Raw genomic sequence first — 144179 nt, forward strand, 5'->3', positions numbered from 1 at the left:
TGGAGGGAGGGGAAACTGCAGTTGGGCTGTAATATATGAGAAAAGAATAATATTTTTAATATATATACATATGCATATATACTGTTGCAGCTGCAGGGGAGTGAGTGGAGGGGGAATCACGGACCTGTCAAGTTATGTTTGTTTTGTAAATAATGGAATTTGCATTAGTTAGACTGGGAAGCACACACACATGTTTGCATGTAAAGAAAATGTACATAAAAGGCTTCTAAAATCAGGCTCTTGCTTTAGGTTTTTAATTTTTTTTTTTTAAGATTTATTTATTTATTATGTATACAGCATGTATGACTGCAGGTCAGAAGAGGGCACCAGATCTCATTACAGATGGTTGTGAGCCACCATGTGGTTGCTGGGAATTGAACTCATGACCTCTGGAAGAACAACCAGTGCTCTTAACCTCTGAGCCATCTCTCCAGCCCGGTTTTTAATTTTTATTTTTTCATTTTTTGAGACAGGGTTTCTCTGTTAGAGCCTTTCCTAGAACTCACTCTGTAGCCCAGCCTAGCCTCGAACTTACAGAGATCCGCCTACCTCTACTTCCAGAGTGCTGGGATCAAAGCCCACCACAGCCGGGCTTGCCTTATGTTTCTAAAAGGTCAGGGAATAGGTTGTTGAGGCATTGATACAGATTTTCCTGTCATGAAAGATCCAGGTTCCTTCACTGCCCTTTCACCCCTAGGGTGTGGCCTTTCTCCAGCCATTGCGTCCCCTATCCAAATGGACAGCTACACAGCTTCAGCTTAATTCTTCATGAAGATAAAGGAACCCACTTCAGAGCTGTCTTCCTCGTTGGTCTCTGAGACCTCCACTTCATTTGAGGAGAGCAATGCCATGAGCCCTGGGTGGAGGTGCAGGAGGCCAGGACCTGGGGAGCGTACTTCAGAGAGCAACAGAGGAAAGTGTGTGTGTGTGTGTGTGTGTGTGTGTGTGTGTGTGTGTGTGTGTGTGTGTGTGTGTGATCCCTGGAATAAAACCAGCATGATTCAAAGAGCAAAAGAACATTCTGTAACATTTACTAATCCCTGAGCTCCTTTATTTATGTATTAAAAAGGATTACTGCCTAACATAATTGCTTCTTTAAAAATGACTGTCAGTCCTGCTAAATGACTTAGATTGCCTCATTAAGAAATCACAACTGAACTCACAAAGATCTCCTTCAAGTGGGTGTGGCGGCGGCGGCACGCTTGTAATTCCAACATTTGGGAAGCTAAGACAGGAGAATTGCCACAAGTTCTGACCGGCTTGGGCTACAGGGCAAGGCCGGGCCTCAGAAAATAAAAACCAAACAAAGCCTTCATCCAGCAGACCAGATCAAAAAGGGCAAGCATGTGATAGCACACACTTGGAAGCTGCCACACCATTAGAAAACATAAAATCTAACAGTTTTTAACACATCTTCATCTGTGTAGATTTGACCCTTCAGCCAGGCTGTGAGAACATCTGTTCCCAGAAGGGATGAGGAGTACAGACCATGCCCCTGGGCATGGTGATACATAAGGTACAAGGGGAGTTATTGGGGAAACCCAGCCTCTCGCATCTGTAGAAAAGTGACCATATGTACCAACCTCACCGGGCTACAGGGTGACATTTGCCAATTGGCTGTGTCTTGCACCAGGAAGGGACTCAATCCAGGCATGAGTTTCATAGGTGAGGGCTCTGTAGTAAGGAGGCTCATATAAGCTCCATCCAGAAGTTGTGGTGCCCTTACCACTCACCAATACCTTCCCTTTGATCTTGGGACCTTAAGATTTTTTTTTTTTTTTTTTTTTTTTTTTTTTTTTTTTTTTTTTTTTTTTTGGTTTTTTTTCGAGACAGGGTTTCTCTGTGTAGCTTTGCGCCTTTCCTGGAACTCACTTGGTAGCCCAGGCTGGCCTCGAACTCACAGAGATCCGCCTGGCTCTGCCTCCCGAGTGCTGGGATTAAAGGCGTGCGCCACCACCGCCCGGCGGGACCTTAAGATTTTTAATTTCCAGTATCCCAGGGCACCTTTTGTAACAGATTCAAACGGGAAGTAAGTGTAAATACCTACAAAGCAGTAAAACACAACCAGCACTTTATTTAAAAATTGTGCGTGGGCTCGGTGGTCCAATCTGTAGTCCCAGCACTCAGGAGGCTGAGACAGAATAGTGAGTTCAAGGCCGGCTTAAGCAGCACAGCGAGACTCTGGTTCAAAAACTCAGGGGCTATTGATGCAGCTTTGGGGCAGAGCCTGGGACTAGCATGTGCAATGACTTGGGTTTGCTCTCCAGCACTGAAACTAAAACTGTGAGATTAGCTCAATTAATGCAGGTTTTCATTTGTTTGCTTGTTTTTTGTTTGTTTGGTTTTGTCTCAAAAGACTATTAATGAAGGCAAATTAATCTAGGCTTCCCCCGCGAGGCTCTACATGGTTTCTTTCAGTTTGGCGCCATCTAGTGAAGTTTTTTAAAATTACTACCTTTTATTTTGGGGATTACTGTGCAAATTATCTACTTGCTGAGGCAGGGTGGACCTAGACCAGGCTGGCCTCAGACTTTAAAGCAACCTCCTCCATCTGTTTCTGGAGTGCCAGGGTTACAGGCGTGCTCAACCATGCCTGCCTTTGGATAGGTTTGGCTCAAGTGAAGAGCTCATCTGCAGTCAGCCCAGCTCCTGTAGCAGAATTTCTAAAACCTGTTTGTGAAATTGCTTGAGTGGGAGTCTCGGCAGGGAGGGCAGAAGTGGGGCAAGTATATCTGCTTCCTGACAGCTACCTGGGCGCCAATAAGCACATGCAGATGGCGCACTCAGAACAAACAGCTGAAAACAGAGCTGAGTGGTGGGGGCGGCTGCAGAGGAGTGAGTGGAGGGGGAAATCGCGGACCTGTCAAGTTATGTTTATTTTACAAATAATGGAATTTGCATTAGTTAGACTGGGAAGCACACAGACATGTGTGCATGTAAAGAAGATGTACATAAAAGGCTTCTAAAATCAGACACTTGCTTTATGTCTTTAAAAGGTCAGGGAATAGGTTGTGGAGGAATTGATAGATTTTTCCTGTCATGAAAGATCCAGGTTCCTTCACTGCCCTTTCATCCCTAGGGTGTGGCCTTTCTCCAGCCATTGCGTCCCCTATCCAAATGGACAGCTACACAGCTTCAGCTTAATTCTTCATGAAAATAGAGGAACCCACTTCAGAGCTGTCTTCCTCGTTGGTCTCTGAGACCTCCACTTCATTTGAGGAGAGCAATGCCATGAGCGTACTTCAGAGAGCAACAGAGGAAAGTGTTAGGGGTCACAGAGGTCAAGTCACAGACTTGTGACTTGGGGACACTGAAGAAGGTGCATCTTCAGTTTTGTAGAGCAGACCCCTGATAATGTAGAATTCTTCTTTCCTCTCATGACAGGATCATGGCGGGGTAGACCGGGCAGAAATTAGCTGGCACTGAACGGATGGGATGTGGAGAGAGAGAGAGCTTTCCAGAAACTTGAAGAGAGCAGTGTCTTGTGCTTGTTCCTATCATGTCCTTGACCCAAATACATAACTCAAGGTCAGCATCCAGGATGACAGCTGTGGACAGCATCTCGGTGGTCCTGGAAAATGTTCCAGATGTGTACCCATTTGCACCTCAGATCTTGTCCGTTAGCTCTGCTTTTGTTTGCTGGGGTCCTAATTGCCTGGGGCCCAGGGTCCTCTGCTTGCTTCTTGGTCCTAACCACAGGCTTCACTTCTCAGTGTTCTCTTTAGAACCTTGGCTTGTGTTCTCTCGTCTGGATTGAACCCCTTTCACTTGCCTAGTTTAAGAGCCCTGGCCAAGCCTCTCCCACATGCACCCAAACCTCTAGACCTGGGTACCCCTCCCTGAGGAAAGCCTGGTCATAAGGTGATAAAGTAAGACACAGCTGGAGCAGCTGGAAAGCCTCTTAGATTTTTCAGATGAGAAAGATGTCAGAGATGGAGGAAAGATGGGGAGAACTGATGTGGGAGGTCCCTGGGGAGGTGGAGAAGACACGGTACAGGTGCAGGGCAGCCCTAAGTAGCAGGGTACCTGTTGCTCTGAGGGGAGAACCGGATAAGGACTTAAATGAAGACTGCTTTGCCGCTGGGATAGGAAGCTAAGGAAAACACATTAGTAGAGTTGTCTTGGTTTCTGGAGATGTGAGTGGTGGATTCAGTTGTCGTAGATACGGTTCTGAGTGCTCCATGCAATGTGTTAGAGTGTAGGTACATCACCCACTCTCATATATTCTGATTGAATTCTCAGGAGTATCTGAGAATTAACTGCATACAACCAAAACATGTCACTACTCGTGTTTATATTCATGAAAGCGTCATATTTAAAAAAATATTTCATGCATGTTTTGTAATTTGATTTTTTTCTAGCAATAATTGACTTCCACTGATGTATTAGCTACAAATTTGAGATATGATGATGCATACCTAGAAGGCCAGAACTCAAGAGGCTGAGGCAGAAGTATGAGTTCAAAGGACTGTCATATCTATTATTTCATACATCTACTATTTGAGATACACACATATATCCATATATATAAAGACTACGAACATAGAAAGGATTGGCTTTCTCTGTGCCACTGCTGCCTGAAGGTGCCTGCTGCCTACTGTTTGCACACCAGCCCACGTAGATCTTAGACACTGACAGTTGACAGCAACTCTTGAGCCGTGTGCTGACAAAGGACCAAAAATAACAGATACTCCCCTGATGAGAGTTGATGAGAAAGAACTAGATTATAAATATTCCATTTTCACAGGATCATTCCAGGCTTTATGTGCGAGGGTGGGGGCTCTGTGAGCCGCAGTAGCTCTGCATCCACAGAGAGAGATCCCGGAGCAGACGGATCCTTGCATCTTGTCCAGCACAAATGCTAAACCGAACATGCTCAGTTCCCAGCTTTTGGATGGCAAGCATGCATGTGGTCAAGCGGAAGGGGGAAACGGCGAGAACGTGTGGCCATGTGGCAATTTAGGGCCGAGAGGAAGACCACCGCTGGCAGTGGTGGACAGCTCTAACACACCTACTTTGTGTTCTCCTCGGCTACCAGACCATTCCTTGTAGAAGCACCTCAGGGCAACACCCTCAGCACCTGCTCACCGTACCCTAAGCTTTGCGCTCTTCCTGCGGCCCTTGGGGCTCCCTATTTTCCTTGTTCCCCTCCCAGTCTAGCTGGACTTCTGAATTATGAAATAAGCACTGAGCGGCAACCGAGGCAGCAGCTGGTGCCGCCCCTGCCACCACCAAGGTTTCAAGAAGCGAAATAATGACGCGGGCCATCGCTCTTCTGTCCCTAACCTCCCAAAGCTGAATGAGTCCAACTTGAAAACATAGAGCTGTGTAAACAGCCGCCCTGCTGGTAACAACAAAGTCTTCGCTCTAACCTGCCAGGGGCTTTCAAATGTTGGAGAAGGCGCCATATCCCCAAGCAGGAGGAGGCTGACCACTGCTCCGAGAACTGAGGCTTGAAACGAGTTGGGCGGTTTCAACTGGTTTACCCTCCTTCTTGTCCCTCTTCAAAGAAAAGTGCACACGGCCTGCGCTTCTTAACAATTTAATTACATATGAGCAAAATAGAGTGCCCGGTCCCAACAGTATTTTCTTGTTCTCTTTTAACAGACTACAATGAGTCCATTATAAAAGCACTGACATTTTCTCATTGTTTATTTCTAAGGCTTAACTATCATAATCCTCATCTTCCATTAAATGTGTCATTATTGTTAGGAAGCCCCAAAATGCACCACTGGCCTTGAATGTGGCTGTTCAGCACTTTAGAGAGTTACTTTAAGGCCACAGAGTTTAAGAGCTGACACTGGGTGAGCATTAATCCTGCACCGGGCTCTGTGCTAAGCAGACATTAACTTAATCCTCATTCTGACTCTTCAGGGTGGGTAGCTTTCTCATCTGCAATTTTCAGATGAAGAGCCTGAGTCACTCAGAGGCTGAGTGGTTTCCTCGGCTAGTCCGCTTTGGACAGGATTTGCACCGAAAAGTGCTGTCTCTGTGAAATGACCGAGAGATCCGAATCTGTCCTGTATGAGCTAGAGGCGACACCAATTGGCCCTAGATTCTGTGGGATACCGTCCCGTGGAATTAAATCATGAATTTCGAAAAGAAAGAGTACAGTGGAAGTGTGACTAGTGTTCTGTGACAGCCTTTCCCCCCCACCTTTGGTTTTTCAAGACAGGGTTTCTCTGTGTAGTTTTGGAGCCTGTCCTGGATCTCGCTCTGTAGACCAGGCTGGCCTCGAACTCACAGAGATCTGCCTGGCTCTGCCTCCGGAGTGCTGGGATTAAAGGTGTGCGCCACCACCGCCGCCGCCCAGCGCTGTGACAGCCACAAGGCCCTTCTTCAAGCTTGCAGTCTGGCTGCACACACATTATGGCTTGGTCTAATTATTGCCCTCCCCTATTTAATTTTTAATTACTGTGTACCTTTTTAGTGTTTTTTTTTTTCTTTTTTGAGACAATGTCTTATTCTAGCCCAGAGGACCCTGAAATTCGCTATGTAGCCCTTGCTAGCCTCAAAATTTCACCTGCCTCAGTCTCCCAGATCCTGGGATTATAGGTGGGGGCCACCACACCCAGCTCAGTTACTAACTGGTATCTTAAATGGACACAATAACTATAATTCAGTTTATTATTTTTTCCCTCAATTTTCAAGTGTTCGAAGTGTTCTACTGTGATTGGGCATTTAGACTTGCTCAAGTTAGGACCTAATAAAAATAGGAAATATTCTTGTGAACTTTTGTTCAGAATAAATTTCTTTCATACCATTACTAGGTCTGGATGTGTGGATATCTTTGCTGTTTTTATAGGTTTAGAAGCATTTGCTATTTGACAAATATGTACTGAGCACTTATGATATATCAGGCCCCGGAGAAACACTGAATAGACGTGGCCTATGACCTCAAGAAACACGCCAATGTATATGACTAGAAATTTAGACTTTGAATTTTTGTGCAAAGTTACAAGCCCCAAAATTTAAGAAGAGTTTATATATATATATATATATATATATATATATATATATATATATATATATATTAATGTCTGGAATGCTTGCATTTTGTTTGTATATGAATTATTTTTGTATATATGTGAATTCTTTTTTGAATGAAGCATCTTTACCCAGGTTATAGTCTATTATAAAGTTATTATCATCATAAGTTGAAAGAGATTTTTACTTATCTGTCATCTTTCCCTAGTTATCTTTCAGTCACTTTTATGTTTTGAGTTACACTTGATTATTAAATTCTTGCGTATTGACTTTATTAGTCTTCTCCCTTGTCACATCCTCTTGCTACTAGTTAAATGAACATTTTCTCAATAGATCTGATAAACACTCTACTTTGTTTGGCAAGTTTCCCGATAAGTAGATTTTAAGATTTTTAGGAATTTAAGGATGAGGGCTGGAGAGATGACTCGGCGGTGAAGAGCTCTTGTTACTCGTTCTTCTAAAGGACTTGGGTTGATTCCCAGCACCCACGTGGCAGCTCCCAACCATCTGTAACTCCAGTTCCAGGGGATCCAAAGCCCTCTTCTGGTTTCTGTGGGCACCAGTAACACATAAGGTGCACAGTCGTACATACAGGTAGAACAACTATATACTTAAATCAGAAAGAAATTGTCAAGGAACAGATAAAAAAAATAGAAAAAAAATGATTACTTTATAGTGTAACTTCTCATACAGTTGAAGCTACTTCTGGCTTCCTTTTCTGTCTTATAAATAAACACATTTCCATTATCTCCATGCTGCTAATTTGAAATACATATTTAGCTAGAATCATTCTATTGAGCTGGTTATTTTAGGAATTACCTTTTTTTCAGGTTTAAAAATGTTACCTTTACTGTCTGTAACAGCTTTGGACTTTCAGCCACACCACTAGCTAGTGGTCAGATCATTCACAAGTTTATAAACACCAAACCTCGTTTCTGTGTCTACAGATGAGGATAACTTTAATACTGCATGATTTTAGGATTTTCAGGATTCAATATTTTTAACTCATCTAAGACACTTAGTCCATGTCATCGCACAACGACTTGCGTATGAAATACCAGAAGTGTTATTATAATTAACGTGGGGGCACATGGTTCATTCATGGTAAGTCTTTGAGGTAGAACTGTGGCTTCTTTAAACCCTACAGGTGAGTGCCCGTCCCTCCGGGTGGTACCTCCCTGCTCCAAGCTCCAAGCTCCACTGTCCGGTTGAGCCTAGAGGAGGCGGGGGTCCGTCGCCTAGGAGACGAGGGCGGGGCGAGTCGTCCGGTGGAAGCTGAGCTTCCGGGCGGGAGGAGGAGGAGCGAAGGCGCGGCACTTGACGCGCGTCCAGCAACCAATCAGGAGGCGAGGCGCGCATTCAAATTGCTGCAGCCGCGGGAGCCTGCTGCGGGAATTGTGAGTGCGGAGGGTCTGGGGAGAGGAAGGAGGCTCCGGGCTGGGCTGAGAGCGCTGCGGTTGCTTGCCTAGCAGGCGAGGGGTACGCGGGTGGGCGCGGCTCGGTCCCCTTCTGTCCGAGGGTCCCTGGCGAGGGGCGCGGGGCACTCCTCTGTCCATCCGGAAGCCGAGGGCAGCGCCGCGGAACGTGCAGCGGCGGGCTCGGTGGGGTCCAGGTACACTGTCACAGCCCGGCGTGACTGCCACAGTCGCCGGCAGCCTCGGCCCGGGTCGTGATTGACTTTCCTTGTCTTCCTTCCAATCCTCTTGGAAATCTGATGGCGAAACTCTGCAAACAAAAACCGTGTTGATTTGTGCAAGGAGCAAATGGCTTTTACTTGGAATGGGATTTTTTTAAGACCCGGGGATCTATTGTCCTTAATTTCTCCTCTTAATGGGCGGGTTCTCTATTTTCCGTTGAATGTTTAGCAGTAGATGCTTATAACTGGACGCTTTCTTTTTTTTGTTGTTGTTGTTGTAATGATGCCTCTTACATTATGTCAAACCTTAAAAGGCTCTTTTAAAATGAGCTTCTGGTAGTTTGTTCCTTGACTTGTAATAATGCCTGAAATAGTTTGAAACAAAGTCATTTTATAAACTAGACTCAGGAATTCAATTTTAAAGACTTGCTTACATCCATTTAAGGAGAAGGATGAAGAGCCAGCTACCGGCCAGGAATGTGCTTTCCCACTGTTCTCTTTTAAATAATGCCTGATAGATATTGTTGGCCTATACTTATTATATTTACCAACATGCCTGTCTAGTTGGTTGTATAATGAAAGACAGTAATTTGAGGGGGGAGTGGGCATCTATAACAGAGTCTTGCTTGCATACACATGGTCAGGCTGGCCTTGAAAGTTCTGTTCTCTCAACTCAGCCTCCCTGATGTTGGAATTACAGGCCCAGACCATCACACCTGGCTACACACGCAATTTATAGTGTGTAATGTCTGTGGTACTTATTTAAGAAGCCTGCCTTGTGACGTCGTGTGATTCTCCTTTGTGGGCATTCCTGTATTTAACATACATTAACACGTATCCAGAAACTTTTTTGCTGCAGACTCTGATGAGATGCTATGAGTCCAAGCTGGGGATACTTAAAGCTTGTTGACATACACATCCGATGTTTCTTAAATCACTTGGCTCGTTTGTCTTGAGATAAGTCACCTGTGAGCTCCTTCTAGCTGTTGGAAATATGGATGGAAGGTCTTGTCTTTGAAGTCTGCAGCGTCTGTGGATGCCTGGCACATAATGGAACCGTCAGTAAATATTTGTTGAGTGATGAGTGACGGTCCTGTGAGGGCAGAGATAGTCCGAAGCTGTGTGGAGGTGAAATGGGAGCTAGAGGTTGTAATTTAGCCTAATGCATGCCTCTGAGGATTTACTTCTATTGTGGGAGAACCTATTTGTAAAGTTTGTAGTAACCGTTTTTCTTTTTTTTGTAGTTGATCAGATATCTTTGGAAACTGAAAAGTACAAAATGCCCAGCCATCAAACAAGCCTCTAAAGTGCTTAGACTCTTCACATCCTTTTTGAAATAACTTGCTGCCAAGATATCAGTACCCACTCCGAACAATAGACACAGCAGTGACAGCCTGGAAGTTTCTTCCTCCCCGACGACCTCATCATCAAGTGGCCTCACCCACAGCAGCCAACTTCAGCCACACTTGAAGTCAAATATGTCAGCGTGTGAAAATCATGATCCATTAGTGAGTGCTGGAAGTAAAACCAGAGACATAAATAGCACTTACGTTATCTCTGCCTGTAAAAAAACAAGGGAGACTCCTGTTACCCCCGACCCCAGTAGACTGACCCTTCAGAGAAGGGCTACTTGGAACAAAGAGTCATCTTTACTTGGTAGTGAACTGGGAGACACGACTAGAAAAACAGCAGATACTAGTCTTAGGTTACAACGTCGTCATGCCAAAACAGATTCTGTGGGGAAGTTGGAAACAACATACACTGTGGGAGGGAACACAGAAAATGAGTGTGCTTCACAGGACGCGAGGACAAAAGCAAAGCTTGTAAAGAATGACCCTTGTGTCGGGTCGCCTGTCGTTTCCAAGGAGGACTCAAATGACGTTGGAGTGATGGTTGGTGAGAAACACAGAGAGGCATTTCCTGCCCCCTGTATAGCAGATGAAAGGGGGACTGTTAAGAACTCATACCGTAGAGCGCCCATCGGTTCCCAGTGTCAAACTGGCATCGTGAGATCCGGTCACCTCGCAGTGAAAACGACTGAGAGCAAGCAGGATACCCCAGTGTCAGGAGCAGGAAACCCACACCATGGAAACACCGGGAAGGACATTACAAAAAATGTCAGTAAATCTGGAAGCTTAGAAATGAGGACCCCTGTGCAGGGTGTTCCAGAACACAGATTGGCACCGAGGCGCGACCTGCCTCCACCTAAGAGCCCGGCAGTAACAACCCTGAAGAACAGGATGATGAGCCCTCAAGTGAAACACAGGCCGAAAAGTTCTCTGCTTGCAAATAAAAGGGAACGATCACAAGAAAGGACACTCCCTCCAGAAGAGAGAACTGCAGTTCAGAACACCTTTACAGAAGCAGACTCTTTAAAAGTAGAAAATAGTCAGGTGACGGTGGCTGTGCGCGTAAGACCTTTCAGCAAACGGTATGTATGTATGTATGTATGTATGTATGTATGTATGTATGTATGTATGTTATGTATGTATGTATGTATGGTCCGTGTCTGGCTCTCAGGCCAAGTCGGTTCCGTGTCATGACGTGGCTTTAATTCCTCTCCGCTTTTAGAAAGCCAGTGTTGTAGTCCTGTGTCTTTAAAGTGGTTGGCATTTTCCCATGGTGCTGGGAGGTGAGCCCAAGGCCTCGTGCACACGAGGTAGGTACTCTACCATTGAATCACATCTCCAGCCCGCCAGTGTTTAGCCTTAATTGTAGTATATTGATTGTGTTTGTGACAGACTACAAAAATTAAAATCTCTATTTGGTATCTGTGCTCCTAGATATATTGGTTTTAGAAACTGAGCCGGGCATAATTGTACACACCTTAAATCCCAGCATTTGGAAGGTGGAGGCAGGTGGATCTCTGAGTTCAAAGCCAGCCTGGTTTACGTGGCAAGCTCCAGGCTAGCCAAGGCTACAGAGTGAGACCTGGTCCTAAGGGTTGTTGCTAAGTGAGTCATTGAATTCTCTAATGCAATCTCCTTTCAAATTCATGACTTGTGGTGGTTGGGAATGCCTACCTTTCCTTTAAAAAGGGCCACAGCAGCTCATAGCTTCCCAAAGAAGGTTCCAGAATGGTGACTGTCAACAGCCTCACCTGCCTTTGATACGTAGCGATGATAAACGCAGAGGCTTTTCGCACTTGGGTTTGATGGCATGGCATATATCTCTAAAGGTGACTGTGGTGGGAACAGTCACAGGTTAACAAGATTTTAAAAAAGTCAGCTAGGTCTGGTGGCCATGCCTTTAATCCCAGCACTCAGAGGTGGATCCCTAGATTCATGACCAGCCTGGAGAGAGAGAGAGAGAGAGAGAGAGAGAGAGAGAGAGAGAGAGAGAGAGAGAGAGAGAAGAGAAAGAGAGAGAAAGTAGATCTGAAATGAGACTGTGGAATAGAATTCCTTTTGAATATTTTAAGGGAAGACAATAAACTTGTCACTGGATCAGTAGTCAGTGTGACATGTATCTAAGTGACTTAGAAGTAGACATGGTGACCGCTGTTTGGACTCAGCAGTTATAGGTAAGGTGATCTGTTCTATAGAGGTCTTTTTAGCAAAAATGGGGTGACGATAAGGGGAGAGGAATGCTGGTGAGCTGGTCTGAGAAAGGCAAGAGGCCAACAAGATCATCAAAGCCATGAAAGGAAGGGAGAGCGAGAGCGCGCGCGAGAGCGCGAGCTGGGGTGGGGGCAGGGGACGAACCCACCACGGATGACTACAGCCGAAAGAGTCTGGGAAGTCTTGGGCCAAGAGCTCCTCAGAGAAGCTCTGAGAACTGGGGGTGGGGCCGGGCGGGGCTCGTCAGATTGATGGGACAGATGGTTTGGGGGAGAAGTCCGATTTGAAAGCAGATTCTTGGGGAAAGGAGTGGGAAGGGAGACGAGGCTGACATTTGGGCCAGCGATAGTGTTTTCCTACTGAGTAAGTGAAGATTTTGTGAGTCTGGGAGAGGAGGGTAGACATGAAGACTGGAGATTTTAGTGACGGGATCTCATGCAGGAGGGACCGTTGTATCAACAGTGACACGTAGGAGCCAGAAGACACTCCAGAGTTAAAATTTCTGTTACTCCGGGTTCATTAAAATGGTATTCATGTTTTATGCCAGCTCTAGATAGCTTTCTATCCCCATCCTTTGTTGTAATATAAAAAGACATTTCATGATTTGAATTGAAACATATATATGGAATGGGGACTTTTTAAAATGTTCCATTCAAAACTTTAAAACTTGGTTTTCTGAACAAGGCGTTTGAAATTCCATTTCCCCTTAGTAGCTGTACTGAAGATAAAGGGCAGACATTTTGGAGACCCACCGACCTCGAATTCCTAATTTTCTGCATCAAGCTAAACCCGAAGGGATGATGACCTTAAGCTTCGAGGGGCCTTTCTTGTGTTCTGCGGAGATGGTATTCACAATCATGAGAGGTGTGCTCTGTGTGCTTCTTTTCAAAGAGAGAAGATGGAGAAGGCATCCCAGGTTGTCTTCAGGAGCGGGGAAGAAATAACGGTGGAGCATCCCGAGATGAAACAAACTTACACTTTTGTCTACGACGTCTCGTTTTGGTCCTTCGATGATTCTCACCCTGGCTATGCCAGCCAGACAACCGTGTACGAGACGCTGGCAGCGCCACTCCTGCAGAGAGCCTTCGAGGGCTACAACACCTGTCTCTTCGCTTGCGGCCAGACCGGCTCTGGAAAGTCCTACACGTAAGTCACAGCCACCATGCAACCATCCAGAAAGGTTCACAGTTCCTTTTGTCGGAAGCATCGTGGTTGTAGAAAGAATAGTTTTTTTTAATTAATTTTTTTAATTTATTCTGTGTGTGGATATCATGTTTGTACATGGGTGCATGTGTCCCGGCATGATCTGTGGAGGTCGGAGGAAGCTTTGTGCGGTTGACTCTTTCCTTCTGCCTTTACATGGATTCTGGGAATTGGCCTCAGGTCCCCCGGCTTGGCCGCCAAGTGCCTTTTTACCTGCTGAGCCACGTTGCCTGCCGAAGATTATAGTTTTGAAATCATATGGATTTGGGCTCAGGTCTCATCCGTTATTGTAGACAAGATCTGTATACTTAGGCAGACAAGATCTGTATACTTAGGCAGACGCTTGAATCTCTAGGCTTTACTTTATATATGAGGTAATTTACTTTATAAATATAGTTGTCTCTGTTTTACTATAACTTATATAATCTATTTTATTTTTTTATGTGTATGGGTATTTTGCCCGCATGGATGTCTGTATACCACATGACTCTGGGTGCCTGAGGAGGCCAGAAGAGGGTGTTGGATCCCCAGGAACTGGAGTTACAGATGGTTGTGAGCCACCATATGAGTCCTGGGAATTGGACTCAGGTCCTCTGGAAGAGCAGCCAGTGCTCTTAACCACCGGGCCGTCTCTCCAGCCCTAACTTATATTTCTCTTATAAACGGAAGTTCAAAGAGGATAGAGTGAGAGTGTGTGTGTGTGTGTTTACTATGAGAACTGGTAGTAAGGCACCTTAGTCTCTCGTGTTTGGTAGATCAAAAAACTTTAATCTTTCTTGTATTAACTTGTATGAGCAACTGTGAAGTTACTAGATTAAAGCCTGACTAGCGGGCTGGAGAGATGGCTCAGCGGTTAAGAGCACTGGCTGTTCTTCCAGAGGTTCTGAGTTCAATTCCCAGCAACCACATGGTGGCTCACAACCATCCGTAATGAGATCTGGTGCCCTCTTCTGGCCTGCAGGCATGCATGTAGGCAGAACACTGTAGACATAATAAGTAAATCTTTAAAAAAAAAAAAACCTGACTAGCAATTTTGGCCATACACAAGTACCTGGTTTTATTAAAGATATTTTAATATCGACTTTAAGTGGGAGGCTTACAGGAAAGACGCTCAGAAGACACCCCAGGTACATAGGTATGGACATAAGACATAATGCAGTAGGGTAACTATGGTAATTGTGGTTGATGACAATAAATGGTATATTTCAAAATAGCTCAGAATTTTGAATATTTTCAGTATAATAAAATGATAAGTACTGAAGTTGTATGTATGTCTACCAACTACTCTGCCCTGCCATTCTACATTGTATTTAGGTATTGAAACATACCACTGTGTCCCATTAATGTGTACAATTACTCTGTGAACTCCAAATCTTAAGACAGTATTAAAAGTGGAGCATCCTGTGAATGGTAGCTATCGGAGTATTTCCTGTCCCGAAGGGGCAGTCAGGATCGACGTCAATGGCAGTCTTTGCTTGTACTTTCTCACAGTAACCCTTTCCACTCTGACATTCCCATTTTAAAGACTGAATTGAGGTTTGATGGGGTTAAGTATCTTAGGTGAGGTCACAGGGCTAACTCAGCGGGCTATAACCTGGTGGCTCACACATGTGACCTCAGAACATGGGGGGCGGAGGCAGGACAGTCAGAAGTTCAAGACCTGCCTGGAGCTGGAGCTCAGGTGGAGCTTTTGCCTGGAATATGTGAGAGTCTAGGTTCAATTCCAGGTCTGCCCCCACCCCCAACAAAAGAAATTCAAGGTTACATACAGTGAGTTTGAGGCCAGTTGGGGTACACGAGACCCTGACTTGAGAAGAATAAGATTTAGATGGGGCACATTTAGCTCCAGAGCCTAGGTTCTTAGGTATTAGCATGTTCTCTGTTCCCTTCTCAGACCATTTCTTCTAAAAGAATTTAAGATTTCCAAAACTAATCAATGTCGCTTCCTTCTTGTTCATTATATATTTCTAGGATGATGGGACTTAATGAAGAACCAGGAATAATTCCGAGATTTTGTGAAGATCTTTTTGCTCAAGTCGCCAAAAGACAAACCTCAGAGGTATGTTTAAATTCAAATCACGATCGTGCCCGCCCACCGAGACCTGTCACCAGGTCTGAAAGATGGCGTTCTCGTCTCCAGATCATTCTCCTTCGGTGTAGTATGGGGGGGAGGGGGAGGAGGTTCCAAATGCAGAAGCAGCTCTTGCCGGTGGGCGTGGTGGAGGTGTGACCTCTGACCCCTCTCCTCTCCGCCTTTTGGTGTTGTGCTCTGTACTGTAGCTCATGCTGCCCTTGAACTCTGAGTTCTTCTGCCCCCCACCCCCCCACCCCCGCCTCCTGAGTGCCGGGACTCCAGGTGTGCGCCCCATGCCTGGCTCCTTTCCTTGCGTCTCTCCTACAGGGTGACGGTCACGTGCCCATCTGTGTATCTCTGTGGTCAGGTAAGGTGCACAGACTTTAGCTGAACACAGCAGGCAACTCTTGGAACAGAAAGCGTAGTGAAGCCAGAGTAGGAACCCAGACTCAGCTTTGAAAGACAGGCCTTTCTAGCCACACAACAGCTGAACGGGTGGGTCCGCTGGCTTCCTGTCTCCACGGCCATTGCTTGCCAATCTAGCGGACTGGCTTTTTGTCAAAGTCAATTGACTGTGAGCGTCATCAGGGATCTGATGGGTGCAGGCCTATGTGCCTTACTAAACCTCTCCTGGAGATCTCATGTCAGTTGCTCTGGAGTTTCTAGTTTCTATACTTGCACAAGGGAAACTGTTATGCTAGATTCAGGGGCGAGAGAGAGAAACAGAAGAGATGGACCAGTGAACAGCCAAGTATAATCAATTACATGCTAAATATAGTCAAGCAAATACTGTGTTGTTTGTTACATTGTATTAGTCCTTTTTCTGTTGTAACACCATAGCAAAGGTAAATTTGTAAAAATAAAGTTTCTCCCAGTACTGGAATCTGGAGCCCAGTATCAAGACGCTGTCATGGTGTAGACCTTCCTACATCATAACATGACAGAGGGTGGCTCAAAGCCATCAATCCTGTCCTAGGGTCTTACCCTGAGGAACTCACCCCTCTCACTGCCTCCTAACGGTCTCGCCTCCAGATAGCATGCACATGAAAATCCGGGTTGTTTGGTTACCCCACAGAGTGGGAACTTCTGGGGGACACGGCCAAAGCCCAGCAAACAGGACGGTGAGTGAATTGGAGACAAGTTTTCCTAGGAGGAGGACAACTGTACTTGCTTTTGAAGGACAGACATTGGTTGTTGGCCGGGGAAGGAAAAGCAGGGAAGCCACTCCTAGCCGAGGAAGAGCTGGCACAAGATGAGGATAGGAAAGTGGGGGGCCTCTGGGGGTTTGTAAGTTGTTAACTGTGGTTGAGGAAGTTGGGGGTAGAGGGTGGCTGTAGTTGAAACTAGAGGGGCAGGCAGAAGTTGGTTCTTGAAGACTTTGGTTTTTTTTTTTTGTTTTGTTTTGTTTTTTAAAGATTTATTATGTATACAGTCTTCTGCCTGCATGTATGTCTATAGGCCAGAAGAGGGCACCAGATCTCATTACAGATGGCTGTGAGCCACACCATGTGGTTGCTGGGAATTGAACTCAGGACCTCTGGAAGAGCAGCTAGTGCTCTTAACCTCTGAGCCACCTCTCCAGCCCCCTTGGGAGACTTTGTAAACCAGGGTTTCTTTGTGTAGTTTTGGTGTCTGTCCTGGATCTTGCTCTGTAGACCAGGCTGACGTTGAACTCACAGAGATCCTCCTGACTCTGCCTCCTGAGTGCTGGGATTAAAGGAAAAAGTAACAGATTTCTTTATGGCATTTCATATATATTTAGTTTTGATTGATCCTCATTCATATATATATATACACACACACATACACACATGTGTGTATGTGTGTGTATTCCTGTCTGCAACATGGAGAATAGATTGAAGTGAAATAAAACTAGATATAAAAGACTGGCTAGGGACTTGGCACTTGAGCTGGACAAAGCATGACAAGGAGCTAAAGTGAGGTAGTGACAGCAGCTATTGGCAACAAAGCACACATCCGAGAGACACCATAATAGACCCGGCAAGCTCGGCAAACATAGGGAATGGAGGGTGCGGAGAGAGCAATCAGTTTCTGACTGGATAGCCCGATAGATATTGAGGGCATTTGTTGAGAACAGCAAAAGGAAAGAATTAAGTAGGTGATGAGTTCTTTCTTCCCTCTGAATGCATGGCTCTCCTGCTTTCTCCCTCCTTCATAAGTGGAAAGTATGACAAAGGGCTACACAAAAACTTGGACTTGAATATTTCATCTTTCAGATTCAAGTCCAAGTTGAGCAGGCTTCAGAGAATGTGGAAGCTGTGAGCTCGTGGGGCAGAGTTCTCTATTGGCTGCTTAGGATTTAGGGGGCATCATTTGAAAGTCATAGAAGCCAGGGAAAGATGGATGAAGTGAAAGAGGTTTTGTTTTCTCTTTTATGAGACAGGGTTTCTCTGTGAAACCCTGACTGTCCTGGAACTTGCTCTGTAGATCTGGCTGGCCTCAAACTGGCAGAGATCCACCTGCCCCTGCCTCTGCCTCTGCCTCTGCCTGCTGGGGTTAAAAGTGCGCAGCACCAGTGCTGGGCAGTGCAAGAGTTTTCATCCAGAATCCCTCACTTGAACACTTCACCTGATCCTTTCCTTAGAGGTTTGCCGTGAGATTAAAGGAGTTGGTCCATAGTGTGCCTGGCACACAGTGAGCCCCACTGAGTGACTGGGGATGTGTCAGCATGGAATGAACAGTTCATGATGGCTGAGGGGAAAGTGTATGGCTCTTAGGAATAGAAGATGGTCCAGCCAGCATGATGACAGACTGCAGGAGCCTGAAAGGAAAAGGAAGGTGGGGTGAGCTTCTTCATAATGTGCCCCAGCTCCTTCCCACCGCATCCTCATCTCTGAGTCCTCTGGGACTACCCTAAGAATACTCTGTTTCGTATAGAATTGACATTAGTATGTGTTTTCTGGATCCCCATGCCTGTGCCACAGCATTTGTAAATGACCTTTGACCCTGTGGTATTTCCCACATACCTGTTCTGTGTCTGAACATGCTTGGCTCTTCTCCTATGACACCGCGTGCATGCGTGCTCTCTGCTTTGGGTCACTCAGGTGCTGTATTCCATCTTTACCCTGAAAAAAACTCACGTCTAATTAGAGATGCGGTCCAGCACACGGGCCTAGTCTTGTGTAGGTCCCACGCAGGTAACGGCAGCTGCAGTGAATTCATATTCACTACACTGATGTAGCAATAGCTTTATCAAGTTCAGCAGACAACCTTTTCTTCCCACGTGTTTTCCATCCTCTGGCTCTTACATTCTTTCCGGGCACCCTTACACTGTGTTCTGTATATTCCCCGAGCCTTGGAAGGGATGGTGATGGACCTGTCACATTCAGGACCAAGCCCTCCACCACGGCATATTCTCAGTGCTTTGGTTAGTTATGCATTTCTGTGTTGATTGCTGTCCACTGCGGTAAGAGGTTTCTTTGGTGAAGTGTGGGCACAGCACTAACCCATGGGTGTAAACCTGAGTATTTAGAAGGTAGTTTGACAGCATGACTGTTTAGGAAGGCAAGCAACAGTAGTAGGTTCACCCCTAGTACCTATGACCTCCCCAGGCATAGGCCCTTGACTAAGTCTGTAGAACCAGGCATGAGTTCCCTGCTGTGGAGCAGGCCTGACTCAAGTCCAACCGTGAAGCGGTTGATTACCGCCATACCGGTCATGCCAATGTTGTCCTAGAGGGTGCGGCTTGTCTGGCCCATCTTTTTTATCTTAGCTCACCAGATTCACACTGAGAACGACTTGAGTTTTCTTCGCCGTCAGCCTACCTAGCACCTTCTGACAGAGTACTTGCTCGTAGGGGGAAGCTTCCAACTAGTTCTTGTTGGATTTCTCTGTAGACCGTGTGGTAGTATCCTCAACAACGAGGCTTTCCCGTCTAGTTCCGGTGGGCAGCTAAGAGCAATGGCAAGAGCCTGTACGGCTTGGGGGCCCTTAATGCTTCCCCATCCAGTAACTTGTAGGGAGGGATCTCACACCTGGCATCAAGACTTTTGTTTAATAACCCAAGGCTTCTGGGAGGAACATTATTCATCCATGGAATATACTTCCATTCACTTTTTTTTTATTATAATTTTAATGAGCTCATAAAACAGTGAATTTTCGTATGGCCTTCTCATATCTCCTTCGTTTGATTACTCCTCCTCCTCCTCCTCCTTCTTCCTTTCCTCTTATGCCCCTTGCTGCTTAGACCCGTTCATGTTCATAACTGTTTTCTCTACTCCCCATTTTTCATGGCCTGTGTCCTACCACCCCCCCCCCCTTTTCATGGGTCATCTCATTCATTATAATCTTTTTCAGATCACCCATTGTCCTGCAAGTTCCTATTTCGTGTTTATGGCTGAATTAAAGTCTACCGTGCATATGCACCACGTTTTCATTGTCCATTCACGCACTGATGGACGCCTAGGCAGGTTCTATTTCCTTGTATTGTAAGTAGGGTCACAGCGAACACAGAAGTGCAACTGTGTAGAGAACAGTCTCTAGGACATGCGCCCAAGAGTGCTCCAGCTGGGGCATGTGGCAGTTCCGTTTTCAGCTTCTTTTTTGAGGCAGGTTCTCACTATGCAGCCTTTTGTTATCCTGAGCTTTCTCTGGAGTCTGGCTGCCTCAGAGTCATTGAGATCCGCCTGCCTCTGCTCCTGAGTGTTGTCTTTAAAGACACGTTGCACCACACCCAGATGCATGTTTAGCTTTTTATTTTGGTTTGGTTTTTTTGAAACAGGGTTTCTCTGTGTTGCCCTGGCAGTCCTGGAACTCAGTCTTAGACCAGGCTAGCCTCAAACTCAGTCTTAGACCAGGCTAGCCTCAAGCTCAGAGATCCACCTTCCTCTGCCTTCCGAGTGCTGGGATTAAAGGCGTGCTCCACCACCGCCCGCCTGGCTGAATTTTCAACTTTTTGAGAAACCTCCACCCTGATTTCTAATCCCTCACCAACAGTAACGGGTCCTGTTTCTCCACATCCTTGCCAGCATTTGCTGTTTTTGTTTTTTGAGAAATAGCCATTCTGACTAGAGTAAGATGGAATCCCAGGTTAGTTTTTTCAATTTCCTTGACAGTTAATGGTATGGAACACCTAAGAGAAAGAGCATTTGTGTTCTTTCTCTTGAGAACTGTTTGTTCAGTTCCATAGACTTTTTTTTTTTTTTTTAAATCAGGTTGTTTACTTTCTTGGTTTAGTTTTTAAAGCTCCACTTATATTTTATACATGAATCTTCTGACAGATGTATGGCTGGCCAAGATTTTCTCCTATTACTTTGAATACTCATTTTCTATTGAAGAATATCTTGATTGCTCTGCAGTGAGACCCTTATGGGGAAGGCCTTATACTTCATTTCTTTATATCCTCAGCAACAAGCTAAAGGCATACACATGGTAGGTAGGTGCTTAAATGCTTATAGGCTTGAATTGAACTTTAACTAGACATTAACCGGAAGAGATGCAGAAACTTGTTTTCGAGAGATAAAATTCACAGAACAGTAACCATTTTGTGTACAGTTTAGTGGTGTGTTTTTTAAAGAAAACTTTATTGTGAGAACAGATGTGTCACGGTGTGCTTGTGGAAATCAGAAGACAGCTTGTGGGGATCTGTTTTCTCTTCCACCATGTGGGTCCCAAAGATCAAACTGGGGTCATCAGGCTAGGCAGCAAGTGTCCCTTCCCGATGACCTGCCTCACAGGTCCCAGCGGCAAATTCTTAACGCAGTCTATCTGTAGTTTCAAAAAATTTCCATTGCTCCCAAGGAAGACTTTGAACATATTAAATTGTCATGTCCCTTTATTACTTCTTTCAAACTCTGGCAGTTACTAATCTGTTATGTCTCTCTGAATTTGCCTGCTTTGAAAATTTCATAATGTACAACTTTTCTGTCTGGTTTCTTCCACTTAGCAGTATTTGTTGGAGATACATCCATGTTATCGCAAGTATTAGCCAGTGCTTCACTGAATAATACAAAAGCCTTTTTATATCTGCTGGAGTGTTGCTATAAACACTGGATTACAAATTTTTATTTCAGTACTCTATTCTTTCGAATGTGTAAGAGTAGAAATGTGAGCCGTGAGCTCAATTTGTGCTCAACCTTTGAGGAACTGTTTTTCCACAGTGGCTGGGCCATTTTATAGTCCTCTCAGCAATGGAAGAGATCCAGTCTCTCTGCATCCTCATCAATACTGATTGTTTTCCTTTATTTACATTTTGTGTCTATAAGTGTTTGCCTACATGTACTGGTACCCTTAGAGGCATTGGGTCCACCATACCTGGAGTGATGGATGGTTGTAAGATCCCGTGTTGGCACTGGGAACAGAATCCAGGTTCTCTGCAAGAGCAGCAAGTGCTTTTCCCTGCTGAGCCAATTTATTGTTTACTTATTTATTGTTCACTCCAGCCCAATTTATTGTTGTTGTTCATGCCATCCCTTATGGGTATGAAGTGCTTTCTCAATGTGGTTTTGGTTGGCTTTTCCATGTTGATGTGATGATGATCATCTTGTGTGCTTGTTCGCCATTTGTGGATGGTTTTTAGAGCAATGTTTGTTCAAGGTCTTTGCCTGATTTTTAATTATATTTTTTATGTTGGCGGTATAAGTCCTTCACATATTCTGGATCTATATCCATATTAGGCATATGATTTGCAACAATGCAGGGAATTTTCAAGTAAATCGGATGCTTTGTCCCTGCCCATCTAGGTCAGCTTCCATCTTGAGATGAGCTTCTTTGAAGTTTATAACGAGAAGATTCACGACCTTCTGGTTTGCAAAGGTGAAAACGGGCAGAGAAAACAACCAGTAAGAGTCCAATAATTCTCACTGCATTTACTTGCTTGTTTGTGGGGGAGAGTGGCACACGTGCATGCCACCGCATGCAGGAGGATCTGCCTGCCACCGCATGCAGGAGGATCTGCATGCCACCGCATGCAGGAGGAAGTCTGGATAACCTGCTGGAATCCATCCTCCCCTCCTGGCGTGTGGACCCCAGGGATTGAACTCAGGTCATCGGGCTTGGTGGCAGCTGCCCTTACCTGCTGAGCCGTCTCTCCTCCCCTTAAATGACTTTTTAAAATGTGTGTGTGTGTGTGTGTGTGTGTGTGTGTGTGTGTGTGTGAGAGAGAGAGAGAGAGAGAGAGAGAGAGAGAGAGAGAGACAGAGACAGAGATAGAGACAGAGAGACAGAGAGAGACAGAGAGAGAGATGCCCATGTGTCCTGGTGTGGGTATGTAGAGATAAAAAAACAGTCTTATGGAGTCCATTTCTTCTTCCACTGTGGATTCTGTGGATCAAACTCAGGTCGTCAGGCTTGGGACAGCACTTTACCTGCTGTGCCATCTCGCAGGACCTAACTTATTTATCATTTGTTTTTATTTCTGTCTGGATAACTACATATATTTGTGAGTTTATTACTTTCTTTTTTTTTTTTTTTTTTGGATTTATTTATTATGCATAGTGTTCTGTCTGCACATATCCCCACAGGCCAGAAGAGGGCTCCAGATCTCATTACAGATGGTTGTGAGCCACCATGTGGGTGCTGGGAATTGAACTCAGGACCTTTGGAAGAACAGCCAGTGCTCTTAACCTCTGAGCCATCTCTCCAGCCCGAGTTTATTACTTTCATGTGATAATAAATGCTTGGGATCTCCAGTTTAACTACATCTAGAAGTATCTGAACATTAGCACAAATAGAAATTAAATTAGTTGAGATTTAACTCATTTTAAAATTTTAATCAAGTAGCCAGGCATGATGGAGCATGGTAGATCTCTGAATTCAAGGCCAGCCTGGTCTACGGAGTTGAGTTCTAGGACAGCCAGGGCTACACAGAGAAACCCTGTCTCAAAAAAACAAGTAAATTAATTAATTAAATTTAATAAAATATTATCTAAAAATTAAAAATAAAATATTTGTCTCAGGATTTCATAAGACTTGTGTGAGTCAAATATGAAATTTCTAATAGTTTGTAAGCAAAAAAAAAATCTAAAAGTTTTAAAAATTGTATTCTAGAACAGTGGTTCTCAACTCATAGGTCACAACCCCTTTGGGGGGACAAATAAATCCTTTCCCAGGGTCATATATCAGATATCCTGCATATCAAATATTTATATTATGATTGATTTATAACAGCAAAATTACAGTTATGAAGTACCAGTGAAAATAATTTTATGGTTTGGGGGTTCTTCACCAACATGAAGAACTGTATTAAAGGTCACAGCATTAGTAAGGTTGAGAATCAGTGTTTTAGAATATTTATTTAAATGGATTATTTGGCTTTTTAAAGTGTGTGTGTGTGTGTGTGTGTGTGTGTGTGTGTGTGTGTACGTGTACGTGTGTACACATGCATATGTGTCTGCCTTCATGTGGAGACCAGAGAACAGCCTCAAATATCCTCAGAATATTGTCTACCACTTTGAGACAGGCCGCTCATTGGCCTAGAGCTCACCAGTTAGACCAGATTGGCTGCCCAGTGAGCCCCGGTGAGCCTCCTGCCTCCACTTCCCCAGTGCTGGGATTACAAGCGTGTGTAGACTGTAGACTGTACCAGACATTTGAATCTGGTCTTCTTGACTGTGAGGCAAACACTTCACTGAGTTAGTGCCCTAGCCTCTATTTATTTGATCTTTTTGTTTTTTGAGACACAGTTTCTCTTTGTAGCTTTGGAGTCTGTCCTGGAACTCTCTATAGACCAGGCTAGCCTCGAACTCACAGAGATCTGCTTGCCTCTGCCTCCCGAGTGCCTGTATTAAAGGGCCTGTGCCACCACCGCCCAACTTATTTGATGTTTTGTAGATTATCTGTGATTTATAATAGCTACTGCAGGATTTAACTTAGGAATTAAAAGTAAGACTTGTACAGACTATATATTATTGTGACTATAAGTATTTCTGGTGATGATGTTTCTTAGTGTCTTACAGATTTTGTGAGACCCTCTGTATTTCTTTCTGGATAGAGTAAAGATAAATCTCTACCTCAAACTTAAATATTAAAAAAAAAAGATTTAGAATTGTATTTTCTATTAAATATTTGTCCCATTCTTAAAGATGTAACGTTTCTTTCTCCAGCTGAGAGTGAGGGAGCATCCTGTTTCTGGACCGTACGTTGAGGCACTGTCAATGTAAGTGTCTGCTCAGTCAGCGTGAGGGGGAGAGAGCGGACGGCTAGAGAGAGCATGCTCGCCCGTGGTCCTTACCGGAGTGAGGGGGAGAGAGCCGACGGCTAGAGAGAGCATGCTCATGGTCCTTACCAGAGAGAGCATGCTCGCTCGCCCATGGTCCTTACCGCACCGTGTTTACCATCCCAGCTTTGAAAGCTGTTTCCCAGTTGCTTTCCCCTGTCTGTCAAGCAGGCCATCAGCTCTTTGTCAGTGTCTTTCGAAATAGCCATGTGGTGCCTGATACCAGGTATTGATATAATCTGAGTACTAAATGTAGATTCCCTCCTTGTTCTCATCTGTCAACTTAGATCTTTGCATTTACTTTTTTTCCAATTGCTTTAAGGCTGCATGAAGGGTTTTACACCTGCCCACTTCCAGCGTGCTAGTTCTTTTCATTAAGGAAAAGAAAAGTGGTTCAGTACACATTCAGCTCTGTTCCGTAACCAGGTTCTGTTGGACGCGTGTGTGCCCACACCCACATATGTGTATTGTGTGTGTACATATGAGTTAAAGTATATATTATGGTGTTATGCAGTGGGATATTATAATGTTAAGATTTCAGGGTGCTTTAGTAAGGGAAAAAAATCATAATTCTTGGTAAAATTTAAGGTATTATCATATTTCCTGTCTTTTAAGAAATGACTTAGAGAAAAATCAGTGTATAATGTTTGTAAATTAGTTCATTATGATTGTTAGAGAGTAATTATTGAAAGATTATTAATTTATCAGTAAAATTGTTTTTGTCTTTTTACTTCTTAAAAAATAGGAATGTTGTCAGTTCTTACTCTGATATTCAGGTAAGATTGGTTCTATTTTATCTTATTTTAACTAGACAGAGCACAATGACAAACATTTATGAGACTGTTTCTCCTAAACCGTCATGAGTAAAAGGACAATTCTGTGAACTGAATCTGCATGTTAAGCTTTAGCCAAACTAGTTGATTTTTCTCAATTAAAATACTGAACATTGTGTTACTTTAGAAGATTAGAAAAAGCTTCTTAAGGGCGTTATTTCCTGGTGCAGGTTTCTGTGAAAGAAATAAGGAAAAAAAAAAGAGGCAATGGTCTTATAAATTGTTAAAAGAGGAACAGTCATTTCTATTGATAAATTAATGAAGCATGTGTGGGAGTTACAAAAGTATGTAAGAATCGATTGTACTTTCTTTTCTTGTTACTTAATTTTTTCGAATGAATCACAGTAGGCTCGCCTGGCCTGCGTCTCTCTTACCAGAGTTGGCTGGCACTGGGCAATAAGCAGAGAGCGACTGCGGCTACGGGCATGAACGATAAAAGCTCCCGATCCCACTCAGTTTTCACCCTGGTGATGACCCAGACCAAGGTACTTTTGTCCTAATTTAATTTTATTTTTAAATTAAAAGATAATTACATTATTTACTCCCTTCCCTTCTTCCAGTCTCTCCCATGTTATCCCCACCTTGCTCTTTCTCAAATTCATGGCCTTTGTCTTTAATTGTGATTACACATGCACACACACACACACAATACTCTGTTTGTAAGTGTATGATTTCAGGGCTGACCACTTGGTATTGGAGAACCATTTACAGTCTCATCCCTGAAGAAGACTAATTCTAATTCTCCGCTTCTCGGCATTCCTTGGTTGCCTGTAGTTCTTTGTCTAGGGATGGAGTCTCAGGAGGTTTTTCCTTTGCACATTAGCATGTCTCTGGTATTGTCCCTGCTCAGGTCTTGTTTAGGCAGCTATATTATTGAGATATCATGGGTGAAGAGTTCCTGTCATTGTTAGGAGACAAAACCTCACAACAGGTCCCCTGGTCCTCCGACTTAGTCTTTCTGTGCCTCTTCCCCAGTGTCCCCACAGCCTGGAGTGCAGGAGTGTGTGTTGTACCTGTACCTGTTGTGGTAGGCACCCTGTGATCGGTGGTTCTCTGCATTTCTGTAAGCGTCTCTCAGCAAAGAGAGGCTTCTTTGATGAAGAGTGAGAGCTACACTTACATATAAGGATAAATATTTAGAATGCAATTAAGAATCACGCTGGTTTAGTAAGTGGAAGTAGTGTATTCTGCTCTAAGATCCATGACCTTGTGAGCCCTGGGTAATTGCCCGGGTTTCCAGGCATGATTTCTCTCCTGTTGAGTGGCCTCATTAGACAGCTATTGCTTACCAACAAAACATGAGTGCCACCATTGCACCTTCAGGGACATCTTGCATGCTGGTCGTGGTCCTGGTTTATAGGTGTCATGGCTGAGAAGGACTGTTTGTCACTTCCCTCCCTTGGCAGCCTGCTTAGCACCTTTCAAGACTATGAAAATTAGTTAGTCCTCTGGGAGGAGGCCTTCAGGTCATTTCTGGTTAAGATCCTGAGTCCTGTGTCTGAAGTGCATAGTCAGAGCAAAGTATTTTGCTGGTAGTGGTGATTTTTTTTTTTCCTTTCGAGACAGGGTTTCTCTGTGTAGCTTTGTGCCTTTCCTGGAACTCGCTTTGGAGACCAGGCTGGCCTTGAACTCACAGAGATCTGCCTGCCTCTGCCTCCTGAGTGCTGGGATTACAGGTGTGCGCAGCTGCCGTCACTACCTGGCTTGTTTTTTTGTTATTGTTTTTAATTTTCCGGACACGAGGACCGAACCCAGGGCCTTGTGCTTGCTAGGCAAGTGCTCTACCACTGAGCTAAATACCCAACCCGGTAGTGGTGATTTTTATAGATAAGATAGTGAATGCATTTGTTTTGTGTTTTTCTTATTTATTTCTGTAAATCTAAAAGTAGGTATAGTCATATCACTATAAGTGTAAATAGATCTTAGAAAATTCACAAAAACTTTTAATAACTTGTTATATATAGCAATATAGTATTGACCATTTTTTTTTTTTTGGTTTTTCGAGACAGGGTTTCTCTGTGTAGCTTTGCGCCTTTCCTGGAACTCACTTGGTAGCCCAGGCTGGCCTCGAACTCACAGAGATCCGCCTGCCTCTGCCTCCCGAGTGCTGGGATTAAAGGCGTGCGCCACCACCGCCCGGCAGTATTGACCATTTTTAATCAAAAGCACATGATTAGTAATTTATGATTATCAGTAATCTATATCAATACTAGATGACTAACAATTTATGATATCATTGATAAAAGCTTAGCAATGTATGACATATAGTAATTTTAGAATAGTTGGGAAAACATGAGAAAATAAAAGGTTATAAGACTAGGGAGACGGCCGGGCGTTGGTGGCGCACGCCTTTAATCCCAGCACTCGGGAGGCAGAGCCAGGCGGATCTCTGTGAGTTCGAGGCCAGCCTGGGCTACCAAGTGAGTCCCAGGAAAGGCGCAAAGCTACACAGAGAAACCCTGTCTCGAAAAACCAAAAAAAAAAAAAAAAAAAAAAAAAAAAAAGACTAGGGAGATAAGTCAGTGAGTAATGAGCACAAGTGTGAGGGTCTGAGGTCCTGCTCCAGAGCCATGTTAAAACCCTGGCACAATAGCACGGACTACAGCCCCAGCCCTGCGAGCACAGACAGGCAGACCTAGCTCGTGGCCCAGCCAGCCTGGACTGTGTGGTAGGCTTCAGGGCGAGGAGAGATGGACAGTTCTGGGGAGAAACAGCTGAGGTTAATCTCCAGCTCCATATGCATGTGTACATACAAACATGAACATACATACACACACACACACACACACACACACACACACACACCCGCGCACATATACATGTACATGCACAAACACAGAGTAACAGATTAAAAAAAAAATAACCCATAGGTTCCACTCCTCAGGTCTCTGTAAACATCTTGTTATGTAATCTTTCAGTTAGTTATAATCAAATTTCAGAAAACTTAACAATCACATGCCATAGAAATTCTTTGTAGAGGTAATTTTTAAAGTTTTTTAATATTTCACTAGCTATTATGATTGTTTATTTTCTCTGCTGTTAGATATTTATATTGATTATATATATTATAATATATATTATATTAAATATAATATATTAAATTAAATATAATATATTATATTAAAATGTTTTGTTATTATACTGCTGAGATAAGCAACATTTTTATTTTTATATTTATTTGTTTTTTCTTTTTTTTTTTTAAGATTTATTTATTATGTATACAGTGTTCTGTCTACATGCCAGAAGAAGGCGCCAGATCTCATTACAGATGGTGTGAACCACTATGTAGTTGCTGGGAATTGAACTCAAGACCTCTGGAAGAACAGCTAGTGCCCTTAACCGCTAAGCCATCTCTCCAGCCTTATTTTTGGTTTTTCAAGACAGGGTTTCTCTGTGTAGTTTTGGATCCTGTCCTGGATCTCTCTGTAGACCAGACTGGCCTCAAACCCACAGAGATCCACCTGTCTCTGCCTCCTGAGTGCTGGGATTAAAGGCACATGCCATCACTGCCTGGCTAAGTAGCATTTTTCTATCCTTAGTCGTTTGCATAAGATAACTAAGTAATGGGCTGGAGAGATGGCTCAGAGGTTAAGAGCACTGACTGTTCTTCCAGAGGTCCTGAGTTCAATTCCCAGCAACCACATGGTGGCTCACAACCATGAGACCTGGTGCCCTCTTCTGGCTTGCAGGAACACATGCAGGCAAAACACTGTAGACATAATAAATAAATAGATAAATCAAAAAAAAAAAATAACTAAGTAAAGACTTTTGCTCTCTTTTAATTAAGTTCTTTTATATATTTGTCACATTCTAAGGCATACTTAATGTGCTCTTTTTAGTAGACTTCATGGATATATATGCATTATTACATAGTAAGAGATGAGTTTGCTTTTTAATTCTGCTTATTTATATTTTATATATGAGTGCTCTACATGTATACCTGCATGGCAGAAGAGGGCATCAAATCCTGTAATAGATGGTTGTGAGCCACCATATGGTTGCTGGGAATTAAACTCTGGACCTCCGGAAGAACAGCCAGTGTTCTTAATCGCTGAGCCATCTCTCCAGCCCAGAGATGGTTTTAAAAATGAAAAAAAAAATATATATATATAACTTGAATAACTTTGCCTTTTAAAGGCTTATGTTGATGACAAGTCATTTAAAAACTCCATTATTTTCCTGTGATGATGTTGTAGACAGAATTGGTGGAAGGGGAAGAGCATGACCACCGAATCACAAGCCGCATCAACCTAATCGATCTGGCTGGCAGTGAGCGCTGCTCTACAGCGCACACGAGCGGGGAGCGACTGAAGGTAAGAAGAAGGGCGCTGGTCACTCGTTCTCTCTGCCTCTCTCGGTTGTGAGGTGGGTCTGTGTTGCCGAGGCTTGCCCATGCAAGTGCCCCTTGTGCCTCAGGCTCCAGAGTCGCTGGACCCCAGGTGGGCCCCAGCATGTCTTTCACTCTTGTCATGATGGGGAGACTTATTCTGAGGACATTATTTTTGGGAGAGTGCAATTTGAATATACTTAACAACAAAAAGCCAAGTGTCTTCATCTCTAGTTTATAGATTGCTGTGGTTTGCATACTTCATTGTGATTACTTTTCAAAGAAAATTAATAAATTTTGGGTCATAAAAATGTTGATAGTTTATGGAAGAAAGTATTAGCTCAGTCATTATATGAGGAGAGAGGTATATTTTATGGAGTAAATTTGTTGCTGAGACATTAAGAAAAATGACCGTCTTTCACCTGACATACAGGAAGGTGTGAGCATTAACAAGTCCTTGCTTACCCTGGGGAAGGTCATATCTGCGCTCTCCGAGCAAGCAGGAGGAAGGAGGGTTTTTATTCCCTACCGGGAATCCGTTCTTACGTGGTAAGTACCTTTCAAAGCGTAAGTAATGGGGTTTGTTTTGTTTTGGGTGTATGTCTGTGGTGTGTGCATGTTTGTGCACATATATGCTCAGGTGTGCTTGCCTGTGTGTGCGCATGTGAAGGCCCGAGGTTGAAATCAGGAGTCTTCCTCTGTCCTCTCTCCACCTGATTTCTTGAGACAAGATCTCTCACTGAATCTGGAACTCAATGTTCTGGTTTGAATGGCTGGCTAGCCTCTGGGGTCTACTGCTTCCCTAGCACTGGGGTCTAGGTCTTAGACACTGTTCTGTTGCTGTGACAAAACACTCTGACCAAGGCAACTTCTAAAAAGGTGTTTAATTGCAGGCTTGCTTATAGTTTCAGTGAGTGAGTCCGTGGCCATCATGGTGGGCAGCAAGGAGGCAGGCATGGAGCTGCAGTGGTAGCTGAGAGCTTGCATCTGATCCACAACCATGAGGCAGAAGGAAAGGGAGAAGGATGGAGAGGAGAGGGGGAGGGGCGGAGAGAGTGAGAGCGAACTGGAATGGCTCAAACCACCATGCCCAACATTTTCTTTTCTTTTTGGGTTTTTTGGAGATAGGGTTTGTCTGTGTAACAGCCTTGGCTGTCCTAGAACTTGCTCTGTTGACCAGGCTGACCTTAAACAGAGATCCCCCTGCCTCTGTCTCCCAGGTGCTGGGATTAAAGGATGCGCCACCACACCCAGCCATACCCAACTTTTATGTGGGTTCTGGGGACCTGAACTCGGGTCCTTATGCTTACACAGCAAGTATTTACCTACTGACCCATCTTTTCAGCCCCTGAAAAAGAAATAATTGTATAAGATAGAGTGGGCCGGGATGGTAGAATGCTTGCCTGTGTGTGTGTGTGTGTGTGTGTGTGTGTGTGTGTGTGTGTGTGTGTGTGCGCACACAGAGTGTAAATAGACTTTTCTTTTGGGTTGCCAGCTCACAAAAAATGACACTCAAACTTATTAATTTTGAAAGCTCGGCCTTAGCTTAGGCTTGTTTCTAACCAGCTCTTATAACTTAAATTAACCTGTATTTTTTAATCTGCATTCTTCCACACACTCGTTACCTCATCTCCATTTTGCCCATCCTGCTTCTTTGGTGTCTGTCTGGCGACTCTGTCTTTCTTCTTCCCTGACCCCTCTGCCAGAAGTCCCTGCTGTACCTCCTGCCTAGCTATTGGCCATTTCACGTTTTGTTAAACCAATCACCGACACATCTTCACACAGTGTAAAGGAATATTCTACAACATTTCCCCCTTTTGTCTAAATAGTAAGGAAAGCTTTCAACTCTAACAATGCAAAAGAGAGAGAGGGAGAGAAAAGGATGGTGGATGATTTCATGTCATTTTGGAACAGAGGAGAATTATGAATTCTGGAAACAATCTACCTGGAATGTCTTAAGAGATGAATGTAAAGCACTCTGCTTATGCTTGTTAGTACTTTACATGTATTACAAAACATTCACTCTGTGTGTAAGTGAAATTGAATAATTTTGTCTGCCTAGCACTTAACAGCCAACACATAGCTCTTCCATGATTTTATAATGAGTGTACACTTTATATCATTGTCCCTATATGCACTTTATGTGCAACTTCTAATAAACATTAAATAGATAGGTAGCCTGTAGCTTATAGTGGTTTTCTTTGAAATTTTTCTACTTTATGGTGGTGTGAAAAATGACAAATAGTCAGAAGAAATGACTTCTTGTTTTGGGGAGGTTTTTTTTTTTTTTTTTTTCCGAGACAGGGTTTCTCTGTGTAGCTTTGTGCCTTTCCTGGATCTCGCTCTGTAGACCAGGCTGGCCTCGAACTCACAGAGATCCTCTTGCCTCTGCCTCCCAAGTGCTGGGATTAAAGGCGTGAGCCACCACCGCCTGGCCTTTTTTTTTTTTTTTTTTTTTTTAATATTAGTTTGTGTGTGCATGTAACAGTATACATGCAGAGGTCTTACATAGAACGTTACCTCACTCAGAATGATTGATTTCCTCTAGCTCCATCCATTTACGGGCCTGTTTCATAATTTCATTTTTCTCATCAGCTGACTAATACTCCGTTGTGTAAATGCACCACATTTTCATTATCCATTCATCTGTTGATGGACATCTAGGCTCTTTCCAATTTCTGACTACTGTGAATAAATTAGCAATGATAACGGGTGTACAAGCACCTCTGTGGTGGGATGTAGAGTCCTTTGGGTGTATGTCCTAGAGTGATGTATATAGCTGGATCTTGAGGTCAATCTGCTCCAGCTGCCTGAGGAACCACCACACTGATTTCCACAGTGACTGTACAAGTTTGCCCTCCCACCAGCAGTGAATAAATGTTTCCCTTTCCTTGCCTCCTCGACAGCTTTGCTTTCATCTGTTTTATTGATCCCGGCCACTCTGACTGAAGTAATATGAAATCTCAAAGTAGCTTCCATTTGCCTCGCCCTGATGGCTAAGGGTGTTGAGCATTTCTTAGTGATTCTCAGTCTCAGTGCTTCATCTTGTGAGGACTCTGCTTCGTTCTGTACCCTTTTCTAAATTGGTTATTTGTTGTCTTGAGTTTTTTGAGTTCTTTATATATTTTGGATATTAGCCCTCTATAGGGTATAGGCTGCCACTTTGTCCCGATGAGTGTCCTTGGCAGAACAGAAGCTTCTCACCTTTGTGAGGTCCCATTTACATGTTGTTCTTAATGCCTGTGCTAATGGTGTCCTGTCCAGAAAGTCCTTTCCTGTGCTGACGAGTCCGAGCCTGTTTATCTTCTCACATTCTGGGTGTCTGGTTTTGTATTGAGGTCCTTGAACCCTTTGGAGTGGAGTTTTGTGCAGAGTGATAAATACGGATCTGTTTGCATTCTCCTACACACGCACATCCATTTGACCGGCATCATCTGTTGGAGATGCTGTCTTTTCTCCAGTGTGAATATTTGTATTCTTTGTCTGCAGTGTATAGAATTATGTCTGGATCTTCATTCTTCTCTGGTGATCAGTGTGTTTCTTTTTATGCTAATACCATGTTGTTTTTATTACCATAGCTCTGTAGTACAACTTGAGATCTGGGATGGTAATACCTCCAGAAATTCTTCTATTATTCAGGGTTGTTGTAGCTATTCTGGCTTTTTGTATTTGTTTTTTTTTTGTTGTTGTTGTTATTTTGGGGCTGTGTGTGTGTGTGTTTCCATATGAAGTAGAAGATTGTTTTCTTAATTTCTGTGAAGAAGTGTGTTGGAATTTTGATGGGGATTACATTGGATTTATAGGTTGCTCTTGGTAGGATGGCCATTTTCACAATTTATCCTACCAGTCCATGTACATTAGAGATCTTTCTGTCTTTCGTCTTCTTCTATTTATTTATTTAATGTCTTAAAGTTTTTATTATACAAGTCTTTTACTTGCTTTGTTAAATATGTGATATTTTCAATTTACTAATGATTTTATTGGCATGTAATCTTAAGTGAAGGAGCATTGGTGTACAACTGGGTAAGAACCACATCTACAGCAGTAGTATATATTTATAATTGGTGTATTGTTGTTTGTTTATATAGGTTTTTCTTTTTATTAGACAGGCTCTCACTTGGTTCTAGAATATACTGTGTAGCCCAGGATGGCCTTGAACCCACTCAATCTTCTGCTTCAGCCTTCCAAGTGGCTAACACTATGCCCAGCTTTTAACCACTTAATTATAATGTTGTTTCTATCTTGAAACTTAAAATGGAGAATATGATTTTTTAAAGATTTATTTATTTATTTATTTATTTATTTATTATGTATACAATGTTCTGCCTGCATATATGCATGCAGGCCAGGAGAGGGCACTGGATCTCATTAGAGATGGTTGTGAGCCACCATGTGGTTGCTGGGAACTGAACTCAGGACCTCTGGAAGAGCAGCATGAGCTCTTACCCTCTGGGCCATCTTTCCAGCCCGAGAATATGATTGTTTTAATGACTTGAGAAGCTAGGAATAGTGAAATTCATTCTGTGCTAATAAAGATATATTTGAGTCTTATATTCTCTTTTGTACATAGCACAGTACAGAATGTTTATATGTTAATTCATCATTTCAACATGTATTGGGAACTAACTCCTGCAGGTTATGGTAGCACTGGGAATACAAAGATGATCAAGACATACAGTTTCTTTGCTGTAGTAGCTCACACTCTAAAGGGAAACATCTTACTAAATATTTGATGGTTAATCATGTTTAAAAGCCTATAAACAGTTTATTGCTTTATAAAGCAGTATAGAAAAAATAAGAGAAGCCAGGAGCATGGGCCAGGCGTAGTAGGGTCCATGCCTTTAATCCCAACACTTATGAGGCAGAGGCAGGCAGATCTGTGTGTTTGAGGCCAGTCTGGTCCACATAGCAAGTTCCAGGCCAGCCAAGGCTACATAGTGAGACCCTGTCTCCAAAAAAAAAAAAATAATAATAATAATAATAATTAAAAAAAGAAATGAAAAGAAAAAAGAAAAAAAAAAGACAAAAACAGATAAAACATTTTTTAATCCCAGCACTCAGGAGGCAGAGCCAGGTGGATCTCTGTGAGTTCGAGGCCAGCCTGGGCTACCAAGTGAGTTCTAGGAAAGGTGCAAAGCTACACAGAGAAACCCTGTTTCAAAAAAAAAAAAAAAAAAGGAAAGAAAGAGAGAAAAAGAAAATATAAGAGAAAACAAAGTATTTATGAGATGTAAATGGCTTTAATAGTGTCTGGGCGGAGAGTCAGTATTGTGTTGCATGCTCTTATTCATTGGTTTGGATTTTCTAGACAATTACTGCTACTAGGTGGTTATAGAAGAAAAGTCTAATTGTGACTGTCTTCCCTTCTCCTTAAAGGCTATTGAAAGAAAGCCTGGGTGGAAATTCAAAAACAGCAATGATTGCTACCGTCAGCCCTGCGGCCAGCAACATAGAGGAGACGCTGAGCACACTTAGATACGCCACCCAAGCCCGTTTGATAGTCAATATCGCCAAAGTCAATGAAGATATGAATGCAAAGTTAATTAGAGGTGAATATTGTCTCAACTATTACTAGTCATGTTTTGCAAGTATATGTTTGTGCACACTCTACATGAGTTTGTGTGTGGATGCACATGTGTTTGCATGCTGTGTTGTGGAAGCCCCAGGCTAATGTTGGGAGTCTCCCTAGATTGCTCCCCATCTTTTTCATTGAGATAATATCTTCCAGTTGACCCCAAGCTCCCCACTATGTCTAGGCTAGCTAGGCCACTTGCTTTGGGTAGTTTCCTGTCTCTGCCTTACAAGTAATAGAACTACAGGCAGGACGCTACGCCCACCCAGCATGTACATGGATGCTACCCCCGTTCTTAAGAATGCACAACAAGCATTTTACTAAATGAGTCATCTCCTCAGCCCCTGTTTATCTCAATTACAAAAAATATCGTTCTACAGTTTAGATTTATTAATTTATTAATTCCAATCTTAACAGATATGATTCTAAGAAAACTGTTGCTTCCATTGCCTATTGCCAACACATCCTAGCTATAAACCCGACAGTGATGGAGAGGGCGGGTGTTCAGTGAGAAAGAGAGGTAGTGAGAGGGGAATCGGAAAACAGTTAGAGAAGAGTGTGGGTAGAGGAGCAGCGAGTGGAAACGTCTTTCTCCAGACTTAGCCACTAGTCATGTGTGTTTTTATAAATCTTTAGAACTGAAAGCAGAAATTGAAAAGCTAAAAGCTGCTCAGAGAAACAACCGGAATATTGATCCTGAACGGTACAGACTCTGTCGACAAGAGATAACATCCCTAAGGATGAAGCTGCATCAGCAGGAGAGAGACATGGCCGAAATGCAAAGGTGACCACACGCAGGACCGTAACCCTGACATGTGTCCCCGCAGAACTGTGGGGCTGGGAGGGTGGGGGAGAACGCTGGCCCTTCCTCGCTCCTCCTCCAGAACAGAACAGCTTGCTTTCATTTCACTTGTCCTTTTTTTGTTCTGTTTTGATTATCGAGGCAGGGTTTCTCTGTGTAGCTCTGGCTGTCCTGGAACTCATTCTGTAGCCCAGGCTGGCCTCGAGCTCACAGAGATCCACCTGCCTCTGCCTCCCGAGTGCTGGAATTAAAGACGTGTGCCACCACCGCCTTGCTAGTTGTCCTGTTTTAAATGGTAGTATTCCACAAGCTTCACAGATGGTCTCTTGATTTCGGTCTTACATAAATGGATGTTTTAACTTCAATATTTTCTTTTTTGGAAAGGGTGTGGAAAGAGAAGTTTGAACAAGCTGAGAAAAGAAAACTCCAAGAGACAAAGGAGTTACAGGTATCATTTCAATTTCCCAAACTAATTTGAAGTAGAAAAAGCACAGTGTAAATTTCATTTTTCATCGTTATTGTATAATCACTGTACAAAGAAATACGTAAAGACAGTTAACATAAAGAATTGATAGAGACCAAGGGCTAAAGCTGGGAGATTTGAAAATGCTGACCACAAAGGCACTGTTGGGATCTCCAGTTCTGGTCCGCCCCTGTGCCCCCCAGGAATCAGGCCTGTGTCCTCCCACCTACGCAGCTCTCCTGCAGAGGCTGTCCTGTTCGGGTGGCCAGGCCAGTGCTGTCTGGGGACACTGACACAGCAGCCAGGGTCACAGGGGCTGGGGCCACCCCAGTTGGAGTGGCTGGTTCAGCAGCCGGCGTAGGAGCGGTGTTTGGCAGCTCGATGACCGGCTGTATCAGGACCCATCCCTCAGGCAGCAGCTCTTCTCCTATTCCATCCTGGGATTTGCCCTGTGTGAGGCCCGGGGCTCTGTTCTCTGATGGTTACCTTCCTTATCCTCTCTACCGAGGAGGCTCTGTGGGATCACCAGCTGTCGTCCCTGCTGCTCCTGGTGCTGCTGTGCGCTGAGCTTTACCACTAAAAACAGGGGAAGAAGAGTCAGGATGGGAGCGGAAGGGCATTCGGATCTAGATTGTGATTGCCTGGAGCCTCGGGGTGTGCGGGGATTGTAGTCATGTGCACCGCACCCAATTCAGCTTTCCTTTTCCATGGGTTCTTCCAGTAACAACGTGAGAGGTGGATTAGAAGGAGGAGAGGTATTAGGAGCTGCTGGCGTGGTTAAGGCATGAGACAGAGCTTGGAGGGAGGGCAGTGGTGGTAGTGGAGGAGGTGGGGAAAGGGATACCCCGTCTTTCATTATTTTCAATTTTTAAATTATGTGTATATGTTATATATGACATACACACACACACACACACACACACACACACACACACACACACACACACACACACATATATATGGCACTCGGGTCGTCCGGTTTGCGCAGCAGCACCTCACTGAGCTGTTTCACCAGCCCCGGGAAAACTGATTTTAGATGCTGATAGCAACAGAAGTGGAAGCCAAGAACGAGTCCCACGTTTTGGAAATGTGGGTGTTACGTTGTGGGGAGGGGAGAGGACAGTTGACTGGACAATAGCGAGATGAGGAACAGAGCCACACATAGGACTCTTCGCAGTGTGATGGTGACAGCCATAGAGAAACCAACAGTGAGCAGTGTGTGCACATGCGCGTGCACACGCTCGCGTGTACAACTATTGCATGCTTGGGATTAAAACCAGGGCACTCCACATGCACGTACTCTACCGCTGAACTTGAATCTCAGTGAACCTGTTATGCACTAAGACTATAAAGGAACCCCAGTATTTAACACAGACCGTTCTCTTAGGTGAATTTAGTCATTTCGTGCCGTGGTCAAGACTGTCTTTTTACTTCTGCCAGAAAGCAGGAGTTACGTTCCAAATGGACAACCATTTGCCGAACCTCGTTAACCTCAGCGAGGACCCACAGTTGTCAGAGATGCTGCTGTACTTGGTAAAAGAAGGAGTAACCACCGTCGGGAAGTACAAGCCAAGCTCCAGCCACGACATCCAGTTATCCGGAGTGCTGATTGCGGATGACCACTGGTACGTTAGTCTCCCGTTGCTCTCGTGGCCACTGTTCATGGCTCCCTGCCTGGGGCGTCTGAACCTCCTGACTCCGTGGCTCTCTCAAACTCTCCCAGCCACCAGGGTCTGCAGCATCTCTGGCTCTTTACAGTCTCTTCTTCAGCCTTAGAGCTCTGTCCTCTGTATCTCTATCCCTTCCCCCTTTTCCTGTGAAGACAGGTGTTTGCACCAATCACAATAGACCTTCAAATGAGTATTTGTGCTTGCACCAATCACAGAGCTGTTTCTGTAGCACCACTCAGCTCTGCTAGGTCAGCGGGAGAACACCCCCTCCCCATCCCCACCCACCCCCACCCCACCCCCACCCCCCACCCCCGGCTTAGATGGAAATGTTTGCTAGAGTTCACCAAGGTTTTCCATACACAAAAATCTTATCAGATCGTTGGAACAGTTCTGGCTGAGGCTGCATCTTCAGGAGTGTCTTAGTTACTGTGATGAGACACGGTGACCAAGGCAACTTCTAAAAGGAAGCACCTGAGGCCTTTCTTACAGTTTCAGAGAGGTAGCCCATGACTACCGTGGCCGGGACATGGTGGCAGGCAGGCAGGCCTGGTGCTAGAGCAGCTACTAAGAGCTTACATCCTGATTCACAGGCAGAGAGAGAGGGGGGAGCCAGACTGAGCCTTATGTGGTCTTTTGAAACCTCAAAGCCCACTCCCAGTGACATGCCTCCTCCAACAAAGTCACGCCGCCTCCTAATTCTTCCTACACAAGTCACACCTCCCCCTAATTCTTCCTAAACAGTCCACCACCTGGGAACCAAACTTTGTTCAACTACATGAGCCTAAAAGGGATCATTTTCATTCAGACACCACAAGGAGCTGTAGCAGTCAGCGGCAACCATCATGTAGTTTTATCAGAGTGTCTGTGGAGTGTCTAAAATGGCCGGTGCCAGCATAAGGGCACAGTCTGGCTGGCTTAGACTGACAGTCATTTTGCTCAAGGCAGCCAGGGCAGCAGAGGGGAGTCCAGCTGCTGCTAATTAAAGTCAAACTGCCCGGTCTCCTAGCACCTCCGCTTGTTACAGGAGGATGAACATCAGGGAAGAAAGGATAAGGAGTTAAAGAACTGGTCATTAGCACCAACTGTCAGTGCCTTGATACACTTAACACCTTCCCGGCCCCCAGGGAATGGGGGTTGCCCTTGTTGCCCTCCCTGATGTTTGCATGTGTCTCCTGATGCAATGGTAGTTCTTCAAGGCAGTTCCCCGGAAAACCGACGTACTGACCCGAAGGGTCCACAGGGAGACTGGTAGGAACTCGGGAGTTCTGAGCTGTGGGAACTATGTGCTGTCTAAGTAGGGTGACATTTTAATTATGCTATCGCAATTGTAAAGTGTAGAAAGCATGTGTAGAGATATTAGGCTCTGGGAAATGTGGTGTTCAATCTTACCAAGTGCTTTCAGATTGTTTTCCTAAATGATTATCCATTTGTATTACCATTATCACTGAATATACCTGTTACTCCACATCATTGTCAGCACTTAGGACTGTCAGATTTTTGCTTGTGTAAATTTAGTGAACATAACGTAGTGTCTCATGGATTCATTTTGCATGTCCTTAGTTAATGGGGTTGTGCCTGTTTTACTTGTCTGCCTAAGTATGTCCTTTCCCATTTTTTCTTAATGATTTTCAAGAGTTCTTTACATATTCTGGGTTCTAGTATTTTGTGAGTTTTATGTGTTGCAAGCATCTTTTTTTTCCCTAGTGTTTGAGTCATCTTTATTGTCTTATAGTATAGTGATTAAAGTTCTTTATTTTAGTGCCTGATATTAATTTTTTTCCTTTATATGATTGTTAATTTCATGTTTTAGTTATGAAAGAATGTTTCATGTAGACCTAGTGGCACAGACCTATACTTTCTCTGAAGACTGAGGCAGGAGAATTGCAAGTTCAAGGAAAGGCCAACCTGAGCACTTAGTGAGACCCTGTCTCAAAAGAAAAAATTGAAAAGAGGGCTGAGGGTATAACTCCATGGTAGAATTCTTGCACAAGATCCTGGGTTCAGGGCTGGAGAGATGGCTCAGAGGTTAAGAGCACTGGCTGTTCTTCCAGAGGTTCTGAGTTCAATTCCCAGCAACCACATGGTGGCTCACAACCATCTGTAATGAGATCTGGTGCCCTCTTCTGGCCTGCAGGGATACATGCAGACAGAACATTGTATACATAACAAATAAATAAATCTTTAAAAAAATAAAAAAAGATCCTGGGTTCCATCCCAAATATCTCTCTCTCTCTCTCTCTCTCTCTCTCTCTCTCTCTCTCTCTCTCTCTCTCACACACGCACGCACGCACGCACGCACGCACGCACACACACACACGCACACACACACACACACACACACACAGTGACATCATACAGATGTTTTCCTTTATTTTCCTCTAGATTTTTGAAGTTTTGTATGAACTAGAGATCAAAATTAATTTCCATATGAGTAATCAATTCTCCCTGGACCTTATGCTAAGTATTTTATTGTTTCTTTTGTGACTATTTATAAAAATATGGGAATCTGTTCTGACACTGTATAGCTCTGATTACTTGGGTTTCATAATGAGTCTTTTAACTTGGTAGGACACATAAATTTTTCAGGCCCTTTTGCTATTCCCTTAATTATGTTATACAACAAGTACCAGCATCATTTACATCAGTGGCAAAGATACAGACCTAACCCATGAATGCGGAGCCTCGTGGGGGGCTAGGACGTCTGTCTGTTGCTTGCCGTGAACTCTCCTGTCCATTTAGTAGACTCGTCAGCGTTTGTCTTACTCATTGGACCGTGATGCTCGTGAGAGCTGCCTTCACATCTCTCTTCACCGCTGACACGTATCAGGCTCCCGGAGGTTCAGTGAGTGAAGACGTCAGGGCTCCTTAATCCCTATGTCAAGGGCCAGATGAGGACTGCATGCCCTGTGGGCGGGATTCAGACTTCTCAGAGAAAGTCCTCCTAGAGGGCTGGCCAGCAGTTGAGGTTTGTAGGATGGTGTTGATAAGGAAGAGGAGGTCCGTCCCCGAAGAAGGACTCAGTGAAAGGAAGCCAATGATCTGGTTGTCTACGTGAAATGGGCTCACATGGAGGACAATGACTTGTAAAGGATACTGGCAGTTGAGCTGGGTTGTCCAGGACTCAGAATGCTGCCTGTGGACCTCTGCTGACGGAGGAGACGGAATAGGAGAGGAGAGAGACTGCTTAAGACTAGCTGCTTCAAACACCCCCTGATGCGAGAGGCATGCCATCAGCAGTGGGCTGTTTTGCTCAGATCCGTTTTGGGGGTGTTTTAATTCAACTATTATTCTCTAATTTCAAATCCTGGAGCCTAATCAATGCCAAAGGTCTTGAGTGAGGACTTGGCTTTTGCTGTAGTTCCCTGTTTCTGTCTAGAGAGCCTGTGAAATTTCCTATTTTCTGAATAAGAAAGACTCCCGAATGTGCATGTGGCGTTTGTAACTGATTCGTCACATCTCCCCATCAAGGTCTGTTTGGTTAGACGGCCACGAACTTGCTTTTGTCTCCCTGCTTTTCCTTCTGCGTAATACCTCACTCTTCCATTAGTAAAGCCGTTTATAGGATAAGTGATGCAATCAGGTACAAAACCAGAAACCTCGAAAAATAAAAACACAGAAACACTCTTGGAGTAACCCATTACCTATATTCGGTTGATTTTGTCCTTGAACTTTTTTGTGTACTTTTTTCATTTTCAGGGAAGGTTTGTTTTAGTTTTTCTCCCCACTAGAAGTAATCAAAATATAATGAAACTTCCTCCTACATTGGCTGATACAATTGCTGGGGCTGCTGGTGTTTTGATTTTGTTTTTCTTTTGATTTTTTTTTTGTTTTTGTTTTTCGAGACAGGGTTCCTCTGTGTTGTTTTGAGACAGGGTTTCTCTTTGTTGTTTTGGTGCCTATCCTGGATCTCGCTTTCTAGACCAGGCTGGCCTCAAACTCACAGAGATCCCCCTGGCTCTCCCTCCCAAGTGCTGGGATTAAAGGTGTGCCCCACCACCGCCCAGCTTGATTTGTTTTTCACCAAACTTCAAAGTATATCTGGAGGAAAAATAAAATAAGTTAAAATTATTTTTGCTATAAATTGGTTGAACTTATTACTCAAGAAATAATCTAAGCAGATTTATTCCCTCTTATCTTCTCTTTTTAAAATGTCCTGTAATTATAACAATGCACTTTCTTTTTAACAGTACTATCAGAAATTTTGGAGGAACAGTGAGTATTATCCCAGCTGGAGAAGCAAAGACATATGTAAATGGGATGCACATTTCTGAGCCCACAGTACTACATCATGTAAGTCAACGGGGGCTACAGTGGGAGTCATTGTTAGACATTGGCGTTCATGTTTTCTAAGTCATGACATTCATCTACATTCATGTTTTCTCTTCTAAGTCATAGCATTCATCTACATTCATGTTTTCTCTTCTAAGTCATAGCATTCATCTACGTTCATGTTCTCTCCTCTAAGTCATAGCATTCATCTACGTTCATGTTCTCTCGTCTAAGTCATGACATTCATCTACGTTCATGTTTTCTCTTCTAAGTCATGGCATTCATCTACGTTCATGTTTTCTCTTCTAAGTCATGGCATTCATCTACGTTCATGTTCTCTCCTCTGAGTCATGGCATTCATCTACATTCATGTTTTCTCCTCTAAGTCATGACATTCATCTACATTCATGTTTTCTCCTCTAAGTCATGGCATTCATCTATGTTCATGTTTTCTCCTCTAAGTCATGGCATTCATCTATGTTCATGTTTTCTCCTCTAAGTCATGACATTCATCTACGTTCATGTTTTCTCCCCTGAGTCACTATTCTGAATTGAGAACTTTTCCACTTCAAAAGTTCTGTTGATTAATACATTAGTAGCCTTCCTTTGTAGAAGGAGAAGTTACAATGATGTGAAGCAGGATTCACCACTGACAGCATCATCGTGCGCCCTGTAAAGACCTGGGCGTAGGAATCAAGCCACGAGGGGTTGAAATCCTCACCCTGCCCTTCCCTATGCTGTGACCTTTGTCAAGTTACTGAACTAGATGATTGAACGACACCGCCTCGTTGGGACACCTGTAGAGTGCTGCCGACGGCTCTCTCAGGAGAACTGGCCTAAACTGCTGCAGCAGACCCAGATAGTGGTCTTTTTCCTTGACTCCTACTTTTCAGGGGTATTGGAGAATTCAATTAGAGATAGATAGTATATAGTTCACACCATTGCTCACAAAGAGAAGGCGCCCAGTGAGTGTCTGCTGATATTAGTAAAGTCCATGTGTTTAGTTTCCTCTCTCTCAACATTAACTATGTGGCTCACCAGTTGTTGTGAGAGGTAAATGAGACTTTTATTATATATACACAAACGCAGATGCAAATGTAAATTACTCAACAGTATTTGGCACATGGAAAATACCTAACAAATAAATGTGACGGCTGCTGTGATTTTAATACCTATCCTCAATACTGTGTCATCTTGAATTGTGGAGTTACAGGAATAATGAAAAAAATAAAACACTAAAACTATACTCATGTAGGAAACCATTGTCAATATTTTATTGTTTTCTTCTCAAATTTTTTAATTTTTTTTCTTTTTCATTTTTAGGAAAAGTTTGTAATTTTTTCATTTAGACTCACCTTAAATTGTACATCTTTTTTTTTCTGTGTTTCAGGGTGATCGGGTGATTCTTGGTGGAGATCATTATTTTAGATTTAATCATCCAGTTGAAGTCAAGAAAGGAATAAGACCGTCCAGTAGACAGACTCTCACAAGCGAAGGTCCAAAAGACTTTGAGTTTGCCAAAAATGAGTTACTTACGGCCCAGAGATCACAGTAAGTATCATCGCTGATGGGAAGCATATGTGTGTGATGAAAGTGTGTGAATCCGAGTTAAATGCTCACAGGATACAGCCTAGTTCAGAGACCCTGAGATACTGAATAGACTGAAGCGAAGGGGCGCTTCATAAGTCACTGGATCTTCAACATGGCATGTTGAAGGCAGCCTGGGATGCTGTCTCAGAGTCTATTGTGTCTTCAAATGGAATCGGAGCATTGTTAGCTTAACCTGAAATACCTTACTTTGGTTCATTGTGTTAACTATAATATTTACTAAAATGTTCACTGTAACATTTTATATATGATATGTTCTTTACTCACTGGAAAATATATTAATTTAAATATCAGGCATCGGGGGCTAGAGAGATGGCTCAGTGGTTAAGATCACTGGTTGCTCTGCCAGAGGACCCAGGTTCGATCCCCAACACTCATATCCAGATAGCTTACAATTGTCTGTAACTTCAGTTCCAGAGGATCTGATACCCTCACCCAGACATACATGCAAGCAAAACACCAGTGCTCATGAAATAAAAATAAAAAATAAAAAAAAAAGGTGCACCACCAGACTAGGTGGAGCTAATTAAAAAAAATTCAGGCATCTGTAATAACTAAGCTGGAAATAATCGTATTTTCATCCCATTCTGGTTTTTCTTGTAGGGACACAATTCAAAACCAGTGAAAACTCTGAAAACACTGTAGATAGAATACCAAAAGTTGAATTTTTTGATTTAAACGTTATTTTAATGTAAAACATCTTAATGGAACTGCAGACTGCTTAGGTACATAAGATATTTACTGTTCTAAAAATATCTTGCTCCTCTGTAGGCTTGAAGCAGAAATAAAAGACGCCCAGTTGAAGGCGAAGGAAGAGATGATGCAAGGAATTCAGATCGCCAAGGAGATGGCTCAGCAGGAGCTTGCTTCCCAGAGAGCCGCGTATGAGAGCAGGATCCGAGCCCTGGAGGCAGAGCTGGTAACGAGCAGAGCTTGCCTTCTCTGATGGTTTCCTAGAGTGGCCTGGGGCTTAAAGTCCAGTGCCCCGGATGGAGCTCAGTGGTGGAGTTCTCGTCCAGCTAGCCTTCAGCCCTGTGTTGACCCACACACTGGGTGTGGTGGTGTGCATCCCGGCCCTTGAGTGGTGGAGGCAGGAGGGTCAGGAGGTCAAGGGCATCTTCAGTACACAGCAAGTCCAAGGCTAGCCTGGGAGACATGAAGTGAGACACTCTCCAAAGAGAAAAAGTCCTTAAAATGGAGCTCGAGGGGAGTCGGATACTAGGGTTAGAGCTACACGTTTCCCAGTAACAAGTTAATGGTAGATCATGGTAATGGGAGAGGAAAACAGACCCCGCCCACCAACACGGGAGTTGTGGCTCCTCACGCTGATTGAGTGGTAACCTTTCAGCCCCAGAAACCCATTTTAGAGGACGTACCCCAAAAGTTGGACTAGTGACCTTCATGTTTGGCTAGATGACTTAACCTGAGTGAAGCAGAGTGCTCCAGGACAAATTTGCTGTGAGTGAACTCTTGTTCATTGGTGACAAAGGGAACTTCTATACCCTCGGACCACTGTCTTTGAAAAATTAATTCTTATTAATGTTGTTTAAAGAGGGAAGAGTCTCAGAGGAAGAAAATGGAGGAAATAAATAAGCAAAAAGCCAATGACAAAATTGAGGAGTTGGAAAAGGCAAAGCAGCATCTGGAACAGGAAGTGTACGTGAACAAAAGGCGCCTGGAGATGGAGACCTTGGCTACAAAGCAGGTGACTTCATGTCTTAGCTGACGCTGCTCTTCTGAGGGGAGCTGCCTTTGATGAAAGAGCCACCAGGTCCCTGGATGGGAATGGCTGACTGCAAGCCTCTGCCCTGGTTCTGCCCTACCCCATCCCCAAACACTCTGGAGGGCACACAGCCCTCTTTTTTAAAGTTCCGTTCTAGTTTTCTCCTTTCGTGTGCCTATAGCTGCCTGTCTTCAGTCATGCTAAATCGTGTACACGAGGAGATGGTACTGGGGCCCAAAATGGAGGAGGAGGAAAAGGAAAGCCTTTATATGGATCGCATCCTGATAGAGGGGTGGTTTCTTAGGAGAACTCAGGGTGGAGCATTTGATACCTACTTCTGTCTCCATGAGGACAGAGGCAGTTTTCTGGGGCCAGTGTGAAACAGCCAAGTCCACAAAAAAAAAAAAAGATAAAACTGGAGCATTAGTATGTTAACATCGTCAGCCACTTTGCTAACATTTTTGGCATTTCCTTCTCTATTGGTGGGTTTTGTGGAGTTTTTTTTAAAGATTTATTTTATGTTTATGAATGTTTTGCCTGCATGTGTGTGTGTGTGTGTGTGTGTGTGTGTGTGTGTGTGTGTGTGTGTGTGTGTGTATGATGTGTATGCTTGGTGCCCAAAGAGGACATAGAAGGTGTCAGATCCCCTAGAACTGGAGTTACAGATGGATGTGAGCTGCCGTGTGGGTGCAGGGAACCAAGCCCAAGTCCTCTGGAAGAGTAGCCAGTGCTCTTAACTACTGAGATGTCTCTCCAGCCCCACGTTGGTGGTTCTTGAGTGTGTTCGCTGGATGAGAAACATCAGTTTCTTCTGGGACCTGTTAGAAGTGTAAATTGTGGGGCTGGAGAGAGAGCCTGGAATTCACATGTAGACCAGGCTAGTCTCAAACACGTGGAGAGTTGTCTGCCTCTGCCTCCCAAGTGCGGGGTGTAAAGGTGTGTACCGCAATGCCTGTCAGTTCCTTGTTTCCTGATCTTAAGGTTTATCTCAAGTAGCAGCCTCGTTTCCTCTTTTCTCCCAGTCTGTGGGATGAGGAAGAGCAGAGCTGAGGTGAGGGTGGAAGAAGCCGCTCCCAGTCACTCAAGCACTGACAGTATCGTGTGCTGCGAGCACACTGCCGGTTAATGTGGGTGGAGACTTCAGGGGCCACACAGCCACTCACATCCTGGGAAATTTATTTAGTTCATGTCTGTTAACTTCAGTCAGCAAATGTTCTTAGTTATTGTCACTTTTGAGCAGTTACCCCCCACCCCCCACAACCCCTTTTTACCCCTGAAGAGTCTTTACTTACTAGCAATGGGAAGAAAAATATTAATTTATGCCATCAAAAAAGCCTTATGATGGGCCAGTGAAATGGCTCAGCAGGCGAAGAGCTTGCCACACAAGCCTGGTGACCTGAGTTTGGTCCCTGGAACCCACATAAGGTAGAAGGAGAGAACTGTATGTACACAGTCATCCCCCAGCCTCCACATTTGCACTTGGCATGTGCCCCCCCCCACAATCATACAGATGTGATAATAAATAAATTCTTAGAATCCTAATAAAGTTTATAAATAAGTTTTTAAAAAACTTTTCTGCTTAATAAAATATGTTAACCACGTATTCTTAATGAAATGAGAACAGTAAAACGAACTTCATTATGGCATTGCCGTGATCGATCTTTTTAGGGGGTGGTATGCATCTGTATGTGCTCATGTGCACTATGGTATGCCTGCCCGTATGGGCACATGTAGAGGCCGGAGGCTGACATCAGATGTCGTCTCAGTCTCTTCTCCACCTTGCTCATTGAGACAGGGTCAGTCACTGAACCCGGAACCTGCTGTTTTGGGCAGGACTGGCTAGCCGGTGAGCTCCAGCAATCAGCTGTCTCCTCCCACAGTGCCAGGGCTACACCTGCCATGACCCCGGATCCCCATTTTATATGGATGTTAGGGGTTCAAACGGAACCCTCATACTGTGCCACGGGTGCTTCGCCTGCTGAGCCGCTTCCCCAGCCCCCTTGAATCTGCTTTTTAAAACACTTTATTTCTGTGTGTATGTCACGGTGCATGTGTGGAGGTCGGTCAGAGAACAACTCTTGGGTCTGATTCTCTCTTTCCACCCTGTGAGTCCCAGGGACGGACTCAGGTCATCAAGTGTTGATAACAAATACCGTTTTACTGGCCTGATTTATCTGCTTTTTAAAAATGTTTTCTTGTGTATATGTGAGATAAATAACATGACGTTATATGATGTATATAAACAGCAAAATGGATGGTATGGTGAAGCAAATGAACATGTCCAACTTCTCTGATTTTATAAATTCTCTCTTTGCATATCCTCATATGCCGGTCTATATGATTGCATATAGGCTTTAGAAGACCATAGCATCCGCCATGCAAAAATCCTAGAAGCTTTAGAAATTGAAAAGCAAAAAATCGCTAAAGAAGTACAAATTCTTCAGGAGAACCGGGGAAACAGGGATAAAACTTTTACAGGTGAGTATATACTGATGTTAACATATGCTTTCCTAAAGTTCTGTATCTTCTTATAATTGCTAAAATGTTAGCTGCCTTTACATATTTAAAATGCTTGGCTGAGGTGGCAATTTAGTGCTATGATGTTTTTCCAGCAGGCAGAAAGCCCTAGGTTTAATCCCTAGTACCAAATAAATAAATATGTAAATAAATAAGTAAATACATACATACATACATAAGTAAGTAAGTAAATAAATAAATAAATAAATAAATAAATAAATAAGGCTTTGTTCTAGATGCTAGGTTTTTTTGTATGTAAATATATTTGTATGAATGGTTTTTAAATGTTGTTTTTAGACGTTGTATTGGCCCTATAGACTGTATGTGTTTCTCCACCCCAGATTAATTTATTGAAATTGTAGCCCCAAATGAGGCGTTTTTCTATTTCTGTAAAAGATGACATTGGAATTTTGATAAGGGTCTAACTGAATCTGTAGATTGTTTTAGGCAGTGTAGTTTTGTTGTTGTTGTTGTTGTTGTTGTTGTTGTTTTTCTTTTTGGTTTTTCAAGACAGGGTTTCTCTGTGTAGTTTTGGAGCCTGTCCTGGAACTCACTATGTAGCCCAGGCTGGCCTTGAACTCACAGAGATCCACCTGGCTCTGCCTCCCGAGTGCTGGGACTAAAGGCGTGCACCACCACCGCCCAGCGACAGTTTAGTTCTTTTAACAATTCTTCTTTAATTTATTCTTCTAATGCATGAACACTGTCTTTCTATTTATAGTTCTTTATAAATTAACCTATGGTGGGCTGGAGAGATGGCTCAGCAGTTAAGAACACTGACTGATCTTCCAGAGGTCCTGAGTTCAATTCCCAGCAACCACATGGTGGCTTACAAATACCTGTAATGAGATCTGGCTCCCTCTTCTGGCCTGCAGACATACATGCAGACAGAACACTGTATACATAATAAATAAATTTAAAAAGACTTAAAAAAATTAACCTATAGTATCTCTTACTTGATGATTTAGAAAAATTAGATATTAAAGAAATAAGGAGGGTTGGGGATTTAGCTCAGTGGTAGCTCAGCGCAAGGCCCTGGGTTCGATCTTCAGCTCCAAAAAAAAGAAAGAGGGAAGGAAATGTTAGAAAAAATAATTTTGGGCTGATGAGATCATTCAGCAGGTAAGAGCGCTTGCTGCCATGTTTGAAGACCTAGACTGGATCCCAGGACCCGCATGGTGAACAGCGAGAACTGACTCCCACAGATTGTCCTCTGACTGCACGTGCACATCATGGAATTTTAAGCCCCCAATTAATAAAACATAAAAAAGTATGTTAAAAGAGAAGAAAAACCTCATTAAACGTAAGAGGGAAGGACAACAGGGTGTTCTCTCTTCCAATATCCCTTTTCTCTGCTTTATACATTCCTCCACATACAAGACAACTCAGTTTACGTAAAGACTATCTTGACTTTTAACTGAAGAAAAGCTAAGTGGTGGTGGCGCACACCTTTAATCCCAGCACTTGGGAGGCAGAGGCAGGAGGATCTCTGAGTTTGAGGCCAGCCTGGACTATAGATTGAGTTCCAAGACAGCCAGGGCTGTTGCACAAAGAAACCTTGTCTCAAAAAAACAAAAAGCAAGCAAGCAAGCAAACAAAAACCTTGTGATACAGGGTTAAAACCATTCATTTAATGTCATTTTTAATATCATTTTACCTTTTATATATGTGGGGGTTTGGCTCACATGTATATCTGTACACCATATTTGTGCGTGTTGCTCACAAAGGCCAGAAGAGAATGTCAGATCCCTTAGAACCAGAGTTACAGATGACTGTGAACAGCTATGTGGGGATTGAACCCGGGTCCTCTGCAAGAGCAGCCAGTGTTCTGAACCACTGAGCTGTCTCTCCAGCCCCTAATGTCAGTATTTTTATGACATTATTCTAACTAGTGCTATATGCTAATGATCAGACATGCATTTTGGTTCTAATTTGTATACATTTTGTGTTAGTTCAGCCAAATTGGAGCTCCATGAAACTCTCCATGATGATCCAGGAAGCCAATGCCATCAGTGACAAATTTAAAAAATATTATGTTTTTGGCAGGTGAGTAGCTTTCATACTCATTGACCTGTTTCTACTTGATTTTTTTAAATTTAAATTTCTCTGAAGTCTATATAGTAGTCTCTCTAGGAAAGCGCAGATATCAGAATCCCTGACACAGAGGCTTTAATAATTCATTTTCAAGAATTTACTGATTTTTCTTTTAGGTTGAAATTGTGTTTATCTGCATACCATGTTTATTTTATTTTTGTCGTACTAGAGATTGAGTCCATGTCCTCATGTCTGTTATACATGTGCTTTATCACTAAGCCACACACACAGTCTTACATTCCAGTTCTTTTTTAAGATGTATTTATTAAGCTTGGTGGTGGTGGTGGTGGTGCACGCCCCTAATCCCAGCACTCGGAAGGCAGGCGGATCTCTGTGAGTTCGAGACCAGCCTGGGCTATGGAGTGAGTTCCAGGAAAGGTGCAAAGCTACACAGAGAAACCCTGTCTCAAAAACAACAACAACAAAAACCAACCAAACAAGCCGGGCGGTGGTGGCGCACGCCTTTAATCCCAGCACTCGGGAGGCAGAGGCAGGCTGATCTCTGTGAGTTTGAGGCCAGCCTGGGCTACCAAGTGAGTTCCAGGAAAGGCGCAAAACTATACAGAGAAACCCTGTCTCAAAAAACAAAAACAAAAACAAACAAACAAACAATATTTATTTATAATGTATATGTGTGTGTACCTGTATGAGTTTATGTGCACCATGTGCACACAGTAGCTACTGGAGACCAAAAAGAGGGTGTTTTTTGGCCCCTGGAACTGGAGTCACAGGTGGTTGTGAACCAGTCAATGTGGACACTTGAGAACGATCTTGAGCCCTCTGGAAGATCAGTGTATGTTCTTTGCCACTCAGCCGTGTCTGTGTGTTGTAGGTTAAGCATTTTCCTTTGGCTTTGTTTTTCAGACATGATACATCCGACAGAGGCCGCTCTGATACCTCGGTTCGAGTTCGCAACCTGCAGCTTGGGATCTCAACTTTCTGGAGTCTGGAAAAGTTTGAATCTAAACTTGCAGCGATGAAAGAGCTTTATGAGGTCTGTGATAGTAAAGTCTCTGTAAACTTAAAAAAAAGGTGTGTGTGTCTGTGTGTGTGTGTGTGTGTGTGTTGTCTGCATGAATGTCTGTGTACATAACATGTGTGCTAGTGTCCTCAGAGGCCAGAAGAGGGTGTTGGATCCCCTGGGATTGGAGTTACAAAGGCTTGTGAGCCACCATGTGGGTCCTCAAAATCAAATCCATATCCTCTAGAAGGGACTAGATAATAAATTTATTTTAAAATTGTAACAAATGCACCTCTTAATAGCTTTTTAAAATATTTTCTTAATTTGTGGGTCATGTTGGAAACAGTTTTCTAAGTACTTTTTGAAATTATTTTTGGGGATTTTTCCTTTACAGAATTTCTGTGCTCTACCTTAAGACTCCAGGAACACAAGGGCCTGGAAGTGAGCCCTGGCTCATCACTGGGTAGTGCAAACAGCCACCAGCACTCACATCCCTTCCCCAGGTGCTCAACTTTTACAAGTCCTAAGACTTCCATGATCATAAATATTATTTATAAAACTTAAAAAAATCAGAACTTTAGAGAAAATACCGAAAACTCTTAATGACAGTAACTTCAATGTTGTTAATAGCACAATCCCTTTTGCTTACCTAACTGCAAATAACCCAAACAGTAAAATATAAAGAAAAATATTTAAGATTTTTGTTAACAAGGTTCCATTGTACCGTATGAATAACTTACTAACTGCCCTCTTTGACTAAAATTTCCTAGTGCTTACGTTATGGTGAGATCAAATCTTTCTCTAAAAAGCAGCCAGTGTTCTTAACTGCGGAGTCATTTCTTCAGGTCTCCTATAAACTTGAAAAATGCAGCTGGGTATGCTCACGCATGCCTGTGATCACGACACTTGAGATGCAGAGGCAGAAAAAGCAGGAGTTCGAGGCCCACCTCAATTACCCAGGGAGTTTGAGGCCAGACTGGTTTATAAGAGACCCTACCAAACTCTCCGCTCCCCCCCAGATAAAACAAAATACAGAAGTGACACATTCTTGTTAAGTAAGAGGAAATCCACCGGTTGCTGAAAACCCCAGTGCTAACAGCTATGGGACCTGCTTTCCTTGTGTGTGCCCATGGAGTTTCACTGGCTTGCTTCAGCATAGTTGGAGTGTGACCGCAATCCAGTGCTGGATCTGTCCTTAAGACCGTGTGTGCTTTACAGGCTCTGCAATTCAGCTTCAGCAGGTCACGTGGTCTGACATCCTCTCCCTGTGCCTGAGAACATGTGCTTGTATGTTTTCCCATTGTTGTCTTCTGGGTGTTTCCAATTGTCGCTTTCATTGATCACAATTAAAAGCATCTTTTTGTTATTTTTAACATCTGTTTTCTTGTCTTATGTTTTCCAAAGTGGTAACAAAATTATATTTTTTCTGTTTGCTGTACTTTGATGCTGTACATTATTGCTTGCTACGAGTATTGCCACAAACTAATGTTAGGAATTTGCTTCGCTTTGTATTTTAGTAACTAGTGAAGTTGAGGTTTAACTTTGTTTCTTTATGGTAAAGTATCCTTTGACTTCTTTCAGTTTTCCCAGACAGGGCCTCATTTGGCCCCTCCAGTTAGCCTGGAATTCACAGTGTAGACCAGGCTAACCTCAGACTCAAAAACTCACCTGCTTCTGCTTCTGGAGAGCTGGAGTTGAAGGCATATGCCACCAGGCCTGGCTGAATTTTTTTGTTAAGTGCTTATGTATTTTGTTAATAAGTGTTTTTGTTTGTTTGTTTGTTTTTTTATTCTAATCGTTCATTTTTTTTGTCCTGATTATGTGATCTTTTTTTGTGGTGTGGAGTGTGTGTGTGTGTGTGTGTGTGTGTGTGTGAGTCTGTTTCTGTGTCTGTGTCTGTAACTGCACGAACCTGAAGGTATGTGAGTGGACATCAGACTTTGGTGTTGGGTGTCTTCCTTGATCTCTCTCCACCTTATTTTTGGGGGTAGGGTCTGTCACTGAAGCTCATCAATTCAGCTAAGGTGGCTTACTGTTGAGCTCCAGGAATCTGCCTGTCTGCTTCTCCAAACCTGAGGTTAGAGACATACACCGAGGCCCCCAGTGTTGAGTGTGCACATTCAGGTCCTAATGCCTGGTTAACCAAGCCGTTTCCCCAGCCCTGTGTGACCTTTTTATTGGTTTTATTTTGTTATATAGGCTTTTTCTTTTCTGCTTGTTTTATTTTGTTTTGAGATAGGATCTTGTAGATGTAACCAACAGTCTTATTAAATAAGAAACACAGAAACAATGTAAAAGAGAAAGCCAAGAGGTCAGAGCTCAGAGCTAAAATCTCACCCTTCCTCCTGCGGTGTCCCAGCTTCCCGAAAGAGAGCTATATCCTGTCTGTTCGTCTTTTTATAGTATTTTGTTCTGCCTTCTCATTGGTTGTAAACCCAAACACGTGACTGCCTCGTCACTGTCTGAATGTACAGCCCCCTAGGTCTTAAAGGCATATGTCTCCAATGCTGGCTGTATCCCTGAACACAGAGATCTATGGGATTAAAGGCGTGTGCCACCACCACCACCACCACCACCACCACCACCACCACCACCACCACCACCACCACCACGCTCTTTCTATGGTTCTAATAGCTCTGACCCCTGGGCAACTTTATTTATTAACATACAATTAAATTCACATGTCAGTACAAATAAAGTACCACCATTTATCCCTGAACTAATTGTAATATATTAAATTGTAGTACTAATATTTCTCAAATATCCCACGTTTAAATTATGTGACTACTAGAATTACATTCTATAGTGCTTAGATAATGCTCAAAATATTAATGAAAATGTTATATGTTAAAGCCTACAGGGTGCTGTAATAGCTTTAATTTGTGAATTACTTAAATCAGAAGTGGAGCTAATTAACTCAATCTAGAAGATAATAAGACAAAGGAAAGCAAGTAAAGGAATCCTTGTGAGAATAAAAAGGCAGAAACTAATGAATTAGATCTTTGGAGACTTGGAGAGACATGATTTTAAGAAAGATGGCATTTATTGTCGTCTAAGCACTCAGGAATCCAAGGGGTTTAAGGTTATTCTTGGCCACATAGAAAGTATAAGGCTAACTTTTCATGTATGAGACCCTTACCTCAAAAAATAAAAACAAAATCATATTTAAATTAAGTGAACAAGATCAGTTAAAAATTATATCATCAATAAAATTTTATGCTATTTTTAGATTTATTTACTTTTATTATATGTGTGTGTGTGTGTGTGTGTGTGTGTGTGTATGTGTGTGTGTGTGTGTGTGTGTGTGTGTGTGTGTGTGTGTGTGTAAGAGAGACATAGACAGACAGTGGGTATAAAGGTCAGAGGACAACTTGAGAGAGCTGATTCTCACTTTCCTCCATTTGGGTCCTGGGGCTTAAAGTCACGTCAGTAGACTTTGCAGCAAATGTCCTAACCTCTGAGCCACCTCGCTGTCCCTATTTATTTATTTCTCTATTTATATTTTTTAGGTTAGCTCATGAAATCATGTGTTTCCTCACAGTGTTTTCACACGTGTATGTTACTATACTTTGTTCCCATTCGTGTCTCTGCCCATCTCTTTGCAGGCTCCCTGTGGCGGGCCCCCTTCCCCCACATGTTTTCCGTCGCCTTCTCTTCTTCTCCCCTCGGCTAGATCTCTTCCTCCCTTCTCATGATCCCCTATTAGATACATGTAAACACACACACACACACACACACACACACACACACACACACACCATTTTAAATCTAAGTTCCACATATAAGAGAAAACAACTAAATACCATTGTCTTTCTGAATCTGGTTTATTTTGCTTAACATAATGATTTCCAGTTCTGTTCGTTTTTCTGCAAATGTTATGATTTCAGTGTTCTTGGCAGTTGTATAAAATTCCATTGTGTGTGTATACTGCATTTTCTTTATTCTTTCATCTTTTGATGGGCATCTAGGCTGGTTTCCATTTCCTGGTTATTGTAATATTGTAAATATCCTAGCAATATGAATGGATGTTAAAGTATCTTTATGGTATGTTGCCTTAGAACCTTCCTATGTAGTAAACTTGAGTCTCCTCGTCCTCCTCCTCCTCCTTCTTCTTCCTCTTTTTAAGATTTATTTATTGTAAATAAACAAATTTATTATTTATGCCTGTGTGTATGCCTGCATGCCAGAAGAGGGCACCAGATCTCATTATAGATGGTTGTGAGCCACTGTGTGGTTGCTAGGAATTGAACTCAGGTCCTCTCGAAGAACAACCAGTACTCTTAACCTCTGAGCCATCTCTCCAGCCCCCTAAATTTGAGTCTTCTAGAAAGGAAAAACACTCTAGGAAAAGATAAATTATGAAAGCTGGCTTAATGGAGGGACAGCCAAATAATAATTTTAAAAGTTTGTCAGTGAAGTAGATTCAAAAAACAATGATTTAAAAAAAATAGTAAGGGACTGGAGAGATGGCTCAGAGGTTAAGAGCACCGACTGCTCTTCCAGAGGCCCTGAGTTCAATTCCCAGCAACCACATGGTGGCTCACAACCATCTGTAATGAGATCTGGCGCCCTCTTCTGTATACATAATAAATAAAAGTCCATGACTTGATCTTTAAAAAAAAAAAAATAGTAAGTGGGAACCAGGTGTGGTAGCTCATACCTGTAATCCAGCACTTAGGAAGCTGAGGGCATCAGATCAGTGGTTCGGGGCTAGCCTGTGCTAAGTAGAGAACAGTCTGAAATACTCAAGAGTGTGGTTCAAAAAAGCTAAAACAAAACTAGAAAGAATGAACTCAGGTTGGGAGGAGGGAGCACTAGAGAGGGGTGGAAAGGTGCTGGTTCCAGTCAGCTGCAGGAGTGCACACTTGGAGAGTGCCAGGGAAAGATGAGCCCTGTTCCGTGTGCAGCGCTGTAGAACCTGCCCGCATTCATCTGCTGGTGCTTAGAGTGACTACAGACAAAACCTAAGAGCTGGGTGTGGTCACATACATCCCAGCACTCGGAAGACTACTATGAACGCAACTAGAAAAATCCTGAATGAAACCTACCAAACCAAACCTGAATGACCTTAAAAAAACAAAAACAACAACAACAAAAAAAAAAAAACAAAAAAACAAAAAACAAAAAAACAAAAAAAACAAGCCAGCCTGGTCTACAGAGCAAGTTCCAGGAAAGGCACAAAGCTACACAGAGAAACCTTGTCTCGGAAAACAAAAAAAAAAAACAAACAAACAAAAACAAAATACCCCCCCCCAAAAAAAAACCTCTCCTCAGCAAGGAGTGTTTATTTCAGGAAAGCAAAGTATATTCTTCCTTTTATTTTTTTTAGAATGTGTGTTTTGCCTGTATGTGTGTGTGTGTACCACATGCATGCCGGGGTCCAGATCCAGAAGTGGGTATCAGATCTCCTGGAATCGGAGCCGTAGATGGTTGTGAGCTACCATGTAGGTGCGGGGATCCAATCCCAGGTCCTCTGCAAGAGGACCAAGTCCCTTAACCACAGCCAAGCTTCCAGCCCCAGCAAAGCCTGAAAAGGGGAAGGGGCTGTCAGAGCAGTGAGGGTGTTCCTCTCTGCATGGTGGGGCTGTGGGCGGCTTGACTCCGTTTGTGTTTCTGTCTGTTAATAATTTCTGATTTTACAACAATGAACGTATTTAAAACATCATTGAAGCATTTGATCACTCTTGCCGTGATGTTGGACTGACTTCCTGCTTTCACATATTCTCCCAAGTTCTTTACTTAGTTTTTACATGTGCTGCACTCTGAATCAAGCTCTATAGTATGTATCTAGTAGAATTTTGATTGAGACTGCTTAAATATCTAATGTATAGATTATTATTAGTATATTCAACCAAGAAGGGATTTTTATGTGTGTGTATGTGTGTATGTGTGTGCATGCATGTGCATGTAGTGTGTGTGTGTGTGTGTGTGTGTGTGTGTGTGTGTGTGTGTGTGTGTGTGTGTGTGTTTAGGGGATGGACTACAGGATTTCACACAAATTAAGCAAACAATTCATCACTAAGACATTTCCTCAGTTCAAGATTGCACCTTAACATTGCCAGATTATTTTATCTCTCCCTCAGGGTTTTACTGTTAACTGTCTCTTCTAAACTCAAGTGGTTTTTAAAAAATTGTTGTTGTGGGGTTGTGGATTTAGTTTAGTGGTAGATCGCTTGCCTAGCAAGCACAAGGCCCTGGGTTCGATCCTCAGCTCCAAAAAAAAAAAAAAAAAAAAAAAGTTGTTGTTTATGACTTATTTTATTTTTATTTATATATCTATGTACCTTTATGTTATATGTGTACATATGTGTGGCCTGCAGCTGGAGTTAAGGGCACCATCATGGGTGCTGGAAATGGAACCCAGGTCCTCTGATCCATCTCTCCAGGTCCCTAAGTTTATTATTATTTCTGTGTGTGTGTGTGTGTGTGTGTGTGTGTGTGTAAGCACACCAGAGGACGGCCTCAGGCACCATCCACTTTCCCCTTATAGAAATGATCTCTCAGTGTCCTAGCGCTCACTATAAAGACTAGGCTGGCCAGCAGTGGACCCTAAGATCCACCCATCTACCTCCCAGCACTGGGGTCACAAGTGTGTGCCGTCACACCCTGAGTTTTCACTGGGGTCACAAGTGTGTGCCATCACACCCTGAGTTTTCACTGGGATCACAAGTGTGTGCCATCACACCCTGAGTTTTTCACCAGGATCACAAATGTGTGTCATCACACCCTGAGTTTTCACTGGGATCACAGATGTGTGTTTTCACTGGTATCACAAGTGTGTGCCATCACACCCTGAGTTTTCACTGGGATCACAAGTGTGTGCCATCACACCCTGAGTTTTCACTGGGATCACAAGTGTGTGTTATCACACCCTGAGTTTTCACTAGGATCACAAGTGTGTGCCATCACACCCTGAGTTTTCACTGGGGTCACAAGTGTGTGTTATCACACCCTGAGTTTTCACTGGGGTCACACCCTGAGTTTTTCACTGGGATCACAAGTGTGTGTTATCACACCCTGAGTTTTCACTGAGATCACAAGTGTGTGTCATCACACCCTGAGTTTTTGACATGGGTTCTAGGAATTGAATTCGAGTCCTGTATGTACAGGACAACGATTTCACTGCCTGAGCCATCTCCCAGTCCAGGTTACTGTTTTTGAAGTATTTAATAATTTTGGTTGTTTCTATAAGACTTATTTTAATTCTCAGCATCATGTGATAGGGGTTTTTGTTGTTATGGTTAGTTTTTTTAGGTTAACCTTTCAAAATAATGGCTTTTAGGTTAACCTACAAAATAATAGATTTCATAATGGCATCTGCATACATGTTTCTACTATAATTTATGTTATTAGTCCTTATTTTGATCAGTAATATGCTATTTTCAAGACTAAGCAGTCTTAAAAATTTGCTAGTTTTATGTTTTAAAATAATAAAATGATTTAAGCCTTTTTGCTGAATTATAAATATCACAATTAATGGAAAGGTTGCATTTTATTTTTCTTAGATTGACAGTGGTAACAGGACTGAGGATGTCTTTTGTGATCCTGAAGATGAGTGGGAGCCAGACATTACAAGCACACCAGTTTCCTCCCTTTCTAGAAGGAGGTAAAGTTGTTTTGTTATTGTTTTTCTTGTTCTGTGTATATGTACATGTGCAAGTATATAAGTTACAGAGTTATATATACATACATATATAAAATTATCTTAAGAGACATACCGTCATGATATATCTGTAATGGGGACCCAGAAATATAAATGTCATTAATGTTAGTGATCAAATTACAGTGCTTATAGTATTACATTGTTTATTAGTTTGCTGTAGGAGCAAAAATGTTCAGTATTTTATCATGCTAGTTTTAAGAGCAGCCTAGGATGGCATAGATCTAATTTTCTGTATAAAAAAGGAATAGCATTATGGGGCTGCAAAGACAGCTTAGCGGTTAAGAGCACTGGGTGCTCTTCCAGAAGACTTGAGCTCAACTCCCAGCACCCACATGGCAACTCACAGCTGTCTAGAACTCCAGCTCCAAGAGAACCAACATCCTCACACGGACATACATGCAGGAAAAACACCAGTTCACATAAAAATGAAAATAAAGAAATCACTTGAAAAAGAAAAAGGAATAGCATCACTTTTTAACATCTCAAGAATTTGACGTGTTCTGATATTTTATTGTAAGTTACACATGTAAACACAATCAAGTTAGTATGAGCGCCACAAAAGAATAAATCAGGGTGATACAGAACATCTATACATAAAACATAAAAGCACCCATAGTGGGTAGATGCTTTTCATGGAAAACCTAGCTCTGCTTAGAACTTAAATGTTCAGAGTGCGGAAGCAAATAGGATAGAAAGGCCTTGGCTTGGACCATTTACCCTTTAATTTTGTTGTTTGTTGAAAACAAATATTCCTATGATGGCTACCATGTCCTGAGGAATCCCAGGTAAGTAAAATCCTCCCTGTCCTCACGAACCCGGCCTTGGAGAGCGGAGAGGCACTAGATGAACAGAACTGGAGAGAAGAACCCCATTTTACGCATGTTTGAGATGCCGAAGCAATGGGCATCTCAGGCAGTGGAAAGCCCAGGCTTGCTCCTGGTTTTAAGCTAGGGAAAGCAGTATTTGAGACAGGTGGTGACTTTCCAGTTGGCTCTGACGACTGAGGTTTCCACAGGACGTTAAGTGTATGTTTAGTCTGGAGTGTTGGGCGAGGGAGTTTTCAGAGTGAACATCAGTAGCCTCGCCCCAACCACAGGAGCACTGCCGTCAAGAATACTGGGAGTCTAGTGATGTGGGCGAGCCTGGGGTCTCAAGATGGGAAAACTGAGCCAAGAGGAGCATGAGTCTGAGGCTGCCCTGGGCAGCATAGTAAGATCCTGTCTTTCTCTTTTGGAGGGTGGGGGAGTGGTTATCAAGACGGAGTTTCTCTGTGTAGACCAGGCTGGCCTCAAACTCAGAGATTCCCCTGCCTCTGCCTCCCAATTACTGGGACTAAAGGTGTGTGCCACCACCACCCGGCAAGATCCTGTCTTAAACACCAACAAGCAAGCTCAGCATGGTGGCAGCACTCACCAGGCAGAGGCAGGAGGATCTCTGTGAGTTCAAGGCCAGTCTGGTCTACATAGAAAGTTCCAAGATAGCCAGGGCTATATAAAGAGACCCTGTCTCAAAACAAACAAACAAAACACTAACAAACAGAACATTTCTTAAATACCTGATAAGATGATTGTAACTAGAGTTTTCCTGCCTTGCCCACAGTCAGGACAAATCTTTGTCACCCGCCAGTCCCACAGCAGCTCAGACCCAACCAAGTAAATACAGAGACTTATATTGCTTACAAACTGTATGGCTGTGGCAGGCTTCTTGCTAACTGTTCTTATAGCTTAAATTAATCCATTTCTGTAAATCTATACCTTGCCACATGGCTCGTGGCTTACCAGCATCTTTACATGGCAGCGGCTGGCAGTGACTCCTTCTGCCTTCCTGTTTTTCTTTTCTCCTCTCTGTTAGTCCTGCCTATACTTCCTGCCTAGCCACTGGCCAATCAGTGTTTTATTTATTGACCAATCAGAGCAGCAGATTTGACATACAGACCATCCCACAGCGATGATCTCATTTGGTACTTGCCACAGACCTCTAAGTAAGTGTTGTTGTGTCCATCTGTCTTACAAATGAGGAAATGGAGCCGTCACCAGAATTGCTGTGAGGGAAGTGTTCGGCACAGATTCTCCACACAGACCCCGAGCTCTCTGAACCCTCAGCGGTAATGTAGTGAAAAGGTCGCGAACCCTAATATCAGAGTGCCGGGCAACATCTCCAGGCATCGGTTCCTCATAGAGCAGCTGCCGTCCCAGCTGCCTGGGGGACCTCTATGATTTCAGCTTGGGAATGATGCTGCAGAGAAGGTACAGGGGCAAGAGATGATGTGTGCAAAGCCCTTACTGTGGTGTTCAGTGATGTAGCTTAGACTGTTGCTTCTTATGTCTGTGGTGTATCTCAGAGGTAAAGCCCTCATCTAGCATCATGAGAGGTCCTTCATTCAATCTTCAGCACTGAGAAAAGACTTTTTCTTTTTCTTTCTTTTTTTTTTCTTTTGGTTTTTTTAAGACAGGATTTCCCTGTGTAGCTTTGCGCCTTTCCTGGAACTCACTCTGTAGCCCAGGCTAGCCTCGAACTCAAAGAGATCTGCCTGCCTCTGCCTCCCTAGTGCTGGGATTAAAGGCATGTGCTGAAAAGACTTTTTCTTAATGTTACAATATAGAGAAGGTAGAATTTCGGATCCAGTACTGGTAAGCAGATAGTGATGTCTGCAGGTGATTTGACCTAAGGATGAAAGATACTGCTGGGCCGGGCCACTAAAGTGACCAACGGATGGTCCTTGATAGAACTGGATGTATGGGACTTGAGATAAGTAGTCAACCTAGAGTAGTAATGACCACCTCCAAATTTTAACCAGACCAACACAGTGGAGAAGTATCATGGAACCCTTTGGGTTTTAGGATTACCAGCTTCTTAACGGTAAGAAAAGAGTTCATTATAAATAAGTATAAGCTTTACGGAAAGAGCATTGTGGATCACAATATGGTCATTAGTCGGAGAACACTAATGTTTAGCTCACTGAATGTTGGTGATTCTATCTTACATCTGCTGAATTTGGGGTTAATGAGAAACAAGCACGTTTTACACTCCTTTATTCCCAGCACTTGGGAGGCAGAAACAGGTGGATCTCAGTGAGTTCGAGGCCAGCCTGGTCTACAGAGCGAGTTCCAGGAAAGGTGCCAAAGCTACACAGAGAAACCCTGTCTTGAAAAACAAAAAAAAAAAAAAAAAAAAAAAGTGACATCCAAAACCAAAATTCGTTGTCATATTTCTCAAGATTTTGAAATTAGGTATTTTCATTTGGCAAAGATACTTTTGAGAACTTCTGTAATTTAGTGGTATCATATTTTTTAAAATGAGTTGCTCTTAGTCTGAGACCTTGTGCATGAAGTTTCAGCCTTGTAAGAATGTTTATGACGGAATCTGAACTCTGAGAACGGCTGCAGGTAATGGAAACGCTGACAGATGGCTCTGGGGCTGCCGGTGGGCTGCTGTGCGCAGCCGCTCCGCCATCAAGCCGCCTGGTCCGGCCACCCGTAAATCACCCGGGCGGCTGACAGTTCAAAGTAAATTCTCCTATCAGGTTGAATGAAAACTCTTAGAAAGGAATGTGACAAGCATTTTCTTAGTTTAAACATTGTTTAACGTGGCAATGTCGCATGAGTAATACTTCACCTAGTTTAACTTGCTTTTTCTTTTTCCCCTAGAAAAACAAATACTTGGAAATTGATAGTTCCCCTTTGTCTTCTGTCATATTTCTGTAGTTTCACTTATTTTTGTAAGAATTCACGGGGTGGGGGGGGGTATGTTTGAAACATTTAAGCTTTTGTGGATGGAATACTTCCATTTAACAATCCTTTCAACAAATAGTATTTTCTTCTGGTGGGTCAGTAGAAGTTTGGTTAGGAAGACGCCGAAGGGTCACCTGTATTTAGATGCAGATCACTGCTCAGGGAGTTTCGTTCTCATAATGAGCTAGACGTGGAGTTTAGGGAGGTAAAGGAGCGCCTGTGATTTCTAGGCTGAGGGAACGGGCTGTGCGGGAGCAGTGGAGGGGTCACTTCCTCCTGGTGGGTACTGCTCTCACGGGCATGCTTGGCACAGTCTCTGCTTGGACGCCTTTTTACCTGTGCTTCATTCCTTACTTAAATTCCTCCCCTAGGTAATTCCAGCCGATCCCGCACGCCTCCCGATCCCGCACGCCTCCCGATCCCGCACACCTCCCGATCCCGCACACCTCCCGACCCCACACACCTCCCGATCCCGCACACCTCCCGGCTCTCTCCCCACACTTCATAGGCAGCGTCTTTCCACGCTGTGCTTGGTTTTGCGTGCTTTCCCAGGTCTTCCCGGGTCACATGCCTGTGGCTCAGATACTGTCCCTGCTTCCCAAGTCTGCCCTCTGCTTGGCTAGTCCATGCTTATCCCTCAGGGTCACTGTTCCAAGACGCCCTGCCGACTCCACAGCCAGACTACTGAAGCACGCTCTGTCCTTGTGGCACTCACTGAACTGTGTGCCAGGCTTCTCCCTTTGGCCCGATGCCAGGTTTCATGGCCGTGTTCAGTGCCTAAGTAATAGTGCACAAGAAATGCTTATCCCATTTCGTGAACGATGTTAGGGTGAAGCCTGCACATAGGAAAATTCTTGCTCAGAAATGGAAATGAGTTAGTCCTTGTCGGAAAGAACACATATAATGTCTATGTTAGAATATTCCTCTGAGACAGGGTCTCATGTAGTCATGAGGTCAGCATGGCCTCAAACTCTCCATCTTATGTCAACCTGAGTGTGGGATTATGTGTTTCCACAAGGCTGACAGCATTCTTAAAACTCTGTGCTGTGTATCAGCTAATCTTATGCTTATCTTTTTGGTTTAGGAGCAGAAGTTTGATGAAGAATGGGAGAATTTCTGGTTGTTTGCATGACATACAGGTCCATCCGATTCAGAATCTGCATTCTTCACACTCGTCAGGTATCGATGTCATCAAATTGTTCATATAGTAACAAAGTTCCACTCTCCCTTGTTCTGTGGTCTCGTGAAAATCATTTCATTTCATAGCAGCTATGTTTCCTTTATAAAATGAAGATGTGAATTGGATGGCTATTCTGTTTCCCAAATTCTGTTCTCTGATTTGTTTAAAGACTTTTAGTTGAGTGGCTAATTCAGATATGGGAAAATATGTTTAGAATGTTATTTTTTTTATGAGAAAAATACCAGAGTATGTATCATACACTGTGATATGTGTGAAGAGGAAATAAAAGAAGGCATGTATATAGATAATTAAATGAATAAGACCCTCTAAAAAGCTAGCTAATAAATAGCCCGGGTGCTGCTTGTCTGTGAGGATGTATTGGACAAGGGTAGAATTAGTTTGCTTATGTGGGGCTGGGGGGGCGGGGGGAGTTGGGGTTTGAACTCAGGGCCTCAAGCATGCTAGACAAACACTGTACCACTGAGCACCTTATTATATATAGAACCTTATAAAAAGTTCTAAGTTGATGAGCAGGCTCAGCAGTTAAGATCACTTGCTGCTCTTACAAAGAACTCAGGTTCAATTCCCAGCACCCACATGGTAGTTCACAACCATACTCCAGTCCCAGGGTATCTAATGTCATCTTCCAGGTATATACATGGTATACATACATACATACATACATACATGGCACTTATACATATAAAATAATTAAATAATCTAAATTTTTTAAGTTTGTTACTATTTAATGTGTTAGTCTATTTGGTAAAGGTTCTAATAGAATACAAGTAAGAATAAAAAGAACTATAGCTCATCTTCTTCAAAGAAACTGGGTTTGGTTTTGTTATTTTCTCAAAATTAGCTTGGAGGAAGATAATTGTTTTTTTTTTTTTTTTTTTTTTTTTTTTTGGTTTTTCGAGATAGGGTTTCTCTGTGTAGCTTTGTGCCTTTCCTGGAACTCACTTGGTAGTCCAGGCTGGCCTCGAACTCACAGAGATCCGCCTGCCTCTGCCTCCCAAGTGCTGGGATTAAAGGCGTGCGCCACCACCGCCCGGCGGAAGATAATTGTTATCCTTAGGACTTGTTGATGTTCTTATCCACTGGCTACATGTGTGTTGGTGTGAGCACACACACACACACACACACACACACACACACACACACACACACAGAGCAATGTGTCTATTCAGTTTTTTTTTTTTTGGTTTTTTTTTTTTTTTTTTGGTTTTTCGAGACAGGGTTTCTCTGTGTAGCATTGCGCCTTTCCTGGAACTCACTTGGTAGCCCAGGCTGGCCTCGAACTCACAGAGATCCACCTGCCTCTGCCTCCCGAGTGCTGGGATTAAAGGTGTGCGCCACCACCGCCCGGTTCAGTATTTTTTTTTTTTTAATTTATTATGTATACAGTGTTCCGCCTGCAGGCCAGAAGAGGGCACCAGATCTCATTATAGATGGTTGTGAGCCACCATGTGGGTACTGGGAATTGAACTCAGGACCTCTGGAAGTGCCAGTGCTCTTTTCCTCTGAGCCATCTCTCCAACCCTTGTAAAGTGTTTTTAAGGGAAAGTCGGATATGAGATCCTTGCTTATTTCAAGTTTTCCCAAGAGATGGAGCTAGGTGTGACGGTAGACAGTGTAATCCTGGCAAGCACTCAGAAGGCTGCCACAGAAAGATGGAGTTCAAGGCCAGCCTGGGGCTATTTAGTGAGCAGTGGGGAGAAGGAGAGAGGCAATGCTCCTTGTACATTCAGTAGGGGCCTGAGGGAGGGCTTGCTGTACCTAGGGCCTGGCATCTTCTAGCTTCGGGAATCTGAGGAGTGTCTGACTTCTCACTCAGGGACCATAATGGTTTCTAACTAGGTTTCTACGGGTCTCAAACATTCACGTTGACGTTTGGAATGCATCAGCCCTGGAGAACACACATGGTTGGCTGTCTTGGGTGGCTAACTCTAGGTCACGTCACAGTGCCACACATTCGCTGGAGCTGGGGCTTCAGGTCGGGCTGCCATGCCTTTCTCTCCAAGCCAAGCTCTCGGCTTTGTTCGGGGCGTTTACTGTTCTCCATCTTCTGACTTCTTCTTAGTGTTTACTTCCAGTCCCTCGTGGACTAGACCAGAAACATCGCATCTAAGTGAGAATCAGGATGTACAAATGGTGTGTACTCCAGGCTAAGGTTACTTGCTGAAGACCTGAAGGAGCTCTTTGGCCTTTCCATTGACTTCTGCTTCGTCAGTACTTAGAATGTGGTGTTTTCTGCAAGCCCATCTCCCAGAAGTGTGCTCGGTTAGCGGCAGAGGATCAGTTAGCTTTAGCCTGTCCTGACTGGAGTGCACTCTGGGAAGAGCTCTTCTCTCTTCCTCTCTTCCTTCCTTCCTTCCTTCCTTCCTTCCTTCCTTCCTTCCTTCCTTCCTTCCTTCCTCCCTCCCTCCCTCCCTCCCTCCCTCCCTTCCTTCCTTCTCCCTTTTCTTCCTTCCTTCCTTCCTCCCTCCCTCCCTCCCTCCCTCCCTCCCTCCTTCCTTCCTTCCTTTCTTTCTTTTTCCCAGATAGGGTTTCTCTGTGTAGCCCTGGCTCTCCTGGAACTCACTTCGTAGACCAGGCTGGCCTCGAACTCACAGAGATCCGCCTGGCTCTTCCTCCCAAGTGCTAGGATTAAAGATGTGCGCCAGCACCGCCTGGCTGGGAAGAGCTCTTCTAACCTGAAGGTTCTGAGGCATTTCTTTTTATCCAGTTCATTGTTGCCTGGTTTTCTAGTTTATGAGTTAATTTCCCTAGATGTTAGGAAAACTTAATTGCTATCAAGTATAGAAAGATTAAATGAAGGGCTGGAGAGATGGCTCAGCCAATTAAGGGCACTGGCTGCTCATCCAGAGGACCAGGGTTCAATTCCCAGCACCCACATGACAGCTCACAACTGTCTGGAGCATCAGTTCCAGGGGATCTGGTGACTCTTCTATCTTCCATAAATACTAGGTATGCACATGGTACACAGACATACGTGCAGGCAAAACACCCAGACACATTTTAAAAAAAAGAAAATAAGGGAAGGTTTAAGTGAGTAGGTACATGGGACATTTTGATTCTCTAGTTACTGTATAAAGAATGAAGAGCTACAAAGCCTGTGGACTCAGCTAGTGAGAGGTTAGTTGGTCCCTACATGGGACTGTGTTTTCACCTTGGTGTACCGAAATAAGAATGCACTGCAATAAGAACAGCCTGCTTTGAACTACTGGCCACCGGTTCTTCCGTATACTTGCATTCATGTGTTTGTTTGAAAATACTGTGCTGGAAAACGAGGCTCACACTGGCTGTTTTCTGTCGGTGTAGGTTTAATGGAAAAATCAAGCACCATTTACTCAAATTCTTCAGAATCATTTCTTCCTGGAATTTGCAAAGAATTGATTGGTTCGTCAATAGACTTTCTTGGACAGAGTTATGATGGAGAAAAGACGATAGCAGATAGCCTGATCAATAACCTTGTTAAGCTTTACAACGGGCTGTTTGCCATTTCCAAAGCCCACGAGGAGCAGGATGAAGAAAGCCAAAATAACCGTAAGCGATTCCACACTGATTCCCTGCCCTTCCCTCTCGTTTGGGGATGATGATCTGATGCATCTGGCCGACATCTCTCGACCATGTTTAGATGCTTTAATGGTGACCGTACGTGAGTTATTCTATCTGGAGACTATTCCTTGCAGTCATTTTCCTTTTTCTTTCCAAGTGTTCTCTTCTGACCGGGCAGCACAGGCGTTCACCGTCCAGATTGCTTGTGCCTTTGAGCAGCTTGTGATTTTGTTCAGACACTGGCTGGATGATTTTCCTCCTGGTACCAGCTCAGCGAGGCTTGAAGATGAATTGAGACAAGATATTAAAAAACTGGGAGGCTATTTACAGTTGTTTTTGCAGGTGCGTTGATTTCTTATTTTTGAAGAATTCATTTGTTCTAAAAGTATTTATTGGCTTCCTCCCACCTGTGTCTTCCCTAAAATTACATCTGAGTATTTCTGGGTGCTTCCTGTTTTGGGGTCCTAAGACTGGATTCAATTGGTTTATCGAGCAAAGATTTGGTGTCCTCTGTGTGCTAAGTGGTTTGAAGCTATTGGTTCATTTCGTCCTCACGACAAGCCCCAGGTGGGTGCTGCTGTCAGCGTTTTATAGAAGAGGAAGCCGAGACGTGGGGAGTGACTGGCTTGGCCAGTGGATTGTGACTATTGGGTAATAGGGGTGGATCTGAATCATGCGGTCTTGGCCAGTTTATGCTCTGCTAGCCTCCAGTTAAGGTCACAGGGCAGAGAGGCAGAGTCTTGCTCTGGCTGTGGGCTGGCTTTCAGCTCATGCTGAATTAGTAACAAACCTGTTGATATCATGGTGAGAAAAGTAATATCTTTTCCTGCTCACTTTGTATCAAGTAACATTGGGTTTGGCCACCAGGAAGAAGCAAGATAGAAGTTTGCTTTGTGTCTGCTAGGAGGCAGAGGTAGGCATGGAGGGTCTTCTTCACAAAGAGGCGGGGTCCCGATGCCTAGCATTGCTCCCCTCTGCTGTGCCTGAAGGGTGGGCTTGACCTGGTCAAGCTCCGTCAAGATAGAGCACCATCCGAGTTGTATGTGCGCAGCCGGGTGGTGGGTGGGGACAAGGAAAGGGCCTTCCTTCACAGGGAGTCTCCGTGAGGCATCAGATGGGACTGATATGCTCGCCAGAACCTCACCCGACCACAGCTCGCTCCAGCTCTAATCAAGAAGTGGGCTTTTTATTAAACATCAGGGTTCCGTTACTGTAGAAGTAGGGAATTGATGTTGAAAGTATCTCATGGTTACCATGCCAGAGATCTCTATGAGAATTTCTCCAATAGATGGGGGCGGGGGTGGGGAAAATACCAAGAGAGGCAAATTTCACTTTTTAAAATGGATATTTAAACTTTCTAGAATATTCGGTTAAGTTTTATGTGATGATGCCTACTATATTTTATGTAGTAATTCCCACATTAAATTTTTTTACATCGAGGGGCCCGTGGGGGCTTATGTACATCCTGGTGCATGTGTGGAGGTCCAGGGCAACTTGCAGGAGTCTGCCGTGTGGTTCCAGAGACACAAACTCAGGTCCTAGGGCCTGGTGGCAACCTCCTTACCCACTGAGCTGGCCCTTCCCACCAGCCCCAACGAGCCACAGTTTTGAAGTGGAATTCTTACTGTGACAAGTACTTCCTGCGTGGGCTGAGCTCGGGAAATATTTACTGTCCATTGTTTTTCCCCAGGAGAACTTTCTTGGTCTCCCCAGCTTGGTTGGGTACCTCTATTGTCTGTCTGTCTGTCTGTCTGTCTGTTTGTTTGTTTTGTTAACCCTGAGTAGCTATTTATTATGCCCCCCCCCCCCCCCCCCCCCGTTTTTCGAGACAGGGTTTCTCTGTGTAGTTTTGGTGTCTGTCCTGGATCTCTCTCTGTAGCCCAGGCTGGCCTCGAACTCACAGAGATCTGCCTGGCTCTGCCTCCCGAGTGCTGGGATTAAAGACATGTGCCACCACCGCCCGGCCCTCATTATGCCTTTTAACATGCCATCCTGTTAATAAGCATGTGGACTTCGGTGACTGTAGGCTCTCTGTAGGTGTACGACTCGGAGCGTCTTTTCACAAGGCCTCATGATGTGATAACTAGCTAGTTGAGTATTTGTTGTTAATCTTAAATTCACACCAGATGAAGGGTTACTTTGGATACAGATAACAGGGAAAGAGAAGAATGTTCCACCGAGGTGGACTAAAGACAGAGGTGGGCAAACTTCCGGTGAAGACGATTTGACAGCATAGAACCATGAACATGGAAGCATGGGGTTGGCCAGAGAGCAGACCTCTCGGTCAGGAGTAAGGGTGTGACTTAGGTTCACCCCTAACGAAGGAATATAGCTCAGGGTGGCTGTGGTAGAAATGAAAGAGGCAGTGTAAGAGGGGGTGTGTGGGGGGGGGTGCGCGTGTGTGCGCACATGTATGTGGTGTGTGTATGTGTATGCTCGTGCGTGTGCACGTGTGTGTGTGTTAGTTTCAACCCTAATGAAGGAATATAGCTCAGGACAGTCTGTGTTAGAAATGAAAGAGGCAGCTTTAGAGTAGCGTGTGGGGGAGGGGAGGGGACTATACCCACAAGCCAGAGACTCACTGTTGTATTTGAAATCCTGTGTTTTCTTCTGTGCAATGTTAATTTGTGTCTTTAGACAATCTGCTTAGCTTCATGAGTCTCTCCATTTTCTTACCTGGGAAATAAAAACAGTAATGTCTACCTGGCAGGGTTACTGTGATTATCAGATGATATCATGGTATAAGAAAGTACCTGAGAGGCAGGTGGATCTCTGAGTTCGAGGCCATCCTGGTCTACAGAGTAAGTTCCAGGACAGCCAGGGCTACACAGAGAAACCCTGTCTCAGAAAAACAAACAAACAAAAAACACAAAAGAAAAATTGACATTAAAGAGAGAGAATTCTGGGTAGAGTCTCTGCTGTGAAATCTCTTTCCTTCTCTTCATTTTCCGGGAAGAACGCTTTCAACTTGACTTAAGAGTTTCCACATCTAGGCCTGTGGGATGTGTTCTATCCAAGGACTGAAGGATGGAGACCCGGGTGACTGGGAAGACTCACGTCACGTGAGGCCAGTGCTAGCCAGAAGCCTGTTCTAGTGGAGCGTGGATTGGCAGCTCTTACCGTGTAGTGGTGTCGTGACATCTTCCAGACAGCAGGCAGGACAACACTCTCAGGGTCACAGTGGGGAGGACCAGAGAGAAGCATTCAAGAGGAGCTTCCTGTGCTTTTAAGTGCCGGGCTACAGTGACGCACGCCTTTAATCCCAGCACTCGGGAGGCAGAGGCAGGCAGATCTCTGTGAGTTCAAGTCCAGCCTGGTCTACAAAGTGAGATCCAGGACAGGCTCCAAAGCTACACAGAGAAACCCTGTCTTGAAAAACCAAAAAAAGGGCGGTGGTGGCGCACGCCTTTAATCCCAGCACTCGGGAGGCAGAGCCAGGCGGATCTCTGTGAGTTCGAGGCCAGCCTGGGCTACCAAGTGAGTCCCAGGAAAGGCGCAAAGCTACACAGAGAAACCCTGTCTCGAAAAACCCAAAAAAAAAAAAAAAAAAAAAAAAAGAAAAACCAAAAAAAAAAAAGACTTGTGCACTGAGTGCATGTGGGAAGGCTATTGTTTAAAGTGGCTGAGTTTTTTGTTGTTGTTGTTTTGTTTTGTTTTTTGTTTTTCTGTTAGTTTTTTTCCTTTCTCTTCCTCTCCTTTGCCGCCCCCCCCCCCCCCCCCCCCCCCCGGAAAAGAGAATAGTTTTAGTAGCTGTTCTTTGGGGTGTTGACAGGACAGTTCAAGTTAAAAGGCCGGAGACACACCCCGTTGCTCCAGTTTTTGATAGTTACTTACCCGCCCTGTCTTAGTTGAACTTCGTGCTGGTTTTCCGTCTCTCTTCACTGGGTCAAGTCTTTGAGCGAGGCGGAAGCTGGATGTGCTCCTGTTACGGCTGCATCGCTTCAGGCCAGCGTGCTTTCAGTTTCCCACAAGCGTTTCCGTGGTCATCACGCTGTGAATTTCAGTTTCACGTGTATGGTCTTAGTTGCCGGCATGTATGACCGTGCTCCACATATGTGCCTGATGCCCTCAGCGATCAGAAGTGGGCGTCAGATCCTGTGGAGCTGAAAGTTCCAGATGACTGTGAGTTACCTAATGTGGGTGCTGGGGATCAAACTTTGGTCCTCTGGAAGAGCAGCCAGTGCCCGTAATCTACTGAGCCATCTCTCCAGCTCTGTTGTTGTTTTTAGTGCTGGGATTGGGGGCTGAAGTCCAACCCCTCATGCCTGCTAACTTCATCCATGTCCCTTTTTTCTTTACCACCTCTTCAAAATCTCACAGATGTGATACGCTGACTGATCCATTTTTATTTCACAGGGGTGCTGTTCGGATATTTCATCAATGGTACGAGAGGCTCAAAACAAAGTCGTCCAGATAATGGAGCAGGCTGTTCAGTGTGTGGGTCAGCTAGCTGTCCTAAAAGGGAGCAAGCTCTGTTTTCTGGAAAACGGCGACAAGATTCCCAGTACCCAGGTAATGTGTAATGTTAGCTCTGGAAGACTTGCGAAGGAACATTAGAGACTTCTGATAGTCGTATCACTGCATAGGATAAGTTCATTTCTCATTTCAAAATAACTTGTACTTTTAATGGTTTGGCAATGACTTAAAATTCTTTTGGTCAGAACTGGATAAAAGAAGGCTACCTCCATTGGTAGTTTGCATGGCACGCAGGAGTTTGAGCCACAGCACTGTATAAAAGATGTTCTAGTACACATTTGTAGTCCATCCTTAGGAGGCAGACAGGAAGATCAGAAGGGCCAGATCATTCTTGGCTGTAAAGCAAATTTGAGGCCAGCCAGGGCTACATGAGTACTTTTCTCAAACAAACAAAAATGATTAAAATATGATTGGATGATTATCAGTCCTTACAGTCCTTTTGGAGCTAGGCATGGTGGTGCGCACCTTTAGTCCCAGCATACAGAGGCAGGTGGATCTTTGTGAGGCCATCCTGAACTACATAGTGAGTTCCAGGACAGCGAGACCTTGTCTCAGAAAACAAACAAAAATCCTTTGGGGGCTAGGGCTAGGGTGGTCACCTAGCACTTAGGGTTTGAAGATCATAAGAACAGGGACAACTTGGGCTACGTAGTGAGACCAATGTCACAAACCAAAGGAAGGAAAGATGTTCCTTTTTTCTATGCTTTGATGACTGCTATCAGCTGTGGGACATGGTCTCATACAGTTTACACATGAGAAAAAAACCAGTAATTATAGAATATTTGTATTGCCCACTTTGTTTATGCTATGAACAATACTATATTAAAATGTACTATAGTTTAGCAAATAAGATCCTACCTAAAATGAACACACTTTTTAGCATAGCACATGGAATACTAATTATAAGTTGGCTAATTTTATTTCCCAATAGATTGTTCTAATACTAACTTTAGCTGAATTAATAAACTGGGAGTGAATTATAGCTTCATTACCTTATAATTTTGAAAAGTATGTAAAACCAGGCACATGGGATGGCCCGATGGTGGAGATGCTTTCCACCAAGCCTGATTTTCCTTAGTTCCATCCCTTAGAGCCTTAGGGTGGAGGGAGAGAACCAGCTCCTCCAAGTTGTCCTGTGACCCTCATGTGCGCTCTCTCTCTCTCTCTCTCTCTCTCTCTCTCTCTCTCTCTCTCTCTCTCGCTCTCGCTCTCGCTCTCGCTCTCTCGCTCTCTCTGTCTCTCTCTCTCTGTCTCTCTCTCTCTGTCTCTCTCTCTCTGTCTCTCTCTCTCTCTCTCTCTCTCTCTCTCTCTCTCTCTCTCTCGCTCTCTCGCTCTCTCGCTCTCTCTGTCTCTCTCTCTCTGTCTCTCTCTCTCTGTCTCTCTCTCTCTGTCTCTCTGTCTCTCTCTCTCACACACACACACACACACACACACACACACAGAGAGAGAGAAAATGTAATAAAATTTTAACGTGTAAAACCTGAGCTTACCAGCTAAATGTGTAGAACATTTCCTCACAGGCCTTCACAGCTGCCCTCCAGGATGGTATAGCCTCAGGGATGAGGAGTCTCTTAGACTCGGGGCTGGAGAAAGCGCGGGACCTCAAGCGAGACCTCTCCAGGCAGAGTGCACATGAGGAGGTAAGGTGGATCCTAAAAACTGTTTTATTTCAGGATGTATATTGCCCAAAATACTTTAAAATGTACAAATAACAGTGTAGTGCAGAGAGTTCCGTTTTTCCATATTATGTATTTGTGTATTTTAGTTTGTACTGAATTATTTTTAGTGAAGAGGCAGAGATCATGTCTGTGACTCTCCTGAGCCATGTGGAAGGTGTTAGCGACGCCTACTGTTGGCTCCCTGGATGTCTTTCTCACCTTTCTGTTAGTCTTTGCTCCTCTACCTGCAAACAGAAGCCGGCACTGGCTGATGCAGTCAGCTTGAACTAAGTATTTTTCCAGCGACATTCACATCAGTGATCTCATGCCAAGATGCAGACCTAGTGAAGGTGTCAGTGACTTCCTGGGCCTGCTTCTGCCTCCTTCCGGAGGACGCATGAGCAGGGCTGGGAATGGGGGCTGGAGAGACTCCCCCAGTTCTTGCAGAGGACTGGGGTTCAGATCCCAGCATCTACATGCGGGCTCACAGCAGTCTGTAACTCCAGCTTCAGGGGATCTGATGTCCTCCTCTGCCCTCTGAGCAGGTATATGTGGTACACAGATACACGTACAGGCAAAATACCCATACACATAAAATACAATTTCTAGAAATTAAAAAAGAAACACTAGAACCAGTGGCTGGCGAAGGCTAACCTGCTCGCCTTGCTTGTTCGGGTGGCATCCTCTGAATATGCCCGCCCCTCTCGCTTGTGTGTCTTTTTTTGTTCATTTGTTTTAAAAGATGAGCAAAACCAAAGGCGTTCTTCTTGGCCCAAAATCAAGGTCTGTGGACCCGGGTGGTTTCGGTAGACATGAGGCTGATGGGGTTCTGCAGCGGACTCTGAGGAGGGGATGGGTTGGACTGTTAGGTGGTAGTCGACCACTGCGATTGCCTTTGCCTCGGGAGCAGCCCCATCCATCACGGATACGTTTTATCTGTCGCTGGAGTTGTTGGTAAAACTTCTCTGGCAGTGAGTGGGAAGTGGAGTAAGAGTGACCGGTGGAGACGGAACGGTAAGCGAGAGGTGCTTCTCCTGCTGTTAAAACAGGCGGGCGTTCGCTTTAAGGTTGTTCTGAGGAAATGGAAGAGGACTCTTCATGCAGAACTCTGTTCTCCTTCCTCTTGTCCTTCTACAGTCTGCCGCTGTAGTTTGTTACATGGTGGGATTTTAATTCATGGTATTCTCCCCCCCCCCCCATGCAGGTACCCGTGTGTGTGTGTGTGTGTGTGTGTGTGTGTGTGTGTGTGTGTGTGTGTGTGTGTGGTCAGAGTTCAACCTCAGATGTTGTTCCTCGGGAACTGTTCACCTTGGTTTTTGAGGCAGAGCTAGACTGGCTGGAGCTGGTCAGTAAGCCCTAGAAATCCTCTGTCTTCCTTCCCCGGCACTGGCATTACCAGCCCGTGCCGCCCGCCCATGCCAAGCTCTTGATGTGGTTGCTGGGGATTGAACTCAGGACCTCATGATTTCATGGCTTTACCAATGGAGCCATCTCCCTGCTCCTGACTGTGTTCTTCCAACTTAAGAGTCCTAAGAGCCTCTGGCAGGGGCTGCAGCGGAGGCTCGGCAGGAGAGCGCACTTAACTGCTCTCCCAGAGGACTGAGGCTTGAGTCTCTGCAGTCCCATCAGGCGGCTCACAACCACCTGTAACTCCAGCTCCAGGGGATCTCACACCTCTTCTGGCCTGTGGGCACTGAACTCGTGTGTTTACACACACACACACACACACACACACACACACACACACACACACACACACGCATGCACGCACGCACGCACGCACGTGCGCACAAATAAAATAATAATCAGGATTGCATTATATTTTTTAAAAAGGAGCTGTAGCAGAAAAATAGAATACCCAAGAAGTAGAAAAATAATAATTAAGGAAATAGAAAGTAGGCTCATAGAGAGCACTGGAATTATGGTTTCAAACCGAGGTTCATGAAGTAAAGGATTTATGTGTGCCTAAATTCTTTCTTCTTTTGGGGGACAGTCTTATCGTGTAATTCTGGTTGGCCTGGAACTTGCTTTGTTGTCCAGGCTGGCTTGATCCTCCTGTCCAGGCAGTAATCCTCCTGCCTCTCACTCCTGGGTGCTGGGATTATAGGTGTGCCACCATGGCCTATTTCTCTTCTTACTGTAACTCAAGTTTGCGCTGACCTGGACAAGAGCTTAGTGGAAGCCAATTAAACATAAGCAGAATCCCCTTGCAGAGACTTGGCTCCACCTGCGGAGGGCAGCAGTGAGCAGCGGACAGCAACTTTCTGATTTAGTCTAAGACACCCTGCTTCTGAGAGCTAGGAGATACCATCTGAGATCTGAGTCTCAGTCTGCAAGCTGGAAATGCATATGCAGCATAAGATTATCATTGAGAATCAGATAAAATTTATAACGTTCTTAGGGCAGCTCCTATTTGCTTGGCAGCTCAAACCATCTCTTCTGAGGGAAATTTTGGAAATTTCATCCCTACAAATATTTAAATAAAATGCAAATATCATTTTGATAGCAGACATCAGAGTATATTCTTTTTTATACTTATATTTTATTATTATTGTATGTGTGTGTGGACCTGTGTGTCATATCACACGTGGAAGTCAGCAGACAACTTTATGAAGTTTGTTCACTTTTCCCACCTTTATATGAGTTCTAGGATCATCCATAATAGGTCCACAGGCCAGAGCAGCAAGTGATTTCTCCTGCTGAGCCCAAGTGTGGCTTTTTTGATATGGAAATCAATGTGTCATTTACTTTGAAGAAATTCCATTTGTATGATTTAAGTACTCTCTAAATGTTTTCCGCTTAACTCAGAGATGGGACTTGCATCTCTTCTGGATTCTAGACTAGAGCTTCTCCATCTGGTCTCACATAGGTCTGAAAACAATATGTTTCTTGATGACTGTTTGTATAACAGAGTATTTTCATTTCCTATAGGTCACCAAGAGGATGAAGGCTAATGCTGTGGAACTGGTCAGCTCTCTTGAAAACATCTTTGCTGAATGGAGACTAGTAAGAGCGGCTTTCAGTAGTTTTTGTTTTTATCTTTTATTCTTATTTTATCTTTTATTTCTCTTTTGTTTTTAGATCTTTTTGTTTCTTTGCATCTTTAGCTGGAGACAGCTAAGTTGTGTGTGTTAACGAAGCACCCTTGTTTTCTGGTTTTCCTTTTGCAGTCTTAATGCACTAGTGTTGGTAACGGATTCCTGACGGCACAGGAACTTCCTAATGCATCATCTGTTTCGTAGTTACTGGCGTGGGGCTGCCAGCTTTTGCTTGAGTACAGTCATTATAGGCTAAAAACCACATTTAATGATTAACGTGCTCACATAGTGTCGAATGGAGTTGAATTAAAGTGGTCTCACGTCACAGACCTCACTTTATAGAAAAAGGCGGATGGAGTGTATGGTCAGCGTTCTGACAAGGACCGCAGTGCCCATGACTGGACTAGTTCAGTAAATGTTTAAAGCAAACACTGTGAATCGGAACTCTTTGAAATGAAATGTTAGCCTCTGTGGTGCTGGACACCATGGCACTGACGCTTCATCCTGTTCCTCTCTGCTGGGATGCTAGGACTGTAATTTAAATAAGTTAAAATTAAATTCTTATTGCTTTTTTTTTTTTTAAGATTTATTTATTTATTATATATATAGCATGTATGACTGCAGGCCAGAAGAGGGCATCAGATCTTGTTACAGATGGTTGTGAGCCACCATGTGGTTGCTGGGAATTGAACTCAGGACCTCTGGAAGAGCAGTCAGTGCTCTTAACCTCTGAGCCATCTCTCCAGCCCCTCTTATTGCTTTGAAAAGTAATCATTGTTCATTTTGTATTTTGATCTTGCTTAAAGAAATGAAGTGTTTGCACTGGTGAGGAATTAAGCATTTTCAGTGTAATTTGTTATTGATGTAGTTTCATTGTACATATCATAAACTAATGATAAATTTCTGGGCAATTAAAATCATTCTGACTAAACTGACTGTTATATAGTCTATTATGTCTATATTTTAAATATTTTGTTTATACAGAAAGGCTTCAGAACTCAAGTACAAGAAGGTTCTCGACAACAAGGTTCCCAGATGCTACCTCTTGCATCAGAATTCTTGAAGTTACAATACTGCTTGGAGAAAACCTTTGAGATTATTACATCCGCACTGAGAGGTACGCACCCCGAGTGAGGTCTGGAACTGGAACTGTGTGCTCCAAGGACGCAGACATCTCTCTCTCTCTCTCTCTCTCTCTCTCTCTCTCTCTCTCTCTCTCTCTCCCCCCCCCCTCCCGCTCTCCCTCCCTCTCCCTCCCTCTCCCTCCCCCTCCCTCCCGCTCTTGCAGCCTGAGCTATGACTAACTCACTGATCACTAGGCCAGTGAGATTAGTTACCAGTGTAGGAGCTCTGGCTGTTGAGTTCCACAGATCCCAAGTCCACACTTCTGCCTGCACGGTCAGGGAAGCCAAGTGTTCGTCCACGAGACACCTCAGCAGAAAAACCTTCAGTGGTTTGGGGTTGTCATGTAGGGTGCTTCTACTTAAAACATCCCTAGAGTCGTGTGATAATACCAGCTGGCGCCCGGAAAGGGTAACCCGCTTTCTCCTTCCCTCTTCCGTAGGGTGCCCCGGCGACCTGCACTGTCTCAGAAGCTGCACCAAAACCATCTGCAGCCTGGCGCGCCAGCTTCACAGTGCCTTCCTTGGGCCTGCTGCTTCTGCTGGCCGTGGTGGGAATGAACTCCCCGATCACGGGCAGCTAGAGTCTCTAGCTCGGTCGCTCCTCGTCTGTTTTGAACGCGGAGAAAGACCTGGTTTGTTGAAACCCCAGGGATCTTGTCATCCGAACAGCAAGGAAGAGCCGCGTGAGTTCACCAGCGGGGCTGACTGCAGTGGGGGCGTGCCGACACGTGCTTGTGAACCGCACGGAGACACAGCCCCAGAAGTGCCCTCACAGCCCTGCACCCCCAGTAGGATCCAGTGGGTGTGAAACCGTTGCACGGGCACTTGGTGACCGTCCGTGACCAGAAAGAACACTTGGTGGCGCTCTTCCTCACACAGGAGGCCATAAAAGGAAACGTGTGCAAATGTTTAGAGTCCGGGTCTACACAGAGCCTCCTGTCGGGGGTGGATATTACAAACACATGGAGTCCTGGTTTCAGAACGCCTCAGTGTGCGCTCAGAATCTTCTAAGCAGATGACTTTTAAACAAGGAGTTTACCATGTTGGAGCACTGGCATCAGGATGAAATGGGGAGGGTCTCAGGACCACGCGAGGGACCGTGTCTCCAGTTTCTCGTGGCCTTGAATTTTAAGTGCTTACCTTGAACACTGTCTCTACCTGGTTCATTAGTCTGTTTGTAGATGGGGATTTTCTCATGAATGGAAATCTGAACAGTTGGTTACTTTGGGCCTTTGCATTCTCTCCCCCAAATATAGCATATGGGGTTAGGTTTATGGTGAAATTCCCAGCACAAGTTTAACTAAGGCAGCTTACTACAACTCTGTCAAATGGTTAAGTTTGCCATCTTCAGTAATGTGTAACTTGTTTCTTTTCAATCTAAATTACCTAAAGATAATCTGATTACATATTTATGACTACATGGCATCAGCATTTACTCTGTTATCTGTGTTCCATAATGGGCGCTATAGTCATCATAAACTTTAAAAGTAGTATGAAATGTGACCAGCATCACTTGAGGGATCAGACTGGCCTCTTTGATAGTGCTTGTTCTGCTAAAGGGTAATTAGTTTACATCTTGTTTGATGGAGATTAAAGATCCTTATTATATTTCATGGCTTTAAAAAAAAAAACCCTTCATCTACAATCAAGTAACAAAGATAATATGCTGTTTTAGGGTCTAACTTAAGGAAATAGTTCAACATTTTTGACCACAAGGATATGTGTAATTTAAGAAGATACATAGTATCTTTGCCTGGGTGACCTAAGCAGGCTTCGAGGGAAATTCTCTGGAAGAGTAGGCTGACCCTTTGGCTTGTTGATTCAGTGTAGCTGGGTGAGGTTGGCTTGAGGACACCTGTCATCTTCTCTAGGGGAGGGACTATAGAGTGGCCTGGGGAGGTTGGCGGAGCAGTGACCCCCGTACTTCTGGGGCTTTGAAGCGGACGGTGCAGTCACCAGGTCACCCTGCGAGCTCCACTCCGGTCTCAAGTGTGGCAACGCAGAGGATTTGTTTCCATTTTCCTTTTGCCATTTGTGTTTTCTTCCTGAGGTTCACTGTGGCTCAGCCGGTGTGCCGGCAAGTAGCACTGGTGTGACCAAGTTGGTAAACTGAAGCACAGAGAAGGCTCTTTCCTGAAGGTCGGACTCACCCTGCTCACAGCCGTTAGTCTGTAGTTTCTCCATCCCTCTCCCTCGGTTTTCTGTCTTTGAGACATGGTCGTGCGGGGTAGCCCAGTGTGGCCTACCCCTGTTAGCTGCCTTCACCTCCTGACTGCTGGGGTCACAGTGCACACCCCTGACCCGGCCAGTGTCTGTTTTCTAAACTCATGCCTGTCCTCAGAAATGTTTCGGGTACGCTTGTAAGCTTATTTATATTTATGCTAAATAATTTGTTATACTGTGTATGAGTGGATGGTGTAAAATATGTTGCTGTTAGAATCATGTGCACTGAAAAGTGTTATAAAGAGGGTGCCTTTAATAAATCTTGTCAGCTCCAGAATTGCCTCCTAGCCCAAGACTTTTTTATTGAATCGTTTTCATTCACTTTACTCCTCACTCAAAAATGTCACAGTAGCTCTGCCTGGCTAATGCCTATCCTATTTTGCAGATCAGATCAACAGGAAACAGTAGACAAATGCTAAAATTATGTGGTTACTGTGCGCTCTTCTTGCTTCACTCCTGGAGCTGGGGACTGGATCCAGGTGCTTGGTCACTGAGCCGCAGTCCAGCCCCTCCTTTCTCCTCCTCCTCCTCCTCCTCCTCCTCCTCCTCCTCCTCCTCCACCACCACCACCACCACCAACACCGCTCCGCCCTCTCATTGGCTGAGCCTCTTCCCCTGCTGAGCAGGTGCTCTGAAGCTGTGCATGCTTTTTACTGCGCATTGGGAAGCTGTAGTGTGCAGGCTGCTAAGTATTTACACAACCTCCAGGAGCCGGCTGCCTCATCTCTGGTTCTGCATCTGCAGAAGGACAAGTCCCTCTGCTTTCCATGGACTATGTCTGTGGTCACTCAGTGAGGGAAAGGAAAAATGGCTCCTGGCCGGCCGTAGATGATGAGCACATGTTAGTCTGCCCTCCCGTAACTAGCTGCAAAAGCTTGTTCTATAAACAAGGTCGCGGCAGGTGTGGCGGCGTGCACACCTTCAGTCCAGCCAGCGTTTGGGAGGCAGAGGCAGGGGGATCTCTGAGTTCGAGACCAGCCTGGTCTACAGAGTGAGTTCCAGGACAGCCAGGGCAACACAGAGAAACCCTGTCTCGATAAACAAATAAGCAAGCTCACACTTGGTACAAACATCTGCCAGTGTACAAGAATCACAGTCCTTGAAGCATGGCATGTTTAAAGTATATCTACCAACACTGGGTTCCAACAACCGATAGAGACAGTGAATTCCACAGTGCTTACAATATCTGCACACATCTCTGAGTGTGCATACTACAGTTGCCCAGTCTGCTCAGTATTGTGAGGGTTAGTTCTAATTATCACAATGACGCATTGAGAATCACCTGGGGAGGGAGTCTCACTAAGGGATTGTCTGGGCCAGGTTGGCCTGCGGACGTGTGTGTAGAGTTGTCCTGACGACATTTAGTTGAGGTGGCACTCTTCCCTGGGCAGAGGATTCTGAACTGTGTAAGATGGAGAAAGTTTACTGAGGACTAACGTGTGTGCATTAATTCATTGTTTTCTGCTCTGGACTGGGAATGAACAGCTGCTTCCGGTTCCTACAGCCTTGACGTATCCACAGTGATGGACTGTAGCCGAAAGTTAGCCAAATAAGCTGTCTCCTTTAAGTTGCTTTCGTTAGGGTGTTTCATCACAGAAGAGAAACTTAGGGACAGTTAACGTTTTCCAAAATGACATCCTTGTGCATTTCCCTTTAGTAATTTTATTATAAAATGTATCACATGTCCACAGAGTAAAAGCATCCCTGTGCCTGCTTCGATTCAAGCTCCAGGACATTTCATGTAGTTCATGCAGTAGTCATGAACGTGCAAGCCTCGGACAGAGGTGTCCGAGTGCAGGCCTTTGTGTGAACAGCCACCTTCTTGGTGGGTCCTGGTGGGACCCAGGGTGCTTCTCTTCGTCTCTACAAGCTAAACTGAACCCACTTTGAACTTGTTCTCTCCCGGTTGGTGCTCTTATGGGCCGTACATCACCAGCACGCTTTCCCGGGAGGACCAGTGCCACGATCCATCATCCAGGTGAGTGGGGGCTTTCCTAACATATTGCTCTTATACATCACGGTGGTGGGCGGCAGCTCCAGTCATCTATTAGCGTGGTATCCCGTTGGGTGAGGCATATTGATAGAGCGAAGCTGGTCGATCTGTGAATTGTGGGTATCTAGGAGTCCGGGTCGAGGGGGCAGTGCAGATCTCGGGCTGGATTGATGTGGCTATGAATGGTATTTTATGATGTAAAGTTTACCTCTGATTTAGAAAGTAATTTAACGTTGGTGACAGCTTGGGTTCAGGCTAGGAAAGGTCAACGTGGCCGCTCTCTGGAGCTCTTGGAAGATGTATTCCAGGAATAAAGTACCGTTGTTGATACTTCTTTTTCATTTTGTAATATGTCATTGGGGGCGCCAGGAAATTGGCCCGAGAGTAAAGTTTTGCACATAAAGCAAAACAGGCTGATCCTGCTGCCTGCCAGGTCAATAAATATGCAGGAGTATGGCCTCTGGAAGCCGGCGGCCATCGGCTTTCGCTGCTCAGAGCTGCGTTCTCAGGGTCTCACTCTTGACCCTGATGTTTATGAAACAAAGCAACGGTCAGTGTATCACCTACCTGTTCATGGCTCATGCAAGGCTCTGGGGAGCAACCAGAGCAGTGTCTGGGCAGAAAAAAAAATGGGAGTTCAGAAGTGGGAACCTAATAGGGACACATGGTGGCTTTCTTTTATATGTATGGATAATTGGCTTGCATATCTATGTACCACATGCATGCCTGGTGCCTTTGAAGACCAGAAGAGGGCATCAGATCCCCTAACGCTGAAGTCATAGATAGTTGTGAGCCTCCATGTGGGTGCTAGGAATCAAACCCAGGTCCTCTGGAAGAGCAGCCAGGGGTTTTAACCACTGAGCCAGCTCTCTGACATTTTGACTTTTTTTTTTTCTTTTCCCTTCAGGGAAAAAGAGCCTCTGTTCCACACGGCAAGATTACGTGGCAGCTTCTGACTAGGCAGAGAGAGAATGTTCTAGTAACTCTTGAGTGGCCCACAGCTTTATTACATATTAATCCCCTTCCTCAGTCCCAGCTGCAGGTAGCCAACCTCCCTCTGACAGGGTTAGCATTGGTCTTGACTCTTGTAGGGTATATTGTTAACATTGTCACATTTTGTTATTAGTTACTGCTATTCATCTCTTAATGTACCTAGTTTATAAGTTACTTTAGCACAGATATGTGTGCTTATGAAAATACATTTATTATATATGTAATTCTTTTTATGTATACATATGAATATGAATATATGTTTATCCAGCGGATGAATGAATAAATATATATAGGGTTTGATATTACCCATGGTTTCGGGCTTCCATGAGGGATCTTGGGAAAACAAACCTCCATGGACTACAGTATAAAGCAATGACATCAATCCCTCATTAAACATCACTTACTCGTTCTTGTCACTAATAGTGACAGCCCACGTTAACTCCGTCAGTCCTTACAACAGCCATGCCAGTCAGGTGCTGTCTTAGTGCTCTGTTGCTGAGAAGGGACACCATGACCAAGGCAGTCTTACAGAAGAAAGCATTTAACTGGGGTTTGCTTACAGTTACAGAGCATTAGTCTGTTGTCATCATGGCAGGAGCAGACAGGCATGGAGCTGGAGCAGTAGCTGAGAGCTTTACATCCTGATCTGCTGGCAGAGAGGGAGAGATACTTGTTTTTTTGTTTTTTTAAGATTTATTTATTTATTATGTATACAGTGTTCTGTCTGCATGTATGCCTGCAGGCCAGAAGAGGGCACCAGATCTCATTACAGATTGTTGTGAGCCACCAAGTGGATATTGGGAATTGGACTCAGAACCTCTGGAAGAGCAGCCAATGCTTTTAATCACTGAACCATCACTCCAGCCCCTAGGACACTTGTTTTAATATATGTTCTGCTCTCATCAAATAGAAAACCTTTGTGTGTTACTTTCCTGTTGCTGTGATGAAAGACCACAGTCAAAGACAACTTAAAAAATAGTTTATTTGGACTTATTGATTTCAGAGGGAGAGTTGATAATAGGAGAGGTGTGGCAGGCAGCCAGGGCAGGAGGCTGAGAGATCACATCTTCAAACACAAACACAAAGCAGAGATGGCAAACTGCAATCGAGGCAAGGCTATCCTTTCAAAGTCAGCCCCAGGGATATACTTCCTCCAGCAAGGAAGGCCCCACCTCCCCAAATAGTGCCACCCACTGGGGACTGGGTGTTCAAATGCCTGAGCTTAAGGGGGACAGTTCTCATTTACAGCACAAGTCTTTGAAAGAATGACCATGTTCCCTGATGCCTGCCGTACATGCCGAATGTGCCGTTTGTGAATGAGTTGGTTGGGGGCCGTTTTCCATTCATCCTTCTGTCTAGATTTACGTGCTAAATGGCGAGAACTAGAACAAGGTAGCATTAAGGCTCTCTTTGTAGGACAGCTTGTGAAGGAGGCATTCACATAGACACACAGCTCTGGTTCTGTTCATCTGCAGAGGACACATCACAGCCCTGTCTGTCCCTACATCATGGACAGCAAAAGGCATGTCTGTTGGGACAAAATACTACTTTAGTGAAAAGTAACATCTAAAAAACCCTTTCATAAGGGCTAGAGAAATGGCTCAGTAGTTAAGAGCACATACTGCTCTTCCAGAGGACCTGAAGTCAATTCTCAGCTCCTCATAACCACATGTAACTTCAGCTCCATAGCGATCTGATACCTCTGGCATCTGTGAGTACCTGCACTCGTGTGTACACACACAATTAAAAATTATATATATATATATATATATATATATATATATATATACACACACACACACACACACACACACACACACACACACACATGTATACACACACACACACACACACACACACACACACACACACACACATCACTTTTGCCAGACATGGTCATGGCACGTGCCTGCAATTTCAACACTTGGGAGCAGAGGCAGGAGCATCGTGATTCAAGACCATCTTGGGCTAGTGACACCCTATGTCAAAGCCTTCTGCAACACTATTGTGATGGCTACTCTTGGTTGTCAACTTGACTACATCTAGAATCAACTAAAACTCAAGCAGCTGAATGTTGGGATTCTGCCACACTCCAGCTGCATGACCACACATGTGCAGTTCAGGAGCTAGACAAGGGGTCTGTGTCTTACGTCATCAGTGTGTGCTGGTGATTATGCAATCTGCACATGCGTGACGTAGCTCAATAAGCCCACCTGCGCTTTAAAGAGCCATGACTCAGACCCCACCTCCTCTCTTTATTCTGTTCTCTCCCCCCGCCCCCCACCATCTTTCTCTCCCTCTCTGCACATGCTCCTTCCCCAGGCCTGGTTCTCTTGTCCCCCCCACTCCCAGCCCTTTTCCTCCTAATAAAGCTCTGATACTGATACTGGGTTTTGTCATGGCCGTGACCTTTCCGAGTGACAACCAGTGCCGCTTATCATTCTTACACTGGGCTCACATGTGAGGGATTTTTTTTTCTTCATTGAATCATCTGAGGCGGGAAGTCCCACCCTAAATCTGGATCATCTGAGGTCAGAAGACCCACCATAAACCTTCTGGTGGCAGCCTACCTACATAGCATCTGAAAGAAGGAAGCCTTTGCCTTTTGCCTTCTTGTCCTGCTCTTGCTGATAAGTTCATCTACCCTGCTGCTGAAGCATCCTCTTCCCTGGTGTTACAGCCTACATCAGGATTCCTACGTAGACCGAAGACCAGCTGAGACACCCAGCCTGGTAGACTGGCTGTCTACTGTCAGGAAACAGCCATTGTTGAGCTAGCCTGACTCCAGCCTGTAAGCCAATCTGAAAAAAACCCTTTGTAATACATATATAATGCAGCTATCTGCTTGATTGGACTGGGTGTGGCAGCTGGCCCAAGGGGAGTTCGATGGCATCTCTGGGTGCCGGGAGCTTTCACAAGAGCTTCTGTAGCTGTTCTTATGCCTGCAGGGGTCGCCGCTGGAACCATGAGTGACCCCCTGCTGGGCTGGTGTCACTATTGCCTAGGACTTTCTCAGTTCCCTGCTTCTGTTTTTGTGTGTTCATATTTTTGGTTTTGTTTTAGTTTAGCTTGGTTTGGTTTTTCAAGACAGGGTTTCTCTGTGTAACAACTCTGACTATCCTGAAACTCATCTGTAGACCAGGCTGGCCTCAAACTCACAGAGATCCACCTGCTTCTTTTTTTTTTTTTTTTTTTTTTTTTTTAACTTAAAAGTGACGTCTGCTCATTTTAGGTGAAATTGTATTGACTATTAAGTAAGTGCTGTTTAGTTTTGTTGTTGTTTTGCTTGCTTGTTTGTTTTTTGAGACAGGATTTCTGTGTAACAGCCCTGGCTGTCCTGGAACTGCTCTGTAAGCCAGGCTGCCTTTGAACTCACAGAGATCTGCCAGCCTCTGCCTCGTGAGTGCTGGGATTAAAGGTGTGCGCCACCACCGCCCAGCTAGTGTAATTTTTTTAAACATTTATATACAATTATTATATGCCAATTAAAAGTACAAAAATATTAAAGAGTAAAAATAAGAGGCATGATGATGCAGGGGAATACATTAGCCTTGACTGGATCCTTCACCAAAAATAAAAAATGAAGACAAGGGTCATTATTGAGATAAATGTTGGTCGGTGTCTGAGTTAGGGTTTCTATTGCTGCGATGAAACATCATGACCAAAGCGAGTTGGGGAGGAAAGGGTTACTTGGCTTATATTTCTGCCTTGTAGTCCATCCATTATTGAGGGAAGTCAGGACAGGAACTCAAACAGAGCAGGATCTTGTAGGCAAGAGCTGATGAAGAGGCTGTGGAGGGGTGCTGCCTACTGGCTTGCTCAGCCAGCATTCTTATAGAACCCAGGACCACCAGCCCAGAGATAGCACCACCCACCATGGGCTGGGCCCTCCCCCATCAATCACTAATTAAGAAAAAGCCAAACAGCCAGGTCTTCTGGAGGCATTTTCTCAGTTGAGGCTTCCTCCTCTCAGATGACTTTAGCTTGTGTCAAGCTGACATAAAGCTGTGCAGCACAGTCACTTCTGGAGTTAAAAATCAGGAAGTTTTGCTTCGTGTTACCTGCAGGTGCATTCATACACTGCATGTGTGCATTGCCCATGGAGGCCAGAAGAGAGCGTTCGGTCTCCTGGGACGGGAGTTGCCGACAACTGAGAGGCAGCATGTGGGTGCTGGGAACTGAACCTAGGCTCTCTGCAAGAGTAGCCAGGCCTCCTAACCACTGAGCCATCTCTGTCTCCTCCTGGCTTGACTGTGAGCGGTACTCCCCAGCCGTCATGGACAAAGGATGGGACAGGAACACTCCTGAGCCAGGACGACCATTCGTAGCCATGTGACTCATGTGTTTACCCCCACTTCACGCAGTCCACGGCTGCCTTCTTCATCTGAGCCCACCCGGCGAAGGGCGGGGGTTTCTTAGAGGGTTCTTTTAGCCCCAATCCTTATTGGAGAGCTAAAAGCCAAGTCACCTGATCCCATGTGGCAGAAGTACTGTAAAACATAGCACACTGGCCAATGCATTTCAATGACATCGCCTTCCTAGGTCCTGTGGCAAAGACTTTTGCCAGGCTGGTCTGGCTAAGCCAACCACAGAGCTGTAAAGGCTAGAGTGGCATGCAGACCATAGAGCTGTAAGAGCTAGAGTGGCATGCAGACCATGGAGCTGTAAAGACTTGAGTGGCATGCAGACCATGGAGCTGTAAAGGTTGAATGACATGTACTTCACATCTCTTTTAACTTACCTTGATGGTCCAACCTAACATGGTAGAATTCTTATGTGATGGGCAACCACTGTATCTCCAAAAGCCAGCATAAACAACAACAACAACAACAAAAACCCAAACAAACAAAAAACAAAAACCACAAGAATGCCTTAGAGGCATGAACATCATACAAAACCATTGATCCAGAGGAGGGTGGGGTCATAAATGATGGTCAGCAGCCTGCCCATGTGTTTGGGGTTCTAATGAAGTAAATGGTGAATGTCTATTCCAGTGAGCCCAATTCTGCGTAGTACTACATTTTCCCCTTGAGATTGGGAATGTGTGGACAGGGTGGCTGAGAGAGGAGAATCCCCCACCTCAAACATTTTTTAACTCTTTTATTTTCCTTCTAAGATTTATTTATCTATTTGTTTTATGTATATGAGTGCTGTCTGCATGTATGCCTTTATGCCACAAGAAGGCATCAGATCCTAGATGGTTGTGAGCCACCAGGTGGTTGCTGGGAATTGAACCTGGGTCCTCTGGAAGAGCAGCCAGTGCTCTTAACGGCTGAGCCATCTCTCCAGGCCCTGTAGCTCTTCTTTTAAAGCTCAGTTTCTATAGTTAATATCTTTTCCTTTCCTGCCCATTTCCCCTTTTATCGGCCTGTTCACTCTCTTCCTTCTTTTCAGTGATGTGAGTCTGCTGGTCGCCCATTCCAGATCTGCATCCTTAACTCCAAGATGGTCACATGACCAAGAAGAGAGGGGAAGGCCCTGGGGCCAGTGACTTCAGTTACGTTTCTGGGCCCAGCTGAGTCTGCAGTGAGGCTTTGCTGATCTGGGCCTTTTCAGTTATGTGAAGCAATTAAACATCTATGACTAATAACCAAAATCACTACCAAGCATTTGGGCAGGGGTGGGCAGGATGCCAACGGCAGTTGCCCAAGTGATGTGTGTGATCAGCAGATTGGGCAAAAGATAAGCAGTTATGAAAGAGAACAGAGTCCACCCAGCCCCAGTCCTGGGTAGCAGGACATGGCTACCCACAGCAGGGCCCAGAATCCCCCATGGCAGGGAGCTGGCAAGCAGGCAAGCTGTTCTCTGACCTCTGCCACCTACAGCCAGACACCTGAGGAAGGAGAAGGAATCGGACGGGAGGGGGCTGAGGGGAAAGCCTGGTGGCCAGAGATCTGGCCAGAAGGCGTCTGATTCTGCCGGCCGCTTGTCCAAGAAAAGGAGTGAGGTGAAGAGGATACAGAATTCCTCTGTGGGGAAATAAATACGGGGTGCTTATTATCTCTATAGGTTTCCGAATTCTTTAGGGAGCCCAGGAGAACATATAACCTCCTTTTCTCCAGCTTTGCTTTCAGATTAGAGTCGCGGTGCCAGTCAGGTGCCAGGATCTAAGGCCCAGGTAGACCGCCAGGCCAATTCTCACCTGCATCTCTACCCGTTTCCAGTGGATAGCCAACTGGTGGTACAAACCCAGCCAGCCTTTGCCAGGCTCTTGGATAGGAAAGAGAAATGTTCCCATTGTCCTGTGCATTGTAAAATTCACAGCCTGTCAGCTGTTCCCTCTGCGACTTCTGCGGGTGCGGGCATGCTCACCACCCTCACTGCTGTCTGTCCTGCAGTGGGCCGGGGACTCTGGGGCCCACTGTCAGGAGGAGCGGCTTCTTCACTTGTTTGCTTGGGGTCATTATAAGGAGGATCTGACCTTTATAAAAGGGAAATCCATCCAAGTCTCACACTTTGATTAGATGACTTTTGACAATCCGTTGCTGCGGTGGTATTGAAAAATTATTGAGGTTCCAAAGGCTTCATGCCCATGGCCCAGGACTCAGAAACCACTACTGGAAAATTCATATAAAGTGTTACATTCAATTGAAGTTCACGCTGATGCTTCCAGGAAGCCCCCCTAGCAAGTGAAGCTGCTAGGTTTCTGGCCATTCCTAGGTAAACATAGCCCTTGCTGGTCACCTGATCAGTCTGCAGGGACAGACGTAAGTCCGTAAACTTTCCCAAAGGTTCATGGCCTGTTACACATGTTTAGGATCTTGCAGTTTTCCCTCATTGCCTCTGAAGTAGACGTGCAATTACCAGAAAGTTCACCGGCTCCCTGCACCATGCCCCGGAGGGCCTTTTATTTTATTTGGAGCTTTGCACCAAGCCTCAGAAGGACTTGAACACGTGCAGGGATGTGGACACAGTTGACTCAGCAGTTGGGAAGCTGACTCCTCCATGACAGGTCTCCTAGCTTTATTCTGCTGAGGCTGAAATATTGAGGGAGACACTCTGTAATCTAGCAGTTCCCCAACCCTAATCCTGGCTGTAACTGTTGGGAAATGCACAGATGTGACATCATAGGCTCCTTACTCCCTGGGCATTTTCTAAATCCTCAGCGCGGGACGGGGCCGCTTTAAAGTGCGCAGTGATTTATGCAAAGAGACTTGGTTCCTGGAAGTCCCTAGCGTGCTTATCACAAAGCATTAAACAGGCATTCGGGGAGAAGTCTGGGGAAGTCATCATTGCAGAGGTTTTTGGCAAGGCAGAGGAGGGCTTTTCTTAAAAGAGCACATGGGGACTGGAATGCTCCCAAGGCTTTCCTTTCCTTTTTTGTCCATGAAGTTAACCGCAGAGCAGATTTGTGAAGAGAAAAGGCAGGGCCCTGGTTGGAGGCGTCCGTCAGAGGTATGGCAGTGGCATCTGTTCTCGGCCAAGCCTGGGGCGTTCACTGTGTCTTCTCTGCTGTCCTTTCCTGCTCCTGAAGATGCTCTTCAAACATCACCACCTTTGCCTGAGAACTGATGGCTGCTTGGCTGGGATAGCCTGTGACCCCTTCACGCGTAGAGAGGGAGGTTTCCCATGGGGACAACCCTCCTCCCCAACTCTCTCTCCAAGTGACCTCCCCTAGTGCTAGGATTTGTACTGTTGATCATGATTTGGGGGTCAATGTTTGGGGCCCTAGCAAAGGTTGTGGCCAGGTGAAGTTTTATAGCATTTTAATTTTATTTGAGGAGACCAAAGATTTTTCTAAATTATGGGGTTTTGCACAAGATTAAAAGGTGTACAGCAGATGCCAAGGTCTAGAGAAAAGCCTTCCTATTCTTTCCCCATCCCCCACCTTTCCAAGGTTTTTTTTTTTTTTTTTTTTTTTTGCTTCTTCCCCCAGCACCCAGAGGTTCCAGCCTGATCAACACAAGCAGCTCCCAGAAATCCTTGAGCTCCGATGTCTGCTGTCCTTCCTAGGCAGGGGTGGGGGTGGGGGTGGGGGGTCTGTGGGCTGCATAGAATGATCTCGGGGCAGATAGGAGGCTGCCCAGCACTGCTGTTGCCTCAGTGGCAGGGCTGTGATCTGAGTTGAGGAAAGAGCAGCAGCCCGGGAAACAGTGACTCCGGCTTCTTCCAGACCCTTCATGCAGACAAGGGAGCTCGCTGCTGGGCATTCTGGGTTACCTGAGGTCTCCATCTTACTTCCCCCGCAGGGGCAAAGGAAATCCAAGCCAGGAAAACCTAAGTCTGAACTTGCATAAGAACAGGAGTCCAGGCTGGAGAGATGGCTCAGCGGTTAAGATCACTGTTTGCTCTTCCAGAGGTCCTGAGTTCAATTCCCAGCAACCACATGGTGGCTCACAACCATCTGTAATGAGATCTGGCGCCCTCTTCTGGCCTGCAGTCATATATGCTGTATACAAAATAAATAAATAAATCTTTAAAAAAAAAGAACAGGAGTCCATGACCTGAGTTTTCCTTCTGCCCCTGATCTTGCTGTGTGACCTTAGGCAAACAGGCCTGATTGGTTGCTCACAACCCCAGAGCGTGGAGTCACCGGAGGGCCCCCAGAGCGTGGAGTCACGGGAGGGCCCCCAGAGAGGAGACGGCAGGAGTGCTTTGGGAGTACTATCTCAGATCCTGTCCTGTGCTGGGCCTGACTACGAGGTGAGTTCATGGCTCACTCGAGAAGCCAGGAATCGCATCAGGGTTTACCGAAGCCTAGGAACAAGGTCTGTGCTCCAGGGATGGCAGCTGCCATCAGTGAAAGTCCCCGTGGTTCTGCCGGGACTGCGTCCACATGGACTTCCGCTGCCACCGCAGATCTTGGTTTCTGTACGTTTTACAGTCCTGATGAAAGCTGACAGCATGCCTTTCCCCCTGAAGCGAACTCCCTCTGGACATCCCTTGAAAGCAAGAACTTCCATGTTTACGTTTCTGCAAAGGTTTTCTGTATCCCTTGCAGTAACTTCGGCTCTTTGACTAAGTTAAGTCCTGTGCTGTCTAGTTTTAAGTTCTCAGAGCTTGGGACAAAGCTTATATATCCCTCATCTGAGGAAGCAAGAGTTTACAGTATTACAGCAGTGTGTGTGCACTGCCAGTGTGTGTGTGTGTGTGTGTGTGTGTGTGTGTGTGTGTGTGTGTATGCATGGGCCATGGGTGTGTGTGTGTGTGTGTGTGTGTGTGTGTGCCTGTGTGTGTATGTGTATATGCATGGGCGTGTGTGTGTGTGTGTGTGTGTGTGTGTGTGTGTATGTGTGTGTGTATGCATGGGCCATGGGTGTGTGTATGTGTGTGTGTGTGTGTGTGTGTGTAACTTGAAATAGAAAAAAAAATTGTTAATTTTCTATACCATCCTCTCCAGATTTCCACAGTGCAGCCAAGATTATTCTAGAAGATGTGGCCTCTAGAGGCAGAGGCAGGTGAGTTCAAGGCCAGCCTGGTCAACAGAGGAAGTTCTAGGCCAGCCAGGGCAGCATAACTAATTCCTCGATTAAAAAAAAAGAAAAGAAAAGAAAAGAAAAAGGTGGTCTCTGTTAGTGCAACAGAATAATAAATAAATCAGAGTCTGGTTCTCTTTTTCATTTGCCTTGAACAGCTTTTGTTTTTAAGAAAATGTAACATTTACACTGCATGAATTTGTTATAGGTAGAGGGGAAGCCCTAGGGCACCTCTCTCAATCATTGTCATTTGTAATGCTTGCATCATAGCCAAGTGTCTGACTGTTAAATGTCTTTATTTTACAGATGAGACACTGGCACCTGTGCAAATCTGGTGGACGCCTCACAATCCTTGGTGCCTAGAAGCCGAGCAGGAAGACACGTTTGTTTTCGTTTCTTGTGTGTGTGTGTGTGTGTGTGTGTGTGTGTGTGTGTGTGTGTGTGTACTAGAAGTGAGTCCGGGGCCCTGTGCACACCATGCTGGTCAAGAGCTCTGCCCGAGAGCACCAAGTCCATCTCTCAGACCCCTGCTTTAGCACAGGTGTCTCAGAAGTGGCCAAGGAGTGGAGTGGGAACCCTGGTCTTTTTCTAGAGGCTTCCTTCCATCCACTCTTCTTAGACTAGTTCCTCTTCATCTGCATTCCTCTGGTGAGTTTGATTTAAAAGGCAGCTCGGGGTGCCCTGGCCATTTGGCCACTGGCCATGTCACAGCTGTCCCTTTCCCCTCAGAGGAGGCTGCATTTCTGTGGTGGAGGATGTGTCCCCAGCATGTAATTTATCTGTTTGTTTATAAAGCACTTACAGGTCTTTGGGGACAGCAGGGCATGTGTAAATGTGCTATTTATTATTCATCAGCTTTATCCTCTTAATGGTCCCTCCAACAGGTCTGAATCAATTGAGGGCCATCAGGTCACAAGAAGTAGTACTGACTTCCTGCCCAGTGAGAGAGTCGCCCCCCCCCAACATTCCCCCTCCCCTCCACCCCAACACCACCCACCCACCCCAACATCCCCCACCCCACCCCAACATCCCCCACCCCCACATATCCCCCACCCCCACATATCCCCCACCCCCACATATCCCCTACCCCAGCATCTCTCCACTCTACCTCAACATCTCTCTACCCCACCCCAACACCCCCTACACCCCAATATCCCCCCACACCCCCTCCCTCACCAGGCCCCTTGCTTGCACTGGCAGATTGTGTTCGGGTGAAGGTCACCCTAAGGTGCTGAGGGATCCCTGCAGCTGGCCCTGCACAGTACAGAAAAAGCTCCCACAGCCCAGGGTCCCTGGAGTGTCCGAGCAGGCACGGCAGAGCAGCCAAGTGTAGCAAACGGAGTGCTTTGTTCCAATCCCGTCCAGCTTATGCAGATCTTGCTAAAATTTATCGATCCTACTGCTTGCTTTACTGGGTGCACATAAATCTTCCAAAAATGAGAATTTGCGTCTGAGTATACAATCACTAGAAAGCGATCCCGGGGTGGCTGTTGAGTTGGTGGCCTGCTAGCCGAGCAGGCACACTACCCTGTGTTCAATTTCCAATACAGCACAAACTGAGTGTGGCACTACACTAGTCCCAACACCTGGGAGGTGGAGGCATAAAGCCCTTAGCCACATAGTGAGTTCAAAGGCAGCCTGGCCTACATGGGCCCTTGTCTTCAGGAGAAAAAAAAAATGAAAGGAGCTTTCATTTTATTTTTACATTTCTAAAAAAAAATGTAAGACCAAAACAACAACAAAAACAGAAAATGTACATCGTTTGCCCTCTTGAGAATGGCTTTATGGGTGGTTCCTGTCTCGGCTTTTGCACACTCACCCACACAAATAGCTACATTTGGCATCTGCCTGTAGTTGGCTTCGCTCATCCCACATTATTTTAGCACAGTTCCTCAGTGTTTCCTTTAGGACTGAAACGCTTCTGTATAGATGAACGCCACGGTCTGTCTTGGGAAGTCTGGGTCTTGCGATGTCCTGGAGTCAGCATTCCGAATATTAATTTTCCCTGGTCGTGTCGAAGGGGTAGGTGACCTGCTGAAAATGAAGTCTCAGCAGAACTCAGGCTTGGGGATGACTGTATTTTAATATACTGGTTAGAAAGCCATTCCTCACACTAATGGGGCCCTTTGTCCCCTGTCACTGGAAGAGAGAGAGGAAAAAAAAATCTTACTAATTCACATTTTCCTCCCCTTCCTTTCCACAAGGTCTCCCTGGCCTTAGGTAGCTCAGGTTGGCCTGAAACTCACAATCCTCCTACTTCTGCCTGTCAAGGCCTGGGATTACAGATGTGTGCTTCCATGACCAGTTCAGAGTCTTCTTCAGGTTGGAAAATAGTTAAGAGCAAATTGGATAACAGGCACCCCACAGAACCTTCTAGCTGATTGCTTGGCTGGTAGCCTCTCTATTCTAATGGCAAGTTATGACGTCACAAGCCAGGGTTGGGCTGGCCACGGTCCTGTTCTCACTTCTGCTGAGACATGGTAGGTCTCTTCTCACAGACCTAGGCACTAAAGACAGACCAGTGTGTGATGAAAAAAGAAGTATTTCGCAACACACAAACACCCAAGAAACCAGGGGGAAAAGCAAACCGGAGTCCAGCTTACTAGGTAGCAAAGATCAAATGTTTGAAGCCAACCCTTGCCTTGGGGTAGACCTCCACAGGCTTTTCCTAATGGGATTTAGGTCTGGTCTCTCCTCTTGCTAGCATCCAGAGGAGGCTTTGTATAAATGTCTTCATACAGTGCCCAGGCAAAACCCACTAACAAATGTTACTTAATAAGAGGTTTCATGTTGTTAGGCGGTAGTGGTGCGTGCCTAAATCCAGCACTTGGGAGGCAGAGGCAGGGGGATTTCAGTGAGTTTGAGGCCAGCCTGGTCTACAAAGTGAGTTCCAGGACAGTCAGGGCTACACAGAAAAACCCTGTCTTGAAAACCGCCTCCCCAAAAAAATCCAGAAATGTTAACACCATTTCCCTGGAAAACAGGATTGTGAATGATTATTCTGTTTTTACTTTTCTACATCTTCAACTTTTTCTTCTTTTTAAAAATAAATTTGAGTGTTAAATATCTGTCCTCCTTTGCTTCAGATGTTAACTTGACACAGTCCAGAATCTTCTGAGGGAATCTCAATTGGAGGATTGCCCAGATCAGAACAGCCTGTGGCCATGTCTGTGAGACATTGTCTCGATGGATGTGGGAGGGCCCAGCCCACTGTGGGCGGCTTCATCCCTTAGTAGGTGGGTCTGAGCTGTGTAAGAAAGCTAGCTGAACAATCCAGCAAGCAAATGTTCAATATGCATGCACTCACACTTCCAGTTTCTTTGTAATTCCAATTTTTTCATCTTTTTAATTTCCTTCCTTCCTTCCTTCCTTCCTTCCTTCCTTCCTTCCTTCCTTCCTTCCTTCCTTCCTCCCTCCCTCCCTTCCTGTATATTTTAGGTGTGGAGGGAGACAGAGCTTTTTTTGATAGGCTCTTACGTAGCCCAGATTGTCCTTCAAGTCCTAAAGAAGCCTAGGATGACCTTGTCCTGGTTCTCCTGCTTCCACCTCCCAAGAACTGGGATCACAGGCATGGGCCACTATGCCCAGTGGCTTTTACCAAACACTGCTTTAAAACTTTTCCTAAATATTATTTCCATTGATGACATAAAGCACCCCCCGGGACACGCCATCACTTACCTAACGGCTCTTCCAGGGTCAGAAATTTTTACAACACGAACAATGCAGCATCAATCATTTTGTTCTAAAGCTCACATCTCTGATTAGCCCCTCACTGCACACTCATGAAGGTGAGAGTGCAATGTCCATGAGTGTGCAATTTATAAAGTGCTTGAGCCACACTGACTGCTCTTCCAGTGCTCACCCGTGAAAAGGAACACGGTCCTAACAGCTTCACCAGCCTAGAACTAGCGCTTTTTTAACATTCTGTGTCACGTGATGGATTGAAAATGGCATCTTGCTTTTAGTTTAATTCTGTCTTTCAATGACTACTGGAGTCTTATTGTTCCATGGGTCAACTGTTTGTAATTTATTCATCTGTTTGTTTACCTTTTGACACAGTTTCAACACTATGTTTCTGAGGCTGGTCTAAAACTCATTATTCAGCCCAGGCTAGCCTTGCACTTTCTGTAATCCTCCTGCCTCAGCTTCCTTCCTGCTGAGAGTAGAAGCATGTACCAACATGCTCTGCTTTATTTACTTTTTTTCTTTAGTAAAGATATTGTGCTTTTTGCACATTTTTCTATTAAGGTGTTAGTGAGGGTCTGTTTGGCTATTTAGTTTGGCTTTTATTTTAGTTCATTGTGTGGATTTTAATTTCTTTTACGCATTTTAATTTTTGTAATCTCCGTGTGTGCGTGTGCATGTGTGTGTGTGTGTGTGTGTGTGTGTGTGTGTGTGTGTGTGTATGTGTGTATACACGCATGCGCTGCACAAACCATGTTGTCTATAAAGTCAAAGGACAATTGGAGAAGTAGATTCTCTTCTACCTCATGGGTCTCAGAGATCAAGCTCAGGCCTCCAGGCTTGTATACTAAGCTTCTTTACCCATGGAGCCATCTTACCAGTCTATGTTTTATAGATTTGTGAGGATATTAAATGTCTGTTATTTGTATCCCAAATACGCTTCTCATTTTCTGGCTCATGTTTTGATTTTGTCTGCTCATTTTTGAAACACAGGAATTTAAATTTTTATGGAGTCAAAATTAATTGATTTCTTATTCTGTTGTTTTCTTGCATTTTTTTTTCAGGGGCTGGGGGTAGGGCAGCCTGGAACTTGATCTGTAGACTAGGCTGGCCTTGAACTCACTGAGATCTGCCAGCCTCTACCTCCTGAGTGCTGAGGTTAAGGGCGTGTACCACCACGGCCCAGCTCTTGCCTCAATTTTATGGCTAGAAAAACCTTTCCCCTCACTCAGAACATGTAACCAACATTGTATATTATTTTCCTTCCTTTTCTTTCTTTCTGTTTCTTTTTTCCCTAGACAGGGTCTCATGGAGCTCAGGCTGGTTTGAACATACTATGGAGCCAAATGTCTTTCAACTCCTGACTCTCCTGCCTCTACCTCCCAAGCGCTGGGATCACAGGTGTGTATCACCACTCGTGATATGGATTTTTCTACTCTTTTTCATTTTTTAAACCCAAGGATTCCCACACGCTAGGCCAGTGCCCTACTTCTGAGCTATATTTAGCCCATTTTCTACTTTCTAGAGCTAGCCTCCTTCCTCGGTGGGATCCGGGGACTGGACTCGGGTGGTCCAGCCTGTACGTACGGGCAAGCGCCTTTACCTGCTGAATCATCCTGCCTGGCCCAATGCTTCTCCTTCGACCTCTTTACATGGTTGGGGGATTATCTTGTTAAATAACAGAAACACGGAAGCATTTCCCCAATGCAGTGAACCATCTTTGAAAGTAACATTGGTCTCACACTCCATCCCTCCACTGGTTCTTGTTTCCTTATGTTTTTTTCTTTGTTTTGGGGACATATAGCCCAGACTAGCCTTGCTTACTGTGCAGCCACAGCTAGCCTCAAAATCCTGATCCTCCTGCCTCAGCCTCCAAAGTAGCTGGTATTACACACCTCTACCACTACACCTGGCTTTTATAGCAGGTCTCACATAGCCCAGGACGGCCTTGAACTCTGTATAGCTAAGGATGACCTTGAACTCATGATCTTCCTGCCTCTACCCTGAGATACTGGGATTACAGGCATGTACCACCATCCTCAGTTTTATGAGGTGAAGGGGTAACACCTAGGGCTTGGTGAAGCCTTGGGCAAGCAATCCACCAACTGAGCTACATCACCAGCCCCTGATTTGAGTTTTGGTTTTTGTTTGTTTGTTTTTAATAAATATATGTTCCAGGCTAGACAAATGGCTGAGCCATTAAAGGCTAAGGATCACAACCAAAAGAATAAATATATGTCCCCAGTGTTTTAAGCATTTTAGAAATATATTTTATATTCCATTGGTGTACTTACTTACTTTCGGATATCACCACATTATTTTAATCGATGTGCCTTTAAATACGTTTTATTAATGTATGTAGTAAGGAAAAGCCTTTTTCACTGTTCTTTCCCATCAAAATTCCTTAACTATTCTCCACTATTATTTCAGATAAATGTGAAGATAATGTTGCTGAGTATATATATGCATCTATGTTATACGTGTGTGTGTGTGCATATTTGAGACATGATCTCATGTAACCCAGGCTAGCCACAAACTTACTATGTAGCTGGGGATGACCTTGAACGTCTGATCCTTCTGCCTCCAAGAGCACCAATACCCAGTTTTTGCTGAATTTTTAAAAATGTTATTGCATTTGAATTTCATTGACCTGTATACTAACGGGAATGAGGCAACTTTTTGTGAGTTCTTCTGGCTTTCTCGAGTGTGTTGGTAATTCTAACCCAACATGAGAATCCTAAAAGTGCCTACCAGAGGACAGAGGGAAGTTGGAAGCAGTCGCTCAGTCTCTTGGGTGACTGGTCCTGGGTATTATGTATCTTGCTGTCAGAACAACTAGAAAATGAGAAAACAATAAAGGCTTTAAAACTGGAGAGTTAGGCAGGCGGTTTAAAAAATAGGAGTTGTGTGCGAGCTTGTATGTGTGGACAGGGTGGAAGGAAATGCGTTACACACACACCCAGGAGAGTGACCAGGAGGCGTTTCCTTAGTAACCTGGCCTGCTCTCTGTGTCAGGGAGTGGAAAGCTCACGTCAGTCGAGGCCCAGCTGCCCTTGCTCTGCGCCCCAACCCCTCGGAGCGTGGGTGTATCCCCGTCAGCAGCGGAGTCAGCCATCACTTGCTTAGCTGAGTCAGGATCAGATGCTAGGGATCTTAAAAATAGATTTTGGAGACTAGATCCAGCGTTATTTCACGGAACATGCTCTTCCAGGCTTCTGTGGGGACCTAACAAAGGAACCTCCTGCTTTGTCTCTGATTTTTATAAAGATTGTCCAGTAGAGACGGTGAGGTGACTCAGCTGATACAGGTGTGTGTGATCAAGCCTGATGGACAGCCTGAGTTCAATCCCCGAGACCCACGCGGTGGAAGGAGAGAACCGACTTCCGAAAGTTGTCTCCTGACCTTCACAAGAGCACTCTGGCGTGTGCACCCCTCACTAAATAAATAAATGTAAATAAAATACTGTCCAGCCCAGCATGAACCAATTGTAAAAGTGAGTCTGGCATTCTTCATGCCGCTGTCATTTCTCTTTACAGAGAAAGTAATATTTATTATCTCAAAAAGACTATTCCAGAAGGTTATTAGATGGAGGGGCTGACTACCGCCACAAACGACCTTTGCTTCGAGCAGCTCAATACAATAGAACCTCATTCCTCACGTCTGTCACGGCCAAATGTGGGTCAATGATGCAGGGCGACTCGGCTCCGCGTGGCCACGTGGGGACACAAACCCTGCCCCCCTGTGACTCCACGTTCCTTTAGGTCCTTGTGGTTCTCAGGACAGACGAGAGAAGGAAACCTTCTTCACAACAGAAACGTTTTTGTGCAACCCTCACAATATATATAGTATATAAAATAGACAAGTCAAACATTTGTTGATAATAAATCATAAATGTATTTAAAGCAATTCTTTGGTATATATATTTTTCCACTTATTTAAGAAGAGTGTATTTGCGTATTAATGAGATGGATGTGCTTGCTTATTCTTATGGAAGACTTGAGTATGGCTGGGAATTTGATGCTGCGGGACTCAGGGCATCTTCCATGTTTTCAGGCTTGAGGGTTACTTTCATTTTATAACTGTAGTGCTGAGAACACTGTTTTGCATAAACAAAGCACAAAAATGGCAGAAATATGTTCTGGGACATTTCAAGAACTGTTGGAAATTCTGTCCTGAAACGAAGTCACTAACATTTCATGAAACCCAAATGAAAACTTCTAACAACCAAGTGTGGTGTCACAGGCCTTTACTCTGCCCTCAGGAGACACGGGCAAGGGGATCGATCTCTGAGTTCCAAGCCAGCCAAGGCTACATAGTCTCAAAACACACACACACACACACACACACACACACACACACACACACACACACACAAACAAAACCTAACAAAATTAAAAAAAAATTAACCTAAAACTTTGTCACTTACCTGATAAAGAATAAATATTAATATAAATAGAAATAGAAAATATTAAGTGTTTATTTTTATCATTGAGCCATCATGTTACTATAAGAGCACAAAGATTATATATATATATAATTTTTTTTTATTTATTTATTTATTTTTTTCCCCTGAGACAGGGGTTTCTCTGTGTAGCTTTGCTCTTTCCTGGATCTACTCTGTAGACCAGGCTGGCCTCGAACTCACAGAGATCTGCCTGGCTCTGCCTCCCGAGTGCTGGGATTAAAGGCATGTGCCACCACCTCTCGGCCTATTTATTTATTTATTATTAAAAATTTTTCTATTCATTTTACATAACAACCAAAGATCCCTTCCCCCCTCTCCTCCCACTCCCCAGCCTTCCCCCCCATCCTACCTCCCATTCCTACCTCTTCCAGGGCAAGGCCTCCTTCCTGTGGAGAGTCAGCAGAGCCTGATACACTCAGTTGAGGCATGTCCAAGCCCCTTCCCCTGCACCAAGGCTGTGCGAGGTGTCCCACCATAGGCAGTGGGCTCCAAAAAGCCCGCTCATACCCTAGGGGTGGGTCCTGATCCCACTGCCAGGGGGCTCCTTAAGCAGATCAAGCTACACAACTGTCTCGCCTATGCAGAAGGCCTAGTCCAGACCCGTGGAGGCTCCACAGCTGTTGGTCTAAAGTTCACAAGTTCCCACTAGTTTCGTTTGGTTGTCTCTATAGGTTTCCCCATCATGGTCTTGATGCCCTTTGCTCATAGAAGCCTTCTTCTCTCTCTTCGATTGGACTCCTGGGACTTGGCCTGGTAAGAGCACAAAGCTTTTATGTAGAGGAAAAACACTGTAGAGTTCATAACATTTAACAGTCTGGAGTCTGAGCCAATGGTGTTTGAAGCCGTGTGAGCGGTCGCTGTGACACGAGGCATGCACTTGTGCGCGCACGCGCAACAAACACACACACACACACACACACACACACACACACACACACACACGCTCAGAGGTACAGCTGTGTGAAGTTGTCGAATGAGCACCCCAAACCCCTCGGGTTCATTACGCGTTTGGCTTTGGGTTCAGTTTTGGTTACTGGCACCAGCAGAGCCTTTTCGCTGCTGCCAAATTGCCCCCTGCCCCACTCAGAGTTAAGAAAACCTCAGTTTCAGAAGCCCAGTGGTATGTGGCCTGTTGGGTGGGTAACACATAGTATGTCTGCAGTATTGCTGGTTGTTACTGTGGAACAGTGTGTGCTTTCCTCTCAAATCTCAGCATCATCTTCTGTTGTTAGCCAATTAAATGGCTGGGGTTCTCTCTACCTATCATTCATCCTAATATTAAAATACTTCATCGGTCCAAATATTTTACGGCTTTGTGATGATCCGCTTGTATTTTCCATTCCTAAGGAAGAGCAACACTCACTTGTGGGTCTGGAAGAGACTGTTGGTTTAATCAACACCGGTGAAAGGTTTGCTAAATGAAACCTGCGTGTGAGAAGGGAAAAAAATCTGTGTATCCACTGTAATGTTCACATGGGACACTAGATGGCACTGTCTCACAGGCAGATGGCGGCCCACTCGGCCTCCTTAAAGACGTCAGTACTAAGTGCAGATCCAAAATAAGATGGAAGAACCAGCATAAAAAAAAAAAAAATTCCTTTCTGTTCTGAATATTGTGGAGAGAAAAATGTCTCTAAACATTCTTTTTTTGTTTTTGTTTTTGAGACAGAGTTTCTCTGCATAGATTTGGTGCCTGTCCTGGAACTCACTCTGTAGACCAGGCTGGCCTCGAACTGACAAAGATCCACCTGCCTCTGCCTCCTGAGTACTGGGATTAAAGGTGTGCGCCGCCGTCACCTGGCTCTAAACATTCTTAAAATGTTCTTCATTAAAAACAAAAAACAAAAAACAAAAACCGGTGGCCAACAGACCAGTTAGATTTTCTGAGACGGGCGTCTCTTCCCTGCATGCACGTACAGTCTCGGAGCAGGTGAGGGCTGTGATAGAAGTTCTCATTTTCCCTGTGTGTGCTTGTGGGGAGATCGAACGGACATCCATTCAGAGACACTGAAAGCTAACGTTCGTCTCTGGCAGCTGTCCACAGGAGAGGAAGTCAGGCAAGACTTTGTTGATAGCTTAGATTCAGCTCACGTCGGTATGGGTTTTTGTTGTTGTTGTTGATGATGATGATGATGATGATGATGATGTTTTCCAGAGAACCAAGTGCTGAGTATCAATTCAGTGCATGTGAGTGATAACAGTCTTCAGAGGAAAACTCACCAGTAAGAAAACATCACCGTGGCTGCCCCGCCCTGAGACGCGGGTGTGGGGCCAGGTGCGGATGGAGGGCTCCTTTGGGTCACTTCACGGGTCCTCAGCCGGCCAGGCTCAGGGTCCTGCTGCTATTTACTGTTAGTTTGTAGGTGAGGAGGTAGAGGTGAAGAGAGTTTCAGTACTTTGTACAAAGTCTTGGCGTAAATAGTAGATCTGGGATTCTGTGGCAGGCTTATCCATTCATTTAGTGTTTCCCCATGACTCTCCAAGTGTCAAAAGCTCTTAAGGTCTCAAAAGGCCTTAAATTTACTATGTCTCATCTGGCCTTATAGTCTTAAAAAAACCTCACAGTTTTTAAACGTCCAGCCTCCTTCGTACTGGCATTACGAAGGTATAGCCCCATACGATGTGTAAGTTGACCCTGAAGTCACGTTTTAAAAATGGCTTTGAAAACATATCCTAAGCCAGCTGTAGGGACAGGTCCAACTGCAGAGTGTCTTCTGAACTTCACGAATGTAGCTGAGCTTGGAACGGCAGGCTTGCATCATTAGCTGATTGCCACACTGCCTGGTGGCCGTGTGGACTCCTTTAGATCAGTGATGATGATGCAGCCACAGCTCATCACTTCCCACAGTATCTGAATGTGCTTAAGACCGTTTGTCAGATAAAGAATCTGAGTGATCCCGCTTTTCAGAACAAAAATAAAGATAACAATATACATGCTCTATTTCCCTCTGATTTGTCCCTGTATTTGTATGAAGTCGAGACGGGAAAGTATTTTATTTGCATTTTTATTATGTTAGGCAATTAAAACAATTCAGAAGAGGTACATTTGAAATCAGGACTGCTGGGGGGGGGGCAAGGGCTGAAAGAGCTGTTGTCCCCTAGAGATGGCCACCCCAGGCCCCGAAGAAGGTGAAATAAAACCCTGCTTCCAGTAGAGAGGGAAGAGTGGCCTTGAGGGGGAAAGCAGGTGCCTGGGAGACGGGGGAGTTGGAGGAGGACAGGCAGGTGTGGGTGGTGATGGATGGTGCTTCGCTCTCTGCCACCCCCGGAGGCCCGGTCCACGCCTTTGCCTCTGTGGAGGGAAGCGTGGTGCTTCCAGCACCCAGCCTCTCCACAAAGTCCGCAGTTCTAACTTTTGCACTAAATCTCACCTTTAATGAGAAGCAGCTCTTGGTATCAGCAATAGTTCTGGAGCCTCCTCTGCCCGCTGTCAGGTCTGTGGGGTTTTATTTTTATGTGTGTAATTGGAAAATTCCCTGGTGGGACTAGGGAGAAACATTAATGTCACTCCAGAGATGGGCTCTTGGTCCAACCTATGGGATCGGGCAAGCTTCCGAAAGTGAATCCCATCAAAGAGGTGAGGGTCAGCTGGGCAATTTCGAGCATCATTCTGGTGGGACTTGGGTCTTTGTTCTGTGCTATTAGGGGGGGGAACGGCCTGGGCAGGAGGAGGCCTCAGCCAGCCACAGCAAGCATAAAACACGTTTACGACCCCTGCAGTGGCAGAGCCGGTGGCTGCTTGTGAGACCCAGGATCAGGACCTGCTTCGACTTCACCTGAGCACCCACCCCGGCCACTTCCTGAAGTCCTGACAGGGATGTCCCTCCTCCTCCACCTTACCTTCCTCTCTCCCTCCCATTATTATCTTCATCAGAATTGGAGGGTGGGGGGAACATATTCAGATTATACTAAAAAATGTACACACACACACACACACACACACACACACACACGAGTCTTGTCTGCGTGAGCCTCAATCATTATTTTGTTGGAAAACGTAAGGGAAGGTCTTCATTTCTCACTTAACTAATCCTGTAATCGAATGTTGGTGTGGTGGACGAGCAGGGTCACGTGCGTGGACACAAGGGCAAAGGTAGGAAAGATTTGCCCGTGAGGCAAGGAGGCATTTCAGTTCACCCCACGGCACTCCCCTCCTCCACACCCTGATGTTTCAGGGAGCGTGGCCCTCGGTGGTGAAGACTTGCGGTCTCACCTGTGGAGAGAACACCCCTGGCCTCTCAGCGGGAACTCGCTCCACATCCCTCCCCGCTTTCCTGTCTAAATTTCCCAAATGTTTGGGCTCATATTTAATAGAGCTGTGTTTGTGTAAATCAACGCCTATAAACCGTTCACTCGAGACCGGGGAGCTGCTCGTTTTTATGACTCAAAGGGCAGTAAAAGCAGCTCGGTGTAGGGCAGCCTCCAGCTCTGTGCCGGGGCTGTTAAGTTCTTGTTAGCCCGGTCCTGTGCTGACCCTACCGCACATCTCTTGGAGCTTGTAATTGCTCTAGTAAGAACTGAGCTAAAAGACGAGGCAGCTCCATCTCACACGAGAAAACAACGACAAATAAAAACAAAACCCTCAGTGTGCTGTGGCTTGAGAAATCACTCCACTGTGACTTCCGGTAAGGGCAAGAGTGGGATATGCAATATCAACTAGATTAAATCTGCTGTACCCCAAATTGCCTTTTGCTACCTCAATTTATCTATAAACAGATCTATTGACTCGGTTGTTGGTGTTTGTTTTTTCGAGACAGGGTTTCTCTGTGTAGCCTGCCTCTGCCTCCCAAGTGCTGGGATTCAAGGCGTGCACCACCCACCACTGCCTGGCTAGTGGCCATACCTTTTATCCCAGCACAGGGGGTTTAAAATTAGGCAGATCTGTGTGAACTCAAGGCCAGGCTAGTCTGCATAACGAGTTCCAAGCCAGCCACGGCTACATCAGTGAGACTGTCCCAAGAAAGAAAGAAAAAAGGTTAATAAGAGAGTATTGCATGATATGAGATTCAAGACTGAACATCCATGAATAAAGTTTTATCGGAACACAGCTGTGCTCATTCACTTTTGTCTTAACAATGACCGCAGATAGCATAGAGCTTTGCCCAGCCTGAAATCATCACTTCCTGGCCCTTTAAGAACAAGCTGGTAGATCTTGCTTCAGAAAAGCAAAACTGACTCTTTATTTACAGATAAATTCTCAGAAGCAAGTCCCCAAATGGCTTGGCAATCCTTTCATCTTCTGCAAGGGGTCCTTCCAGTTGTATTCCCAGGGCTTCTTCAAAAGTGTTGGCCCTTGGAAGAATGCTATTCAGGGAACTTTTTTTTTTTTTTTTTAAACTAAGTGTTACTTTTTAATAGAGGCATAAACTATTCACTTTAAAAAAAAAAAAAAAAAAAGCTGGGAGGTGGTGTCACAAACCTTTAATCCCAGCACTCAGGAGGCAGAGGGAAGCAGATCTCTGTAAGTTCAAGGCCAGCCTGATCTACACAGTGAGTTCCGGGACAGCCAGGGATGCTACACAGAGAAACCCTGTCTTGGAAAAAAAAAATAATAACAATAAAATAAATTAAGAAATCAAAAAACAAAACAAAAACCTGTACATTATATCTGATTGTATTCTGTAATTACAGGTGGAGTTTTAAAACTCTCAGTGGTTAACTCTTACCCCAGATCTACTCCATCAGGGTTTCTGGGTGTGAGGTTCAGACATGGCTACTTCTTGACATTCCCAGGAGGCTGCGATGTGCTGTCAGGGTTGACAACCACTGTGAAACATTCGCTTATGCAGGGGTGCTCTCTCTGCTGTTTAGAATCACTGTTTTAATCACAGTAGCCATTTCAGCGGCAATTCCGTTCCCTTCCCCAGTGTTTTTGGATGCCTATAAAATACTAATTGTTCTGGAAGCTATGTGTCAAGAGAAAGGAATGTGTTCTAGCCTGAGTTCAACAAGGCAGCTCACCAACCATGGACTGGGTGCCTGCCTTCTCCCAGGCAGCTTCATTTTGGGGAGACTGTGCAAGAGGCAGGATTTGTGTGCAGATACATGGAACACAAAAGGTATTAATGAAACAGTCCTAGCCTTTGAGCTGTCTCATAGGTGCTTAGGAAACGGCTGCATTTCTGCATGCTGAAAACTAGTTTGGAGGGAATCTGTAAGCTTATTATTAGAAGCAGCACTGTGGAAGGACAGAGCCTCAGACGCTCAGCTAAGCATCCTTGAGCTTGTCCCTTCAGTACTTTTGGATTCTGTCCTGCTTCCACAGAATGAAATCACTATAATACCATGCACCATAAGGGTTTTAGAAAGACAATAAAAGATTCTCTCTCCCTCTCCCTCTCTGCCAAGCTGGGCCAGATGAAGTGCCTGTTTGTCTAAATAAAAAGGGAAGGTTTTAACTCTAACATGCTAAAACCATACAGTAAGAACAACTATCAGGTAAGAATTATATTCACAATGTCCAGTACATTTGCATTTGGCAAATTCAGAGAAGATACTCCATTATCTATCCCATCTTGGTGAGTCCAAAGTTTTTTTATCTAATTCACTTTCTATCCTAATTTGTATTACCAACCCAAAACTATCTCTTTAGTTCTCAAAACATTTTCTTAAACAATGTAAGCTTTTATGTCTCTCAACCTTATATACTTTATATCTCTTTTGTGAGTTTCTTTTCTGAATTTAGTAGCAAGGAAAACTGTAACTATAACTATCTCATCTTCAACTCCATCAGAGATCCAAGGATATAATATTACTTGAGTAAACAGGAAGTGTAGAGCAAACAACTTCCAAAATTATAGAAACAACAGAAACAGTTGGCTGCCTAGACAGTCAGCCAAGGTTCATCTGCAATGTTGGGGCATCCCTCTTTGGCCTACAGGCTTAGAATATCTTACAGACTTTTTGTGAAGCAGGACTGTCCTACCTTGTCTCGGCAAAGTTCAGCAGTCACCTTCTTTTGTGTCCTGCGCATCCAATTTAGACAGCATACTGTCGTCAGTACTTGAGGCAAGGGCAGTTTCTTGCCTAAATGGCTAGTTTTGCCACATAGGAAGAAAACTCCATATGGAGGTTCTTTGATGCCCATCATCCTTTTTTGAAGTAAATTGGTGCTGCCTAGAGCAGATGTGTCTCACTGTCATGAAAAGCCTTATTAAAACATCTTAAATGCCATATTCTGTAGGTCTCTGAAGTGTTTGTAGATCATCTGTGTATCTAAAATATATCTGTTTGACCTTGAAAATATACCTAACATGTCTACAAATTTGATTATTATAGATGACTAACTACTAACCTACATTTCTTAATTATCTTAAACAGTTTGTAATGTTGCAGGAATGTGGTGGTAATCTAATTGTATTGAAATATTATTTTGATTTGTACTGAAATATTAATTTGATTGTATGTTAATAAATAAAGTTGTCTGGGGGTCAGAGCTATTAGAGCCATAGCAAGAGTGTGGCGGTGGTGGCACACGCCTTTAATCCCATAGATATCTGTGTGTTCAGGGTCAGAGCTATTAGAGCCATAGCAAGAGTGTGGCGGTGGTGGCACACGCCTTTAATCCCATAAGATCTCTGTGTGTTCAGGGATACAGCCAGCATTGGAGACATATGCCTTTAAGACCTAGGGGGCTGTACATTCAGACAGTGACGAGGCAGTCATGTGTTTGGGTTTACAACCAATGAGAAGGCAGAACAACATACTTTAAAAATACGAACCGAGAGGAAGTAGGTCTCTTTTCGCGAAGCTGGGACAGCAGGAGGAAGGGTGAGATTTTAGCTCTGAGCTCTGACCTCTCGGCTTTCTCTTTTACATTGTTTCTGTGTTTCTTATTTAATAAGACGGTTGGTTACTTCTACATCTGGCGCCCAACGTGACAAGAATCCATTAAAAACTGCTTGGCTTGGCGGCAGGTCCGCTTTCCCGCAAGGGCGGCAGGCAGCCCGCGGCGGCGGCGGCGGCGGCAGCGGCGGCACACGGCGGCCGGCGGCGATCGGCTTCTTAGTCCGAGCTGCTGGCGTCCTAGTCCGGGTAGCAACTTCTAGCCCGGGCCTAGGTCTGTGAGCAGCTTGCCTAAAGCCGGTGCTACAAACAACTCAGACCTGCCCTGCCGAACAGGGCCCTGCCTGTAAAGCCAACGCACGTGGTCGGAGCTTAAGGAAGCCAGACCCAAGCCTTGACTCGGCACAAGAGGGAACACGTGGCTGCATTTAAGCTTTAGCCGGCTACGCTTTCTTGTGCGTTCTCTCTTTCCTCTCTCTCTCTCTCTCTCTCTCTCTCTCTCTCTCTCTCTCTCTCTCTCTGGATTTACACCTGGGACACTAGGTGGCTGCTTTGAAAATCCCCTCGGATTTCTACTGTTCTACGCAGATTTGGTAAGTCATAATATATCAGATATTTTAAAGGAAACTATCTAAAAGAGAATTTTTTTCCACATTAAAAAACAAATGGGTTTTATGTGTACATTGGAAGAAAATTGGTTTTTGTTCGAAATTTTAGGCAGTCTGGCAATGGAACAACTATATAATATTAGTATTGGTGGAATTATGCACCTCATCACTATAATAATCCACATTTTAATATTTAAAAAGATAGTCAATTTAAGTGCCAGGATAACAGCGTTAGAAGAACTTGTTAAACCTGTAAAAATTCAGACAGAAGAAATTAACAGTGAAGTTGTTTCAAGTCGGGATCATAAGGTTGCAGAAAGAAAGCCTGTTTTCACACAGTCACCCTTAATTTATCCTGTAACAGTACAGCAGATGCCTGATCAAATGGCTACACAAAATACTTGGGCTCCAATTGAAATGTTGGATTTAAAAAGGTTTAAGGAGGCAATAGTATCTTATGGCATGCATTCCCCATATGTAAAGCAAATGTTAAACACTTGGTCAACATATAATAGGATAGTACCACAGGACTGGCGGGACCTCGCACAAGGTGTTCTGGAACCCAGCCAGAGACTTCAATTTCTGACTTGGTTTAAGGAGGAGGCTAAAAACATAGAAAAACAATGGAGGGATAAAGGAGTACAAGTTTGCCAGGATCAGCTTATGGGCGAAGGCCAATATGCTTCAGCACAAGCACAATGTTTATATGATGTCCAAACCCTAATTTTATGTCGAACGGCAGCCTTGAATGCATGGGACAAAGTTGAGGAACCAGGAAAAAAATCTGAGTCATTTACAAAGGTGAAGCAAGGCCCAAAAGAGTCTTTTACAGATTTTTTACAAAGACTGGCTTCAGCAGTAAAGAGAACGGTCTCGGATTCAGAAGCTGGTAAGGCAATAATTGAATCTTTGGCCTTTGAGAATGCGAATGCAGCATGCAAAAGAATAATCAGGCCATTAAGGGCAAGATCTGCACCTATGGAAGATTGGATTAGAGAAACAATTAATGTTGAAGCTGATGAGCATGATGATACATGGGTAGGAGAAGTAATTTCAAAAGGTTTGAGGAGTGTTAGATGTTTTGGATGTGGAAAGCAAGGACATTTGAAAAGGGACTGTAGACAGGTCATTTCCAGAAACAATGTTTCTTCAAGGAACAATGGCAACAGAATGCCCCTTCCTTCTGGAGTATGCAGAAGGTGTGGTAAGGGAAAACACTGGACCAACGAATGTAGATCAACAAAGGACAGACAGGGTAATCCTTTGCCTCAGTCTTCGGGAAACTCCCAGAGGGGCCTCAGGCAGGCCCCCAGTGCAAATCCAGTTCAAACCTTTCCGGCAGCCATAGAGGAAATGCCTGCTCTGGAGAGCGATTAAATAACCAAATGCCTATTGGAATAAATCATGCTGGTCAGAATGATGAAACAGAGAGAATAGAAAATTCAGGAGAAAACATAAAGAAAATTTTTTGGCAAACTTCTATTAATGAACAAAGACCAAAATTAACGATAAAAATAAATGGTGTTTTGTTGTCTGGTCTGGTAGACACAGGTGCGGACGTTACCATAATTGCACCAGAATTTTGGCATCCAACTTGGCCTCTTCAGGAGGTAAACGTTCAACTGTTAGGAATTGGGACATTATCTCAGGTGAAACAGAGTGCAAGATGGCTCGAATGTATAGGTCCAGAAGGACAGAGAGGAAAATTAAAACCATATGTGGCTAACATAACTATGAACCTGTGGGGTCGAGACTTGTTGCAACAATGGAATACTCAGATTAACATCCCTCCAATCTCAGAAACAAATCATAAACTAGCACATGTTACTGAGAGAAATATTAGAAGATATTGTTCTAATGAGTGGTCACCAGCCATCCATATTATACAAGAACAGGGCACAATAACTGATGATCTTCCAAAGACACCAACAGCTCTACCTTTAAAATGGTTAACAGACAAACCTGTATGGGTCCAGCAATGGCCTTTAACAACAGAGAAACTCCAGGCTTTAGAAGAGCTGGTAGAAGAACAGTTAAATGCTCAGCATATTGAAGAATCAACCAGCCCTTGGAATTCTCCTGTATTTGTTATTAAAAAGAAATCTGGTAAATGGAGAATGGTAACAGACCTTAGAGCAATTAACAAAGTAATTCAGCCAATGGGCTCTCTACAATCTGGGATGCCTTTGCCTACTCTGTTACCAAAAGGATGGCCTCTCATAGTTATTGATTTAAAAGACTGTTTCTTTTCAATACCCTTACAAGAAAAAGACAAAGAAAGATTTGCTTTTACAGTGCCTACTTATAATAATTCTCAACCGGTTAAAAGATTTCAATGGAGGGTCCTCCCACAGGGAATGTTGAATAGCCCAACTCTGTGCCAATATTTTGTACAACAGCCATTGGAAGTGATACGTAAAAAATTTCCTAAATCTATAATTTATCATTATATGGACGATATTTTACTAGCTGACTCAAATGCAGATACTTTAGAAATAATGTTTGAAGAAGTAAAGAAAATTTTGCCTCGCTGGGGATTACAAATTGCTCCTGAAAAGATACAAAGAGGAGATTCTATTAATTATTTAGGATATAAAATAGAGCTACAAAAAATTAGACCCCAAAAGGTGCAAATTCGGAGAGATAGACTACAGACTCTTAATGACTTTCAAAGATTATTTGGAGATATTTCTCATCTACGAACTATTGTTGGGGTAAAAAATGATGAACTGACTAATTTGTTCAAAACCTTAGAAGGTGACAAGGACTTAAATAGTCCAAGAGAATTATCACCTGAAGCTGAGAAAGAATTAGCCTTGGTAGAAAAGAAAGTGCATGAAGGACACGTGAATCGTATTGATCCAAAGCTGGATTGCATTTTGGTTATCTTACCTTCTAGGCGTTCTCCTACTGGAATATTAATGCAGAGGGAAGATATTATATTGGAATGGATATTTTTACCAAATAAACCAAATAAAAAATTAAAAACTTATGTGGAAAAAATCTCTGACTTGATTTACAAAGGAAAATTGAGACTTCGTCAATTAGCAGGCATAGACCCAGCAGAAATTGTCGTACCATTAACTAAGGAGGACATTGAAAAATTATGGACAGAAAGTGAACCTTGGCAAAGAGCTTGCAGTAATTTTTTGGGAGAAATTAACAGCAAATATCCCAAAAGCAATAGAATTGATCTTATAAAGAGAGCTGAATGGATCTTGCCTCGAATTGTACGGCAAAAACCCATATCTGGAGTTCGTACATTTTATACAGATGCCAACAAAGAAGGAAAGGCAGGTTACAAATCAGAAAATTTAAGTAAAGTGGTTCAAAGTCCGTATAATTCAGTGCAAAAATCAGAATTGTATGCTATTCTGTTGGTATTAATGGATTTTTCAGAACCTCTCAACATAGTAACTGACTCTCAGTATGCTGAAAGAGTGGTGTTACATATTGAGACTGCAGAATTTATCCCTGATGCTTCAGAATTAACTTCACTATTTATTCAATTACAAGATACAATCAGGAAAAGGAATCATCCTTTATATATAACTCACATTCGATCCCATACTGGTCTGCCAGGCCCTCTAGCACAAGGCAATGAAGAGATTGATAAATTATTGATAGGAAATGTGCTGGAGGCCTCAGAATTTCATAAAAAACATCACGTTAATAGTAAAGGTTTAAAAAAGGATTTTTCCATAACCTGGCAACAAGCCAAAGAAATAATAAAGAAATGTCCTACTTGTTCCTTCTACAATCAGACGCCATTACCAGCAGGATGTAACCCAAAGGGTACTCAGAGAAATGAAATCTGGCAGATGGACGTGTTTCACTTTGCAGAATTTGGAAAATTGAAATATGTACACCACACTATCGATACTTATTCAGGATTTCAATGGGCAACTGCTTTGAGTTCTGAAAAAGCTGATTCTGTAATCACTCATTTGCTAGAAGTTATGGCCATCATGGGTATACCTGCACAAATCAAAACTGACAATGCTCCATCATATGTCTCTGTTAAAATGAAACAGTTTTTTGCTTATTACAATATAAAGCATATTACAGGCATACCACATAATCCTACAGGTCAAGCAGTTATAGAAAGATCAAACAGAACTCTAAAGGATATGCTAAATAAACAGAAATGGGTAACAAAAACCCCCAGAAATAGACTGCATAATGCTCTTCTAACTTTGAATTTTCTGAATGCCAATGAGAAAGGAACAACAGCTGCAGAGAGACATTGGATAATAGAAAAAACTACAGAATTAAATCAGCCTATATACTTTAAGGATGTGCTGACCTCAGAATGGAAACCAGGGTATGTATTACATTGGGGACGTGGTTTTGCTTTTATTTCTACAGGAGAAGATAAGCTGTGGGTACCATCAAAATTGATAAAGGTTCGATTTGAACAAGAGAGACCTCTTAATTAGAGGAGGTGATAGTTCATCAACCAGCATGAACATCCAATTTAAACTAACTTGTATCAATAAAACATGCCTTTTCATTTCATCAGATAATAACTTGCCAAAAAGGAACATCCCCAAAATTAGTCTTGGGGAAAGGTTTTTGTTTTTGTCTTTTAGGAGAATGAAGGTTAAGGAATCTGAAGAACACTGGACAAATGAGACAACTGAAGAAAAGGGACAAATCATCTATCCCAAGAAACAGAGTGAAACGGTGTATGGGTATATATTATCTAAAAAAAAATTTTATGTCTTCCTAAATGTTTGTTTCTGCTTTTCTCTAAAGATTTAACACTATTGGTCTTCTAACAGTCCCAGTTCAATTAAAATTTAAAGCTGACTTTGGAGTTGGAGAATGGCTCTCTCCTTCTTTAAAATCAAGCATGTTGTTAAAAGGAAAATGCAAACTCCCTGTATCATGCCAGAATAAGAGCCACCTTCTGCTATGGTACAGGACAAAAGCAAAATTAATTAAGGGACTATTCTATTACTAATCTCAACTCTTTGATTCTATTCTTTTTCTTTAAACTTTTCTCAAAGTATAAATTTTATATCAAAATTTACAAGATTAATATATATATATACATTTTAAACTTTGTTAAGATATGAATGGTCACATAGAGTACTAACTAATTCTAGAAAAAAGGCTAGCTGCATATATATGTTTTTTGTGTTCGAGTCTCTTATCAGTTTTCTGCAGGAAATCATGGCCAGGCCTAACATCAACTGAAGTCTCCAGAAAGAAGATGGGGCCCCACAACAACAACAATTCCACGTGGACAATAATAATATCATTAAGCTGACAAACATCATCCACAGATCAGCTTTGAACTACAAGGTGCTCAGAGCAATTTTGAGATGACTAGCTGAGATGATCCAGTCTCAAAGACTACTTGAATAAGGACTTGAGATAAACCCTGAACTTTGGCATTATACACAGACTGGATAATGAAGGATATAGTTACCTCTCTTAGAATTTGACAATTAACCTAAAATTTTTCTTTCAGGATAAAGAAAACTTCGCCCATACCCAGCAGGAAGCAATTTTAAGAATACGACGCCCACATTCCCAAAGAGGTGGTGTGGGGCGGGTGGTTTTTTGGTCTTTTTAATGGGTTTTGGGTCTGGGATAATTTTCAGTATTTAGGGGGGTTGGTTACAAGTTATTGTCAAGGGTTAGGAAAAAGGCTAAGCAAAGGAGATTAGATTTAAGGTTCTTGTTTAAAAAAAAAAAAAGAGAAAGAAAGAAAAGAAAAAGACAATTACTAGTTTTAAATACTTTACATTGGATTGAATTGTTTTATATTGTACACAAATTTGAAACTGATATTGTTAGAAAATGCTATATGTATATTTCTAATTGTATTTATTCCATCCATTTAACAATGTAATGCAAATTTCTGATCCTTGAATGTTATTATTATCAACTATTAGGATATAAAGAAATGAAAGCTAGTAGTTAGACATTATCATAGAACTTGTAGTCATATTAGATATGTTTTAAAAATTGAGCAGAGATGTTTTAGACAGGTCATCTTCAAACCCTTCAGAGATCTACAGAATATGGCATTTAAAATGTTTTAATAACTTAGAAAATTTTTCTTTTTTGAGACATGTCGGCTCCTGGCAGTACCAATCTACTTTAGAGAAAATATGGGCATTGAAGAAACTGCATATGGAGTCAACTTTCATTGTGGCAAAAGTTAGCCACTGGACAACAAAGTATCCTCGAATCAACAGGACAAAATGGACAGACAGATCACGAAACAAGGGACTACTGATTCTTGCCAAAACAAGTGTGGTTATGGCTTTATCAAAAGGCATCTTCTGAGGCCAGGACAATATGGCCCCATCCCTGAAGTGGCCTTCGCATCCGGAAAAGGTACGGTGCCCTTTTCTTCGAAGGCAGCTTAACAGGCAGAGGGCCGATGGATTCTGTTGTACAATGGAACAGCAGCTGAAAGCTCATGCCTCTCAAAAGTAGACTGGCATTTAATAGAGGGATGTGGAGAAGAAGGGGATGCTGAGATGAAGCCATATATACACAGCCAAGAAGAATGGACAGCTGAATTAAAAAACTGTCAACAATTTCCAGAATTTAAAATCCTGAATCATAACAGGACACTAGTGGAATTCAGGTGTTTCTGGTACGTGGACTGCTCTCACCCAATGTGAGGTTGAACTGTTGACCTTGTGTACATCCTACTTCACAAATGAGTCTGTCAGATACACTAAGCCTATAGGCTGAAGATGATGCCCCAACACTGCGGAGAAACCTCAGGTGACTGCCCAGGCAGCTGGCTGTTTCTGTCAACTCACAAAATTTTTTGGAAGTTGCTTGCATGCACTTCCTGTTTTTATTTTTGTTAGCTACTATTATTCCCTTCTTGGGTCTCTGAGGGAGTTGAAGATTAGTTAGTTATGGTTGAAGATTAGTTAGTTATAGTTGAAAATTAATTAGGATAGAAAGTACATTAGATACATCTTGGAATTATCAAAATAGGATAGATAATGGAATTATTTTCTCTGATTCGTCAAATACCTGTTTAGGTATTTATTACTTGTATATATTGTATATAGTTATTGTACTTTTGTATATAGTTTTTCTTTTGTTAGTCATAACCTTTTGCTTTTTTTCTTTTTATTAAAATAGAAAAGGGGAAATGTGGTGGTAATCTAATTGTATTGAAATATTATTTTGATTTGTACTGAAATATTAATTTGATTGTATGTTAATAAATAAAGTTGTCTGGGGGTCAGAGCTATTAGAGCCATAGCAAGAGTGTGGCGGTGGTGGCACACGCCTTTAATCCCATAGATATCTGTGTGTTCAGGGTCAGAGCTATTAGAGCCATAGCAAGAGTGTGGCGGTGGTGGCACACGCCTTTAATCCCATAAGATCTCTGTGTGTTCAGGGATACAGCCAGCATTGGAGACATATGCCTTTAAGACCTAGGGGGCTGTACATTCAGACAGTGACGAGGCAGTCATGTGTTTGGGTTTACAACCAATGAGAAGGCAGAACAACATACTTTAAAAATACGAACCGAGAGGAAGTAGGTCTCTTTTCGCGAAGCTGGGACAGCAGGAGGAAGGGTGAGATTTTAGCTCTGAGCTCTGACCTCTCGGCTTTCTCTTTTACATTGTTTCTGTGTTTCTTATTTAATAAGACGGTTGGTTACTTCTACACAGGAATCCTAAATGGTCTTATAATAAAAACCTGGAGCCAGATATGAGGGTGAAAGCTGAAAGATCAGAGAAGCAGAGCAAGCCACAGATACCGCCTCTTACCTCACCAACTCCTCAGCCTGACAGAGCCTCTGCAAGAGTGTGAATTCCTGTCTCCTTCTGCCTTATATTCCTTTCTCTGCCCAGCCATATCACTTCCTGTCTCAACCTTCCTAGTGTTGGGATTAAAGGTATGTGATCCCAAGTGCTGGAATTGAAGGTGTGTGCCAATACTGCCTGGCTGTTCCTCTTTTAGACTGGATTAATCCCATGTAGCCCAGTGTGGCCTTGAACTCACAGAAATCCAGACGATCTCTGCCTCTGCCTCCCAAGCACTAGGATTAAAGGTGTGTGCCACCACTGCCTGACCTCCATGGCTAACTCTGTGGCTGGCTCTTTTCTTTGATATTCAGGCAAGCTTTATTTCTTAGATTACAAATATATCACCATATTTTAATAATAGCCTTTAAGGACTAGTACTTTACATTACATTTTAAAATGAGCTGCATAGGTACAATACTTTAAACAAGAGTAAGAACATATACAGTATGTTAAAACAAAACCTTAAATTTGTATCAATAAACAAAAATATCTTAAACAAGAGTAGAAACATATATACAGAATAACAAAAATAACCTTAAGTTTGTATCAATATACAAACCATACCAATGTAAACTATTTAAGACTAGTAGTTACTTTTTTAGTTTAAAAGTAGATTCAATAATCTACCCTTTTATTCTATCATTCCTATATCCCCCTTTTTTTCTTTTCATATGAGATCAATGAGATCCCTGAATCTAATCTCCTTTACTTAGTTTCCTCCCTGACTATGACCAATAACAACTTGTAACCAACCCCCTAAATAATGATAAACAGCCAGAATCCACAAAATGACCAAAAATCTCCCATCCCACCTCTTAGGAATGTGGACACCGTGTTCTTAAAATTACTTCCCATTGTCTGGGGGTGATGACATCTTTAGGGGACCCTGAGAAAATTGAGATCATAGTCAAGCCCTGGGCAAGCTAGCTGTTGTCCAGTCTGGGTGTGATAGGAAAGTGCAGGGCTTATCTGAAGTCCTGGCTGGAGTAGTCTATGAGGCTGGGCCATTTTAGCTAACTGCCTTGAAATTGCCCCAAACAGCTTATAGTCCAAAACTGATCTTTGGGTAGTTTTTGTCAGCTTAATGGCATTACCACAGTTCAGATGGAATCGGCATTATGGGGCCCCATCGTCTTTTCGGAGACTTAATAACTCTTAGATCTGTTACCATTCTCCATTTTCCAGATTTCTTTTTAATAACAAATACAGAAGAATTCCAAAGACTCGTCGATTCTTCAACATGTTGAACTTTTAGCTGCTCCTGTATCAGCTGTTCTAATGCCTGTAATTTTTCTGATGTCACGGGCCATTTTTCTACCCACACAGGTTCATCAGTTGACCATTTTAAAGGTAGGGCTGTTGGCACCTTTGAGAGATCAGCAGCTGTTGTGCCCTGCTTGTGTACCAACCTGAACAGTTGGTGACTGTTTTTGCAAATATCTTTTAATATTATTCTCAGAAGCATACATTAGTTTATGGTTTATTTCTGAGATTAGAGGAATGTTAATCTGGGTTTTCCACTGTTGTAATAAATCACATCCTAAATTCATTGCTGTATTAGCCACATATGACTTTAATTTTTCTGTCTGCCCTTCTGGCCCTATACACGCTACCCATCTTACACTTTGTTTTACGAGCAAGCCAATCCCTTGAAGCTGAATATTTACCTCCTGAAGAGGCCAATCTGGATGCCAAGGTTTTGGTGAAATTATTGTTACTTCTGTACCTGTGTCCAGTAAACCTTCAATCTCGGTGCCACTTATTTGTGTTTTTTAGCTTTGGTCTTTGATCACTCATAGAAGTTTGCCAAAATATTTTTGTCTATGGTCTCTCCTGAAAATGTTATTTTACCTACTGAAGCTGTTCTGTTATTGAGTGCAGTATGGTTTATTCATAGCAGGCATTAGGTCTTTTAATTGCTCTGTGGAGTAGTTTTGCCAATGCTGACAGGGAATGATTGAATCAGTTTTGACATGGGGGCCTGGAAGCAGGTCCCTAAGGTGTTTCCTGATGGTAAAGTGTTACCTTGCCTGTCCCATGTTAATCTTCATTCATTAATTCAGTGCTGGACTTTGCTACACCTTCTGCATATTCCAGACGGCTGGGGCCTTCTGTTGGGTTATCTCTAGAAAAAACATTGTTCCTAGGAATGCCTTGCCTACAATCCCTTTTCAGATGACCTGGTTTACCACAATTAAAATATCTAACCTTGCCGGGCAGCAGTGGCACACTCCTTTAATCCCAGCACTGGGAGGCAAAGGCAGGCAGATCTCTGAGTTCGAGGCCAGCCTGGTCTACAGAGTGAGATCCAGGACAGGAGGACTAAACAGAGAAACCCTGCCTTGAAAAACAAAAACAAATCAAAACAAAATAAAAATCTAACCTTTTAATTTTTCTTAAAATTTTTAGAAATCCCTTCTCCTATTCAAGTGTCATCATAAGTGTGAGATCCAAAATCAGCTGTATTTTGGCTCCATTCAAATATTGGTGCTGATATTGCCTTTAAAGTCCTAATCACCTTTTTACATTCTATATTAGCATTTTCAAAAGCCAAAGATTCAATTAATATTTTTCTAACTTCTGGATCTGCTGTCATTCTATTTACAGCTAAGGTCAATCAATGTAAAAAAAATCAGTGAAGTCTTCTTTGGGGCCTTGTATAATTTTAATAAATGACTCAATCCTCTTTTATGACTCTTCAACCTTGTCCCAAACATTTAAAGCTGCTATATGGCACAGAGCCAAGCTATGATGACCAAATGTAATCTTTCTTTGTAAATCAGCATATTGGCCTTCACCAAAAAGCTGTTCCTGGGAAATTTCAATACCTCTAGTGTAGATGAACAGTCTTATTAAGTAAGAAACACAGAGCCAATTGCAGAGTTAAAAGCCCAAGAGGTCAGAGAAGTAGCTGAGAGCTGAGCTTACCCTTCACTGCCGCTGCTGTCCTTCCTCTCTGCAAGAGAGCTACTTCCTGTGTGTTTGTCCTTTTATTGACTTTCTGTTCTGCCTTCTCATTGGTTGTAAACCCAACCACATGACCTCCTCGTCACTGCCCATCTATCAGACCTCCAGGTCTTCTATGGTTGGTACTGAGATTAAAGGCGTATGTCACCATGCTGGTAGTATCCTTGAACACACAGAAATCTGCCTGTCACGTGATCAGGATTAAGGGCGTGTGCGACCACTGCCAGACTTCTGCTATGGCTTGTTATCAGCTCTGACCCCCAGGCAACTTTATTAATCTACAAATAAAATCACATTTCAGTACAAATAAAATATCACCATACCTCTAGCCCTACTTCATTGTTTTATGACCCTCTAGCTTCCTCTCTCCACCATGTTTTCCATTGCAACTGAGGACCAGCTTCCAATACTGCTATAGCTAAATCTTTCCAGTCTTGTGGAATAATTCTGTTCTGACTGGCTCATGAATTTAACATCTGCTTTACAAAAGGTGAATGCATATCACATGAAACCATTGCTTCCTTAAATCTTCAAACCTAACATTTCTCTAGGATACCAGTTAACTTCTGAATAGCCTTGGGTATGCCTATCATCTGGTGGTCATTATTTTATGGTAACTGGATAAATTTAGGTTGGTTTTCTAATAATCTTGGGCTCCTCCTCTTCAGTTTAATAATGCAATGGTGAGGTAGGTTCTGCTCTAAACTGCTTTGTCTGTGTATGAATATTTTTCCTAGTTTCATTAGTAGGTCTTTCTAAGAATTGAATCTTATCAGTCAATTTTTCATACTTGGCACTGATATCAAACCACTTCTTTAAGGATAAAACATGAATTACCAAACTGGTAATGATTATAATCAACATTATGTCAATCCCAGCTAAACTGATTATCCCTTCATTTAATTTTTCCATTTTCAAAACATCCGCTGTGGAATCATAAAGCCACCCAACTCCCTGTATTGTACCATTGTTCCCTGTTCTTAACATGAGGGAAAACTCTTTTGTTGTTGTTTTGTTTTTTGAGACAAGGTTTCTCTGTGTAGCTTTGGAGCCTGCCCTGGAACTCGCTCTGTAGATCAGGCTGGCCTCAAACTCACAGACATCTGCTGACTTCTGCCTCCCGAGTGCTGGGATTAAAGGCTGTGCCACCACGCCTGGTGAAAAACTCTTAAAAAAACAAAACAAAACAAACAAACAAACAAAAACCAAAAACCTTTAAGAATTCCCAGGTGTTGGGATGGGAGAGATAGCTCAGAGGTTAAGAACCCTGAGTTCAATTCCCAGCAACCACATGGTGGCTCACAACCAACCATCCGTAATTTGATCTGGTGCCCTGTTCTGGCATGTAGGCAAAATGCTGAATGCATAATAAATAAATAAATAAATAAATAAATAAATAAATAAATAAATAAATAAATAAATAAATAAATAAATAAATAAATAAATAAATCTTTCAAAAAAAAAAAGAACTCCCAGGTGTCTCCCCAAGAACTCCCAGGTGTCTCCCCAGATCTGCAGCTGATGACAGCGAAGTGTGAGGCTGGCTGCCGCTGTGCCACACGGCTGGACAGAGAACACAAGAGGTGCACAGCCTGGCCAAGGGCAGCTGAAGGGCTGAAGGAGGGTTGTGGTGGTGGCGGCGGCAGCAAAAGCCCAGGCAGGTGTCCAGGCAGCAGCGAGGCAGCGGCCCATGGAGGGAGTCCAGAGGAAGCCCACAACGTACGCACTTACGGAGAGAGGAAGCCAGCCGCCTGAAAAGCCAACCGAGGGGGACGTGCAGAAGAAGTGGCTGACTCCGGGGGCATTTGGGGCCCAGCAGCATGTGGCATTTGGGGCTGGAGACAGAGGGCAGCTGGAGGCTGCTATAGAGAGGCTGCAATGGGAAAACGCCAGACTCCCATGGAGGACCTGGGGGACAGAGGGAGAGCCAGCTACAGTGGCAACTCTGGAGGCCACAAAGCTGGTGGCCAGAGGCTGCCTCGTGATCTTGTGGCCCATGTTGGAAGCCAGACGAAGCGTTTATCCAATTACTTACTCCTTCATCAGTAAAAACTTGGGAGTCAGATATTGGGGTAAGAACCTGAATAATCAGAGAAGTGGCAGGGTAGTGAGCGGTGACCTCTTTCTTTCTCCATCCTTACTCCAAAAGGATCGAGAATCTTTCTAAACCCCTCCCTACTACTTCCTGTGTCTCTCTATATGCCCTCGGTCCTCCAAAACCTCTATGGTTAATTTTGGTCAGCTAGTAGACAGCTCTACCCTCTGGTTCAAAGTAAACTTTATTTCCAGTCTCGGGAGTGTCAGAGTGTGATCAAAATTTCTCACGACAGTAAATAAACTTTTTACAAACTTTTTTTTAAGAAAGAAGAATAGGAGCTGGAGAGAGGGCTCAGCAGTTAAGAGTGCTCACTTTCTTACAGAGGACCCAAGTTTGGTTCCCAGCACCCAGGTCAGGTGGCTCACAACTACCTATAACTCCAGTTCCTAGGGATCTGATGCCCTCTTCTGGCCTCCAGGAGCACCATTATGCATGTGGTGCGCATTAACTCTGCAGGTACCCATAAACAAACAAACATTTTTTAAAAGAATGTAGAGATGAAAATGTGGCTTTTCAGCTCACAGATGAATCCTGAAGCCAGAGCAGGTATTGTTCCAATCACAGAGTAGGGAAGCAAAAGCCCTGGAATGATTCCTTTTGGCTGGTTTGTTTTGTTTTTCATGGTGCTGGAAATCAAACCCAGGGCATCACTCATAGTAGGCAAAGCACTCAGCCACTAAGCTCGCTCCTAACCCTTGGCTGTTCAAAAGAAGACCTTATTTCATGGCCCACACTGGCACAGAACATCTTCTTCGGCCTCCTGAGTGCTGGGGCTACACCCCCATGCCCAGATAAACAATGAGATTTCTTTGAACTGTTTTAGCATAAAAATGAACTCAACTGATCATCCTCCTCCATACTGGGTATTGAATAAAAACCACACACATCATAAATTGCTTAGATTGCACAAAATTAACTCTTTGGGGTACTGTGCTCTATTCATCCCATGGTTTTGAAGACCACCACCTCTTCCACTTCAGGGGACTTCTTACCTTAGCTGGAGAGGGATGACTGTCATTGAGGAAAAGGATTCAGACTAAAAGGTGAAAGCTCTTTATAAATCAGTCAGGTGACTGGGTGATACTCAGAGGGACTTGAAGTGTGGGCCTGGAGCCGATAGGAATGCTGCCTTCCTAGACAGGTGAGAAATCAGGAGAATCTGCCTTTGCAGAACTGAAAAGTCTAACAGATGCATGCATCCAAAGGCGCTCACGTTGATGGGAAAGAGTTGGGCACATAGATCCCATCTTCACATTTCAGTGTAGATGAAAAGTTGATCATTGTCAGTCTCCTGAGTTCACAGATGTGTCCTCCTGTGGAGTCCAGGCTCTTGAATCATAGGCTTGGGCCACACCCAACCCAAGTCTTTCTTGGTGACACACAAATTCTGAGGTTTCTGACCATGGCATCTTAGATTTAATGAGGTACAGCATGTTGTAAGGTTTTAAGTTACTAGTTTAAAATCCTCTCCAGGAGCCAGATGTGATGATGCATGCATTTAGTCAGGAGGCAGAGACAGAGGCAGAGAGATCTCTGAGTTTGAGGCCAGTCTGGTCTACGCAACTAGTTCCAGGACAGCCAGGGCTACACAGAGAAGCCCTGTCTTAAAAAAAACAAGACAAAGAAACAAATCAAAAATCCACCCCAGGACCACTGACATGGCTAAAAGTGAAGGTGCAAGATGAGGTCAGAAGGTGTCTGAGCCCATCGTGGGGGGTTTTATTCCTACGCTTGCTTAAAAATGAAGGGACGGTTTCCCCTGCCATCAAAATGCAGGAGAGCAGAGCGAGGCCCTTGGCGGATCTTTCTTTTCTTTCTGTAACTGCTCAGAACAATGCAGGTGTGTGATGACTTGATTTTTTTCACTTCCTACCCAGCAGGCTGCACTTGTACAAAATGTGCATAAACCAAGTACTACTCTTCCACCACCTGGAAGATGGGGATTGTCTTCAGGCTGTGCCTCTCTGTGTTTATGGTGTGGGTGCCTCAGTGTCACCATTTCCCAGACAGGGCTGCAGGGATGGTCAGCGGCCGAGATGAAGGCCTGAGTGTGGATTTCTAGCACCCATACGAATGCTGTGTAAATGTGGCAGCTTGCGCTAAGGGGAGACCGGGAGATGTTGGGTGGGGCTCATTGGCCGGATAGTCTAGCCAATCAGTGAGCTCCAGGTTTAGCAAGAAACCCTGTCTCAAAAACAAGGTGGGACTGCACAGATCGCTCACTGGTGAAGAGCACATGCTTTCTGCTCATCTAGAGGACCGAGTTCAGCTCTCAGCAACTCCAGCTCCAGGGGGATCTGATGCCTCTGGACTTCCTGGGCACCCACATTCGTGTGCACACACCCACACAGTTAAAATGTAAAAACAAAACAAAACAAAAAAAAAGGAGTATGATAGATGAAGACATTCTGTATTGATCTCTGACCTCTGTGTGTACATGCATGCATGAGCCTACACTATTACACACATACACACATGCATGAGCCTACACTATTACACACACACATAAACACACATACATGAGCCTACACTATTACACACACACACACACACACACACACACACACACACACACACACACACAGACCTTTACAGCAACATAGTCCTCATCTCAGTTTCCTGAGCAGAATGTTAAATGGTTGGCAATATCGTACAGGTTTGGAAAGTGTCCGTCCACAGGGAGACGAGTCTGTAAGTAGAGCTGCGGCTGTCATTGGCCTCGGTGGTACAAGCGGACTCAAGTGCTAGGCTAGAAGGGGGCACAGGACAGGAGGCTCGGAGCTGCTGGCTGCATCCCTTCTCAGTGGGGTCCCGGAGCCCAGCAAACATTGCCCCGTTCTTCCTGGGCAGCTGGGCCTTCAGTGCCTATTTTTTAACTTGCTAAAGAGCGGCGCGTGGGTAGCCCGTTTACATGTGAATTAGTCAGGTAAGATTACTCACCAGAGACTTCCACATTTTCAAGCAAACGAGCTCAGGCCTTTAGTCAAAGTGTGTAAGTGTAGGCACTTGAACTTACATTCTAAAATATACTACAAAATGTCATCTATACTTAGAAATAATCACGGCAATAAAAACGACTTTGAAATGACAGTGTTCCGTCGGGTGGCGGTAAGGGTGGACTAGCCGATTCCTCTTCTCCGTGGTTTTCAGTGTGGCGCACAGCCCACACACACCACACACACACTACGGACTTGGTGGCTATCATCTTGCTGGTATCGCCCAGTGAGTACCAGATGCCGTCTCTATGGCAGCCTCAGAGTCGGCTCGTTCCTTTGCCAGCTGTATGGTGTAAGTGTGGTCTGATGTGGCCGGCAAGGAGCTTCATAGCACAGAGCTTAAAACGTTTTTCTGATGAGCCATATTAAAAAAAAAAAACATGGAAATACATGAATTCCCCTCACTTTGGTCAAGTTCGGTTCCCCCAAAAGTAAAGAACAAACAGTATCATCAGCCCTCACCCAGATGCCTAGTGACACAGCAGAGGATTTGTATGTGATGAAAGTTTAGGGAAGGTTTGCTAACATGGTCTCCTTTCCTTAAATTTCCCTCCCCTCACTTAAATATATTGAGTAAAGTGAGTTCTGCAAGCAGTGAGAGAAGAGTCCAAACTGGCCGTTGAGGGAGGCTGGCTGGATCCTGCTGGGATGCTAGGGGAGCAGATCAGTGGCAACCTCGCCTCCCAGCTGTGACAGCTGTGCCTTTTCACTCTCAGCCCATCGGGCTCCCAGGCCGCCTTCAAAACACCTCCTGGCCTGTGGAATTTCAGCAAAGTATTCGCTAAAAGCTGAGATGCCACAGGAGTAACTGGCTCCGCTGCACACATTTGTTGTGATTCGGCGCATTACCTTAGCAATCCCGTTCTTCGGGGGTGGAGGGGACCGGTGTACTCTTCAGCGAAGAGCCAGCAAGCTGGCTGAGGTGCAAAGCCTGTGTTTCCTTTGTATGGGAATGTTGCTCATGCTTTCTATTTAAAAAGCAGGTGCCCAGCGGGCAAGCCGTCCTGTGAACTGCTAAACGTGACTCTGTATCTACATCCACTGCCGCCACGCGTCGCCGTTCCCACGAGAAGTCAGTCAGTCGCTCCGATCTCCTTCCACGCCGCAAACATGGGGCTTCAGCGGCATTAACTCTCCTTCGAGACAATTTCAGATCCTCCTTGTTCCCTCCTAAGTAGGAATGTTGATTGACTCAGGGAGAAGCTGAGGCAAGGCACTGAACAGAGAGCTTCAAGCTTTCCTCCTCGTAAAGCATGTGGTGGGTTCAAGGGCACGAAAAATGCCAGCAGTGCACGGCTTGTTTGTCCCACTGGCTGAGTGCCATGACTAACCTGTTTCGTAGGTGGCAAACTGAGGTTCGTAGATGCAGAAACAATCCTTCCTAGTCCCCACGATGTTTCTCCTGCATCAGTTCAACATGCTTTTAAGATGTATTTGTTTGTATTTTATGTGTACTGGTGTGGTCTGCGGTCATGTCCCTGCACCATGTTCATGCGGTGCCCATGAAGGCCAGAAGAGGGCATCAGATTCCCCGGAACTGGGGATACAGATGGCTGTGAGCCACCAGGTGGGTGCTGGGGATGGAACCCAGGTCCTCTGAAAGGGCAGCCAGTGCTCTTAACCACTGAGCCAGCTCTCCAGCCCTTTAATACAATACTTTAAAATTTCTTTGCATGCCTGTGTATGGAGGGAGGGAGGGAGGGAGGGAGGGAGGGAGGGAGGGAGGGAGGGAGGGAGGGAGGGAGGGAGGGAGGGAGGGAGGGAGGGAGAAGGGTATTGTTTGTGTGTTTGAGTGCAGGACACACAAATGCCAGAGTGTAAATGTGGAGGTCAAAGCATAACTTTGGGTGTCGGTCTTCACCTTCCATCTTGTCTCTCTGCTGCTGTTTGCCACTGAGTACCTCAGTCTAGCCAACCTAAGAGCTTGCAAGGATTATTCTGTCTCTGCCTCTCACTACAAAAGGATTGCAGATGCCATGCCTGGCTTTATGTGGGCACTGGGGATTTGAACCCTGGTCCTTCCACTTAGACAACCAGTGCTTTACCTATGGGGCCATCTTCCCAGACCTACAGTACACTTTACGATAAAAAGGGGCATGTGTGACTATAACCTCTAAGGTCTCTTCTGGCTCTTGCACTCTGAATCTGTGATTCCAAACTTAACAACTGATTTTTTTTTTTCATTTGCAAAGGGTGTCTCAGAGAGTTTCCAAGGCTATGTTCTGAGCAGAGTCATCCTGAAAACAAAACAAAACAAAACAAAGCTATGAAATAAAAAAGAAACTGAAAGAATTTTTAAAGAAACTTGTCAGTTCCGTGGCCTGATGCAGAAATAGCTCGACAGTCCCTCAGAGCTCCAAACCTCCCTGAGCCTGTTCTACACAAAGCTAGCAGTTTTATTCATTTATTTATTTATTTTCTGAGTGGCATTAGGAGACCCACAAACCTACTCCCTCATGAAAACAAGATTTCAGAAACATAGATTGTATGGGAGAAAGTTAACTTTTAAATATACACCCCCCCACCCCGCCCCGACTTCTAAACATGGCATGGAAGCATTTCTCTTTGTTTTTATAAACGTGGAGTGCATATTTCTGAAAGCCACAGAAGAGCTTTGGTCTTCAGCTGCCACTATTTATTTATTTTGCCGTTATCCGACATGTCAGCGGTGTCTCCTAATGCCTCGTGTCACACGAAAGCAAGAGTGGTCACATTACATTAATGACTGGGCTGGGATCTGTAACCGGCGGACTAGAATCCTATGCCCCTGTTGCTACAGAAAACATGACCCTAAATCCAGCCGGCTTTGGAAGAAAAGGCCCCACAATTACAATACAGCAACAAAGCTCATGTTATATACAATTTGATTGTTTCAACGCTCTCTGCCCATCCAGTCTCATTTTCCCTACTGTTTACACGTGGTGGGAAGAAGTCCAGTGGGAAATCTACCTTTCGGTATTTTAGACAAAAATGCTCATTTGCCAAGCATGTTCCACGGGATAAACTAAATATAGTGGGATCCTCTTATAATCCAGCCATTTGAAGTGGGGACTAAGCCCACCTGTAACTGTAATCACAAACCTTTCCCATATGTCTCTGTGGTCCCCCAATGAGGTGAGTGTCAATGTCATTTAAACAAGTGCCCAGTCACTCCAATGCCACATGGGTTTTTTTTTTATACCTATGCAACAAGCACTAACTGTGGACATGAAGCCACCCACCCTCGCTTGGGTCCGTCACTCAGAGGACTGGACAGAGGTTTTCAGTGGAAGCAGCGACGCCTGCCCGTCACATTAGACAGCAGCATAGTCTGTCTGCTGGCCTCCTCACAGGGGCGGCCGCTGAGGTGTACCCTTGTCCTTCCTGCAAGGCTGTCCGGGTTGTGTTTAGGGGGCTGGAGAAAGTTCCCACTGTGGCCCCATTTCCCGAGGTGCCAGCAGCCTTGATTCTTTTCAGCAAGTGTTTGGAGGCAAGTGTTGACGCTTATTAATCTGTTTCTCGTCTTGCAAATGAACTTCTGCGGGGATGGGATTCGTGGTGAAACCGTGCTCCGAGAGCTCTCCAGGAAGGCTCCTCTGAGGCAGGAGGAGATCGTAACACTGAGCAGGGCTGTTTGGACTTGTTATTCTTTGTAATTACCTTCATTAAGTGAAAGCATGTGCCAATCAACTTGGAACTTTAAATGTACGGGCAATTTGCAAGAAAAATGTGTTTCTATTTCCTACGGGCCCATGTGTGCCTGCAGATGAATGTATATGAAGTATATGTGTATACGTTGTGTTAGAAATATGCTACTGCGTTTTACTTTCTCTCTATAGAATGTTCCCTTGGTACCTCTTTTTCTTCAGTGTTGGCTGTCAAATCCATGACCTCTCACACACTAAACTACAGCCCAGTCTACATCTCATAACCTTAGGAATAGAGAACACAACTCTGGGGAATGATACTGGCGGAGGATGGTTAATAAATAGACAATTCATGCACGAGAATGAGCTGATTTACTTTTTAAAGTCTACTTATTTTTTTAATTTTATGTGTATTGATGTTCTGCCTGCAAGTATTTAAGTACACCCTATGCTTGCCTGATGCTCACAGAGGCCAGAAGAGGGCATCAGATCCCTTGGAACTGGAGTTACAGACAGTGGTGAGCTGCCATGTGGGGGCTGCGATTGGAATCTGGTACCTCTAGTAGAAGAGCGGCCAGTGCTCTGAGCCATCTCTCCGACTCCTGAGCGCATAGTTTTAAAATAAGAGCACTCTTGAGGCTGGCAAGCCTGGGGAACAGATTAGCAACATTGTTCCCCGTTTGGTTTGGGTCATGCAATCCTTACCCCGATCCTAATAATGTACTTAGCAGACGCTTCCTTTTCCTACCTGTACTATACACACATACCTCTTGGAATAATTCACCTAGCAGCCTTGGGCACGCCTCACCACACACACACACACACACACACACACACACACACACACACACACACACCTGCAATGGCCTATATTATACACCTCTTTCTGGACAATGGCATCAGTTTCTCCTCCCCTACAAGAATCAAGTTTATACAGTTCCTATTCAAATATATTCCCAATGTGCCCAGGCATGAAACATAGAAAGACTGATTTGGCCTAAACAGGTTTGGGGTGCTTGAGAAATAATGTAAAGCTGTGTCTTCAAGTGAACTTTGAGGGAGAATCCCTGTTTACCATCTTATGCCTATGCATAATTGGGTAGGCATATGATTGAAACAAGAGGCATTATGGGAGCCAGGCTGCAGTGGCGTACACCTTTAATCCCAGCACTTGGGAGGCAGAGTCAGGTGGATCTCTGTGAGTTCAAGGCCAGCCTGGGCTACCAAGTGAGTTCCAGGACAGGCACCCCTGTCTCGAAAAAACAAAAAAATAAAAACTAAAAATAAAATAAAATAAAAAGAGGCATTATGGGAAGTGATATGCTCAATTAAAAAAAATTGCTTGACCTAGTCTGTCAATCAAAACAGAAAACTACCCTCACTAGGGCCCTTCTCCGAACCCTATGAAAGAAAGCCTCAAGCAATAATTGAGGCCCGTGAGCGTCTTCACTCAGGGCCTGCTGCTCACTTGCAGGGTGTTCTCGTCTTCCTGTGGGGCTGCTTTAAACAGTTTCCTTGCTACTTTTCTACATTGCTGGGGCTTTGATGTCAACTTCTTGAGTAAGAGGTTAAGAACCTGGAAACCCCGACCGGACCCCAGCCAAGGGTGGTACTCCTTGATCTGTCATAGAAACACATTCACGAAAGCCACGCATGGTGACACGGGCCTTTGATCCCGGCACTGGGGAGGCAGAGGCGGGTGGATCTCTGAGTTCTAGGCCATCCTGGTCTACAGAGTGAGTTCTAGGACAGCCTGGACTACACAGAGAAAACCCTATCTCTAACCACCACCACCCACTCCCCCCAAAAAAAGAAAGAAAGAAAAGAAAAGAAATACATTCGTGCTAATTTCAGCTGCACCTGCTTAGCAGGGATCGAGATCAGGAACCACATTCCTTGTGGAGCTCTGTACATACTGCATACCAACGACAGCCTTACAGCTCTACAGACTGGACCGGGCTTCACCTGGGCCGGGAATCCGCCATTGACATATTCCATGGAAGCATCCTGAACTTCAAAGACGTGTTGCACGAGGTAGATTTCAGTGAGCAATGTAAACCGATGCCCTAGTCAGGGGTGATGGTGCATGCCTGTCTGCCCAGCCGTTGGGAGGCTAAGGCAAGAGGATTACAAATTTAAAGCCAGTCTGGGTTACATAATGAATGAGATCCTATCTAAGAAAGAAAGAAGGAAAGAAAGAAAGGAAGGAAGGAAGGGAGGGAGGAAGGAGAGAGAGAGAAAGAAAGGAAGGAAGGAAGGAAGGAAGGGAGGAAGGAAGGAAGGAAGGAAGGAAGGAAGAGGAAAGGAAGGAAGAGAGGGAGAAAGAAAGAAGAAAGAGGTGGGAGGAGATAGGAGAAACACATTTTAGAAAATTATTGGTAAGATGGCTTTAATTTAAAATTTTAAGTTAAGGGGCTAGAGAGATAGCCCAGGGGTTAAAAGCACTGGCTGCTCTTCCAGAGGACCTGGGTTCAATTCCTAGCACGACATGGCAGCTCACAACTGTCTGTGACTCCTGTTCCAGGGGATCTGACACCCACACACAGACATACATGCAGGCAAAACACCAATGTACATAAAATGCAAGTAAATAAATTATTTTTTAATGTAAGGAAAATAAATTTACATAAAAGAAAATAAAAATAATAACCCAGTGGTGTCTTCTCTCCCCTGGTGTTAGTGGACACCCCACGTGTGTTTCACACATTCAACCAGCCCACCTGTAAGACAAACTGCAGTGTGCTCAGGACTACGGGAGATCACAAACAGAAACCCCAGCCTGATGCTCAAATGATGTGGGGAGGAAAGCGGAAAGCCGCAGGATTAGATCGACTTCTGCGTCCTGGCCCGTGTAGCCGGACTCCTTTTCTGCCGTTCATGGCCGGTTACCTCCACCAGGGGGCGTTCAGGGACAGGGCTAGACAAACGGATGAAGTTCTGGAGGGGCCACTGCGACCTCCAGACCTGCCAGTCTTCCCAGGGCTTCTGTGGGACACTTTCTCAGACCTGTCCCCCCTCGCCCTTCTCAGCCCCTCATCCCTCTCCAAGGCGCCTTCACTCCACAGCTCACACTTCCTGCTTTGGCCCTGGCCACCCTCTACCACCCCTTCCCCTGACACACACACACACACACACACACACACACACACACACACACCCTCGGCTCTTTCTCAGCCGGTCTCCCACGGGTCCTCCTGGGAGTCTTTGTCAAACGACACCAGCCCCAGCTTGGACCGACTCTTCACTTGTAAACAGCACTTAAGATGTTCTGACATTCCGAGGGGCTGGAGAGATAGCCCGCAGATGTCTCGACTCCGGATCCAGGGTATCAGACACCCTCTTCTGGCCTTTGCAGGCGCTCACATACACCCACACAGCACATAAACAAAAACAAAATAAAGCTCTGTCTAACTTAATTTCTGTACGGTTTGTCTCAGATCATAAGTGGTGTTTCTGTGAGCGTTGGATTTTTGTCTTCTTGGCTGATCTATTCCCTGGTTCTAAAGCAAGAGCCGTGTGTAGAAACCCAATAAACGTCTATTAAGTTGGTTTTTTGCTTTGTTTTACTTGGTTGTTGTTTTAACACACAGGTTTTTCTTGAACATACTTATGAGTCCCTGTGACCATACATAAAGGGACTGCTTTTGTGGGAACGTCCATTGTTGGAACTTGGCAGTCTGTAATAGGTGCATATAGCTGGGGTGAGTACTGGGCAGGAATGACTAGAAAGAACTCCGGGCACGCAGCAAGCGCAGAAGGGCAGCGCCGGTGGCGGTGGGAGGTGGCGGTGGGAGGTGGCGGTGGGAGGCCGGCACGAGCAGGTAAGGCCACCCCTTGCCTGACTGTGTGGCCTCGGGAAAGTCCCTGGATCCAGGTGTTCTCACTCTGTATAAAGGAACCTTGTGCCTGGAAGGCTGTGGTGAAGCTTCGGCCGCCGCATCTTTCCTAGAGGCTCGGAAAAGGAACTAGTGGTTTTCAGTCTTTCAGAGGTTGGGGAGGGCCACGGAGGGTGGGACAATAAAAAGTCTGAAACAGCGACAACGAAAGCCACGCGCCTTCCGAGGGCTCGGTGTTAGGAAAACGCAGGAGTCACTGACGCAGACACGGAGCTTCTGAACAGTTTGAGAAAACTCGGGGAGATCCCCGGAAAAGAGGTGAATCTGTGGCAGTGGTAGGGGCCCGGTGTGAGTTGAAGGTGGGTCATTTAGAAGGAAAGTCCTACAAAGCTGTGGGTTTCATCTGGAATAGAGGGGGACCCCTACAATGTCCCCTGTGGTCCTGGAGCAGGGCTGAAGTCGGGGTCTTGTGTATTGGAGGGGATTGGGATTGACTCTGTGCCTCAGAGGAGGATCTTTAATATGCAAAGCCTTGGGCTGGGGACGCAGCTCGGTTGGAAGACTGCTTGTCTGCACCGAGCCCTTATTCTACCCCTGGCAGTACATAAACAGAGCCCTATGCATGGGTGTGCAGGTTAGTTCTCCCAAACACACACCCTTGACACCATGCTAGGGGCATCTGGGAAGAGGGAACTTCAGTTGACAAAAAGCCTCCATCAGCTGGCCCCTAGGCAAGCCTGTGGGGCGTTTGATTGATGGAGGAGGGTCCAGCCTACTGTGGGTGGTAGCATCCCAGGTCTTAGGCTGGCTGAGTACACTCCGGAGAGTAAGCCAGTAAGAGTAAGCAGCACACTTGTATGATCTCTGCTGTAGCTCCGTCTTGAGGCCTTGCCTTGATTTCCCTTTATGATACACCGTGATGTGGGAGTCTGAGCCAAATAAACCCTTTTCTCCCCAGGCCGCTCTGGGTCGCGGTGTTTACCACAGCCGCAGAAAGCCATACAAATAGAAAGAAAGGAGAACAATGGTGTCTGCCTCTAATCCTATCTCTCTCGACCCAGGGAGTGGAGGCAGGAGATCGGAAGTTCAAGATCCTCAGCTACATAGTGAGTTTGAGGCCAGCCTGGGACACATGAGACCCATCTGGAAAACAACAACAACAACAAAAGCAAACCTAACCAACCAACCAAAAAAAAAAAAAAAGTCAACAAAAACAACAACAAAAAAACAAAAAAACAAAAACAAAAACAAACCACAAACCCTTGATTTCTTCCATAAAAAAGTTCTAGAAGTTCCTCAGGCACCTGTCATGACTTTCAATACTCCACCCAACCCACGATTGTAGGGAGTACATGGTTCTTCCCAGGAGCCTTCTGTGGTGGTCTGAATAGGTATGGCCCCCATAGACTCGTGTTTGAAAGCTTGGCCTGTAGGGAGTGATGGCATTAGGAGGTGTGGCCTTGTTGGAGGAGTGTGTCCCTGTGGGGGTGGGCTTTGAGTCTCAGATGCTCAACCCAGGCCTAGTGTCTCAGTCACTTCTTCCTGCCTCTGGATTCAGACCCAGAACGCTCAGCTCCTTCTCCAGAACCACATCTGCCTGTATGTCACGATGCTTCCCACCATGACAATAATGGACTAAATCTCTGAAACTGTAAGTCAGTCCCAATTAAATGTTTTCCTTTATGAAGGCCAGGCATTGTGGTGCATGCCTTTAGTCCCAGCACTCAGGAGGCAGAGGTAGGCAGAGGTAGGCAGATCTCAGTGAGTCTGAGGCCAGCCTGGTCTACAAAGTGAGTTCCAGGACAGCCAGGTCTACATAGAGAAACCCCGTCTTGAAAAACAAACAAAAAAAGAGTTGCTGTGGTCACGGTGTCTTTTCAAACTAGAAACCCTAAGACACCTTCTAATATAGTTATTTTAGAAATTAGTGTTTTTTTAGTAGTTTTCTGACTGTTTCTCTCAAGTACTTTAAAGGCAATGGGGTAGAGTGCATCAGATCTCTACTTAGAAAGTGGGGCATTGTGTCATCCGCTGTAGCCCATGTTGGGATTATATCCCACAGGCAAAGCAGCCAAGAAAATAATTCTCTTCGAGTGCGGTGGAGTATCTGGTGAAAATGAGGCATCACCGGGAGCTTGCAGGGATGGGGGTGGGGAGTGAACCCACAATCCTCTGTGTGCTGGGCAAGTACACTAGTCCAGGAACTTTACAGTTCCCCTCACCTGGGAGTTGGAGAAATTATCAGTGAGATTCTGATGATCTCCTGAAAGCAGACTTTAGAAGTGCCTCAGGAAGCTGTGAGTATGCAGCTTGGGTGAACACCGCTTGTGTAGACTTTCGGTTCCTCTGACGTTCTTGAGACGAGGAGACATTGTGATGACCCTCAGGTGTGTGTCTTCGTGCCTTTTCAGGAGCATCTGAGAGGCTCAAAGATTGCTGCTTCTAACTGGTGCCAGAGTCAGTGCGCTGGCCTATACCCGTGGTTCTAGCACTCGGGGGGGGGGGGGGGGGGGCTGAGGCAGGGGATGCGGATTTGGAGCTATCCTCGGCTACATAGTGGGCCAAAACAAACAAACCAGGCGATGGCCAAATAGCTCCTCAGGTCAAAGCACTGGCTGTGCAGCCTGAGTCTGGTCCGCAGAGATCACATAGAAAGCCAAATGCAGGAGTCCACATCTGCAATCCAGCAGCATGGTAGGGTGGGAAGTGAAGACAGGGGAATTGGAAGCCTGCAGGCTAGCTAGCCTGATGTCCACAGCACAGTAGAAACAAGAGACATCCTGCCTAACGAAGTACAAGGGGAGAACCAGCTTACACACACACACACACACACACACACACACACACACACACACACACACACACCCCTACCTGCTCAAATAAATAAATAACGAAACGGAACAAACAAAATAAAAAGTGTTCTAGTGAGTAAGAGATTCCAGCATGTCTCCTTGGAGTTCCCAGCCAGAAGCCACACTGTTTAGGCCATGGATTCCCAGCTGCTGGGTTCTGTGGAAATTTCTAGGTTGAAGGGAACACCCTCAGGAGGAGCTGAGTCAAGTCTAAAAGCAATACTGCCTCTGGGGACCCTAGAACTCACGGGGAGTTAGTTCCCTGGTCTCAGATTTGAGGGTGGCTCTAGAGGTGAATATTCTGAATCCGGCCACGAGTCATCAGATAGCTTACCCGGCTTCTCCATGCTTGCTAACGATCTGGACCATGGGGCTCTGGGACGTCCAACTTCCGTGTACCTCAGTGACCTTCACGTGTCCTAGTGACTAGGTTAGCCTGCTAACTGCCCTCCAAGCTTCTCTGAGCCTACGCTCACCAATAAGAGCTAAGAACAAACAAATAAAAATAAAAACAAGCCCGGCGGTGGACGCTTTTAATCCCAGCACTCAGGAGGCAGAGCCAGGCGGATCTCTGTGAGACCGAGGCCAGCCTGGGCTACAGAGAGAGTTCCAGGACAGCCAAGGCTACACAAAGAAACCTCATCTTAAAAAACCCAAATTAATAAATTAATTAAATAAATAAAATAAAAATAAGAACAAGCCACGCATGTTGGTGCACACCTTTAAATCCAACAAAAGCAGGCCAGCCTGGTACAGAGTGAGACCCTGTCACAAACAGAACAAAACAAAAACAACAACAAGTTCCCCAATCCATCCTTCCCTTGCTCCAAGATTTGAATGGCTTCTCGACACACTGGGTACCATTCAAATTCTTCCAGCCCTGCAGACTTTGTCCTCCCTGGCTCTCCAGCTCCTTCTGGCTTTGTTGGTATTTTCTTCGCTCTTTGCCTCCTTCGGGCCTTTGCACTCGCTCTTTTCTCCATTTGGAGTGTTCCTCTCTCCCAAATAACCAGATGATACTTTCCTGTGCTGTGCCCTGCCTGAGACTGTAAACCTTTCACATGCAAAGACCCCTTTACCAGCCACCTCCTTGTCCTTCGGGTGCCTAGTAAAGTCAAGTGCATTTAGGGACTCCTCGGTAACACACTTAATGATATGAATGAGCAAAAATATGAGGAACATGACATGCTAGAAAAAAAAAAAAAATGCCCGCCCAAGTTCTCCGAGCAGGTAGCTCAAAAGAGCCGAATCAGCATACGGAGTCTGATGGGTTTCTCTCCATGTTCAGAGAGGCACACACAGTTTACGCTGTGCAAGCAGATCCTACAGAAGTAATTTTCTCGTTAGAAAGGTGCCGCACACAGGCTCAGCAGCAAATCCGAAGTACTTTTCTTTCTTTCTTTCTTTCTTTTTTTTGTTGTGGTTTTTCGAGACAGGGTTTCTCTGTGGAGCCTTGGCTGTCCTGGAACTCACTCTGTGGACCTGGCTGGCCTCGAACTCACAGTACTTTTTATAAGAAAATAAAAAGTGGGAATCCTATGAAAAGTAGTAACCACCCACTGGCAGCCCCAGTCCCCTGTGCATTAACTGGAGGGTACCAGGATATCCCCCGGCTCCAAATGCTCAGGGGCAGGTCTACCCAGCGTGAGCCCAAACAGTGGTGGGTGACAGAGTTCTGACCTAAAACAGCCTTTGTTTTGTATATCTCTCCCTTTACATGATAGAAGGCTTTGCATTTATAATGCACAATAGCATGGGATCGTGAAAAAAACAGCCTTGGTGGTTGGGTGGGTCACAAACTCAGGTGAAGATGGAGTCCGTGGAGGATGAGGTGTGGCTTCAGTCTGTCTCCTCCACCTCCGCTTCCCTTTCCAAAAGCTCTCTCTTCACGCTTTCCTTCTGCTTGATGCTTTGAAACTGCTCCTCATTACTCAAAAAACCTTCGTGGTTCTGTCTTGTTTCCTTTAAAAATAAATCCTCACACTACATTACTTGGACATACATAAAATCAGGAAGAAACTGTCACTCCTAGCTCCTCCGCCATAAGAAAAGTCACAATGATTTCTATTTTCCTAGGCTGGAAAACTTTAATATTTTACCACTTTTCCCTTGTGATTATGAAAAGTGTTTCTTTATTGTTGAAGTTCTAGACAATGGGAACTTCCAAAACACAGCTTATAATGGAGAATGACTTTTTGCTCTCTGTGTGTGTGTGTGTGTGTGTGTGTGTGTGTGTGTGTGTGTGTGTGTGTGTGTGTGTGTTTACTGAGGGCATGGGAAGAAAGCATGGGACAATTGTGCAGATACCCAGGACGGAGAAGGTCAGAGACACTGGAGGTGGGGTGCGTAGTTGGCCAGGTGCAAGGTGTCCAGCTGTGGAGAGGCTGTGGCTTGCAGGCAGCCCGCCCCCAAATGCTTGTTAGACCCTAGTTCGGTCTCAAGGATCCTCCAGTGCAGCTGCTTTCTCCGTGTTCCACAAGACTATGTTGCCTGTCAATTAATTCCTTTGCAGCAGCTAGGACTCTGCCTGCCCAAGCAGATGAAGATGGGCAAGGTCTCTAGACGAGGGGACGGGATGGGATAAGCGGGTCCTGGTCACTGCACTGACAGGCGGCACCTGCTGTTCATGCAGGGCTGAGAATGCGTGCTTCCGTGAAAGACCTCTCCACGGGAGTCTACACAATGTCCCGCTCTACCTCAGATGGAATACTGGTCATACTGAAGCCTGTTACAGTCACGTATCTCATAAAGACACTTTTGGTCAACAGGGACCACATGTGAAGATAGTCCCCCAAGACTATATTCTTAGTGATATTGCAGCCATCCTAGGTTAAGTAGACTTTGTATATTTGCATAATAATGAAATTGCCCAACAGCATAATATTAGTATTTATCCCCATTGTTAAGTTGCAGGACTCTTGTTTATCCTGTTTAAAAAAAAAAAAAAAAAAAAAAGAGCTACTTAGTGAAACCATCTTAGGAACTCAAACCATCCCCCACCCCTCAAAAAGAAAAAAGTTATAGGGATTGAACCCAGGTCCTCTGTAAAAGAAGCAAGTGCTCTTAATCACTAAGCCATCTCACCAGCCTTTAATTTTATAATTTTATTAGAGAATACGTTTTGAAGTAAAAATTGTTGTGAAATGATACTCTTCTCATTGATTGTATTTTGCAGTGAAAACTATATTGTGCATTAAGAAAAATTTCAAAAGTAGGGGGCTGGAGAGATGGCTCAGAGGTTAAGAGCACAGGTTGCTCTTCCAAAGGTCCTGAGTTCAATTCCCAGCAACCACATGGTGGCTAACAACCATCTACAATGAGAGCTGGTGCCCTTTTCTGGCCTGCAGTCATACATGGAGGCAGAACATTGTATACATAGTAAATAAATCTTAAAAAGAAAGAAAGAAAGAAAGAAAGGAAGGAAGGAAGGAAGGAAGGAAGGAAGAAAAGCAAAGCAAAGAAAAGAAAAGAAAATTTCAAAAGTAGCCAATGAGAGGGTATCCATGATTTTCTAATAGTTTCCCCCTTGGCCAGCCCTGCACTCTGCAGCCACACACACACACACACACACACACACACACACACACACACACACACACACACGCACGCACGCGCGCGCGCATACACACTTTCCTTGAGTTCATTTATTATGAAGATGATGCACATAAACTACTGATCCGGCCTTTGGGTTAGTCCTGTGCCCACGTACTTAGTGCGCACACCTGGATATGCACAGACTGTATCGTTTTACATTTATTTTTAGGTCAGTGGGTTCGTTCTTGTCAGGCATTGGGACAAAAGGGTTATTTGGTGCCCACGCTCAGCCACCCCCAAGCCTGTGCTTCCGGCTTCGCCCGTTTTTATGTTTCAGGTCAATAGAATCAGAAGGTCCCAGGGCAGCACTGACTCTTGCAGACAGGTGGGCAGAGCTGCAGGGCGGGGACCTGTGGCCAGCGAGCCAGCTGGTGGCGGGTTGGGCTCCAGGCTTGGTAGTCTCCATATCCTGTCACCTCTGGTCTCATGGAGTTGGCCTAAGAAGGAGCTGCGGGAGTTTGCTGCTGTTGTTTGTTTGTTTGTTTGTTTGTTGTTTGTTTTTGAGATAGGGTTTCTCTGTGTAACAGCCCAGGCTGTCCTGGAACTCACTCTGTGAGCCAGGCATGGCCTCAAGCTCAGAGATATCCTCCTGTCGCCCAAGAGAGGGGATTAAAGGTGTGCACCTAGTTGTTGTTTTTATTTTATTTATTTATTTACTTGATTTTGGTTTTTCAAGACAAGGTTTCACTGTGTAGCCTTGGCTATCTTGGAACTTGCTCTGTAGATGAAGCTGGCCTCGAACTCACAGATGTCTGCTTGCTTCTGCCTCCCGAGAGCTGGGATTAAAGGTGTGCGCCAACCACAATGCCTGGTCTGTTGTTTTTAAGTTGCCAGTTGCTAGTTCTCTGCCCACCTGTCTGCAATGCCTGGCTTGACGTTGTTTGTAAATTGCATTATTTACTTGTGTGTGTGTATGTTATGTGTTGTGTGTGGGTGTGCATGTGGAGGGAGATCTAGCTCTCTTCATGTGGGTCCTGGGGATTGAACTCAGGTCACCAGGCTTGGCAGCAAGTGCCTTTACCCAGTGAGCCGTTCACCAGCCCCAGATAGTGAGTTTTAGTAGCCATGGCTACTCCATTGGCCCCACATTGTGGTGATGTTTTATCTGTGTCCCCCAATAAAATCATCTGAGGATCAGAGGAAAAAGCCAGCAACTATATTAAACACAGAAGTCATGCAATGGTAGCACATGCCTTTAATCCTATCACTCAGGAGGTAGGGTTCTGTCTGGATCTCTGTGCGTTCAAGGCCACACTGGGAACAGAGCCAGGTGTGGTGGCACAAACCTTAAATTCCAACACTAGTTAACCACGGAGATCTGGAGGTCTGTACAGACAGACAGGAAGTGACAGAGCTGGGCAGGAAGAGGAAGTGATGTAGCTGGACGGAGAGAGCAAATGATACAGCAGAACAGAAAGGCATATAGGCGTGGGTAGACAGGAAGGAGGTCTCTCTTTGGAAGCCGAGGTGTCGGTGAGGTGAGGTTAGCTTGTGGCTTTTCCTATTCCTCTGATCTCTCAGGTTTTCACCCCGATATCTGGCTCTGGGTTTTTTATTTAATAAGACCTTTTAAGATCCGTGTTACACCACATCCTTACCCAGATGAACGCCTAGCGCTGCTGTTCTGCGGTGGAAGCCGATAAGTTCACGATGGGAACAAGCCAAAGCAGCTGATGATGTCTTCTGAGATTTACTTCTGCTCTGTGTCTCTCGATTTCTGGTCTTGTAACACAAAGATTAAAGCACCACCTACTTTTCCCCCACCCCCCTGTTTACCGCCTTATTTTATTTTCATATAATTCTCCTAAGAAGTGGGCAGGATAGGCACTGACTTCACTGGTTTTTTTTTTTTTTTTCTTTTCTTTTTTGGTTTTTTTCCAGACAGGGTTTCTCTGTGTAGCTCTGGCTGTCCTGGAATTCACTCTGTAGATCAGACTGGCCTTAAACTCACAGAGATCCACCTGCCTCCGGAGGGCAGGGATTAAAAACAGGCATGCAAATCAAACCTGTGCTGGGCTCGGGTTTGATTCCTACTCGATGGCTCACAATCTCTAACTCCAGTTCCAGAAGATTCAGTGCCCTCTTCTGTGCTTCACAGGCACCAGGCACATGTGTGGTACACAGACATGTAGATAAAACATCCATATACATAAAATAATTATTTTTTAAGTTTAAAACACTCATACATAAAGTTAAAAAAACTTTAAAACATTTTTTTAATTGTAAAAGTATCCCTAACCACTATACCAGGTTGTAGCTAAGCTCTGGGCCTTCTATTAGTTTAAATGGATCACTTGAGGCAGGCAAGAGAGATATCTCCGTGGTTAAAAGCAGTGGCTGCTCTTCCCAAGGACCTGAGTTTGGTTCCCAGCACCCAAGTTGAGGGGGGCACAGCCACCTGTAACTCCAGCTCCAAGGGATCTGATGTGTTCCTCTGGTCCCTGTTCATGTCATATCACACACACACACACACACACACACACACGGGATCTGATGTGTTCCTCTGGTCCCTGTTCATGTCATATCACACACACACACACACACACACACACACACACACACACACACACACACGGGATCTGATGTGTTCCTCTGGTCCCTGTTCATGTCATATCACACACACACACACACACACACACACACACACACACGGGATCTGATGTGTTCCTCTGGTCCCTGTTCATGTCATATCACACACACACACACACACACACACACACACACACACACACACACACACACACACGGGATCTGATGTGTTCCTCTGGTCCCTGTTCATGTCATGTCACACACACACACACACACACACACACACACACACACACACACACACACACGGTGGTGGTGCACACCTTTAATCCCAACACTGGGGAGGCAGAAGCAGGCGGATCTCTGTGAGTTCGAGGCCAGCCTGATCTACATAGCAAGTTCCAAGACAGCCAGGACTGTTACACAGAGTAAACCCTGTCCCTAAACAAACAAACAAACAAACAAAAAAGTTAGCTGAACCTGAGAAGCACCTAGTACATTTAATATTATATAGAAACTGTGTTAATATGCTAATATTATAAAGTGCTTAGCATTATTTATATAAAAACAGAGCCCTGTATGTATTAGACAAATACTTTCCCAGTGAAAAACCTTTTTTTTTGAGACAGATTCTCACTACGTAGTCCAGGCTGGCCTTGAACTCAAGATCCTTCTGCCTCTGCCTCCAGAGGAAAAAAATAGTTTTGTTTTCTTTTATAGACTATTTTGCATGACTAATATTTTACTTTTTGGTATGTGTGTGATATAGGCACACGTGTGTGTGCGCAGAAGCCAGAGGCAGGTCATTCACTAGCCATCCAATCCATGGAGACAGGGTCTCTCCCTGAACCTGGAGCTGGGTTGGCAGCCAGCAAGTCCCAGGGGTCCTCTTTCTCCCAGCCCTACCCCAGAGATACAGGGGATACAGGCTTATGTGAACACATCTAGCTATTTACATGAGTGCCAGGGATTTGAACTCAAGTCCTTATGTGTGCACAGCAAATGTTCTTATCCCTGAGGCCCTGCCCCAAAACCAGTTACTCTTGCTCACGTTTTTATTGTATTTATCCCTGCATCTCACTGAGCATCCTTCTTAACTGAGTGGAGGTGTTTCAGTTCAATGCAAAGATGGCCAGCTTTCCCATCTGTGCATCTCTTAAAAGTCAGCGTGCATTTGGAAGTTAGTATGGTCTATCATGCATAAGCTCCACCATTATCCCCCAAACTTTTGAAGACTAGAAAGAAACGTGTTATCTGCTAATCTCACTGCAACAGCAAAGCAAACATAAGCTCATTCTCTTACAACAATGTTTGAAATTTGCAGAGAAGTGAGCCCTGCCTGCCCTTTGTCTGTGAGAACAATAGCACTGTTGGGGAGGATTTATGACTTGTCTCTGGCCAACCCTCCCTTTATGACAGCAGAAAGACAGGTAGCATTAGCCTGAGATGGTGACTGTGGAATTCACAGGGCTCAGTTAGAAAATGGTCTCACCCCCCCTCCCAGTTTGTGGCAAGTCTTCAGCTCCCATTGCATGCCTCACCGGGAAAGAGTCCCTTCGAGATTCCAGAGGGGTTTGGGCTTATGTTCCTTTTGCCTGAAGTTGGAGTAGAAATTTGTTTTTGAGGGAAAAATGGATCTATATTCCAATCAAAGTGCTTTCCAAGGTCCTAGAATCCCGTTTATTTGTAAATCCATAATTTACTGAACCGTTTTACCTTGCTTGTAAGGGATTCGTGTACAAATTAACAATAGATTCTCTGGTTAATTTATTTCTGCTGCTGTTCTTGGATTTTAAAAGCAAGCATCCCTCAAGATCACCCTGCTCATAAATACCTCTGGGATGTCTCGGCACAGAACGCAGGCCCCTTCCGCTGCTTTTTTCTCTGCGGAACGACATATTCAGATATCCAAAAGCAGATAAGAGCTCCATGACCCCAGAAAGGCATCTGCTCAAACCTGCCAGTAAAAATAAGGCCCAGCCAGCTCTGCTTTGGGTGCGCACGGTGACGCAGGCGTGGAGGGTCACCTGGCTCCTTCGGGGCATGTGTCCGTGTGTGCTTTACAACCTTCGTCCTGTGTTCATCCTCCCACAAGCACCCCGCTATTTTAGATTAGATCTCCTGAAAACCATTGAGTGGTGGTGGGGGGTTCTTCCTTGAGAAAAATCAACAGTGAGCCCGTGGGCCTCTTATAAAGCCTGTCAGAGAATGGCAGAGGAGAGTCTTTCCTAATGAGAGTGACAGACAGGTTGCCGAGGTCCAGGTGTCCCCACACATGTCCAGATCCGGAGAACTGACTTGCGAAGCTTGTGTTTGAGCATCTCTGTTTGCGTCTACCAGCGTACCCTCCCTGCTTTTAGTGACAAGAAGTGATCAAAAGAGAGCTGGCACAAACGTAACTCCTTAGTGACAGGACACAGAACGCTCACCTCACACAAGCTGTTTGAACTTCGGTTGATTTTTTTTTTTTTTTAAAGATCAATCTCAATCACTGTGAAACGGTAGCATAAGAGCATGTGACTTTACTGAAATGTTTTAGTAAAATCCAGTAGATAAATCAGGTATCTTGAATCCCTTTAATAGCTGTTATTATCAGTTTGACATCTTATTTTAAAGACACTGCTAAAAATTTGACAAAACAGATGTGGATGGTGATAATTGAACTTGACAATCTCTACGTGGCGGGGGGCGGGGCGGGCGGGGGGGGGGGGTGAGGGGAAGAGGTGACATGATGCTGTATTGAGAGTGAACGCTGCTGGCCTTATCCCTGCAGGCACACACGGTCAGGTTAAGTGTGTGCACATCCT

At 44.4% G+C, this 144179-nt stretch overlaps 1 protein-coding gene and 1 long non-coding RNA gene across 3 annotated transcripts; one reads left to right on the top strand and one right to left on the bottom strand.

Moving 5' to 3' along the window:
* The first annotated feature begins 8324 nt into the window (after positions 1-8324).
* Kif14 (kinesin family member 14) lies at positions 8325-80414 on the top strand. Of its 2 annotated transcripts, none has more exons than XM_042258240.2 (30): positions 8325-8384; positions 9868-11054; positions 13075-13329; positions 15358-15445; positions 22162-22260; positions 24523-24575; positions 25381-25411; positions 25846-25953; positions 29665-29781; positions 30229-30344; positions 35172-35344; positions 36004-36151; positions 36554-36617; positions 38073-38257; positions 42490-42592; positions 43962-44122; positions 44951-45098; positions 45732-45884; positions 48254-48380; positions 50372-50465; positions 51378-51507; positions 58980-59080; positions 63953-64047; positions 67373-67597; positions 67767-67951; positions 71966-72121; positions 73606-73725; positions 76675-76749; positions 77766-77898; positions 78346-80414. In XM_042258240.2, exons 2-30 carry the CDS (start codon positions 10102-10104, stop codon positions 78711-78713), a joined length of 4764 nt encoding a protein of 1587 aa, XP_042114174.1. In that variant the 5' UTR covers positions 8325-8384; positions 9868-10101; the 3' UTR covers positions 78714-80414. The 2 variants fall into 2 exon arrangements, with proteins under 2 accessions (XP_042114174.1, XP_042114175.1); XM_042258241.2 differs by having other exon boundaries at positions 8376-8466.
* A 13794-nt stretch (positions 80415-94208) lies between these two features.
* Positions 94209-95077, bottom strand: LOC143267714 (uncharacterized). Its single transcript, XR_013043136.1, has 2 exons — positions 94777-95077; positions 94209-94669 (listed from the first exon to the last, which is right to left on the bottom strand). It is a non-coding gene; the product is annotated as an uncharacterized LOC143267714 (long non-coding RNA).
* Between the last annotated feature and the right edge of the window lie 49102 nt (positions 95078-144179).

The sequence above is a fragment of the Peromyscus maniculatus genome, chromosome 11, assembly GCF_049852395.1.
Source record: "Peromyscus maniculatus bairdii isolate BWxNUB_F1_BW_parent chromosome 11, HU_Pman_BW_mat_3.1, whole genome shotgun sequence".
Taxonomy (NCBI): domain Eukaryota; kingdom Metazoa; phylum Chordata; class Mammalia; order Rodentia; family Cricetidae; genus Peromyscus; species Peromyscus maniculatus.

Bases quoted from the DNA above. Each gene is read 5' to 3' on its own strand.
- Kif14 (XM_042258240.2), top strand. From the start codon at position 10,102: ATGTCAGCGTGTGAAAATCATGATCCATTAGTGAGTGCTGGAAGTAAA. The intron at 36,618-38,072 runs GTATCATTTCAA...TACTTCTGCCAG, and splicing joins AAGAGACAAAGGAGTTACAG to AAAGCAGGAGTTACGTTCCA. The intron at 51,508-58,979 runs GTCTGTGATAGT...TATTTTTCTTAG, and splicing joins CGATGAAAGAGCTTTATGAG to ATTGACAGTGGTAACAGGAC.